The sequence below is a fragment of the Sceloporus occidentalis genome, unplaced genomic scaffold, assembly GCF_023333645.1.
Source record: "Sceloporus occidentalis isolate IW3139 unplaced genomic scaffold, rSceOcc1.0.p SCAF_178, whole genome shotgun sequence".
NCBI lineage: Eukaryota > Metazoa > Chordata > Lepidosauria > Squamata > Phrynosomatidae > Sceloporus > Sceloporus occidentalis.
The window spans coordinates 1129964-1267500 of NW_028317158.1; the positions used below are offsets into that span (position 1 = coordinate 1129964).

The 137537-nt window shown below is 43.3% G+C and overlaps 6 protein-coding genes across 6 annotated transcripts; 2 read left to right on the plus strand and 4 right to left on the minus strand.

The window, feature by feature from the left end:
* Nucleotides 1-9585: 9585 nt before the first annotated feature.
* LOC149278862 (zinc finger and BTB domain-containing protein 47-like) lies at nucleotides 9586-21350 on the plus strand. The gene is made up of 5 exons (XM_089501663.1): nucleotides 9586-10968; nucleotides 17908-18055; nucleotides 18711-18826; nucleotides 19247-19391; nucleotides 20956-21350. Exons 1-5 carry the CDS (start codon nucleotides 9661-9663, stop codon nucleotides 21348-21350), a joined length of 2112 nt encoding a protein of 703 aa, XP_089357789.1. The 5' UTR covers nucleotides 9586-9660.
* Nucleotides 21351-29375: 8025 nt separating this feature from the next.
* LOC149278863 (kelch-like protein 40) lies at nucleotides 29376-36984 on the minus strand. Its single transcript, XM_089501662.1, has 6 exons — nucleotides 35860-36984; nucleotides 31937-32097; nucleotides 31340-31447; nucleotides 30393-30578; nucleotides 30100-30246; nucleotides 29376-29487 (listed from the first exon to the last, which is right to left on the minus strand). Exons 1-6 carry the CDS (start codon nucleotides 36982-36984, stop codon nucleotides 29376-29378), a joined length of 1839 nt encoding a protein of 612 aa, XP_089357788.1.
* Nucleotides 36985-40694: 3710 nt separating this feature from the next.
* On the minus strand, nucleotides 40695-48843 carry LOC149278864 (protein-cysteine N-palmitoyltransferase HHAT-like protein). Its single transcript, XM_089501671.1, has 11 exons — nucleotides 48738-48843; nucleotides 48575-48642; nucleotides 47623-47736; nucleotides 46710-46904; nucleotides 45291-45500; nucleotides 44617-44788; nucleotides 43752-43896; nucleotides 43530-43565; nucleotides 42783-42984; nucleotides 41954-42095; nucleotides 40695-40816 (listed from the first exon to the last, which is right to left on the minus strand). The coding sequence occupies exons 1-11, from the start codon at nucleotides 48841-48843 to the stop codon at nucleotides 40695-40697; spliced, it is 1512 nt and encodes a 503-aa protein (XP_089357797.1).
* A 14688-nt stretch (nucleotides 48844-63531) lies between these two features.
* Nucleotides 63532-76142, minus strand: LOC149278865 (Golgi reassembly-stacking protein 1-like). Its single transcript, XM_089501672.1, has 9 exons — nucleotides 76080-76142; nucleotides 72896-72976; nucleotides 69302-69505; nucleotides 68844-68930; nucleotides 67388-67518; nucleotides 66291-66432; nucleotides 65472-65616; nucleotides 64907-65059; nucleotides 63532-63761 (listed from the first exon to the last, which is right to left on the minus strand). The coding sequence occupies exons 1-9, from the start codon at nucleotides 76140-76142 to the stop codon at nucleotides 63532-63534; spliced, it is 1236 nt and encodes a 411-aa protein (XP_089357798.1).
* A 474-nt stretch (nucleotides 76143-76616) lies between these two features.
* Nucleotides 76617-101216, plus strand: LOC149278866 (tetratricopeptide repeat protein 21B-like). Its single transcript, XM_089501673.1, has 29 exons — nucleotides 76617-76643; nucleotides 77030-77159; nucleotides 77890-78000; nucleotides 78261-78427; nucleotides 79305-79427; nucleotides 80154-80311; nucleotides 81656-81740; nucleotides 82135-82233; nucleotides 83325-83517; nucleotides 83999-84096; nucleotides 84825-85025; nucleotides 86122-86251; nucleotides 89256-89413; nucleotides 89632-89844; nucleotides 90433-90671; nucleotides 91315-91387; nucleotides 91597-91707; nucleotides 91915-92053; nucleotides 94427-94530; nucleotides 95455-95643; nucleotides 95872-95982; nucleotides 96817-96898; nucleotides 97815-97965; nucleotides 98395-98556; nucleotides 99136-99331; nucleotides 99535-99759; nucleotides 100448-100568; nucleotides 100982-101049; nucleotides 101139-101216. Exons 1-29 carry the CDS (start codon nucleotides 76617-76619, stop codon nucleotides 101214-101216), a joined length of 3942 nt encoding a protein of 1313 aa, XP_089357799.1.
* Nucleotides 101217-129173: 27957 nt separating this feature from the next.
* LOC149278867 (cysteine/serine-rich nuclear protein 1-like) lies at nucleotides 129174-132217 on the minus strand. Its single transcript, XM_089501681.1, has 4 exons — nucleotides 132064-132217; nucleotides 130968-131227; nucleotides 130528-130824; nucleotides 129174-130160 (listed from the first exon to the last, which is right to left on the minus strand). Exons 1-4 carry the CDS (start codon nucleotides 132215-132217, stop codon nucleotides 129174-129176), a joined length of 1698 nt encoding a protein of 565 aa, XP_089357807.1.
* Between the last annotated feature and the right edge of the window lie 5320 nt (nucleotides 132218-137537).

The following is a 137537-nucleotide window of genomic DNA, read 5'->3' on the forward strand; positions in this document are numbered from 1 at the left end:
AAATGTCTTTACATTACACTGAAACTTCACTTGAATGAGAAAACATTTCTACAGAAAGAGTCCTAGAGCGCTGAGCGATTCATTTCCAGCAATCATTAACCCGCTCTCTGCCTGGTCATGTGAAACAGGCAAAATATTAACCCATTCACGGTACGGGATAATTATTAACTTAATTTTCCAGATTTCTCAAAGTCGTGTGAAGAAACAGAAAACAAAGCTCCGCTGTTCCCCCCAATAGTATGCCTGATCTTAGTGACCTCTTTATCTTATTAACTCACATTAACCCTTTTTTACGCCCAGATATGTTGAAGGACGGCCATAAAAAAACAATCTAGGTGTTACCTGGGCTAGAAGAGGCAGCCCTGCTGCTGCAGATGCCCCCCTCTTAGGTCCTGGAAAAAAAAACAGCTGGGGGTGGGGAAAGAGGCAAATACAGATGGAGGGGGCACTTTGATGATTTAAAGGGGCTGCTCGGCTGTCACATGCATTACGGTGCAAGAAGGCTGGAGAGTCCCTTTAAGCTCGTGTGTCTCTTCTCCTTTTTTCTCTCCCTCATTAAACTCCCGCAGTTACCCCCCCACCTTACCAACAATTACCCCACGTTCTTCCCGCTTCATCCCCGTCCACCGATCTCCGCTGCCACGGGCGCCTCGGAATATGGCGGCTACGTCCAAGGGTCCCATCTCCTCCTCCCAGATGATGGAGGCACGAGATGTTTGTGTCTCGGTGGCCATCCTGGTCCTTCTCAGCTTTAAGGTCACCGAACCCATCAGGAGGGTACAGCTGATACGGCCCCCAGCCCCCCCAGTGTGGGCCAAGGCTTCAAACAGTTACCCACGGGCGCCCGGTGCTGATTCATTCACCCCAAAGACATAAAAACACAACCCGACGCATTCCGCACTCCTAGGGGCTTAATCATTGACCAAGCATCTACCACTTCTGCTGGGAGGCTGTTCTGCCACCCTCTCAGTACTTAGAGAAATAACCTATCCTGGTGATAAATATGTTTTGTGCCTAAATCTACTAAACGCCAACATTGTAATTCTCCTTTAGGATGGGGATAAGGTCACCGAATGAGGAGGGGAGAGGGTTAATTACTGTATCAGTGCCTAAGGGAGCGCGTTACCCTTTGATGGGGCAGCCTTGCCCAAATCCCCCCCATGGCTTATATTACTGGGGTTACTTTGCCCGTAGCACCCCCCCTTTCTATTGGTGGGCAACATCGCTCTAGCAGCTGGCTTCAGGATTTAACCCTGCTGAGACCAGTCGGCACAATGAGGGGGGCAAATAGGCCTTGAACATAGGGGGCATTTAGAATAATAATAATGGGGTTTATTTACTAATTTAATGTTTTAACTCATTCCCTGCTGTTTCTATACACATTATCGGGGCTTTTAGGGATGTAGGACCTGCGATACCCTCATACCCAGCAAACATTCTGACCTCCTAGAAAAGAGGGGCATCAGGGGAGGAGAGAGGGGTATTGGGGACCCGGAGAGGGTGACTTAGAACCCCCCATATCTCTGTTATCCACACCAACTCCCTTGATGCCCCCCCTCATACCCCCCATGCTCCCTGCCCCACCCCCTTCTCTCCTCCACATCTCCCCTCTCCGCGCTCGCTCTCATATGCCTCTCCCCCCATAGCTCACTTTGTGTGAGGCTGCTGGAGGAGGAGGAGGAGGCCCGGGCTCCTTCCTCACGTGACCGGTACCAGCCAATGAGCTGTCTCCGCTGGCAGGCCCGCCCCAGTGAGTGAGAGCCCGGGCCGGGAATGTAATATGGCGCTGGCTGCTGGCGGCACCGAGCATGTAGGACAATAAAAGGCAGCGGCGCCCGGGGCATATGGAGAGCAGCCCCCCGTGCATGCACCGAGGAGCACCGGGCCTTCCCTCCCTAGAGACGGCGTCAAAATGGTACATCCCTCCGGGCTGGCTGCAGGGCCGGGCCTAAGCATGCACCACACAGGGCAAGGGGGGGGGAGCTCGGGGTGCGCAGGGCACACGGGAGGGGGCAAGGGGAGTGGGGTGACAGGCGGTAAAGCGCGGCGGCATGCGGTGGGGTGAGGGGGAAACCCTAACAAAAGCTCCTGCAGAGCCCAACCTGAGCTGGGCCCCAAAATAGGGGTGTGATTGCAAAGGACCCCCCTAGTGCATCCCAGGAGGCAGGCTGCGTGCCCCGGGAGCCCACTGCACGCTCTGCTTTATCATCAGCAGTGTTTTTAGCGTTATTATTTATTATTATTATTGTGTGATGCACACAGGGGCCTGCAAAATAAACTAAAAAAACTCTTTCTAGAGGGTCGGAGGCTGAGATGTGTTGTAAGGAAATATTACTTTACTGAGAGGGCGGTTGATAAATGGAACAGCCTCCCAGCAGAAGTGGTAGAGGGTAATACAGTGAGGGTATTAAACATGCATGGGGTAGACATACGGCTCCTGAATCTAAGACGAGACCAACGGAGCAGATGAAACGGGCGACTAGATGGGGGGCCGGACGGGGCCGATCTGCCGGCAGGCTCTGTGCTTTATTATGAGTTGAGTGGTATAGCACCGTCGTGCTCCGTGGCGCGGTACAGTGGGACTGTTGTGTATTAATGTGTAGCGGACGCTCTGATTCGTCTCTCCTTTTGCTTTTTTTGTGTTGATCTCCTTTATTTTCTTGCTGTATCCGTTTGCTGCAATGTCCCCCCCCCCCGCCTGCTGCCCCGCTCCCTCCGCGGGGGGCTTCTTGTCCCTGTCGTACCCCAGTCTTTGCGACACAGATGATGCCGGGTTAACGGTCGCACACAGACACGGACTATGTGTAACTTTGTTTCTGCCTCTAATATGTTAATCGTCGTCTTAATGATCACCGTTCACGCATTGCCTACCGCCCGGCTGGGAGTGATGGTGTTTGTAGTGAACATTTTTTTTAAGGGTTGCGCCTGGTGTTACTGCAGATTTATCGTTATTTTTATTATCACTATTATTATTATTATTATTTATTTTTTATATTTTAATTATATAATATTGTTAATCTAATAAAAATATGTTTTTATTTCTATGGCGCCAGCAATCCCCACAGCGCTTCTTACAGTCCCTACATTCAAAGGATCTGACAGAACTAGAACGGCGGACTTAGACAATCCTATACGATGGCTCGCAGGCTTGCTCTCTAATTGCATATATTTTCCGTAATCGTGAATGTTGTGGCCGTGAACCGATCCGGAGCGAGTCCTCCGGATTATGAACTTTTTTTTTCTCCTTTTCGGTAGTTTTTTGGCGTGTGAATTATTTATGAGGCTGGCGAGAAGCCGTCGCTCGGTTCGAACGCCCGTGTTGGTATTGGCCGTGTAAGCGAGACGGAAATCCGCACAGCTGTGACGCGTGCTGTTTGTATGTTGTGGAAGAAGATCACACGTGTGGCAGAAAGCGGCTCCTCGTACCTGCCGCCCGCCGGCCCTTTTCCACGTGCATAAACCACACGTCCCGCATGTATGAGGCGCAGGCGGCTCGGGGAGTAGTTGATCCCCGGGAAGGCATCCGGGCTGTGATCGCCCCCGGGTTAAGTTTCTGTGTTCGTTGCTTTGTGATCTGCTTCTGTTCTGATATTTTATCTGCCGGGTTTATCGTTTTGTTTCTGGGCCGCCGGTAACTCCGGTAACGGCTAAAGAAATCATTTAAAGAGACAGTTTAACACACATTGACTCTTGGCGGGGGTGTCGGGGGTATTAAAGTACCACGTGAGTAACCCTAACCCTGTGCCCTTTAATATGCATTCATCACAAATAAAAATGATATATATATAATATATTACTCACTAATGGAGGCGCTGCAGCTGCCTTCCTCCTCCAGGGTCCGGTGCGTCTTGCACTGATTGAGCGCTTGAAGCACTGAAAGTGATGGGAGTTGAAGTTGAGAATATCCCGTGCAAGGGGGTGTCTGCGGCCGAACAGATCTACTACATGGGATAAAAAATTGCATGGTGGGGGCAGGTAAAGGGGCAACTGGACAAGTGGGGGGGGCAAATGGATAGGTGGGGGGGCAGTTCTGCAGATTTCCCCCACGCATTCGCAATAAGGGACCTGTCGGCCGTTTGTATGACGGCTGGAAGCCCCTCTCTCGCTCGCCCGCCCGCTCGGTTTATGTTCCGGCACGGCGTGTCGTCTTACATCGGGGGCCGGACTCGTTGGTGTAGATGTTAGAAGCCAGACGGGCAAATCTGGGAGCCGTCTCCGTATCTCGTTCAGGATCCGGGGTGAAGTACACGCGCGGGGGTCGGCCGCGGCCGCCTGACTGGTCCTGGTTTTCAAAATAAAATTCATATGTTTTCTGCACTTTTAGGTTGTTTTGTTTTTTTGGTTTTTTTTATACTGGTTATTCTGCCTCTAGTGATGGGAATGGACTCGGAGCTCTAATTATTATTTTAAATGAAATAACTTTAGAACGTAACCCTGCATCGTATGTTTCCGGTGTGGCCCTGTCGGGGTCCCGTCTTCTATATCAATCCCTTTGCTTGACCAAACATCGTTTTAATTGAGATTATAATTTAGTGCCCTTTGTGCATTATGAACGGAATTTTTTTTTATTTTTTTTTATCTTAATCCCAGCGAACCCCCTGATTGAGCGCCATGTTAATAATCTCGCCGTATGATGTCATTTGCGTCCCGCCTCGTACAGTAGCTGCCCCGGGAAGGTCTGTGGGGTGAAAGCTGCAGCGGCGTTTCAGAAAAGCTGCCTTAATATTTGGGGCGAATAAAGGATATTCGTTATGTTTAAAGCTTTCCGTAAGTGTATGTGTGTGTATATATATACGTGTGTGTGTGTGTATGTATATATATGTGTGTGTGTGTTGTGTATAATATATATATATATGTTGTGTATAATATATATATATATTGATGTTTTAGCCATTATATACTCTTTAATTACGTTACATTTATCTATATGGCGCCTTGCAGCTTCGGCGCCGGCTCGGTGAGGGGTATCGGAGGAGCCCCCCGTGCTCTTGAATGGGAAGTGATCCCGTTTGATTTTTGGGAACACTTTACTGCCGCTGATTGGCTGGTTCAAAATGACCGAGGCGCGGCTGCTGCAGCTTCTCTCTAATTATTACCTCTGAAGGAATCCGTATTAAAGATCTTCTACTTTAACGCGCCTTTGAGGCTGGCCGGGGTATTAAACGTCCCTTTAAGGATCGTGTGAATCGAATTTATAACTAAACCCCAGTCCAGCTGCAGTTTCACTGTGACCTGCGTGACCTGCAGTGTGTGGATTGTATTGGAAGTAATTCGACTAGCAGTTTAATTCCAGAAGGGCTTAATTAGCCCCGGAAAATGCATAGTTAATGGTGGTTGGCCCTTCATAGCGGTTCTATCAGGAAGTGTAAATGGTTAACCTGCCCACGAATGCCCGGTGATGAAACCTATTCCGAACGACTTCTCTCTGGCTACACGGTGGATGCCTGTGAGTGATGGGCGCTTTCGATTTTTCCCATGTACTGTACTATAGGGGGGCCCCCCAGCCGTTGCGCTCGTGTTAATGCATATGGTAGGTGTGGGGCCCTTTTACGTTTTGGTGAGGTCTGTTTGCAAGGATCCCCCCCAATGCATTTGCCCCTCCCCCGCTCCTCAGCGAAACGTCCTGGGGGGGGGGTGCGATTGGACTAATGCATCCCCCGCATGTGATGTACTCTCCTCTAGAGACGGCTCTGCTGAACGCTGCGTGCAGGGGGTCTTTTCAGTTTCAACGGGACCCCTTTACTTGCACTGATTGACAGCTTAATGCATTGGGGGGTCTGCGTATGCCCCCTTTTACAGATGTTTGGTCGTCGGTATCCCCTCTATGCATTTGCCCTCTTTCCTTCATTTATGATGTTTGGGGCAGTAGAAAACCAGGATCTAGCTGTGAGGGGGGAGGTGAACTGCAACCTTAGAGCTGAAGCTTCTCCTAAATGCAGGTTATTCGTGCTTTCCTTACAGCCAAACTAATCCAACAATCCCCCCCCCGGTCCGATCACCTTCATCCCTGTGACTGCAGCATCTTCTCGCCCTCCTGCGTGTCTCATCCCTGCCCCAGTGGACATCTGGGAGGCAATTAGTGTATCCCCCCCCCCCATTCTTTCTTTGTGTAATCCAGGAGCCAGGGAGGCGGAATGACCCCCCAGTCAAGGACTTCACTGATAAATGTTTCTGATTGGCTTAACAAGGTTTTTTTTTTTGTTTTTTTTTTTAGTACGGTGCTTAATAAAGTAACATCCGGGAAGAGGAAAATGGCAAAAAATTATTTACATCTCGCTTTTGTTTTTCTTCTTGGGTTCTTCGGGGGGGATAATCGCCCGCCGGGGGTCGTTGGGCAGATCCAGTGATCCCTGATGGGTTCATTAGAGGGAATGCTGAGCGAGTGACCGGAATGATAGATGATTCTACCGTCCGAACCGGTCTCAGGGAACGCGGGCTGCTGGATAGAGAATCCGCACAATAGACGGGTTTCGCGTTTTTGTTTTTCTCTCCCTGACGCGCTTTGTATCACCCCAACCCCCCCCCCCCCCCCCCCGCTCTGGGAACCGTCTAGTCCGAGGTTCCATAGATCCCTCCTATGTAAAGTGCAGGGGGTACCAAGGTCTTTCTCGCAGTCCCGGATATCTCATAAAAATGAGTACCGACAGAATGGTAGGTAAGTGGAACAGCCTCCCAACAGAAGTGGTAGAGGCTAATCCAGTGAACGTATTTCAACATGCATGGAATGCCCGATCACTCGCGGTTGACGCGAAGACAGGAGAGTCTTGGCAGCGTCTTTCGAGTCCCTGCGGAGGTCTGATTGCTCCCCTTGCTGGCTGATTGAACCTATTGCGATCAGCAATGCAGGGCGATGGAGCTGTGCTTGCTGATCAGTGTGATCAGCTCAGACATATCCTATGGAGGAGAGGTGGAAAAAAGGCAAACATTTTATAAAATATACATTTATGGGGAGCCCAGTGATGTCACCAAGTATATATATCTAAATATATTTAAAAAAATCACACGTAGTGTTGTTAAATATATAATATGGGGTTATATGTAAGGGATGGATGTGGCCCTTTTGGACATATAAAAACAATTAGGCATGTGGGGGTATGACTGTAATTGGGGGATGTTGCTGAACATAAATTGTCATCGTTCATCTGCAGCACCCACTCTGTATAATAAAAAAGTTTGAATTTTGTTTTATATATATATATATATAGATATCACTAATTATGTTTTCATGTATTTTTATATAATTTTAAAAGAAGGCCCTACTTGCCCTGACCGAAAGATGTATACTTTGTGTGCGGATCTCATATGGAGAAGGGGAATCGTGCGTTAACAGTTTCTCCTGCTGTAAAGACTCAAACCTTAATCAGCCGTCGGTCTCGTCTTAGATCCAGGAGCCGTATGTCTGTCCCCTGCATGTTTAATACCCTCACTGTATTACCCTCTACCACTTCTGCTGGGAGGCTGTTTCACTTTATTACCACCCTCTCGTATGTCCTATTGGCCATTGAGTTAATCGTAACCCTTTTTGTAAAGGAATAGGAGCCGGACCTCAGGTTTGCGAGGTAGGTTTCTGTATGAAGCAGTAGCTGCTGTTGACCACTAGGGGTCATCATGGAGCAGCCTGGCGTTTATAGTAATTTATATTAATATTATTTTAATAACGTGCTGGACAGACCCATAAACTACACGCCACTGCTCTGTGACCCCCTAATATTCAGTACCCCATGGAACATTTTGGAACACCCTAAAATCTGTAAAGCAGATGCCACTTGTCATGATTTGCCCTGAAATATTAATCAAAGTGAATTTGTATCTTAAAGAAGAAATGCCCAATTTTTTTTATCATTATTATTACTTTATCTAATAAGCGGCTTTAAGGTTGAATAGTTTTGGGGGATGTACCCCCCCCCCTTTTTTTTTTTGTCTACCGGGCAGGTTTCCAGATCCCAGACTCGTAAACGTTGAGTTCCCGGAACGGCCGAACATTTGCAACATTAACTGGATAAGCTGGGAAATTAAAACCTGTACGGGGCACGAGAAACCCGTGTACAATAAATGGCGTTTAATTCATTGGCCGCTCTGTGCTCTCGGACGCTGGATGCATCACGTCCCCCCCCCCCCCAGCAATAAACTCACGGGTTTCCTGTTTCCCCCTTGGATTTAGCTGCCGGTGGCTGCCTACCAGAAATCAGCGCTTGTCTTGATTTAATTTTTTCCTCCCCAGTGTCTTTTAATTCTTTCCTTCCTCGACATACGCTGCGGAACGTTAACTTTATCCCATCTCGCCGAAATCCGTGATCGCCGACAGCTTTGCGCAGATCTTCGTTACTTTGGTTCTTTCCTCTGTTACAATGTAAACTAACCCAGGATTATGCTCGGGGGGGGGGGGGGGGAATTTCCTTTTTTCTTATCCGGGTTACTTTTGTCAAATTTCAGTTTGCGTTTTGAGGAGGAAAAAAGTTTTCCATGATTCTCCTCGTTGGGAAGCAGAATGAATGTTGAGACTGGAATGGGTCGCTGATTACCAAGCGCCGTCTACAAAGTCGCTAATGAAGAAACGCGTTCAATCGATGGGACCCCGGTTTATTCTCTAACTTGCTGTATAAATATGACGTTTGCTCGCGACGTGAGCAAAAAAAGGTGGTCGGGGAGGAAAAAATGTTTATAGGCTCTGAATGTGTTAAGATCTTTAAAGGGACAGTTTAATGTCTCATACAGACACACCAATGAAAGCAGCGGCATGTTAAAGTACTTTTATGAGTACTTTAATATTGAGACGCTTTTGCCCCGCCCCCTCCTCATCTAACTTTAATTCTCTCCACTGATTGGCTGCTTGTTGCAGGAAAGTGGTCCTATGGAAATTAATGGGACCGCTTTCCATGCCTGTGCGCGGGGGAGGTCGTGTCCGACTCCCGCAATACCCTGCCGTTGACTGGCGGTCAGTATATTATTTGTCCCGTAGTGCGTTCAGCCCAAAAATAGCTGATTGGGGGAGGCAACACAAATACGGCTGGGGTGTCAGTTTAATGCGTGCATGCGCTACGCTGCCGGGAGCCGATCTGATGTTACACGAGACTTCGGCTTTATGAATACGGAAGGGAAGGTAACTCTGTACAAACTAGGCTGCCGGGGAAGGGAATAATCTACCCCCCCCTCCTCTGTGTGTGGCTGCCATGTGAAGCCGCGGCGCATGGCTTAGCGGACCGGTGTTTATCTTAAAGGGACAGCAGCCCCGGTCGCAACTCGGACTGAGAAATCCTTTTATTTTGTGTGTAACGTGCGGACGATGGCGTTGAGATAAAGCGATGCTTGTCTGCTTACTTTAATTTTATTTAAAAAAATAATAGGTGGCAGTACAAAAAAGAAAAATCAGTGAAAAATAAAAATTAGATTGAAAGATAATATGCAGAGTATTAATGTGATCATTTTTTCTTCATCTTAAAGATAGTTTATATTTTGCATTCTGATGGCAAAACCAGCTTCCTCTGCCGTCCGCAGGCGTTGATGTGCGTCCCGGTTGGGATTAATGGGAGTTGGTTGCGATGTTCTCCGTAATCACGTTCTCTTTCTTTGTCTTTGCAGTTGATAGTCGAGAAGACCACGGACTACCCTTCCACGGAGTATTCTCTGGTGGAGGATGTGGCGCTGCACTTCACGTGTTTGATGGACAGGCTTAACGAGCAGCGCCTGTTCCAGCCGGACCTGTGCGACGTGGACATTGTTCTGGTTCAGCAGAAGAGCACGTTTCCCGCTCACAAGGGCGTCCTCGCTGCCTACAGCCAGTTCTTTCACTCCCTCTTCACCCAGAACAAGCAGCTGCAGAGGGTCGAGCTGTCCCTCGAAGCGTTGACGTCTCGGGGCTTCCAGCAGATACTCAACTTCATCTACACTTCCAAGCTGCTCGTCAACGGCTGCAACGTACAAGACGTGCTAAACGCCGCCGCGGTGTTACAAATGAACGAGATCGTCACGTCGTGTCAGGAGCTGATCCACAGCAGGTCCTTAAACCTGTCGATGGCCAATGACGTTATGGACGCAGAGGACAATAGGAACGATAATACTAATACGGTAATGCCGCCGCAGTTCTATCGGGAGATCAAGCAGGAGGTGGACGCGCCCCCGACCAAAATCTACGCGCGGGAGGGGAACGACCCGTACTCGGTGAGAGTGGAGGACAGCGTCAGCAAGGGCCATCATGGCAACGATGGGTCACCTAAGCAGTATTTCAAAGACGAGGACAGGAGCGGGGCGAGGATGTGTAAAATAGAAGGGGTAGAGTCCGAGGAGGACATGGACAACCAGGAATCCTACAACAGGGAGCAGATTATCGTAGAGGTCAACTTAAACAATCAGACGCTAAACGTCTCGAAAGGGACGGACGGTAAGTCGTCTTCAGAGCCGGTTACCGTCGTCGACCGGTCGGATGGTGATGACCGGGGCTCGGAAGGGGACGGTGACGATGAAAACGAAGAGGAGGAAGGCGGGATGGAGGAAGAGGATGACTTCCTAGATATGTTGGAGGACGAGGAGGACGACATCCTCCCAAGCGAAGAAGATCTTGAAGAACCACAAGAGGAGGAGAAGGACAATGACGACGAGGATGGGGATGATGCAGCAGAGACGGCCAAAGATGGAAGCTCCCTGGCCGAAGGGAGCAAGTCGCCAAGTGAAAACAAGTCCACAAAAATAAGGAAAGGCGCAAAAGCGGCACGAAGTCAAAGAGGGTCAGGTGGCGGTGGAAGGAGGAGGAAGAAAGGACAGGATGGGTTGGGGCAAAAGGGTAAATTTGAGGAGAAACAGCACTTCCCCTGCAAGAAGTGCCCTAGAGTGTTCAACAATAGGTGGTACCTGGAGAAGCATATGAACGTTACCCACAGCCGCATGAGGATTTGTGATAAGTGCGGCAAGAGGTTCCTGCTTGAGAGCGAGCTGATGCTTCACCACCAGACGGACTGTGAAAAGAACATCCAAGTAAGTCTCGCGATAACAAGTGCCACCTCGGAGCCCTTTAGCCGACGTGTTTTGTTGCCGTGTGCGCTCGCTGCACGGTTATACCGGTCCGTGTGTGCTTTGCATGATGTCTGTGTAAGGGAGGTCCTGGTGTCGATACCGGGCTGAATGGCTTTTATCTGCCGTCCGATTCCGTGTTTGGGACGGCAACGCCGATTTTGGCTATGTTGATTTTAATAAAAAAAAAAAAAGACTTTAATCAGCCGAGTTTAAAGAAATATTAAGTGTCTTGATTTTTATTTATTTTTGGTGGGAATTATTAAAAGTTTCTTAACAGTAATGTCACACTTTAACACGGAGTGGCCCCTTTAATTGTTTGTGTTGTCCCCTTTGCAAGTACAAGGTAGGTTTCTGCAGAATAAAGTGGAATGTCCTCTTAGGTTGATTTCTGGATCTGCATGATTATTCCTCCCCATAAGTTGCTGTTTCATCAGTTCAGAGAGCCTTTGAAAGGATGACTGAGTAGAAGGGATGAGGACTTGAGGGCATGGAATTGATTAGATAAGCGCTAGTTCTGCCACCGGCTGACAGTTTTCTCGGCTTTCACGGGGGAAACATTTAAAACAGGGCTTGACAAATTTGTTTTGAATCAAGGAGCCAGGATTTTTTTTAAACTAAGTTTTACTTTCAACAACAAATATAACAGATCTTAAATGTACACGTAAAAAAGACTAGAACCAAAGTCATGGGCATTTAAGTTATGCCGATAATATAGTGTTTTCACTTGGCTTTTTGTGGCTTTTTTTTTGTGTCTGCCCCACCAACACCCAAACACACACACACACCAGGACAGGCACTGATACACCGGCACCCAGACACACACACACACCAGGACAGGCACTGATACACCGGCACCCAGACACACACACAGACGCCCAAACACACACACACACACACACACACAGCCACACACACACACAAACACACACACACACACCAGGACAGGCTCTGATACACCGGCACCCAGACACACACACAGCCACACTGACACACACACAGCCACACTGACACCCAAACACACACACACACACCAGGACAGGCTCTGATACACCGGCACCCAGACACACACACAGCCACACTGACACACACACAGCCACACTGACGCCCAAACACACACACACACACCAGGACAGGCTCTGATACACCGCACCCAGACACACACACAGCCACACAGACGCCCAAACACACACGCATCAGGACAGGCTAAGCCACTCCGAAGCATAAAAAAAAATTCTACACTGCTTTGTCATTAACCCCTCCCCTTTATATTTTTGCCCCTTTTGCATTAATGCCGCAGCCAGCCCCCCTTTAGTGTTGATTAATGTTCCGCCCCACAGCCTTGTGTATTGCCCCCTTTGTGCATTTATGCCATTGATATGTGTTGCCCCCAGCCAACCCTCCTCCCTTGTGTATTGATGCCCCCACCCCTTTTATGGTGGCTAATGTGATGCCCCCCTTTAGTATTAATTTATTTGATGCCCAACCACCCTTTTGTCTATTGATGCCTCCACTGCCATGTGTATTACCCCCGGCCACACACATCCCTGTTTACATTGATTTTGTAATTTCAAAACCCAGCCCATCCCCCTTTTGTATTAAGTTTTAATGATGTCCCAAGGAAATCCCCCCCCCTCCCCCAAATATAGGTCCACTTTCCTCAAACCCCTATTTTTTTTTTTATACTTACATTTTCGCTTTTCTTCCCCCTGCTCCCCCGCTCTCCTCCGACTTGATGATCCTCTCACCGTCATGAGGAACTCTGCTGTGAGCCCCGCCACCTTGAGCGCCACGTCCTGAATGGGGCGGGGTGACTGAGGTACTGCCACTCGGCAGCACGGCATGTGCAAGCCGGCCGCCCGATAAAATGAAAGCGGCCAGCGGGCAGACACGGCGGTCTTACCTCACGGCCGCACCACATGAACGTTGGTCTGCCGGCCCTGCTCACATGGGCCGCACGTTGGACTAGGTCAGGGGCTGACCTAGTTGAACCCTGATTTAAAATACCGACACACTTCAGGTAGATTTTATACGTCGGTTTAGTTCCACTAAAACTTTTAAAGTGTCCCGGAGTGTCGGTAAATGTCTCCTTTTCCCTTCCTGAGCCAGGCTGCGCAGGAAGTAGGCTGTGTGTCCCGCTAACACGCATCCCCCAGGCATTTCCTGGGTTTAGGAATTGGGCCCCTGCGGCTCCAGACGCGCTAATGACCTGTATGTCTGGGAGAGGGGTTTATTGCATGTTATCAATGAACGTATTAACGAGACCGTTTAATGAGCCCGCCACGCCGCCTGTTGTCCCCAAGGCTGTATCCTAACATTCATGTATCTCCTCGCATGACATAAGCAGCTTGGCTAGGTCCTCCCCAATAAACCCTTAAGTGAAATACACTATTGAAATGCAACAAAGGCCATCCTAGTAGCCTTTTCTGCGTCTGTGAGAACCAGTTGATTCCCTGATCCCCTTTCGCACCGAATGAGGGGGTGATCTGAAATAGTCATGTAGATTCTGTGCTGCAGGAATGGGGGGAGGCCAGAGCCTACTTAATATTTTGATAACAAATTACTGTAAATTGACATCTTGTTCATTTAACCCCTTAGCGACCAATGACGTGCCAGGCACGTCATGCAAAAAAAACGGTAAGGTAACATTTAAAAATGATTATGCATCGATGTAATCATCAGGGCAACCGCCCAGTCCCTGCAAAATGTAAAAAATAAAGTGGAAAGAGTTAAAATACTAGCATTTCAAATAGCCAAGATAAATAAAAGTGGTTTGATGGGGTAAATTGTTGTGGCCGGGTCCAAAGATAGGGCATAGGTACAGACTGACCAGAATGGAGAAAAAAAGCGCACTTCCAAATGTGCCCTTTTAGCCCCCAAACAACCCGACAAACCCATCCATGGGGGGGGTATCGCTGTACTTGGGAGATGTTGCTGAACACATTTTGTGGTGTTGAGTGTCATGTGCCGGGAGCGGAAAATTCACACCTGATGTGTGATGATAAATGGACTACCACAAAGTTTGACAAAGGCTGGTGGTAGAGTTAGTGCATGGAAAGGGTTAAAATACCAGCATTTTAAAATACCCTGGGGTGTCTAGTTTTCAAAAATCTATGGTTTGGTGGGGTAAATTGCATTGGCCGGCTTCAAAGATGTCCCAAATACCACATGGAGGGAAGAATTACCAGATTTGGAGAAAAGAATGGTTTTGAAAAAGCAAAACTGCCAAAAAACCTGCAGAAAAAAGCAAAAAAAACCATGAAAACACTGGGTATTTCTAAACTCAGGACAAATAGTCTGTTTAACAGGCGTTTTCATTAGTTTTTATAGATGCGTGTAAGATTTTTTTTCTTTAATTTTTCATCATGTTTTATAGGAAATTAGATATAATCAAAAAAAAAAATAGTATCTGAAGAAAGCCTTTCTTGTCCAGAAAAAAGAAAACTTGTGGGTTCAGTAAATGAGAGAAGAGAAAATTACCGCTAAACATGAGCAGCACAGAAATGTGAAAACGGCCATTTTCACAAAGGGTGCATTTTTTTAAAAGCCTGTTCTTGAGGGGTTAAAAGGCAGAATTATGCTGTTAGACCATCCAGAGGCCATTATAATTTTTGCTCGCTTACACCATAAAGCTGGAACCTTCCAGCTTCACATCCCCAGACAGGAGGTCATTTATAGAAAAACATTATATATCTCCAGACAAACACTTTGAGCTGTTTTCATGGAAGACAAGGACATTTCTGGCTGTAACATAATTACAAAAGGGTTTCTAACCATCAATTATCCTTTTATACTTAAACTTGGGTCAGCGAGCACAACGTGCCATTGGAACACAGGAGTGATGGGAGTGATAAAGGGCCATTGGAACACAGGAGTGATGGGAGTGATAAAGGGCCATTGGAACACAGGAGTGATGGGAGTGATAAAGGGCCATTGGAACACAGGAGTGATGGGAGTGATAAAGGGCCATTGGAACACAGGAGTGATGGGAGTGATAAAGGGCCATTGGAACACAGGAGTGATGGGAATGATAAAGGGCCATTGGAACACAGGAGAGATGGGAGTGATAAAGGGCCATTGGAACCCAGGAGTGATGGGAGTGATAAAGGGCCATTGGAACACAGGAGTGATGGGAGTGATAAAGGGCCATTGGAACCCAGGAGTGATGGGAGTGATAAAGGGCCTCTACGCCTATGAAGAGATTCCATTAAAAATCAGCCGTTTCCAGCTGCAATAATCATTTACAGCATTAACCCCGTCTGTGCTGGATTTCTCATCCACCACATGTTATTTTAATGGACAAAATTTACTTTTCTACCAAAAACAAGGAACGTTCTAAGTGACCCCAAAGTTTTGAACGGTAGTGTTTTTTTCCTCGTCTCTTAGTATGTTTCTGGCGTGTATTATATTTAGTGATGAGAGGGTTAAGATGTGTCTGGCAGGTAGTTTGAGATTTCTTATCTGCCGCGCCTCTTATTTTCCGGAATAAACATTAACCTGTCACAGCGGCAGATGCTCGACACCAGAGCTCTTTAATTTAGGGTAAACTGTGTATTATTATAGTTTGTCTACAATATAATAAATATTCTAATATTTAGTAATATAGTATATTTACTATTAGTCATATTTACTGTAATTATTCTCGTTATTAGTAAGTGTGGTATACACCATTAAATATTAATATATAGCGCCATCATATGCAGCGGCGCCGTACAATGGATAACTGGGGCTTAACAAGCAGAGGGTCATAGAATTTGGATTTACGGAAACAAAAGGCAAGGTGGACCCTTCTCAGAAGAGCTTACACTCTATGTCCCCACGTTGAGTGTAGGGTAGAGGGTTAAATCTGTTGGGACCCCTCGCTGCCCACCTCTATTAAATAGTCCCTTAGGGTTGAATTTTTTGCCACCCCATTGGAGGCGAGATTTGGGTTTGTTTGGACGTTTCTTTAGGGTGTGGGTTGTTACGTTGACTACCCTGACGCCTCCGGGGCATCCTCCTGCGTGTGATGGGGTATTAAAATAATATAAAAAAATAGGACCCGGAAGGGATCCCCCATTTAGCCGCTACACACAGGAATGCTTATTTTTCCTTTTTCTTCCCTCCCCGGTAACCCAGAACTGCCCTAGCTGGGGTAACAAACTATCGTATTTTAATCGGAGGACCGATCTGAATGGGGGCCGCGGCTCGGCGGAGCTCCTGCTTTCAGGTGTGGCAACCGAGGACGTTTGTGGAAATGGGGTTGCGCTCAGCCGCCGCGTCCCCCCCCCATCCCCCCCCCGGCATTCACCGCCTCGTCGAATGCCATAGTTTGGTGGAGAGGAATTGTTAATGTCCTGTGAAACGTCTTCATATCCCCGTCTGTTTCCTCGAGTTGCCTCCTAATGAGGGGAGTTGCTGAGAGCCGCCGGGGATAGCTAGTAGTGCAACGTTCAGAAACTATATATAATCACCATAGAAACCAATAAAATGATCCTGTTGCTATGGTGATAAGACCACATTCCAGACTTTGAAACCCCACACTTTTTCCCCACATTTATTAGAAAAATCTTTTACTCATCTATAAAAAACCAACAAAAAAACCTGATAAATAGATTCTACGATTTGTCCTGAGTTTAGAAATATCCAATGTTTTTATGTTTTTTGCTTTTTTTCTGCACATGTGGGGCCGTAAGTACAGGTAGCGCTTTGCTATTTCAAAACCATTTTTCCCCAAATATGGAAGTTCTGCCCCCATGTGCTATTTCGGTCATCTTTCAAGCCGGCCAATGCAATTTACCCCATCAAACCATAGATTTTTGGAGACTAGACACCCCAGGGTATTTCAGATGCTGTTATTTTAACCCTTTCCATGCACTAATTCTACCACCAGCCTTTATCAAACTTTGTGGATGTCGTTTTTTTTTTTGTTTTTTTTTTTATCACGCAAACTGTACTTCAGGTGTGAATTTGCCAGACATGACCCTGATGCCGACATCAGGCATGTCGTTGGTCGTTACCTGAGCATTTTTGCGTGACATGTCTGGACCATCATTGGTCGTTAAGGGGTTAAATGTATGCGCCGTGGAAGTGGATACCCTCTTCTCCTCCCTGAGGGAGCTGGTACGTATACAAGCACACAAAGCAGGCGCATGTTAATGTAAAAAAGTATTTGCTAACGGGTGACACGCGTATGGTCATTGGCAAAAGGCAGGTGCATCCGCAGCTTTTATCAAGAGTTTGATCTACTGTATTTAACCCCCCCCAAACTCCCCCCCCCCCTTTTTTTTTTTTCTTTCTGTAAAATCATCTTACTTAGTAAATCCTGTATCTATTACATGTGGGACAGGGGTGTCAAACTCCAGGCCCCACGAGGCACAAACAGACCAGATTTGGGGTTAAGTCTTGCTTTAAAGCACTTTTTAGCGCAGTTTTGGTTGCTCTGCTGTCGCTCGGGCCGGGATGTCTGGAAAGCCCGGCCTGGTTATGGGTGTCGCAGCCTGGAGTTGGGCGAATCTGGCTTAAGAGGGGCTTATCTGCTCAGCGTGTAAGGGGACGTGGTCTGGGAGTTTCTACAACTTACCACGTTTTTCATTACTTTCTCTGCCCACTTGCTGGGAGACTGTTCCACGTGCCAACCTCTCATTACAGTAAAACCTCCTCACATTACATCTAAGCCCTTTGACCCCCTAGTATCGAAGTGTATACAGACTTTTCTCTCTCCTTTTTTATTTCTTTCTCTTCTCCTCCCTCTCCCTTTTCTTCTCACTCTCCCCTTTCTTCTCGCTCTCACCCTCTCTTCTTAAGACAGGCAAAAAGCCTCTTCAGATTCCCTGCCTGCATGATGGGAGTTGTAGTCTCCAGCGGCAGGGGCTGTTTTTTTCCTTCTGGTATTAACCGCCCTTCCGTCTGCTTTCTTCGCAGTGCCTGACGTGCGGGAAAACGTTTAAAAAGCTCTGGTCGCTGCACGAACACAACAAGATCGTCCACGGCTACGCGGAGAAGAAGTTCTCCTGCGACATCTGCGAGAAGAAGTTCTACACCATGGCCCACGTCCGGAAACACCTGGTCGGTGAGTGACCTCATTGCGTGGCTTCCGCTGCCCCTTTCTAAAGCCACCCGCATGGTGTCCGCGTTCCCGACGCGAAGACAGGTCATGCACCTGCGACCGCTCTGTGATTGGCTAACTGATCGCTTTATGACGCAGGAAGCCGGAAGAAACCATAGAGATGTCCACGTTAATTCCGAGTAAGCCACGCTTTCCAAGGCAGTGTTGCTGGTTGTTGATTGGTCCAGGCAGCTTTTTTTTTTTTTGTAAGGGCCATGTAGGGGAAGGGAGACGACGGGACCGGAAATGCTGCCACATTCTGCCACCAGTGGCTTCCATTAGATTATCTTTGAAAGTATCGATTGCACTGATCGCGCGTTAAGTGTACATCGTGTCTCTGCTGACGTGATCGTGCTCTCCGTGTCGTGTGTTACATTTATTCGGCTACGTCGCCTCCTGTGCTCCGGCTCGCTGGGTGTTTTAGGTACAGCGGTGGAGATATAGAGCCCTAAAAAGAGTTTTGTTTTATGTCGGTAACTATGAGACGATGTTCCGTGTTCCGAGAGAACACGCATTGCATGATCGGTAAGCCCCTCTCTGTGCGCTTCTCGAATGCTTTTCTGCGCCCCCTGAATTTACAGCCTTCCACAGAATAACCCTTTTTGCCGACTTTTTGCAGCTCACACCAAGGACATGCCGTTCACGTGCGAAACCTGCGGGAAGTCCTTCAAGCGCAGCATGTCTCTGAAGGTTCACTCGCTCCAGCACTCCGGGGAGAAACCGTTCAAGTGTGAGGTGAGTCTCGGCGGACGCTATTAGCATCGTGTGACATAATGTGTAAAAGGAAAAAAAAACAACTGACTGACTGTCGGGTGGCTTGGCCCCTGGGGACCCGGACTCTTATCGCTGTGGGTGTCGAGAGCCGGGCAGAGAGTATGTGGTCTGGTGTGCTCCGAGACGGGCGGCCAGCAGCTCTTCAGCTTCTTAAAGTTCAAATCTCGTGGCTCTCATATCATTAGATCTCTGCAGTATTCCAGGGAATATGTATTTCTTATACCTCCGCCCCTGAATGCTTACATACGATGCCTAGGGACGCCGCGGAGTTGAAGCCGTCCTGTTAGGACAGTTTTAGGGTACTTTTCAGGTCTTACGGAGGTCGGGGTGATTGCTAATCCAATTGTCTTGTACCTTTTTTGTCCCCTGTGCTCCCCGTAGAACTGCCACGAGCGTTTCCAGTACAAATACCAGCTCCGCTCCCACATGAGCATCCATATCGGCCACAAGCAGTTCATGTGCCAGTGGTGCGGCAAGGATTTCAACATGAAACAGTATTTTGATGAACATATGAAGACCCATACCGGTAAGGAAAGTAAGGAAACTCATTTAATATTGTTTAACACCCTTTCCTGTCCACGTGATCATCACCCTGCCCTCCTTTCCTTCATCGGCATCCCTCCCACTTTTGGCCCCTCGGGGCAGGTTTGCGCAGCTCTTTGGCACCCAAGGGGTTAAGATGTCTCCCTTTCATTAATGAAGTCGTCCTCTTACCTGCCACCGGATCTGTAAGATGTGCCATGGTAGCCCGGGTCTCGCCTTGGAACAAGAGAGTTGGGTACCACGCACTGCACTGACCTACAACTCCCATCACCAAGGGTCTGGCTCAGAGCGATAGGAGATGTTCATCAAAAGAGCCGTCGAGGAGCCTTGCGCTGTCGTGTCAGACTGGGTTTCGAGGAGCAGGGTTGGTGTCGCTGTAACCTGGAAGCATCGTCCTTCCTGGCTTGTAAAACCCCCAAAAAACCTCCAGACCCCCCCCCCCAAAAAAAATACTAAGAGGAAGCCGGGGGGGGGGGGTTAACGTGCATCTAAGCTGTGGCAAGCCAACTATGGCAGAATCCTCCGCTTTGGGATCCTCGAAATGGCTCATGAAGAAACCTCATGGCTCACGTTCAACAAATGAGCAGAAAAAAAGGTTAATTACTCGGACCTCGCGGGGAAATACTGTTTTATTTTAACTTTATCACTAACTTTTGTTTGGGAATGCAGTGAAATATCATTTTTTTATGCAAAGAATGTTGTCTTGTTTAATTTTCTTCTAATAACATATGTGGATGTTGAAGTGGGTATAAAAGAAAATTGCTCCCTTGTAACAACGACCTGTGTTGGGTTTGGAGCTCATTCAGATAAATATAGTTAAAGGGGTGAAAAATATTCTTCTCCTTGAGCATAACCCCCCAGCGCTGTATACAGTAATATACCCCCCCAGCGCTATATACAGTAATATAACCCCCAGCGCTGTATACAGTAATATAACCCCCCAGCGATGTATACAGTAATATAACCCCCCAGCGCTGTATACAGTAATATAACTCCCCCAGCACTGTAATACCGTAACGTTGGTTACTGATTAACTAAAGTCTGGTTTTATCTCATTTTGTTCCAATAAGCTCCCTTTTTCTGCAGACCTGGAGCCGCCGTTGCTGTCAGTCATGTGATAATTTGGTGACTTTCCTGCTCAAACACCGCACTGAGCTGATGCTTTATGGCAATGCTAATGAAGTCCGTTCCTCCATAGACTTTCATTAGTGACAGAGTCCAGAGTGGGTGTTTAAGACTGAGTTATTCTATTGTTCCCCCCCAGGCGGTATGATAAGGAGTCGCGGTGTTTAGTAGATCGGGGATCAGATAACAGAGCGAGAATCATAGTAATGGCTGATACCAGCTGCCTGAAAACCATTTCTCCCTAAGAAGTATTTGTAGATAATCATCTGTGTAAATTGTGACCATAATGGGCTTTTTGCAATGAAAATGTTCTCTTGGTGTTGATGACGGGGCACTTGACCCCTTTTGTGACCGTTTCTGCTGTTTACAAGTCTCGCGTGTGACCGCTGTCCGCCCCATCCCTCTCCTTTCTACTCTTGCAGGGGAGAAGCCTTTCATCTGCGAGATCTGCGGCAAGAGTTTCACCAGCCGGCCAAACATGAAGCGCCATCGCAGGACGCACACCGGCGAGAAGCCCTACCCCTGCAACGTGTGCGGCCAGCGCTTCCGCTTCTCCAACATGCTGAAGGCCCACAGGGAGAAGTGCTTCCAGGGGGGCAACCCGCCGACTCCAGGAAGCCCCGGCACGGTGGCCAGCCTCTCCTCCCAGAGCGGCAACTCGCCGGGCCAGTCGAGTCCAGGCCTGTCCCCCACCTTACCGCCGCACCCCATGTCTCTGCCCCTCCTCCACTCGCTGGCGCACAACATGCCTGCGCCGTCGCACCATCTGCCACCGCCTCCCCCGCTTTTCCCCGCCGGCCGCATCAACAACAACTAGATCAACCTAAGACTGGCCCGGAAACGTGGACGTGGCCCTCGCTGAGCACCCTGGGGAGTTATGGCTGTTCCATTATTTCCCTCTCTTCTGGATCAGCGTCCAGCTGGAAGGAGGACGTGACAGGCCCCCCCCCTCCCCATTGTGTGGGGTTTCTGTAGCGCCTGCCAAAACGGGACCCCCCGTGTCAATCCCGCCGATATATATATATCGAGATAGAAAAGAGGGGAGGGACGGCTCCGAGCTGTGCTTATCCGGCTACTTGCGTTATTTTACTTTTAGAGCAAATTAGAAATTTTAATATTGTCACGCTTGGCTAGTGTTTCATCTTTATATGTCTAATGTAATATATAATATACACGTGTCCATGTAACTGTGTGTATTTATATATAACCAGACCTGGAGAAATTAGTAGCCAAGATGGGGAAAGTTACCAGTCCACTCGAGTTGTAAGAACGCAGGTTTCCCATTGTATCTCCAAACAGTTGTTGGTCGTCAGGAGGCAGCGGCCTGGTAAATTATATATATATATATAATGTCCTTTAATTCAACGGATGTTCCGTTAAAGGGTCGTCTGCCTTTGTTCCTCAGAATGTGGCAGAGATGCCACGTGGGGGACCTGGCGCCCTCGGCTGCTGGGACGTGGATCCTGCTGCCGGGGTGCTCAGGACGTTGGCTGCTTTTTAATGTAGCAGAGAGGTGGTTGAAAGGACGTTTGTTTCCTTCTCTAAGGAGCGGTGGCTTTGATGCGTACGTTTCGTCGGGGGCTACCGGGCAAAGCGCACTTTATCGCGGGGTAATTCCGCTGGGTCTTTGGCAAACAAGCAACTGCCTTGCAAGCGACCGCGTGACCTGTTCCGCCCGGCTCTCTTGCCACCAAAACAATTGCGGAAGCACCGTAATAAGAATTGTTTCCGTTAACTTTCCCATCACTGTTGAAGAGCCGTGTGTGGGGGGGTCACATACAAGACGTTGACTAGGAAGCCCACCTCTCCACCCATCATGCCACCTCTCCATCTGTCTCTCCACCCATCATGCCACCTCTCCACCTGTCTCTCCACCCATCACGCCGTCTCTCCACCCATCATGCCACCTCTCCACCTGTCTCTCCACCCATCACGCCGTCTCTCCACCCATCATGCCACCTCTCCACCTGTCTCTCCACCCATCATGCCACCTCTCCACCCACTGCAACATTTCTTGACCATGCTAAACCGTGAAAGCCCCCCCCCCCCCCCAATACATTTCAGAATGACAATAGATTAGTCTGAAGGGTTTAGGAGGCTGTTGAGTTAAAAGCCGAAGAGGAGCTTTTAACCCTTCGAGTGCAGCTGCTGGGTGGGACACAATTATAAAGAAAAAAGTCTAGAATTCCGTGGTGGGTTCCCAGTTTCTGTTTGGGAAGCTCCTCTTCCGGCCCCCGGCCCATTTCACCATCTGAAAGGACATAAATTGGACTGCGGAATAAATCTAGCCTAGAGTATTTTATTTGGGGTCCGCAACAATAAAACCTGGAAGCAAAGACATCTGGATAAACTTGATTCCATGAATCAGAGGCAAAAATTGCATGTCAAAAAAACCTAAAACTGTGATTTTGGTTTTAGGGAAATAACTAAAAATAACCGGCCCCTCCCCTTTAATCTGGTCCCCTGTATGCAAATTAGGCATACAGTTGGCATATTTAAATACATATTTCCTCTGCTGGTCACGGTATATAATTTTATACATTTAAAAAAAAATCCCCTTTATGAAAAAACATTTTTATATTTTTTTTTTATATATATAAATATATATAAATTCGCCAATCAGTTATTTTACGGTTTCACATTTCACAATCTTGGGGAGTAATCTTTTAGAAACGTGTCTATAGAAAAACCGCCTTTTCTATATAAATATAAAATCACAAACTTTTAATGCCGTAACATGCGGGAGCCAGAGCGGCACCGGTGTGGGGGGAATAAACCGGTTAGTTCGGTAAATATGAGAACGGTTAAAATTCTTAGTCGATTCCAGTAACACGCAGACTGCGACGCCGTTCCTGACGTAGGAAAATAATGGGTTTTTTTTAGGAAACTAAATGTAGCAAAAGGCTTGTATTCGGGAGGTGGGGGGTGGATTCACATCATGGTTAACGTGGATCTGCACCCCTAAACTGTTTGTGGCCCCGTGACGTGGGTTTATTTAACATAGGAAAAAATGACATTAATCGGTTTAAAAAAAAAAAAGTAACTTCTGTCATTTTTAAGACGGTTCTGATAAATTATACACTTATTCCTTGTCCTATATGCTGATTAATTCCAGCATGTGCCCCACCTCCCTGTTTTCTGATTGGCTGCTCCTATTTTTTTTTTTATATATATATATATATATATATATATATATATATAATCTTCCCAAAGAGAGAAACAAATTAAAACATGGTGTAGCTGAGTGCTTAATGCATCTTTTTTTTTTTTTTTTTTTTTTTTTTTTTTTTAAATAATAATTAAAAAAAATAATTTATTGGTGCGATAGAGTCCAATTGGCCACTTAAACTCTGATTTTCATGACCGGTCCGCTTTAAATATTAAGTCCAGGAATAAACATGGCGCCTTCACTAGCTCGTTATATAAATATATATAAAAATATGCAGTGGGAACAGGTGGTTTTTAACGATTTTGCGGGCCGCTGCGTATTGGTGATTATACACACGTGTATATACAGTGATATCATTTCATCGCTCAGATGCAAGGTTTTGATGCATTTCATGGGTTTTTTTTTTCCCTTACCGATGGGTTTCTGATGTTATATCGGAATTTAATACTATAGTTCCACTGAGCTGTATCTCGAGGGGGGGGGGGCAGGAAAAAGCCCCATTTCATGTAGTATTTTGGGAACGTAATTTACCCTCCCCACAAAGATGGGGAGGAACCGCTATAGGTCATTGTTCCCGGTAGTATTGTTATACGGTAGTATTCCTTGCAGCATTTATCACAAGGCACTTTAGGGAGCAGGTAACCTTTTCTCCGATTCCTTTAATATTGGTTAAATGAGTCCCCGGTGTTTTTCTACATTAATTTTTTATTTTTTAAATATGGATATCAGGTTGCTGTTCAATAAAATTCAAGACTGTATAGAACTTTGGTTTACATAGGAAGATCTGTCCATTAAAACTATATATATGAGTCATTGTCCTACAGAGGTTCAAAGCTTTTGTTTTTTATTTTAATTTAAATAGTTATCTTGCCTGCTTTATATTTTTTTTATTTTAATTTTTTGGAAAGGCTGCTATGCTTCGGAGCAGATAATTGGCAAATAAACCAAATTCAACCTGTATTTGTCCATCTGTAAGTTCGTTTAGCATTACAGTTGACCGAGAACCCACGAGGAAACATTCAAAGCAAGCGGGAGACATCATCTGTGGCTGGCGCGAGTCCCGCTCCAGTTCTTTGGTTGGAACAGCTGCTGTTGTGTAGCCTTCGTGTTTCCACCACAAGTAGGAAAAGCAAAAAAAACAAATCCTGGGTAAATTATGATCTAATTCAGTGTAAATTATGTCCAAGCCGTCTCTGGAAGGTCTTGACGTTAGAGGCGTCCGTTCTTCGTAGAAGGAGAAGGTGACCTCCCTACCAACCAGAGCATTGGATTATTTTTGTTCTGATGTCCCCTCATTCCAAAAAGTTGGATGTGAATGGTCCTGGTGTAGTAATTAAAAGAATATCTTGAGTCCGTTTCGTTTGGATGATACCCACAGCCTTGCTTGGTGGAGAAACCTCCCTCTTTGGTCAAACTTGGAAACCATTCATGGCTTCACCCAACAAAATGGACAGCGGGGAACGTCATCTCTGGATATGGCGAGCAAAACAAAAATAGCCTTGTGTCTTATCGACACGGACTTCCGTTGAGAGGATACCAATAGACTTGGGCGTGCTAGCTTGGTGGCTCACGGACTCTTGAAAAGTTGCGATTGGGTGTGCTGGTCCAACTTCTGATAATTTAATCCCAAAACAGACATTTCACTGGCCTTCAACTCCATCGATGGATGTCCTCACCTGCCCGCGTGCCTCCGTGTGAATCCCTCGTGGGGCAGGACACCGTTGTGAACTTTTTGTCATCTTTCAACTCAACTACTGTGTATAGACAGAGCGTCCTCCATGACCCATAAGACCATTTCCCGACCCTTAGAAGCTGGTCCCAGGACACTTGACGTAAGTGAATGCAAAGCATTCTGGGAGTCCATACGGACAGCAGGGGCTCCGACGCGTGCCCCGGGTTACCTTAACTTCTTTTGTAGATAGGAAACTCTCGGCAACACTAGACAATGTTGGAAAGAGAACTTGTCGATATTTCCGTACTCTATGGAACATTTTTTTTTTTCACGATATCGTATGCTTACATTCACAGCTCTTCTGCTGTCTCACCGTATTATTAAACGTCGCGGTTTTAATGTCTTTACTAGTGCTTTCGAGTGGAAAGACCTAATTAGAAGAGGTAGGAGAAATTTAAAAAGTAGTTGTAGAAATTGTTAGTGAGAAAATACTTGTCCAGAGCACAATGTAGACATAAAATAAAATAAAAGGATGTGTGTGGGGGTGCTGAGCCTGATCCACTCGCCTATTGCCAATCTCAAAAAAATAAATAATAATTTTGTTCTTTCCTTTTTAAAATAGCTATAAAAATTCTTTGACAAAATAAAAACATTTGAACATTTTCGAGTTTTTGTTATTGCGTGTTTTTGGGTGTTGGGGGGGGGGTGATTTGTCTTACTGCTTGTTGGGAAAAATGTAAGACCCTCCAGCCGTTGCATGCACTTTAATTCATATAATAGCTGAGAGGTCCCTTTAAGTTTTTTTGTGTTGCCCCCCCTATATGCACCCCCCCAGGTATTTTCCATGCTGTAGATGCGTGTTGTCGCTCCCATTGATTACAGTGGGCATGTTCTGCTGCCGTTAATTGGCTGCTTCAAGCAACCAATCGGTATCAGGAACTGACAGACTACGAGGGAGCTGCAGCTTCTCCCTAAGGTAAGTGCATTTATTCTTAACTTTTTTTGGGGGGGGCATTAAATTTTTGACACTTGGGAAATGTAGCCCTTTCGACCAAAAATAAATCCCATCTTTTGAGGGGTTCTCTTATTGATATTTCTATGTTTAACCTTCTTCCTACATTCCAGTAATTTATTTATTTCCACATCACCAGCTGACACAAAACGCCTGCGTGCCGGATATCGGAAAGCCTTTGCAGCCGATGAATTTAATGATTCTGGGATGAGTGGAAAGACAAAGGAGTTTATTCACTAAATGGAGAGTCTCTGGTTTTACTATTTATTAGGGAGGGTGAACAATGCCAGCTTCCTCCAGTGAGAAGGGCTGAGCTGGCCCTGTTTAATGCAAAACTCAGCAGGAGAGGAGACTCTGGAAGCACATCACTGACTTAACTATACATTATCCAGGGCCAGCCAAGCGTTTCCTGCTCGCTGCGGTTGGCCCTTTAATATATATTGCAGTCAAGGAGCTGAAATATAAGTTTGCTGCCATCTATCCTGTTCGGAGGCTCAACCCCGAGTGTTTGGTTATATGAGACCCAGCTCTTCATGGATTATATATATATATATATATATATATATATATATATAATCTAACATCAAAACAAAATGTTTACTTTAGGTCCAAAAAAACCCAGAAAAGGCTTTTTTTAAAGTTTGAGCTTGGCACAAAATCGCACAGAAACCAATCAACCCATTAATAACCAACCCAAGCAATGGCGCTTGCGGAATGCTGCCCCCTGCTGAAGACCCCGTCACCGCACCAGTGACTCACTGAAGAGAGGATCTCGGCTTGAGTTCTGGCTGCTTGATCAAAATATGGGGTTTACTGAGCGGGTGGTAGATAGCCTTCCAGCCGAGGTGGTAGAGGGTAATACAGTGAGGGGATTAAACATGCATGGGATAGACATACGGCTCCTGAATCTAAGACGAGACCAACGACTGATTAAAAAGTGGACCGTTGTCCTTGCAGCATAAAGTCGAGGCTAAATGTTTCCGTGCACGACGTTCCTTTCGAAGGCATCTCCTCCGTTCACCTCGGAGGTCGTTTTAAAACAAACGATTTCAGGCGGAATCCTTTCAGCTTTAATTTACTAGATCAGAATTTACGTACTTTGTTAGTATTTGGCGGGATTTCTTTTTAATTGGTCTTCCACAAGGTTCTATGGGCCTCGGGTCATTTGTGACGAATACTCCAACACTTTCTCTTTGTCTCTAAGTCGTCGCGTTCCAACATCGGAGGTTTGCTTAGGATCGTTGTCCTTCTGGAAGACCCAGTTGTGGCCAAGTCTCGGAGTGTTGCTTCAGTATTTCTAGATAATCCCGGTCATCGTGATGTCTTCTATTTTCTGAAGGGCGTTTGTCTCTTTTCCAGCAGAATACCCCCACATTATGAGGCTGCCACCACCATGCTTCACGGTTGGGATGGTGTTCTTCAGATTTAAAGCCTCACTCTTTTTCCTCCATTCCTGTCGCTGATCATTATGGACAAACTGCTCCAAAAGTCTAGATTTTTGTCCTGCTGATCACCTGCAGACCTCATTCCGGTGTTTTTATGCCGGTTTTAGTTCTTAATGGTGGATGTAGATACTTTGTTACCTGATGCCTCCAACACCTTCACCAGCTTCTTAGTTATATTCGGGTTCAGTTAAACCTCTCTGACCAAAGTCCGTTCAGTCCTGGGGGTCAGTGGCTCCTTTTTAAAACACGCAGTGTCCGTGTGGCCCCATACTTTTTATATGTCGTTGTTCCATGCAGTTGTTTGGGAATTACTCCTAAGGAGGAGCCGGATTCACAGGGTCTTGGTTGAGTTGCTTGGATTGTACCCGTGGTATCAAAGGGAAGAATGCCCAGGTTCTACAAGTAGGACCTTAAATAAAGCCACGGTTGCCAATTAATAACTTATTATGACAATTGGCCAATCAGAAGATCCTAAAAAGTCATTTTCTGGAATCTTCCGGATAGTTTAAAGACCCAGTGAACTTGTTCTATGTAAATGTTTGACCCACTGGAATTCTGCTCTAGTGATTTAAAGCTGAAAGAATTCTGTCTGTAATCCATTGTTTTAAAATAACCAACTGTAGATAATGTGTTTAAAAAAAACACCTAAAACAAATAACTAATAAGATGTTGGGTTTTAGGTTCTCTGACAGTAAATAAACAATTTAAAATAAAATTATATACATCAAATTATACTTTGTATGTTTTCTGCCAATATTCCAAAGCCACGACCGAAACAGAAAAAAAACTTTTTTTTTAGCAGATTTTTTTTATTTATTAGCAGAAAATTTCTATCAAAATTCTCAGTCCCTCATTTTAGAAAAAAAAATTGTTAGAAAACTGCAGAATTATATAAGAAATAAACTCCATTCCTTTAAATAATAATAAATTGTGTTAAGAGCGTGCGACGATGGCAAAGTTTCCAATCTATGTGTTGATAAAGCTTCCACAAAGAGGGGGGTAGAAATAAAAAGGAAAAAAAAAAGTAATTCAAATTTTTTTGGATAAAACAAATTCCTGTTTTAAAATCTATATATTATTATTATAGAAATAAATAGTTTTTTTGTCTCAAACAAATTCTAATGGACTTGATTAAGGGGCAGAACCTGTCTAATTCTCTTGTTACGATACATGCCAAGTTCTTAGGGGGGGGGGGACGCATTCAGCAAAATTTTATGGTTGTCAAAAGAGCGTGGCCAACACACGATGGGGTGATTCTGGTGCAAAATTTGAGTTGTGATCTTATTACCATGGTAACCAATGGCTGCTAGTTGCTGTGTTCAGTCCATGTTTTTAAACTTTTTTTTTTTTACCAGAATTCCATTTTTTTTTTTTTGCATGGCCACTGGTTTCCCACGGATTAACTCTCAGAACCGCTATGCTAATGTTTTAACCCCTTATTGAATGCACTGAGAATATTGTGGTTTTGGGATAAATCAAAGCCTTGTGTGCGATTTTTTTTTTTTTTTTTTTTTTTTATTTTTTTTTTTTTTTTTTTTTTTTTTTTACATTTTTGTCAGTCGGAGAATATTCAGACGAGCGGCGAGGAAGGTGGCGCCGGACGCATATCGGATTTCTTTCAGGATACCTTCCCATTTCTTCTCTTCTTCGTCGTATCTGAAACAAAGTAAAAAAAAATTCTCATAGAAACTTCAATACCAAACATCAAAAAACACATTTATCCTCTAGATTTAGCAAAACATGTTTTTTTCCCATTTAAGGTATTTTTAATGAGGGTTAAATTCTCTGATTCTAAGATTTGAAGTATTAACCTATTAATAGCCCATGTCAAATATTCTATTGTGGTGATGGTGGCAACCAAATGGTTCTAATAACAGTCCTTCTGGAAACCATGACTTGTCAAGCAGTAAAGATAATTCTGAATTAAGTCCACCTGTATTCAAGCAGGGATTTCAGCCATGATACAGCAGTGAGAAAAGCACCAATTGTTAAATCAGTGTAAAATAGGATGGGGGTTGGCTCCAGAGTGTGTGACCCCGAGAATCTGCCCCTTCACCCTGCAGTTGAGGTAAAAACCCAACGGATTTGCTCACTTAATCTATAACTCATCCCTTTTCATTGTCACCAATAACTAGTGACAGGATCCAACCCCTAGCTCACGAGCAAAGCCAGCAGCGTGTCTCCCGGAGGTTTCTTGGTGGAAAAAATTGGTTCACTTCCTATAAATCCGGATCGGCCAAAAAGGTTATCTTTTACTCTATTTCTTACGTCCAGATATCATTGAGCTCTGTTGGCACGAGCTCCTCCGTCTCGCTCTCCATCGTGGCGAAACCTCCAATGGCAAAAAGTGTCCCGGCCATACTGACGAGGCTGAGCGAGCTCCGTTCCTGCGGAAACTCCGTAAACTCTTCCCACCTGGAATACGGAAAATTACGCGCTGTTAGCCATTTGTTGTCATTTTCACTATTGAGTCCCTGTCTGCCTCCCAATCGGAGGCAGACTCCGTATTCGAAAAGGCTTACGCTCTTTGGCTGGGACAAGGCTGAGGTGCAGCTACTTACTTGTTGGTCTTTATGTCGTAGGCTTCGACGGTGTTGGTCAGGCCGGTGTCGGTAACTCCAGCAGCTACAATGATTTTCCCGTTGTGATAAGTGGCTCCAAACAGCGACCGAGCCGTTTTCATTGGGGCCACGTCCTTCCACTCAAACTTCTTGGGGTTGTAGACGCATAACCTGTTCAGGCACTTCCTACAAAAGAGTGAGCGGAATGAGGTCACCTCCATGTTATTGAATAACGACGGATTGTCCAGCACTTTATCCCTCCCATCTATTTTTAACGGCCCTACATGAAGTGTATTTATATTGAAAACCCCAGATACATGATAACAACGGGGAACTTTAATCATTTCCAGTTTGTTAAGGAATTAAACGGGTTCCATCAGAAGGAGAAGATCTCATAATAAGTTTGTTCCATCAGAAGAAGACGACCTCATAATAAGTTGGTTCCATCAGAAGGAGAAGACCTCATGATAAGTTGGTTCCATCAGAAGGAGAAGACCTCATAATAAGTTGGCTCCATCAGAAGAAGAAGACCTCATGATAAGTTGGTTCCATCAGAAGGAGAAAACCTCATAAGCCCAATAACTTCAACTAGGTCTCAATGACCTATTGGGCTATATTGTTCTTTTTAGTGAAAGAAGAATTTGCCTTCGACAGTAGTGTAAGGTTGTATTGGCAGACCCGGCGAGTGTGTTTCGTAGAGTGCCGTCTAAGCTACACGTCTTATATGCGGTCAAAGGAATACCAATGGTTATGATTGGCCCATTCTGTTGGTTGCTATAGCGATAACAACTTTTCAAACTCGGCATGGTCAGATTGATACATAGAATGCCGGCCCGACGTTATCGCTCGTAGAGTCTTGGCTTGGACTCCCCTATTTTCCATTCATTTAAACCGATCAGAATGGAGAATTTGTCATCGATTTTGATAACGGATCCTGTTTTACTTACTTGTTGTTTCCTTTCCCACCGATGACATAAACCAGGTTGTCATGTGACACCACGGAGTGTCCGTACACTTGGTAGGGCAGAGGGTCCGATTCCCCCCATTTAAATGATCTGAATATAAAAAAAGAAATTTAACCAAAGTAAGTAAGATAGGAAATTTTTATTATTTATGGTTTTATATAGAGCCGTCATATTCCACAGAGCTGTACATTGTAAAGCCTTTTCTGGAGACAATGTTTTTTTTTTTGTTTTTTTTTATTACAATTCCCTAAATAAATATAAAAAAAAGATGACCGTCTCTCGTTACAGCCAAAGATATGAAAAATGCTCCGGAAAAAAGCAAAAGGGTTACTGTGTTTTTTTAGAGTTCAGCGATTTAATTTTTTTTTTTGCGGGGAGGTTTCTGCTGATGCCAAATGGGTCGCCCCTTCATGTAATCATTTGTGCATACGAAGCGTTAACTGAAAAATTGAGATTGGGGAACCACATGACTTCTCATTCCTATTGACTCTGGCAGTTAAGCCCGTGACGTAAACTTTAATTTTCTGCAAAAGCTTAAAATAAAAAAAATTAAAAATTCTTGTTTCTTCCTCTACTTACGGTCGGTCGTAACATAAAACAGAGTCCAATGTCTGCTCTCCTTCCTTCAGCTCCTTCCCACCAATCAGGTAGATGGAGTTTTCGGATTCTCCAAGACCAAAGAGACATCTTGCGGATGGCACGGGCGGCATCCCCAACCAGTCCGAGTCCAGGTGGTCAAACTGTAAGGATGAGAGTGAAAGAATGGAGATTGGGAAATAAAGACATTTAATGAAATACTTTTTTTTAATTAAATTACATTAATGTCAGGGACATTAAACCATCACTTAAATACCACATAAAGCTGATGAAATATGCACAATGAATGGGTTACGGTTTAAAAAATATTTTGTGCGTGTGTGTGTGAATCATTTCCCCTTCATGTGGATAAAAATATATTTCTTCTGAGAATTATTTGGATAACGTATCATTGCTCAATTAAACTTACCACATCAGTCATTCAATTGAACTGCATGTGACAAATGTAACAATTTTAATTTTCTTGGCCGCATACATTCGCTTTTAAAAAGGCAATTGTTTTTCAGAAAACAAATAAAACTTTTTGTTTATCATATAAAAGGAAAATATATATATATACATCCGGCAAAATGTTAAACAATTTAACCCTTTCAGTGCTGGTACATGTTTATATATTTATTAACATAAATTAAATCCAGCCTACCCAGGCACTAAATAAACTACAGACCCCAACTCCAGAAGGATGTTGATATTCTGAAGAGAGGAGGGGGACTGAAATAGTGAATGGTTTACAGGATAAAAATGATCTGGAAAGACTAAGAGATCTCAATATGTCCGGCTTGGGGAGAGAAGGTGGGGGGGGACTTTTAATGCATAAAAGGATTTAACAAAGTACAGTATATTATTTCAAAGAAGGAGAAAAGTTACAACAGGAGACCAGAATCTAACACTAGAGAGTCAGAGGCTTGGATGGGATGTAAGGAAGTAATATTTTACTGAGAGGGTGGTAGATAAATGGAACAGCCTCCCAGCAGAGGTGGTAGATACTAAACAGTGAGGAAATATAAGCATGCATGGGATAGGCATACGACTTCTGCATCTGAGACCAGACAGAGGACCGAGTTGGGTTGCGTGACCCTATTCAGCCCTGGGCTAAATGTCGGACTTGCCCTGCACAAAATATTCAGATTGACCCAGTAGTGTAATTGCCCCCCCGCAGCCCAGCAGGGCCATTACCAGTATGTTAAGCAACAGGGCTGCATTAAAATGTATATTAACGCAACTTTATAGGCAGTTTTTTTTATTTTTCTGCCAACTAATTAATACCCAATTATGTTTTATTATACATACTATATATCATAGATATATTTATACTATTGTTTGTTTGTTTTTTTGGGTGGGGGGGATACATTAACCCCTTAAGGACCAGGCTGTGTTTTACCTTTTGTACCATTGGGACCGAGGCTGTTTTAACACTTTTGCGGTGTTCGTGTTTAGATGTAATTTTCTCTTCACTCATTTAGTGAACCCACACAAATTATATGTTGTTTTTTTCAGGACAAGAAGGGCTTTCTTCAGATACCATTGTTTTAATCATATTATCTAATTTCCCATAAAAAAAATAATAAAATATGATGAAAAATGTAAAAAAAAACCCACATTTTCTGACTTTTACCCCAAAAATCTTTTACTCATCCAAAAAAGCTAATGAAAAACCCTACTAAATATATTCTAATATTTGTCCTGAGTTTAGAAATACCCAATGTTTTTATGTTTTTTTGCTTTTTTCTGCACGTTAAGTACAGGTAGCGTTTTGCTATTTCAAAACCATTTTTTCCAAATCTGGTAATTCTTCCCCCCATGTGCCATTTCGGGTATCTTTGAAGCCGGCCAATGCAATTTACCCCATCAAATCATATATTTTTGAAAACTAGACACCCCAAGGTATTTCAAATGCTAGTATTTTAACCCTTTCCATGCATGAGATTCTACCACCAGCCTTTGCCACACTTTGTGTTAGTATTTTTTTGGTATTTTTTTTTACACAAATTGTACTTTGGGTATACATTTATAGCTCCAGGTATACGTCACTATCAAACAACACCCTAATATGTGTTCAACAACATCTCTCGAGTACAGTGATACCACCCATGCATGGGTTTGACTGTTGTTTGGGGTTAAAAGGCCACATTTGGGAAGTGCGCTTTTTTCCCCTATTTTGGTCAGTCTGTGCCTATGCCCTATCTTTGAGCCTGGCCACTACAATTTACCCCATAAAACCATATATTTTTGAAAACTAGACACCCCAAGGTACTTAAAATGGTAGTATTTAACCCTTTCCATGCATCAGATTCTACCACCAGCCTTTGCCACACTTTGTGGTAGTATTTTTTTTTGTATTTTTTTCACACAAATTGTACTTTGGGTATAAATTTATAGCTCCAGGTATACGTCACTATCAAACAACACCCTAATATGTGTTCAGGAACATCTCCCGAGTTCAGTCATACCCCACATGTATGGGTTTGTCTGGTGTTTGAGGTTAAAATGCCACATTTTGGAAGTGCGCTTTTTTTTCCCCCATTTCAGTCAGTCTGTGCCTATGCCCTATCTTTGAGCCCGGCCACTCCAATTTACCCCATCAAACCATTCATTTTTTTAAATTAGACACCCCTTGGGTATTTGAAATGCTTTTATTTAAATTTTTCCACGTCAGGATTTTTGGGAAGATACAGCGTTAATTTTAGCACTTGCTCATAATAATAAACTTTATTTTTTTATTTTATTTATTTTACTCTTTTTGGACTTTTTTTTTTTACATTTTGCTGGAACTGGATAGTTCCTCTAAAGCATAATAATTTTTAAATGTTACCATGTTTTTTTAAAGCTTTTTCTTTTTTTCCTTTTTTTTTAAAATTTTTTTTATTTTATTTTACTAATCACATAGTGATTAGAAAGCTGGGCTCCATTGACTTGTATGGTTGAATGCAGTACCTGTATTCAACCTGCAAGTGGAGTGGAGCCAGAGTTCTCTAGAGGGTCTGGAGACTGTCTAGCGAACTTTTTCAACTTTATTTTTTTTTTTTCCTGGGCTGCCGCCATCTTGCGGATGGTGAAGACTGCGTGCAGCTGCGGCTGTGACCGCTCTCCGGAGCGGTCACAGTCCATCAAGAGGTAAGTGTTTGGTGTCGCTGGATGCGTCCTGATCGAGGCATTCCAGCGACACCATTGAAGTTTAGGAGGTGATCGGTGATCGCCTCCTAAACGCTTTTAAAACGTGCGTCCGCCGCCATTCAATGTATGGTGGCTGTTGACGCCCCGGGGAGGGGCCAGACATGGCCCATCATGCCGATCTCGGTGTTGCTGAATGCCTCAACATCGAGGCATTACAGCAACACCGTTTAAGCTTATAAAGTGATCGTTGATCACTTTCTAAGCTTGTTTAAGTCTGATGACGTGTCAGGCACGTCATAGGTCGTTAAGTGACCGTTTTGCATGACGTGCCTGACCCGGCAATGGACGTTAAGGGGTTAACAATATAGTGATATTCAACAGCGACCCCTACTGGTAGCTTTCAATAAGGGCCATATGTAAGCACACGTGAACCATCTCTAACACGATTAATGGTCGCACTTCTATAACACTATGGAAAACAAACACCTTATTACATCTGTTTAACCCCTTAAGGACAATGGGCCGTCCCTAAACCCATTGAAAACAATGCATTTTGAGCCCGTACATGTACAGGCTTTGTCATTAAGGGGTTAAAAAAAATATACTGGAGTGATGAAACATTCTATCCATATATCTCTTTCCTCCACAGTCTTATGCTGGCCCTCGAGATGGTTTGGAGCTCCTAAGCTTCACTTGGGGGGGGGGGAGTTATTTTCGGTGTTTTATGGCGTTCTAATACCAGCACTATTACATCCTGATTGTCAGAGGGCTCTACACATAGTCCTACGTACCTGTAGGAAGTAGGAACTCAATGGCTCGTCCTTATTATCCTCGTTGTAGTAAAGTCCACCAGCCACGAAGACCTGGTTTTCTTTAGTTATCAGACTGACGTGATTTTTGGGGATCTGGGCTGAGAGTGAGGCAAAAAAGCACTCATTGCCGCTGGGATCGTAGGCCACGGCCCCCGTGTCGCTTATCATAAATATTAGATCCTTTAAGAACATTCCGAATCTTAGAGTGTCGTTCAAAATTCCGGGTAGAACATCTTCGTCTTCCTCCACGTCCCCGTTCACCACCGGCTCCCCGTCTTTTCCCTCTTTGGCAGGGGATTTCTTTTTTAAGACGGGAAGTTTTCCTTCCCCAGCCTCTTTGACCATTTGAAGTTTTTTCAAAAGTTCTTTATTGGACTTGACCAAGTCATTCTTCTCAACCTTGCTCTTGATATAGTCTGGGGATATTAGGCGGAAACGTATGCTTTCAAAGACGACCGGCAAGGCCTTAACGCGGTTCTCCTGGTCTTTGGAAGCCCATTTCATAACCACCTCGAACACTTCTTCTTCCTTCTCCACGTTGAGAGTGTCGCTGGAAATAATTGCTATCAGCTCATCGGGGGACAGTTGGCCAAACTCTTCGTCCCTTGAGATGAGACTGAAGCGGTCGCACAAGAAATCCCGGGCCGACACAGCCAATCGAGGGCAATCCAACATGAGACCCAATCGAAATATGGCCAGGCAGTTGCTAAGACATAACTTCTTCTGGAGGAACGAGACGCATACCGTGAATATCGAAGGGATCTGGAACATGTTGGCTACAGAAAATATATCCTGTACGTTGGCCTCTGTGATTTCAATTTCAGAAGTGTAGATATAGTGAAGGATCTTCTCCATCACATCTGGGTCCACATCTTCGAGGTCGATTTCCTTTTTCTTGCTCTCGTCCAAATCGGAAAGGAACATCGCTCGGAAGTAGGGACTGCAGGCTGCCAGCACGAGCCGGTGGCAGGGGAATTCCTTCTCCTTGATCTTCAGGACACAGTCTATGAATTTGTTATGGTCCAGCATGTCCTTCAGCCCATCTTGTAGCAATGTTTGCTGATAGAGACGTAACTCTTCAGCCTGTTGGACGGGCAGCGCCATTTTTGATATCTTCCTACCCTTCGATCTCTTTCTTCCCCGCAGACCCTGGGCCTCGGTGACCTGCCGCAAACAAAAAAAGGGAACGAGCTTTGGAGAATGAAGGAGGATTCCCAACGTTCAACCTGATATCCTACCCAGCATTGGAATATTTTGCTTGTACAGCTGACGAGGCTCCTCAGCTGTGGCCATTTATATATATAGCTTCAGCATTACAAAGCAGGGGGCTCTTTACTGGAAGACGATCTCTCTTGGACGTGACACGTCGAAGGGGACAGCTGTCCGGGCCGGGGGCACCAGACATGCACCGTCCATACGTGACTCATCACTCGCTATTTCTTTTTGACGTTTCCATGGAAGGTTTTGTGACCACTTGGTAGAACGATTCTCTGGGTTCCGTCCAAACTGATGATTCAAAGACCTGAATGGATCCTGCACTCACCACAATGGATCAATCAGTACTGCCTAGAATATGCTGGATGATAAAGGAACAGTAAGGGGCCACCGAAAAACCAGACCCCCTCAATTAAAGGTGCTGTCCCACTTAGACGAAACATTCATTTTTCGCTTTCCAGCATGTTAATAAAGTTAACCGTTTAACTTTAATTCGATTATTAATGCACCCATGACTGGAGTAAGGGTTAATCTCAAATTACACCCTCCCCCACCTTTGTTTCTATCACAACCCAAAACCTGACCTAATGAACCCTTTCCCTGCTGGAGACTGCAGGGTATGCCAGGGAACTAATTGAGGTTATGTTTTAAACTTTAGATGCGTTAACAGCGCTTAATAGGTTAACTACACACATATATGAAAGCTCCACATCACCATTGAAGAGGTTAACTGCAAAAATTGGACCCCCCCCCAACCGCTCGGAAATCCTAGAGTTGTGCTTCATTCGTTATTTTTGCCGGGAATGCTTTGTCGTGTGACTCAAAGGTTGGTGCTGATTTGTTGTTACCATAGATACGGGAAAAACCTTCTTAAAAGTCTCTGCATTGGTTCTTTGTGATTAAACCATTAGATGGAAGACCTGCTGAGGTTGATTGGTTTAACTTATAGAGGGCAACGTTATTTTTCCCCTAAGTGGAACAGCACCTTTAATGGGAAACTGTAGGGTTTGGCTCAAAATGCTGGGGCCGGGCGCAGACCGGGTATTTACCCTCTTTATCTCATGTCACTAACGTTCTGATTGGAGGATTGTGGGGAGGACGTCGCTGGAAGCACCGCCATTTTGGTTCCCGCCGGGTTATGTTCGCGGAGATGCAGATGAAGGTAGAAAATAATAGAATAAAGGAGAGTGAGTGTGAGTGAAAATGGGCCCACATACTTCGGGTGAAAATTCTGAGCTTTTTGCTTCATTTTAGTCCAATTAGTGGGGGGTCGTGGCTTCGTACGAATTGCTGAATTTGCCTAAATTTGCAGTTCATACGAATTTAAATGCACAAGTCTAATAATAATAACATATAATAAATATTATATAATAAAACAATATTAAAAAATAATATAATTAAATAAAAATAATGAAAATATAATAATAATATAATACAAATAATAAAAAATAATATAACTAATAAATAAAAATAATGGAAAAATATTATAATAATAAATAAAAATATTATAATAAAAAATATAATAATAAATAATAGATACATAAAGCTCTAACAGCCCCGGTAGTTCCTATTTCTTTGTTTATGACTAATACCCCTGAGGTTAGGTGAGACATCACTCTTATTTAATGCTCTTTCCAGAGCGCTCATTGTGTGCCCCCCTAATCTCCCCGGACTTTACTGTCCCGGTGAACAGGCGCGTGTGAGTGAGATGATATATTTAGCGGGCGCTCAGGTCGCTGGCATTGACAGCTGCTTCTATATATAAATGCTTTAGTCAGTTCCCCGCTATGGCCTGGGGCAGATTGGCAGCGCGGGGGTTCCACTCCCTGCCTCTGTCCATCTGAATGAAACCTCTTTGGGCCACCGAGACGTCGACGCTGAGAGATCTAGGAATAGTGCAACGCACACTCACTATCACCAAGATATCACCAATACTCGGGCCGGGGGAGCCGTGATTTCCTGAACTGACATCCGAGCTGCATGAATATTTGAGGACAGGACTCAAAATCTCATCACGTCCGTCTTGTGTAGGTTTACGGAAGCTTCCAGCAATCTGGAAGGTCTCGTTTTAGATTCAGGAGCCATGTGCCTATCCCATGCATGTTTAAATCCCCTCATTGTATTACCCTCTACCACTTCTGCTGGGAGGCCATTCCATTTATCTACCTTCAATGGTATTTGCTAATAAAGGTAATTTAATTCTTCCCGGGGGTGTCGTGGCTCACGCACAGGAACGTCACGGCCGGTAATTGCTCGTCTGGGACCCCTATTCCCAGAGAGGCAGCTGCAGGGTATATTTAGCGGCTCCCAGCTGCCCCTGGCCGGAGGCGGACGCTGTAACGGGATATGTCTGATTATGGACTAAAACGTGGAAACAGGGATCAGTAGCTCCTGTACCTCATACCATCATATCGCCGCGCCCGGGTCACTGTATATAATATACAGCAGAGGGGACAGCAGCTGCCGTCTGGTCACAGCCTGGCTGAGGATTATGGGAGTTCCTGGTGATCAGCCTGCTGAATAGCCGTGATATTGCACGAGGCACATAAATAGTTAAAGCATTATTAGCGTGTAAGCGTGTGTCTGTGTGCTGATGCGTCGCATGAGAAGTGCTGCCCTCTGCAGTTTGTTGGAGGTATAACTGAGTAACTGGTTCCCTAGCATGACTATACATCATACATACTGCAGGGGGCAGCACTTTACATATGACGTAGAAACATAGAACCTGCTGGCAGATCGGCCCCATCTGGCCCCCGTCTAGTCGCCCGTTTCTCCTTTTGTAAAGACTCAGTCTTTGGTCTTGTCTTAGATTGTACAGCGCTACAGAATTTGATGGTGCTATACAAAACAATAAATAATAATAATAATTCAGGAGCCGGATGTCTATCCCTTGCATGTTTACATTCCCTCTAACGCTTCTGCTGGGACTCTGTTCCACTTAGCCACCACCCTCACAGCAAAGTAAAAAAAGTACTGGCCGGGTGCTTCGGACGAAGTAAACGATGACAGACGTTGGGGGCCGCCCTTTGATATTGCCGCAGACCGCCATTTTTTTAAATCATGTGGAACTAATCATGTCTCTACTCTTACCTATTGTTCGCATCATCTCTGCCGTGAGAAAGCCAAGAGGCAGCCAAACCATAAAAAGATCAAGACGCCACTAAAGGGACGGAGGCAGAATTCCCCGGGTCCTCCACCCTCCGCTCTCCCTCCATGACTCTCCTCGCTCCCCATCTCTCACACATGAAATACCCCATAAATAGAAAGGGATTTATCGCCCCGTAATGTTTACAGTCAGCAGCGCTTCTGGTTCCTAGTCGGGCCCCACGTTAGCCAGGGGCCCCAAGCAGTGGCCCAGATTGGCTTGTGGATTACTGCCTTGGAATTTATAATTATAAATTATAACGATTTTATAAAGTAACATTTATAACAAGAATCGGCCATTTGTTGTACTTCCAGAAAATATTTATTAAAGCTTTACTCCCGAGCCCATTATTCATCCATTGGTTTGGTTCAGCGATGCTCTATGTTTCTCGTGGTCAGCGTCAGACCGTTAAGGGTGCGATTCAGTGCTTTTTGGTTCTTGTAGTCCTTCTCGATTAGGAGGTCTTCTGTTTCTCGCTCCTCTCCTTCTCGATGGCCAGCGTTCTCTCCCTCTCTTTTATCAGCTGCACTCCACAGTAAGTGACAAACCAGATGGAGAGAGTGTTATACGGGAAGCCTAGAAGCAGCAAACAAAGAGTTAATAATCTCACTCAACTAAAAATGGCATTTAGTCAGCGGAGATCAATAATAATATAAATAATCATCATACTACTACTAAAATAATAATAATATAAATAATCATCATCATACTACTACTAATATAATAATAATATAAATAATCATCATCATACTACTACTAATATAATAATAGTATAATAATCATCATACTATTACTAATATAATAATAATTAATAATAATAATAGTAATAATAATCATCACACTACTACTAACATAATCATCATCATCCTCATACAACTACTATAATAAGTATAAATAATAAGTAATAAGAATTATCATCATATTACTACTATTAATAAAAATATAACCATCATCATCATACTACTACTAATATAATAATTCATAATAGTATAAATAATAATCATCACACTACTACTAAGATCATCATACTACTAATATAATAATAAGTATAAATAATAAGTAATAATACTAATCATAATAAATATAAATAATAATCATCATAATAATAAGTAACAATAATATAAATAATATAAATTATAATAATGATAATAGCCATCATTCTTGCTTTTATTTAAGGCTATAAGTAGGGATGACAGAGAGAATGCAGAGACATAAAAGAGACGATGCGCCCCCTACAGGCAGATTAAGACTGTGGACCTTGAGGGTGTTTCATCAGCCAACGTGGCAATTATAACACAGAGAAACCTAGAACCTGTTGGCAGATCGGTCTCATCATCCAGTCTGCCCATTTAAGAATGTATGACAGAGTAGGTGAGAGTGTGAGTGAGGGACGAGTGTGAGTAGAACTCGACCTAAATTATAAGACAAGGCAGTGTTTTTAGGTGATTTTTTCTGACAAGCAAAATAGGGTAAGTGGAACAGCCTCCCAGCAGAAGTGGTAGAGGGTAATACAGTGAGGGTATTAAACATGCATGGGATAGACATACGGCTCCTGAATCTAAGACGAGATCAACGACTGATTAAGGTTTGAGTCTTTACAGCAGGAGAAACGGGCAGACTAGACGGGGGCCGAATGGGGCCGATCTGCCGGCAGGTTCTATGTTTCCGTCTTAGACAAGTTTAAAGAAAAAAATAAGATGAATTCCATGTCACCTGTGATCAGAAGCCTCTTGGTGACTATTACTGCAAACTCCAGGCTGTTGAGGGATAACACGTTGTACAAAATGATTGCCCAAAAGTTAGCTGCACCAAAAACACCCCTGATTCTTCTGGACAGAGACTCTGGCATCTTCGCCTAAACAAAAACAGTGTATTAAAAAAAAAGGTCATCCAAATTATAGAATTATAAGATACACTACGGTTCAAAAGTTTGGGGTCACTTGGAAATGTCCTTGCTTGTGAAAGAAAATCACATTTTAACCATTAAAATAAAATGGAATGGATCAGAAATCCAGTGCAGACGGGGTTAATGTTGTAAATGACTATTGTAGCTGGAAAAGGCTGATTTTTAATGGAATCTCTTCATAGGCGTACAGAGGCCCTTTATCACTCCCATCACTCCTGGGTTCCAATGGCCCTTTATCACTCCCATCACTCCTGTGTTCCAATGGCCCTTTATCACTCCCATCACTCCTGTGTTCCAATGGCCCTTCATCACTCCCATCACTCCTGTGTTCCAATGGCCCTTTATCACTCCCATCACTCCTGTGTTCCAATGGCCCTCTATCACTCCCATCACTCCTGTGTCCCAATGGCCCTTTATCACTCCCATCACTCCTGTGTTCCAATGGCCCTTTATCACTCCCATCACTCCTGTGTTCCAATGGCCCTTTATCACTCCCATCACTCCTGTGTTCCCAGGGCATGTTGCTGTCATAGAGACCCTGTTGGGCGTTCACCTATATAATCAGGGCTGTCTCGGTATCCCCAGTCAAACGATCAAAACTAAAGATTATTGGATCAAATTCTTAAAGCTACAAACCTCTATTTTAGCAAACGGCTCCATCTGGAAGAATTTCTGAACCCAAAGTTCAAAGTTCAGGCCGAAGCAGTTGAAGACGGACCAGATGTAAACTATGTTACACGGACCGAGCCACAGGGTGGTCACGGCAAACGTGGACACGGTGGCCAGGAGCTCCTTCTTGATATTATCGTGGTTCTGGCCAAGATAGTCATAGACATACCTAAAAAAAAATAAATAAATAATAATAAAATATTTTTAAATAAAATAAATATTATTTATTATTTTTTATAGCGCCGTCATATTCTGCAGCGATGTACAATGAGGCAAACAGGACGTACCAAGTAGACATGAATGGGTCTAATCCCACAATATGCTAATGAAGTGATGATTGTTGGATGAAAAAAGTTCTATAATCATGAAATAAATTATGTATTTCTTTAAATTATGTATGTATTTTATTTTTTTATTTTTTTACAGAATTTTTTTTTTTTTACAATTTTTTTTTTTTTTTTACAGAAATCTTTTTACAGGTGTGTGGGATGGGCGTGAGACTGAATTATGAAAGACATTGCTATTTTATTGTTTTGGTTTTTTTTGTAAATTTTTGATGAATATGTTCCTGTAAAAGTTGCTGTTGCCTTAAAATCATGGAATGTATAGGAAATTCCTAATGGACGGTCATCAAGAGAGAATAAACCACTCAAAATATTCGGTTATCGGGAAGTTTTCATTCCTTCCGTTTCCAGCGCTTCTGCCTCCACTTACTTGCACAGCCAGTCATTGATGCCGCGATCGAAGTGCCTGGAGAAGGAGAACGTCGAGAATGATGTCATATAATAATATTCAGCGGTAGAGGAAGAGCTAGTGGGGAGCACCCAGGGCCCGGGACATAGCTTTAGAATAACGAGTGGCATATGCCTGGTTGTTGTGTTTTTTTTTATAGCCAGTTGGAGGTCCAGGGGAGGAATTGGGGGAGTTAAGACTTACGTTTCGGCAAAGACGTAAAGCATGGTGATACACTTGGGTGGGTGTGGAGGGTCCAGGTGATCCAGCCTAGAGATGGTGTTTATAACGCCGAACATCACCGCGGCCTTCACCCAGTCATACACCAGGTTGGAGTACGCCAAGCCCGCTGGTGGAAGAGAGAAGGGATACAGTTTATTGAGCGATGAGCTTCATCATACGTTGAGTATTCCTTTTTAATGCTCTTAAAGGGGCAGTAACTCTCAGAATTGTTTTCCAGGCATCGGTGAAGCATTGTGTGTTTGCCTAAGCTTGTGGTGCTTTAACCCATATGGAAACAACCTATAGATTCAGGAATATTTGGAATATCAGCACCTAAGGGTGGTTTTGTAGGACGTGGTTGAAGCAGTAAGTGGCTTTTGAAGATGGTAGATACATTGGAGAATATCTCGTAAACAGTGTTTAAAATAAGGTGACCAGGTGCTCTTCTGGGAGAACATTTCTGGACTTGAGGTTTCCCACCACGCACTTGGCATCTTCCGCGCAAACTATGGATTTTTGTAATCTTTGTTTTCTTAAACAAATTTAGCCGTGAGAGAGAGATTTTAGATGCTGTTGACTAACGCAGGGTGTTTGTAGGGGGTGATGTTCCAAGATGTACTGGAAGTCAGGTCCTACACCTCGTAGAACAATAAATGCATTGGCATGAATGGTCCACGTCGCCTTTGGGTTTCACAGGACCCAAAGTTCCTCAACTTCCTGGCCAAATGGCCTGTCTAGAGGGTCAGATCCGCAGGTGTACGAAGCCTCAATAGCTTTTGAGTTAGTGGTCAAATGGCCATTGACCATACCATTCATGAGAATAGTATCTATTCTTCTCATTACGCACCTAATGACCAGTCTGAAAGGCGGCACACGACCTTGAGGTCTGACGGGAGAGTCAAGATGTAGAGGAAGTGGAAGAGCACGTCCACCATGATTATAACGCAGACGTGACCCAACGCTTGGAGGCGAATGTTCCACATCTCGTTCTCTTTCCGCGTGACGACTCGCGTGTTCACCTGTAACACAATATTAATCGGGGATTAATCGGGAGGTAACAGGGTCACTATCACGGGCGTCTGCTGGGAGAGAAACAAACGCCCCTAAAACCCTACTTTCTCTCCTCAAAATGCTAGTAAGAAAAAAATCTCCCCTATATTATTTTATCGCTAAGTATTTGGCTGCCATTGCGTAGCACGCACCCTGCAGAAGGGGTTAATGGAATCTTGCTGTCAGTATTGGGTCCTGCAGATCATCACCGCTGTCTTCGGAGTCCTATCTGTAGATGCAGCCGGATGGGGCTTTTGGCTGCAGGATATAAAATCTTTGTCCGTTTACAGATCTGACATACGTCAAACCGTGAGGCTGTCTCATAGTTTTTCTTTTTTTTTCTTTTTTTAAATATTTTTTTTTTTACTGAAAAAACTGTTTTTCTTCCAGCGACGGACAAAATATTGTAAAAAATAAAAAGCGTTCGTATCATCGCAGGTTTTTCTGTTTCTTTACGCTTCCCGAACTCACCTGTTCATAGAACCGGTCGAAAGTCATAATGGGGCCAAAGAAGAAGAACGGGAGATAAAAGTTGTATTTGAGAAGCTCCACGGGCGAGTAAAAGCCTTCCTTCCGATCGCAGGTCTCCAAGGCGAAACTCATGCAGCGGAGGACGGTCAGTCCGCTCCCTCCGTAGAACAGGATCTCTTGTAGAGTGAACGTTCCGGTGACAAATCCGTTCTGGAATCCAGCGGAAAAAACATAATAAACATAATAAACAAAATAAACATTATAAACAAAATAAACCTAATAAACATAATAAACAAAATAAACCTAATACAAGAAACCCCACGGATGCCGATTTGAATTGAAATGATTAGTGACGCTCCTTACGTGGTTCCAGGGGGGTCCATGAGACCCAGGTGGCGCATTAAAAGGGGGAGCAATCAGGGGTCAGCGAGGCATTAGTACAAGGACCCCGGTGTCCGCTACCACAATTTGTGGGGTCCGCCTCCCCACCAGCTCTCTCCAGCAGGGCCGGTTTGGGAGATCACAGATCTAGCGGTAACTGGCCCAAAATAAAGGGTCTATTCATACAGACCTCTGTTTCGCTGCTCCATCATGAAGTATTGGATTCTTGATGCTGAGCGCTGGGATATGATGTCATACGCTATATCACTGAAACAGAGGTCTGTAGAAACAAACCTTGCACCCCCACCACAGGACTTAAGAAAGGTAAGTGATGGGGAGAAAGGGGAGAGATAGACAGTGAGAAAGAGGAGAGAAAATGAAGAGATAAAGGGAAAGATATAGAGGAGAGATAATGAGGAGGAGTGAAAGGGAGGAGAGATAGAGAAAAGGCGGATAATGAGAAAGAAGAGAGATAGGAAGAAAAAGGGAGATATAATGAGAAAGGTAAGCGGTGGGGAAAAGAGGAAAAAATAACAGTAAATGGGAGAGATAATGAATAAGGGGAGAGATAGGGAGAAAGGGGAAACGTAATGAGAAGGAAGATAGATGAGGACCATTGGATAAGAAGAGAGAAGAGAGAAGAGAAAGAAGAGAAATGAGGGAGATAATGAGAGGTGGGAGAGATAATGAGAAAAAGGGAGAGATAATGAGAAGAGAGAGAAAGGGAGAAAAAGGAGACATAAAGAGAGAGAGGAGGAGAGATAGTAAATACTGTTTGGTTTACTTCGAGGCTGAGATATTATATTTAAACAGCTTCCTGGATCAGCTACCTTCATTGTTTTAGCAGACGGCGCATGGGCTCCATAAACGAAGCGCATTAGGGAAGGAAAAGAGGGGGACATGGACTTAGGCGGCAATGAGGGACTGGACAACTTAAACTGGGGCACACGGGAGGTATGGATTTATATTTTCCAAGTATTCTCCTACACGTGGACATGAAACCACATTATATTGGTCAGCGAAGCCCAGAAGACATACTTGCCAGGTGCTGAATGGCTCCAGCCTGAAGGTTGCCAGACTGCAGAGCCCGGCAGCGAAGCACAACCACCTCGTCTTGGCCAGGGAGATGGTGTAGAGGACGACGCAGTGCGAGAGCATGAGCGTTAGGTAGTTACTGCCCATAATGGCCCACACGGTCAGCATCCCATACAGCATGTAAACCAGTGACCTGTACTGTGAGGAAACACGCGTTCAGTAAGCGGTACAGCGCCCGTGTAAATGCCACTAAATAATACCGCGGCCCGCAATATTTAAATAATAAAAAACCTGTTTTTTCCTTATATAAATTGCGTTTATCCATACAGCATAAGTGATGATTATTTACATTTATATTAAAATGCGGCTGCTTTCTACAAATTTATGATTGCTTGTGGTATAATATAAATAAATTCATAATTATAATTGAATGAACTACATGACATTTCACATATTTCTTATTATATTTATTATAAATGTATCATTTTTTTTATAAAACATATATTTTTTCTACCAAAATACATAGTAGCGGTGAGTAAAATTATCACTGTTTTTTAACGCTGTCCATTTTCATGTATTTAGCATATGTCGTCGATGTACCTGCTTATGATCTAAAATAGTGATGGCAGAGAGGTGTGATGGTAGAGGGACGTTTAAATCCATAAAGGACCAAGGACAGGAGGGAAGATAATTTCAAAGGAGGAGAAATGTTACAACAAGAGACCAGAATCTAACTCTAGAGAGCCAGAGAGAGGCTTAGATATAATGCTAGGAAGTTCTACTTCACTGAGAAGGTGGTAGATAAGTGGAACAGTCTCCCAGCAGAAGTGGTAGAGGCTGATACAGTGAAGGATGCTCTCCTTTTATGCACACAATGCGAGAAAAGTTGGTGTGGAACAAGGTTTCTGACACCCACCTGAGGCACCAACATGGAGAATATTTTGGCGAAGATCACATGTCCCGTGAGAGCAAATACGATATAATTCCGGAACGTGGTAAACCACATCACCCACTCGAAGTCTGCGGAGTCCTGTGGGGACCAAATCCAATCAGTTTCCTTGTCGAGACAACTATGGCTGTGAAATAAGTGTATTTTTTAAGGCAAAAGAACGGGATGATGAGCTTTTACGGAGAACTCTTATCACCCTCAGCCAGAGTGGTGATGAAAATGATAGGAGTTGTCAAAAGTTGGTGAATCAGGGGTGCAAAAAAGTATCATTTATATATCAGGAAATGAGTATATTTTTGTTCTTATATTCTGCTTTTTTTTTTTTTAACCCCTTCATTTATATAAACTGCTTTTGTGCTGCAACGTCTATTGGATGTATTTACTAAGAGGGGGGGGTAGAGGAAATTGTTTAGTTTTTATTATTTTCACAGTTTTGTTTGGCATATGTGTGTATACATACACATACTAAAACACCCACGAATTAACATACTTACACAGTATTATTATTAGAATTATTATTACTATTATTTTGTTATCATTATCACTATTATAATTATTATTATAATTATTACTACTATTATTAGCATTATTACTGTTATAATAATTATTATTACTATTATTATCATTATTATTACTATTATTATTACTATTATTAGCATTATTACTGTTATAATTATTATTATTACTATTATTATCATTATTATTATTACTATTATTATCATTATTATCACTATTATTATTACTATTATTATTAGCATTATGACTGTTATAATTATTATTGTTTTTATTACTACTAATATTATAAGCATTATTATAAATATTATTAGCATTATTATTACTATTATTATTAGCATTTTTATTATTATTACTATTATTATTATTTAAGTACCCAAGGTCAGGGTAATTTTTTTTCACTCACCATTTTCCTGCCGATGTAATGCCAGCCGGACTTCACGCCTTCCCGGAACGTCTTTCGATTCATATTATCTGCGGGATGGGATTAAAGTTAACGCAAGAGCCTGCGCGGTGCGATGTCTTTTATCATTAATACATTTTATATGCGGAAGGGAGACATCACTTACCTCGAGACATCTCAAATACTCCATTCAAGGAGTAAACCAGAGCACAGGTCAGCACGAGAGCGTAGAATCCCAACTCGTAGTGCGGTAGGGTGGCTTTAACCCCCATGGTGCCAGGTTAGATCAGCAGCAGGGCCTGCAGAGAGAAGGAAAAAAGTAGAGATTGAAAAATAGAAGCTGCTCATTTTTGGAAGTGGGCGTGGTGTGGGCGTGGAGTGGGCGTGTCATAACACTGCTCCCGCGACTCAGAGTTTCTCCTTCGTTACCTGGAGACTCGGAGAAGCAGCGCTTCAACTGGAGCCTCTGGGGAAAACCAGGAGAGTTCCGGGGTATGACGACTAGGCCGAGGGCAGCAGGTCCAGAGGGGCCGCAGCCTATTGGGAAATGAGGCTCCCTGCGGCTCCGTTACTCAATGACGAGGTAAAAAGGGAGGTCATGGATCGCCCCCAACCAGCCCATTACTGTTATAACCCCGACGGCGGTACAGGGGGCGGCTGGTGGCGCTGTCCTGGGGTAAATGCCCCGCTAGGAGAGAGTCTCAGCAAGAATTATAGAGCCGGCCTTGTGTTCTCCTTTGTACTGGAATTGTTAGGGTGGAGGGGGTAAGAATCCGGCTCAAACTCAATAGATGCCCCGTGACATGAGCCCAGCACCGAGTCACTCCCCAGCCTGCCCCAACTCAATATCAAGCAACAAAAAAATAGTTGGGGTTTTATACAGAAAAAAGTGATTTTGAGAAAAAGTGTGAAAAAGGTTATTACCCCAACATCCTACAGAATGTTCCTGCTAATCGTTTCTCTGGTTGCTATGGTGATAAGAGCACTTTTAACATTGTGCACGATAATTGCTTAGCCCAGGTATTTCCTCCCCGCTTCCATACGCGTATCCATTCTATACATTCTATACTTCGCTGACACAACTTCAAGTATGAAAATGCCTCGTCGATCCTGCACGGTGTTAAAATATTAACTATACATTACCCAGGGCCATCTCACTGATTTAACTATACATTATACAGGGGGCCGGCTGACTGATTTAACTATACATTATACAGGGGTCATCTCACTGATTTATCTATACATTATACAGGGGCCAGTCACTGATTTATCTATACATTATACAGGGGGCCGGCTCGCTGATTTGTCTATACATTATACAGGGGCCGGTCACTGATTTAACTATACATTATACAGGGGCCGGTCACTGATTTATCTATACATTATACAGGGGGCTGGTCACTGATTTATCTATACATTATACAGGGGGCTGGTCACTGATTTATCTATACATTATACAGGGGCCGGTCACTGATTTATCTATACATTATACAGGGGCCGGTCACTGATTTATCTATACATTACACAGGGCCGCTTTATTAAATAAAGTTGAATAATTCCTGCATGCCCGGCGACAGGCTTTTATTATTATTCTGATATGGTCAGGGCCCCTGTATCAGCGCCTGCCTGTGACATGCGGGACAGGCGGGGAGAGTCTTCTTGGCGTGGAACCCATCTGGACGGCTCAGATGATCTGGAGATTAAAAGCTCCTCAAAGGCTCCTGAGTCTCAGCTGTAACTGATCTCGGGATACTGTAAATACTACCCCACGAAGCAGCGAGGGGTGGTGGAATAACATGCGCGCCATCTGGGGAAACCAATATTCTTACTATAGATTTGTTGTTAGGGAGCGAAACACCCCACTGAAAACATTTTTCCCAACAATTCAGTAGTGAGTGCATGGATCAACCCTCCAGCAGAAATGGTATTGTGAGCAAAACAAACATTTAATAGTGATGGGTCCTTTTTCAACATGAGGCAAAAGAGCAGACACCTTAGAAGCCCACAGCATCTCTCCCTAGGGCCCACTCAACAGGTCTGGAGGTCCTTACGGTGGGGTGGAGGTCTATGTATGTGATGTTACTGAGTCCTGGGTTATGACTTCATATCCTGGAGCCGGGAATCAGACAGGGGGCAGACCATGAAGGAGGACTCGATAGTGGAGAGGTGGGAGCTGCCACCGCCATCGCACCTTACTGCCAGGGATGAAGAGGACTCTTCTGAAAGTGAGACTGGGCTAGGGGGCACATCCAGATCTTCAGGCTCCTCTCCTGCTGATTTCAGTTCTATCTCCCTCCCTTGAAGAGCTCCACACCATCCCACCCTGCAGAGCTCAATGCTGACTCCTCCCCTGCAGAGCTCAGTGTGCAAGGGTCTCACAAAACATCATATGGCTGGAAGGTATATTTCTGATGAAAGGTATTGCCATCCTTATTAAAATCTCTGGAGTCAGAGGTGAGACCCCTAAGTCTGGGCTCAGGGTCCCTATAAACCTAAAGCCAGCCCCCCAGCCATATACACACTGCAGGTAACTGACTGTTCACAAGATACTTTAGCATACAAACATCATATGATCAGCATGCTACTAAAACATACATTCACATGATTATATTTCCCATGTACACGGATACACATCGCACTCACACCCTGCATATACACACAACTCATACACATTGCGCATACACATACACGCAACACATATACATTGCGCATACACATCGAACATACACATCACTTATACACACATACACATCACACATACACATCGCACATATACATCGCACATACACACATCGCACATACACACATACACATCGCACATACACATCACACATATACATCGCACATACACACATCGCACATACACACATACACATCGCACATACACATCGCACATACATATTGCACATACACACATACACATCACACATACACATTACTATGTGCTTTATCTTTTCCAGAATTTATCACAGGGGGGCCCTCTTTTAATACTCCTTCAGGGCCCTGTACAGCCAGGAGCGCCCCTGCCCTTGGACTCCCAGCCCCGAGCGTGTGAAGGACGCCTGGTGTTAGTGAATGAAGTGTCAGCAGTGCGGAGGGAATCGCTAATTCAGCTGCAAACTGCATCTCCTTCCAATTATAGCCCCAAGTCCCGGGCTCTGCAGCCGCAGTGAGCTGCGTGATACGGGAAGCTGCAGTCCCGGGGCTTGCAGACATGTCATTCCATACATACAGCGCTACGGAATTAGATGGCGCTATATAAAACGATAAATAATAACATACACACACGCAGACACACACACAGACACGCTCACAGACACACACGCGCATGCCACCGGCTAATATTTACATTATAATAAAATAAGATGGACAGATAGATGGATAGATATTTGAATTTATGCTTAAGTTTTCATTCTTTAACCCTTTGATTGAAGATGAGTTAAATTATCAGTCAGGCATTCAAGGGGTTAAATGAAGTCACAATGCAAAATTATTTGTAAGAAGCAGCGCTTATAAATATACCTAACGTACAAACATAAATTATTTACACGGTAGATATAACCCTCGCCCAGTAATTTTTCTATGCAGAATAACTCCTATCATGCTTAGTCTGCCAAGGTTTACGCTGTACATTTAGCGCCAGTGGCTGCCTAATGCTGCCCACTGGGGTTGGGAACGGGTTAACTGATCAGGTACATGAGAATTTACAGCATGAAAGACCCCATAGCTGTGTATATGAGCCCTCAGAGCCCCCATGCACCAGTTCAGGGTATTTGGGGCATCAAACAACCCCCTTTACTGACCTTGTGATGCAGTCTTGGAGGGTCTCAGGATTCCACAATGAAGTTTAAAGAGATGCCCCCCGTTCCTGAGAAATCAGTGTCCTACAAAATTAGTTGTGGAGGGTCCATGAGTGCTGTGAGTGGAGGAGTGAGGAGAGGCTGGGGTAAGTTTAGCAGGGGGTGGGGGGGGGGGTGAGGCTGGCAGGAGCAGCCTGTCACCACTGCCTGGGAGGCAGCAGCAGCCACACAGAAGCCCCCAAACCCCACACTATAGCACTTATATCATAATAATAATAATGCATAATAAAAAATAATTAATATGAGAAAATAATCTATTATGATAACATAAATAATATTACTACTAATACTAATAAATATGAATAATACATAAATATATTAATTAATATTAGTCAATAATAATCTAGTCTGATAATAACACCAATAATAATACTACTAATAATAAATAATACTACTAAACAATACTACTAATACTAATAAATATTAATAATACATAAATATAAATTCATATTATCAGTATAGATTATTATTGACTAATATTAATTTATATTTATGTATTATTAATAATTATTAGTAGTATTGTCTAGTAGTATTATTTATTATTAGCAGTATTATTATTGGTGTTATTATCAGAGTAGATTATTATTGACTAACACTAATAATAATATAATAATACTGATAATACAACTAATAATTATACATAAAAATTCATGCTTAATAAGAATGAATTACAGTAAACTATAATGATACATAAATAAATGTATTAATATTAATAAATAATAATCTATACTGATGATAACACTAATAATACTAATAATAATACATTATTAATAATTAAAAATACATTATACTAAAAATAATTATAATAACTAATCATATATTAGCTGCTCTGATTTAAGGTTTTGGGGCCAATACCTAAATTGTGTTAGTTGAAATACTCCTAAGGCCATTAGGGTGTCTGGAGTTCCAAAAGTTTTTTTTACGTCATACCTGGATCCTTCTTGTGCTCCCTTTATGTGTTTTCTATGTTGTCCTTGTTAGTGAACACTTGTAGGACAGGACAGGGCTTGTTTGGACCACCGTCTGTCTGTATTGCTGTATTACTGGGTCACTTGGTTCAACTTGCCCTCACTACCCCGGGCTGAATAGTGCCATCCCACCCATACTCTATGTTGTGGATGGGTAAACTGGATGAAGGACGTTCTCCTGAATGTTTGGGGCCAGGGATGCCATCGGAAATCTAGGGGCTTATTACAAACATAAAGCTTATCTCATGAATATTTTAAATCCCTCACTGTATTAGCCCCTACCGCTTCTGCTGGGAGGCAGTTCCACTTATCTACCACCCTTTCAGACTCCTCCAATCAGTATTTAAACAGTGGTGCCTTGATGGCGGATACAGACTAAGGAGGAAACGGTGAGTTGAGTCCTACATCGGATCAGATAAACAGCAACATAAACGTAAAACGCCCCGTGAAAGTTTTTAGTCCTTTATACTGAGATCTTCTCCAAGGTTCTTCTATGAATGGAAACAGCAGTGCGGACGTATCTCCAGAAATTCACAAAATGCCATTTTTTTATAAAAAATTGTAAAATATGGTGCTTTGTTCCAAGCGCTGAATTGAAACGCTCTCAGGATCCCCCTGGTCGATGGCATCTTGGCAGTCGAGCCGTGGGGAGACAGAGCAGGGTTTGTGTGTCGAAGAGATAGAAGGTCTGTTTAATGTGTTACTATGTGACAAAAGCTGAGGCAAGCAATTCGAAAGTAGGTCAGAGCCGCAGACGCTGAAGGTGTATCTAGAACAGAATCATCGTTGTCCTTGATAGGAACCATCGCAGGTTCTCGATGGTTCCAGAACCGAGTCGCCATCAGTTTGATCATTTGTTTAGTGGTTCATAGCTAGACACCGAGTGAGTGTCCGGAATCGGAGGTTTGCAACATTGGAACAGTTGTTTAAGTGGTTTGTATTCCTAGTAATGTTTAGATACCTTCTGCCCCTGGATTATCCATCTACGAGCTCTGGGCTTAGAGTTCTCCTTGAAGAAGACCTTATAGAAAAGCCAGGATCTTCCAGAAGGGTCACCCAACTTTCCCATCAAAGTGGTCCTTCATATCACAAAGTTGGTTGTCTCTTGGAGAGTCGTAGGTTCCCGGGTACGGAATTGAGCTGTCTGTCAAGACTGCCTAGAATTCTGTGGCTTCCTTTTTTAGCGTCGGTCAAAAAAAAGAGAGTTTTTTTACCTTAGTTGTAGTTTTTGCCACATAATATATATTGTTTTGAGGCAGCTGCATATTAGCCATTTGTATGAGTTTTCGCTATGTGATCTGAGCCCCAATCTACTAGACAATCTCCCCGACTCCTTATCATACTGCCTGTGGGGAACAATAGAATGACTCAGTCTAAATCACTCAACTGGACACTCTGACTGATGAAAGTCTATAAAGGAATGGACTTCATTAGCACTGCCATAAAGCATTAGCTCAGTGTGGTGCAGTGTGGTGCTTGAACCCAAAATATCACATGACTGATTTGTTGTTAGCCGGTGTACGTGGATGTCAGTGTATGGTGTTAGCGTGATTGTGTGTCAGCTTATGGTGTTTAACTGCCAGAGGTCAGCCTGTGGTAAGCGGTGCCTGGGAGATGGAGAGGAGGAGCAGGAGAAAGTATGTGTATGTGTACGGTGTTAGAGTGAGTGTTAGGAGACAGTCCCCTTATTAAGTGCCATTAAAAAATCTAACATACTCCAGGTTGTTATATAAATCACCATAAAATGTATTTTATTAACCCGCAAATTATACCGTATATATTACTCAAAAACCTCCACATTTAGGTTCCCCACAGATCGGACCGGATATCGTGACATAAAGGCGGCCTGAGGTTTTTCCTTAAAAAAAAACAAAGAAAATATTCTTCGGCGCACTAAGGGTTAATAATTCTGACCGCCCATTTCACAGAGGGAAAAAACAGGTTGACCTCCGACCCGTGAGATCAAGAAATAGTTTTTATTTAACTCCTCAGACAGCAGGTGAAGGTACAGTCTGTCCCCGCAGAAAAACGGCCCCCATGGACAGGGGGGAAACCCAATACCCGTCTTGGCTGAGCCATGCCCTATTTTAGAGCTGAGAAAGTATCTGTTTCAGTCCTAGATTAGTATTCGCGGCTCGTCCTCTCTCTCTCTCCTTGAGCGCGTTAATGTTCCTGCCGCGGGGATCGAGCCTCACAAAGGAAACCAAAAAAAAAAGAAAACAAAACCCTTTTTCTAACCCGTTTGGGTGACTTTTATTTTTCAGAAAAATCTGATGCTTTAAAGCTCGAGGAACCCGTCACTGTCAGAGGATTATTTAGAGATCGGGAGCAAAGTGTCACAAAGTATACAAAGTATGAGGGTAGAAAAGGACCCCGTGACATCCGGCACTGGCAGCGCCAGCAAGAAGCGGTTAATTTAAAGGGGAAGCCACCAATTCATCTTTTTTATTATTAGTATCAGATTAAAAATACATTTTCAGAAATAGTCTTTTTTAAGTGCGCTTATCCAGCTGTTGGCCGCACTGACATCACCAGGCCGCCGCCACCTTAAAGCGCCAGGGCAACCTTGCCAGTGCTAGCCCTGCTAATGAAAGTCTATGGAGGAACATTAGAGGTTAATACAGTGAGGGTATTAAACATGCATGGGATAGGCATACGGCTCCTGAATCTAAGAGGAGACCAACGACTGATTAAGGTTTGACTCTACAGCAGGAGAAACGGGCGACTAGATGGAATCCATGGAGGCCTCGCATGCAATTCTTCTTGAGTATTTATTTTTTATTTTTGTTTAGTAGGAATTGGGCTGAGAATCTTCATCTTCAGAAACTTCAAACCAGAAATGTCTATAAAATGTTATTTGTTTTTATTCTTGTTATAAAATGTTTTTGGATTGTTGTATTTTTATCTTTTAATGTTAAATAATTTAGACTATCAGATCAGGTGCTTCTGCTATGTGAACATCAGGGGGCCGCTGGACTTAAAGTGCCAGCACCGTCCGATCAACGCCAGACCGGCCCTGGCTGGGTATAAACCTCATTAGCCTCATTTATTGCACTAAATCCAAAGATTAAAGCTTTTTTATTTTATTGAAAATGGCCCTATTTTATCCTTCGGTTGATCTGTCGGGTCGGCAGTGTGCGCTGAGTAGGATTTTGTTACTCGGAGCAGGAAAGTTTTGCACGGTGTTTCTTTGTTCCTCGTGTGATTTCCCCTTAAATTCAGGAGTAACACGTGAATCCAGCTCTCATAGGATCAGTTCCTAGATTCATAGCTCCCAACAGCCATGATCTTCACAGGACAGTCACATCTTCCAGTCTGCCCACTTCCTGGACTTATCCTGCCCCTCCTTGCCCTCCTTGGACACCTGAAGATTTGGGGGCTATGAAGATTTTCACCCCCAGCGCTGTATACAGTAATATAACCCCCCAGCACTGTATACAGTAATATAACCCCAGCACTGTATACAGTAATATAACCCCCAGCGCTATATACAGTAATATAACCCCCAGCACTGTATACAGTAATATAACCCCCAGCACTGTATACAGTAATAAACCCCAGAACTGTACTAATGTATGTATTTGTAAACTATTTGCTGACATCATTTTATACAAAACAAGAGATATGAATAAAAAATCTATTATTTTTAAGAGTCCTTTATCTTTATAAAAAAAGACAAGATGTCTGTGGTTTATCTATGGAAAGGCGGATAAATGTTAGAACAAGAGGTCATGTTCAAAAACTAGAGAGTCAGAGGTTTAGATATAGTGTAAGGATTTTTACTTTACTTAGAGAGTGGTAGATATATGAAACTGCCTCCAAGCAGGGGTGGTAAAGGCTTATACAGTAAATGGGATTTAAACATGCATGGGATACGCATATGGCTCCTGATGAGACCAACCAGTCAGTTACAGAGTAATTGTTGCCACACAAAATGTATCTTCTCTTCAATTTGCTGCTCTATGACTTCAGAAGTTAATAACTAAAATATCGCTGCTCTGTAAATGTGTGGAAAATGTGACCCCCACAAAATGCTGCTTACATAAGAAAGGTTAAATTTATTTGTTTCTCCTCCTTTCATTGGAAAATGACAATTAAAAGCAAATAAAGAGTTGAAAAATTCACTGACACCAATTATGAGATTAATAATAAACTTTATTATATAATCAATTTTTTTTTTTTTAATCAACCTTAAAGCAGGTTGAAGAGGGGGCTACCTCTGGACTCACAAAGAGTCATTCTCCAGCTCGCAGGATAGGAAAAACCCCATCTTTGGAGGAAACCTATGAGGGACCATGTCTGGAAGAATTGCCCTTCCCTCTGGGCATTAAGAGGTAAATTCTTTCTTGTGGATGGGGCAAAATTAAATGAAAGATTAAATATAAATATATAATCACAAACGTCGATCTGCAGGTTACAATCTTCGGATCTCTGTCTGGAGCCTGACACTCTGCGAATCTCTTTGCCGGAGAGCCGACACTCTGCAGGTCTCTTTGTCAGGCGACCAGCAGTTTTTACATGGTTCTTGCTGCTGTAGATGCTCCAGAGTGACGGCTTCACTCCTGTGTAGAGAGCTGTGCACCTTCCGTTATGACATCACAATGGAGAATTTTTTTTATTTTTTTTTAAACTTTATTTACACACCCATTTACACAAAACATTACAGATTTTATAACTGGAACTGGGCATGGCTGAAAATGGTTGATGTGGGGTAAAATGTATCAATAACCTACAGCCTGCTTAATGTACAGGAGAGAACTTAACTACTGATAGGATGGTAGGGATCCATGGAGGCCTCTGTGTGAAAGCTCAAGAGAAGCCAGACCACGGATAGAGAGAAAAAGCAAACCATATGAATGATGTCCTGTCTTACTCATTGTACAGCGCTACAGAATGTCATGGTGCTATATAAAACAATAAATAATAATAATAATAAATGAGCGAAGGATATTAAGTGTTTTGCCAAGATGGACAGTTTGATTGCATGGTTCCTAATCAAACAGTTGGGCTACTAGGCTGTAGCTGCCTAATTTCTAACTGGTTCTAAATATTTCCCGCGTACTGGAGAACGACTCTTTGAGGGTCCAGAGGTGGCCCCCTCCTCGACCTGCGTTAAGGTCGATAAAACAGAAAAACATTTATTATATAATAAAGTTTATTCTTAATCTCATAATCGGCATCTGTGAAATTAATTTAACCCTTAAATGGTCATTTTTGCAGGGGATCACATTATTCACACATTACCATCTGCACAGGGCAGCGATTCTTCAGCTATTAACGTCTGACAGTGAAGTGATAGAATAGCAAATAAAGGAGAAGATACATTTTCCATGTTTAAATACCCTCACTGTATAAGCCTCTACCACCCATGCTTGCAGGCAGTTCCATATATCTATAACTCAGTAAAGTAAAACTTCATTACGTTACATCTAAGCCACTGACCCTCTAGTGTTTGATATTTCTCCTCCTTTGCATAGATAAACCACGGACATTTTGTCTTTTTTTTATTATTATAAAAAAACAGATTTATAAAGAAATATTTTTTTTAATTTATATCTCTTGTTTTGTATAAAATGATGTCAACAAATATTTGACAAATACATACATTAATGTTTAAGTCACACTTTACCATTTGATGAGAAACTGCCGTATCTGCGATGAGACCAGGATCAATTCCAGCATTTAATAAAAGATCTGACATTATTATACGTGACTTGTGAGCTGTGAGGGGCAGAATGCGTTGGGAGCAGCTGCTGTCCTGCGAAATGCGATTCCTAGGACAGGAGACCAAAGCTGCGTCCTTCAAATGTATCAATAAACGGAAATAACGGTAACCCAACAGTTATAGGAGGCACCACTGACCTGGGATTTTTATTTTAAAGAGGAACTCCCCCTTTTTTTCTTTAGCCGTATAACATCGAAATTACATGTTCAAAATATTGTGCTGTATAATATAATATATATCCGAACAAAATCTACTATTTTAATAAAAATGTGCGTGTTAATGGCAGATCCAGAAGCCTGATCTGCCTGATATGATCTCCAGATCTCGGAAGGCACTCACACCAACACAACTAGACACACAGCACTAACACACACAAGACGCTTGACACTAAGATACACAGCCAGACACCCACACAAAAACTAACACAGCCAGACACACTTTCACTAACACACGTTTACACATTTTCAAACCCACACACCCATTTTAACATAGCCAGGCATACACACATACATACAATAACATACATACTCAGACGTAAATACCCAGACACACATACATGCACACATGCATTTAATAACACACACACATACATACATACATCATCATACATACCCAAAAAGACATAAATACCCAGCCGCACACACAGGCAAGGAAACACTAACATACACTAACATACATACCCAAACACACAATAACATATCCAGTCCCGAGACCTACCCCAGGTGAGACAGCCGATCGGGAATTCTCTGGTAGGCCACCAGCGTGATCCAAACGGGGCCCCTAACTAACTGTCCAGTGTGCTCATGCATGCGCCTTTGGTCACCATGCTCTTAAAGGGGAAGTTCCACCAATTACTGGAATAATTAAAAATAACTTCTTTCATTATTTCAAACCACTTTAGTTTTAGATTTCACATAATCTCTTAGCCAGCTACATATTTCTGTCTGTGTTCCGGTTATCTAGGTCCAACCTACTAGACAAACACCCTGACTCCTTATCATACTGCCTGCTGTAAACAATAGAATTACTCCGTCTCAATCACCCCAATGGACCCTCTGATTAACAACAGTCTATGGAGAAAAGACGCTCATTAGGGAAAAAGGACTTTGTCAAAGAATCAGCTGAGTGTGGCGTTTGAGTTTGAATGTTACCAAAATGTATTTACACAATAATTACACCCAATAATACAGGACAAACATCTTTGTAGCAGAAATATTTTATTGCAATCTCTGCATTCCTAAAAAAAAAAAAAATTCTGATGATAAATTAATCTAATGTAAAACTGAACCAATACAACGGCAAACAGACTTAAATAAGAAGATATTGGATGCAGATACAAAAACTCATATTTCCATCTCAAACCCACCAATCAGGTGATAAAACGCACAGATGAAGCCGTTTTTGGAGATTGTTATTTTTAAGGGTTTCTTATAAGTCCTCTTGACCAGCAGGTGAATTACCATCAATAGGCAGGGCTACATCTACAATGGGGAGCATGAAAATATCAGCCGAAAAAACCCAAAACCAAGAAAAAAATATTTCCCATGCATGCCCAATTATGAAAACCCAAAAACCTAAAAATATATATATATATAAAACAGGTAGGAAACAGTTTTGGACTCCCACTTGTCCTCACACCTTATTACAACATAAATATCGATAATAAAAGTGAAAGATACGTTCTTAACGAAATGTCTCTGTAAAATGTACCTGCGACGCTGCTTTACACTAAGAAAGAAAAAATCCCTTTAAATATCTATACACTTACTGTTCAAAAGTTTGGGGCCACTCAGCTGTTTTCATGGATAACAAGGAAAATTTTGGCTTTAACATAATTACAAAAAGGGTTTCTAACCATCAATTAGCCTTTTAAACTTAAACTTGGATCAGCGAACACAACGTGCCATTGGAACACAGGAGTGATGGGAGTGATAAAGGGCTATTGGAACACAGGAGTGATGGGAGTGATAAAGGGCTATTGGAACACAGGAGTGATGGGAGTGATAAAGGGCTATTGGAACACAGGAGTGATGGGAGTGATAAAGGGCTATTGGAACACAGGAGTGATGGGAGTGATAAAGGGCCATTGGAACACAGGAGTGATGGGAGTGATAAAGGGCCTCTGTACGCCCATCAAGATATTCTATTGTCTGTTTTAAGATACAATAGTCATTTACAACATTAACCCCGTCTGCTCTGGATTTCTTTAATCAACAAAAATTGCTTTTCTAAGTGACCCCAAACTTTTGAACGGTAGTGTGCATGTATATATATATATATTACATACTGATGCACCAATTTTCAGGTGATGCAAATGAGTAAATAGGCTGACTCCAGGAGTGGGAGTTCACACTCGTTCCTCATCCTCAAAACAAAGGAAATCATTTTTTTTTTACAGAAATTGGTCACCCTTTGATTTAATTTTTTTGTGGAGATAAAGATTCTCAAAAACAAAATGACAATTATCTCCCCACTCAAGATTTTAAATATCTGTTCTTATCTTCTGAGGATGGCAGCAAAATCATAAAACATGACTTTGCTAAGAAAACCTTAGCGATGATCATCCATCCAATTAACCCCTCGTTAGGCTCCTTTATTGATTCCCAAACAATAATAAATGAAATATTAATTTCCAAAGAATATTTTTTTAGCATTAAGAAGACGGGGCCAGCTTAGAGTTAAGTTCTTAAAGACTGATACATCGTGTTGGATTTTACTTCCAGACACATGCGATCCAGAAGTCGCAATTTACTAATCAGACTCGCCAGACTGCGGTACGAGGCCTAAATCCATCCAGGCTGATGAAAAGTACCGACTGCTTCTTTGGTGGAGGGACCTCAATGTTTTTTCTCATTATGAATCCGCAGCTTGTTTCTAACCACAGACGATCTCCTGTGTGCATATAAACCAACGCTCCCGCGTAACAGGGGTGTCCAAGCTGCAGCCCTCCAGCTGCTGCAGGACTACATCTCCCACACTCCTCAGCCAGTCCCTAAGCATTATGGGGGATGTAGTCCTGCTGCAGCTGGAGGGCCGCAGGTTGGAGAGGCTTAGCCTCCGGGTTTAATACCCTAAAATTAAACATGAAAAGGCAAATTAGGTTATTTTTCATCCGCCAATACAATCAATTAAATACAGAGCTGCCTCAATGTTGCATCAAAACAGACTAAAGCAAGGGGGGGGGGGGGGGGAGTAGAATGATAATAATAATAATGGGTTAAGAACGTATCTGTTAAGACTTATGTTAAGACTGAATAAAACAATTTTTTTTTAAATGCCCCCCTTCAGTCTCAATAAGGTATCATGTCAGGAATGAAACAGGGATACTGCCCAAAGCGCGATACACGCGTGTTCTGCGTCCAACCAGGCGGCATATAACGCACACGCGCATGCTGATCTGTCTTCTCTGATATTAACCCTTCTGACAATACTCTAGACCAGGGGAGTCCAACCTGCGGTCCTCCAGCTTCTGCAGGACTACATCTCCTATACTCCTCAGCCAGCCCCGGAGCTGAAAGTGCATTATGGGAGATGTAGTGCTGCAGCAGCTGGAGGGCCGCAGTTTGGACACCCCTGCTCTAGACGGAGAGACCGTACATCATTTGTATGTTTAAGTCTTTACATACTATTATACGACCTTTGGCTGGGTCTTTGGACAGCAATTCCTGCCTGGTGTAGGAGTGAAGTTTGTTAGTCGAAAGACTAAAATCTATTACGGTGGTCCTTTCGTCCTCTAAATATCCAATAATAAAAATAGGAAATCCTGTACAATAACAAATATACACAGATTAAACCTAAAATATAGGACAGATCATGCAGGCGTGGGGAAAAAATCAGGTTTCCTGACGTAACAGCCCCCCCTCTCGAAGTCTGTGACCTCCCCGTAACGTCGAGGACTGGTGGCTTAATAAATACTTTGTGTCTTATTAATTTTTTTTTTGCGGGAAGGAAAAAGCATCGCCAAGTCATACATGCTCAGAAATAACGCACAGAATAACGCCGGCATACAGAAGAACCGTTTATAAAATATATAAATTCTGCATATTATTTCACACGCTGCAAGAATCCTGTATACGCCTTGCATCGTGACTCGATAATCTGGTAGATATATATATATATATCGGTATAAATATACAGGTCATCTTACATAGTACAAGCCCAAGACCCTCAATGGACTGACAAGTCCCTCTAATGAAGCACAGATTTGAGGCCGATTGCGATGAATTTGGATTCCGGTGATAATCATCGGGGTTTGTGTAGCAATAAAGACGTCTCAATAATTAAAAGTGTCCTTTGTATAAAAATTATTATTATTATTATTTTATAACAATATAAAGATGATCTGCTGTCCGGGGGGGCTGGTCATGGGTTGGCACAGCTGTCTCTTCAGCCTCCATCACTTTCCAATTACTCTTCTTTCTCTTCATCTTTTAATATTGCGGGGTCTTTGGGGGCTCTGCCGTCGCCTTGCGAGGACATGGGTATGGCGTCCGGATCAGGCAAAGATCTAACTCCCAGATCGTCTTCCGCGATACACGGGGCAGGGTCCGCGCGAGGGTCCGGAGTAAGCAAGTGATTCGAAGCAGATGGAGACTTGAAGGAGTCGGGAGACGGATCTGGAACGTTCAGCTGTGCTTCTGAAACAAAAACATAAGCCCTTACATATCCTCTCTTGAAGAAGTATTTAGCCGTGTGAAAAATACTCTGTCGGGCAATCACATCACCGCCGTTAGGACCCCAGGCTGGCAATATGAACCGGAAGTGTAGTGTGGCAATTCCACGGCACTCAGCACGCGGCTGCCCATGGTTACTTTGTATTACAAAAACAATGTAATCATTTCACGGTTTCAATAAATACACTGTCCCAGGGAGCCCCGAAAGAAACAATGCATATGAAAGTACAAAAAGGCAAAAAGGGGATTTTTAAAGTAAAATACACTATTTTATTTTTCAAGCTGTCACACCCTAGAGCCGTAATATTGTAATGGGAAGCAGCCTCTCTCTCTGTAACACGGTGGATCTCCCCTGATATAAAAACTACCGCATTTGCTCGATTATAAGACGACCCCCCAAAATATTCATTTACGAAAAAAAGAAAAAGCCTGAATATAAGACGACCCTATAGGAAAAAAGTTTTACCAGTAAATGTTAATTCATCTAAACTATTAAATTTTTTAATAAAAGCTATGATTGAGAAAAATATTTTGTTTTTATTTCCTTTTTTTTTTTTTCAATCTGCCCCCCCAGTTATGCACATCTGCCCCAGAAATGCCTTATACCCCCTATATGCCACTGTGCCCCATGATATGCCTTTTAACCGTCTAAATGCCACTGTGCCCCATTATATGCCTTTTGACCCCCTATGTGCCACTCTGCCTCCAGAAATGCCTTATACCCCTATATGCCACTCTCGCATTTAGGGGTTAAAAGGCATATTATGGGGCAGAGTGGCGTATAGAGGGTTAAAAGGCATTTCTGGAGGCATTAAGAGGGTTAAAAGGCATTTCACAAAGCACTATGCCCCCAGAAATGCCTTATGCTCCCCATTTAACACTCCCCCCCCCTCCGTCCTCCAAACTTACTGGTGCTTCTGAGTCCCCCGGTGCTTAGTCCGGGCAGCGCGTAGAGCTCTACGCGAATAAGACGACCCCGATTATAAGACGAGGGATATTTTTCTGAGCATTTGCTCTGGAAAAAACCTTGTCTTATAATCAAGCAAATACAGTACTGGCCCTTGAATTAAATGAAATAATAATAATAATAGTGATAATAATAATAATACCTGTATGAGCACTCAGCTCCTCAGCATGCTGAGACTTGTCTGTTGCCCCGAGGACGTCCGCCATTAAGTTTGACAAATCGGGTGCCGTCACACCGACGAGTTTTGTTAAGTCGGGTATTTCAGGCACCGGAAGGTCGGAGACATCAGGAAAACCTAAAGGGATGCATTAAGTATTAAAATAATATTTGGTTTGGACGACGAAGAGTTAAAGACGTTCAATTCACTATAATATAAACTCCCCGGAGCGGACACTTCCCTCTCTGATAATCCGTCAGGTGAATCCATTGAGAAAACTCAAATATGGGATTTTTCTTTTTTTGCTGTATTTTTTGTTGATAATAATAATTTAATATTAAATTATAGAAACAATTTTAAAAAGCCCACTGGAGGTCTCCTGGGGGATAAATCAAAGTAGATGATTCCTGATATATACATTATACATCTTAAAGAAAGGGGAGGCGTAGCGTGGACGACGACTTAATGGAAGAAAAAATCTGGGAAACGTCTACCAAGTCGTTCACCTGGATCTTTAACAACTGACCAATCACACAGCTTGTAGCGTTACCTGGCTGCATCACCCGCTGTACGGGGGGAGGGAGGACCAGAGACCCTTCTGCGGGATTGCTGGGGGTCTGTGGTTCTTGGAGGTCGGTCGGGGGGAGAGCGTCTGCAGCGTGGTCAGTCTGAGGTTCTGCCGGCATCAGAGGAGCCTACAAAGGAAGAACACAGTTACGCGAAGTGTTTAAAGAGTAGAACGCTACAAAACAGAGTGCGGAGGGAATGCCTCTATTGTTAAAAACGTGCATTTTTTAACATGATTCCAGAATCGAAGCAGATAAGGATGGGGTTTGAAGCTGCTCGGTAAACAGACCCACAAACAGGGACACGTTATATCCGCTTCAAACGGCCGAGGAATAACACGCCAGTCCTGTTACTTATCACACAAGCAGAATCTCCTGGCAGATCGGCCCCCGTCTAGTCACTCGTTTATCCTGCTGTAAAAACCTTAATCCATCGTTGGCCTCGTCTGCGATTCAGGATCCGTATGCCTATCCTGCGCATGTTTAAATCCCCTCGCTGTATTACCCTCTACCACTTCTGCTGGGAGGCTGCTCCACTTATCTACCACCTTCCCAGTGAGAGGGAATCCCATCTATTTTGTCTTAGTTTAGTAGTAATGCAGTGAGGACTCCCCTCCTGTGCTTTGCCTGGACACGACGGGTTAACGTATTTGCTTTGTATACAGCCTCTCGGATGAGAGTGATGGTAATTTGCTCTCCTTTGTGTATCAGGTCGCTGTCGCCTCCCAGTAAATTAGGGCTGAGCGCAGACATAACGTGTTATTGTTATTCTTTGGCCTCATAATCCATGTTTTGGCTCCTACCTCGGTGTAACCACTAGTGGGCGCCACAACAGGCTCTTGCGATGCCGACGATGACCGGGGGGCTATCTCACCGCTTTTCTGGGGCGTACGAGCCTGCGCGGGAATCCTATGCAAGTACCCATATCCGATTCCGCACCCCAAGCTGCAACGGAACAAAACGGTATTAATTACAAGAAAACAAACACCTCGATCGCTTGTTCTACGCGGCAGCGGCGGCCGCTCCGCCTCCTCATTAGAATATCACATGACTGCGTATTCGCTCAGCTTTATGAAACCACCAGAATAATCAAGACTTACTATATTTGTAAATAATTTACCTATCCCAGACAAAATTCAAGGGAGGCAGCCGCAAGGCGATTGGCCTCTTCTACCCCTCGTCACAGTTTCTGCCCCATTAACCCGATCAGCTTCAAAGGAATCATTACCAGCGAATAAAATGTATTTGAAGGTAAAAGCGCTTATAGTTTTACGATTTTATTTTTGTTCTCTATTTAGGAGAAGTGACATAATGTGCTGAAAACGCCACGTTAACCTTTAAGGGCGACTCTAAAGCTGGAATATATACCCGAAAGGCACTTCCTAGGGGTTACGTGTAAAAGGGTGGGGGGGCGTTAGAAGCAATGGACCCTCTTATGAGGGATGCTTCATTCTAAAGACCCCCATGGAAGGAAAATGGCAGAAGATCTTATAGTCTCAACTAAAAGGGGCAATTGGTTTTTTTTGTACTGTTGAAAGGCACTTTTCCATCATGCTGCAATTCCACTTACGGCCAGTAGATGGGGGTAGGCAGCTATTACAGCGGTCCCAAGCGTAATCGCCATCATATTCCACAGCGCTGTATAACGGGATACATACCACAAGGGTAGAGACCCTTCTATACGGCGTATGCGTGCGTTATATACATGGCTGGCTTATATAGCGCATGCAGCGAGATTAATATGAAACCCGGTTCGCCTCCCCGCGCATGTAACCTGCTAAGGATGTCTTACGGGACGTATAGCTGCGCATGTGTGCCTGAATCTATATAACATATACACAGGGGCAGTATGATCGGGCAGCTCCGCGGACCCCCTGAATGTGTTAATTTTTATTCGTACCTTCCTTCTCCGCCCCACGCTCCATTGGGGGTGACGAGCACCTCTCTGCAGGAATCGCTCTCCGTGTTATATACCAGCAGCCTCAGCGGTCTCCCTTCGTGAGACTCTATCAAAGAATAGAAATCCTCAGACTATAAAAAAAAGGAGAAAAGGCCGTGTTAATGTTACCGGAGTCGGACGGGGCTTGGGAAACGATACACAAAAGACATTAACCCTTTCCATACCACGTTATCCGTGCAATATGATGTCACGCTGAGGCTCCATAGCTTTGCTGATTGCAATGCGTGAGATCAGCCAGCAGGGGGCTTCAGCAGGTTTTAGGCAGACCATGCCGAGTCTCTCCTGTCCTGGGGTGTCAGCCATGACACATACCGAAAAGGAATCCCTGATCGCGGGGATGGGGCATTCCTTATGTAACAGTGTACCTACGCTTGCGCCTTAGGTGGACGTAACTGTACGTTGATAGGGTAGTGAAGGGGTTAAATTACTTGATTAATAACATACCCAGCAGATACTGGCTTGAACCCCCCCTCTCTTATTCCATACCTTGTGCTCCCTGCATTACAAACCCCGATAGATGCCTCTCTTGGTGTTACACTCGTGAGGCCAGGATAGTTATTCCAGTTAATGATTGTTTTTTACAGGTGCTGTTCCACCTACCCCCCTCTCAGGATGAATAGCTTAATACTTTACATCATTAATCATTTTTTTCAAGGAAAGGTTAATTGTCGTGGAGCACAAAGATCGTTGCCATAGAAACTTAATAAAGCTTCTTAGTTTTTCTGTTTTGTCCGATTAAACCTTCAGCGAAAAGAATAAAATAACAGATATATTTCTGTAAACAGCTAAATGTTTTCTCTTAGTGGAACAGCAGCTTTAACGACTTGAAGCATTAAGCAAGTTTTTTTCTTTTCTTTTTATAAAATCCAAAAAAACGAAATAATGATTTTCACTACAATTTGAGGATCTAAAATATTCAGTAACTTAATGTTTTAAAACAATGTCCTTCGTAGCAAAGAGCCTGATGTGATATTGTGGTCTGGCTCAAAACAGGTTGGAGTATTGCTGATTGTGGGGAGTAGTCCGGCAGGGCGCCTGCGGATTGTGCGGAGTAGTCCGGCAGGGCGCCTGCGGATTGTGCGGAGTAGTCCGGCAGGGCGCCTGCGGATTGTGCGGAGTAGTCCGGCAGGGCGCCTGCGGATTGTGCGGAGTAGTCCGGCAGGGCGCCTGCGGATTGTGCGGAGTAGTCCGGCAGGGCGCCTGCGGATTGTGCGGAGTAGTCCGGCAGGGCGCCTGCGGATTGTGCGGAGTAGTCCGGCAGGGCGCCTGCGGATTGTGCGGAGTAGTCCGGCAGGGCGCATGCGGATTGTGCGGGGTAGTCCGGCAGGGCGCCTGCGGATTGTGCGGAGTAGTCCGGCAGGGCGCCTGCGCATTGTACGGAAGGCGGCGTTAGTACCTCCTGCAGGATCTGGTCTGATCCCACGATGTAGTCGGTGAACGGCCTCAGACCAGCAAGGGCAGCCGGCGACGACGGTTCGACTTCCTACAAAAAAAACCAAATCGAGTATTAAGCAGTGCGCAGGCACAACATTTACACATACAAGCTACAGACACAGAAAGCGCCATCCATGGGGAGGAAAAACAAAAGCATTTTTTTAATCTCCCCTTTACTAGCAATCGCTTGCCTCGGGCGATGATAAACTTAATAATAATATACTTAATACTCATATTGGGATGAGCGACCTAAAGAGTTAATGCAACGGAATGAACAATTTTTAAACCTCTGTGTGTGTGAAGAGTGGTCCATCGGGACATAAAAGCACCATTTAGGCACGACGGCCCTAACAAAACATGGCTTGCTGGGTGTGATGGGAGTTGATAAGTAACTGCCTTTGCTTTGCCCCGCCATCTTACCAGTACGTGCCACACGTGTTCGTTGGCTCCTTGGAAGCTGCAGAAGCGAACGCTGGCCCCCAGGAGCCCCTCTCCTCCCCACATATTACTGGGGGTGACTTCCAGCTGGCGCACTTTCATCGTCTTCGTGCTGTAAACCTCCAGCTTCACAGGTTTTTCGGCGTTGGCTTTCAGGAGATCCTTGAGCATCGCGTTTTCTTTGTTCTGCAAAGACAGAGCGGACGGCGGTCAGTGAGGAGCCCGCGGACGTTAACCAGTTCCACGTATTGTCCCTTAAAAGGGTCGGCACGATGTCATCCCCACCAAAAGTGACGCATATTAAAGTCATTTCTCAGTAATATTAACGTAAACACCTTAGGGAGAAGCTGCAGCTCCCAGTCTCCTCAGTGGTCCGGATACGCTTGCCACTGGCTGGTTGCTTCAACCATCCAATCAGTGGCAGGAAACCACTTCCATTCAAATAAACGGGGGGCTTTCTGTGCACGGGGGGTCTCACTGGACCTTCCAGGCCAGCTAAAACCAATTCAAACCCAGCGATTTAACCCTTTCAGTCCCAGGGGTCAGCTGTATAACAGACCCTGCAGCCCAAGTAGCCGCACTTGTCAATGAACACATTAACCCCTCTGTAGTATATTGAGAAAATAATATTAAGCAGATGGGTCCCTTCCAAAGGTTTAATCCTGTACGCTAAGGGTTAACTTTAGGAGACAAAAAATGTATAGTTTGGGGGAATTAAAAATAAAGAAATTACAGAGGATTCTGAGATGGAACACTTGCTGTTCAGAGATGTAAAGTTTACCCTGCAGCATTGGATGGGTTAATAAGTCGTTTTCCAAGCCGGGGGGAATTCGCTGTGTTTAAGTGGGCACAGATTTGTGGGAGTTGTAGTATTCACATAAGCCCTTTTAAATCACAGTGCCCCTCGTTTGTTTGCAATTAACGGAATTCACCAGTTTTGGAACCAACAAGCAGAATTGTTAAAGGGGTTAAATCGCCAGCTGGCCGGCCCTCGGTGTAACTGCCCCGCCGGGACTTGGCACGGGGTAAAATTACCCGCTGTTAGGAAATTAATCTCCGGGGGGATTACCGAGAGTTTAAAGACGAGCCGCTTACTGCATCCCTAAAGCATGCGGCTCCCGGGGGGACGCGCGGTAATCAGCACGGGAAGTTATTCATAACCAGCACAAAATGGGCAAACGGGACCCTTTTAACCCATTTAGTCCCAAAACCCGTAACACCCCAGGCACTTTCTGAACCGCGTTGTAATTCGGGTATACAGCTTCCCGTTAAAATTCTGATTTTCAAGGCAAAAGCTGGTTTTTGCATCACTTTATAAAATAAAAAAAAAATCTAAAAATATGTAATTAAGGGGAATTTTTTTTACAGGATCCAAATACATTTTCCATTTACTAACCTACACAGCACTTTACACCTGTGGGGGGGGGCAGCACTTTAACCTGTAGGGGGGGCAGCACTTTACACCTGTGGGGGGGGCAGCACTTTACACCTGTGGGGGGGGCAGCACTTTACACCTGTGGGGGGGCAGCACTTTACACCTGTGGGGGGGGCAGCACTTTACACCTGTGGGGGGGGCAGCACTTTACACCTGTAGGGGGGGGCAGCACTTTACACCTGTAGGGGGGGGCAGCACTTTACACCTGTAGGGGGGGGCAGCACTTTACACCTGTAGGGGGGGGCAGCACTTTACACCTGTAGGGGGGGGGCAGCACTTTACACCTGTAGGGGGGGGGCAGCACTTTACACCTGTAGGGGGGGCAGCACTTTACACCTGTAGGGGGGCAGCACTTTACACCTGTAGGGGGGGCAGCACTTTACACCTGTAGGGGGGGGCAGCACTTTACACCTGTAGGGGGGGGCAGCACTTTACACCTGTAGGGGGGGGCAGCACTTTACACCTGTAGGGGGGGGGCAGCACTTTACACCTGTAGGGGGGGGGCAGCACTTTACACCTGTAGGGGGGGGGCAGCACTTTACACCTGTAGGGGGGGGCAGCACTTTACACCTGTAGGGGGGGGCAGCACTTTACACCTGTAGGGGGGGGGCAGAACTTTACACCTGTAGGGGGGGGGCAGCACTTTACACCTGTAGGGGGGGGCAGCACTTTACACCTGTAGGGGGGGGCAGCACTTTACACCTATAGGGGGGGCAGCACTTTACACCTGTAGGGGGGGCAGCACTTTACACCTGTAGGGGGGGGCAGCACTTTACACCTGTAGGGGGGCAGCACTTTACACCTGTAGGGGGGGCAGCACTTTACACCTGTAGGGGGGGCAGCACTTTACACCTGTAGGGGGGGCAGCACTTTACACCTGTAGGGGGGGCAGCACTTTACACCTGTAGGGGGGGGGCAGCACTTTACACCTGTAGGGGGGGGCAGCACTTTACACCTGTAGGGGGGGCAGCACTTTACACCTGTAGGGGGGGCAGCACTTTACACCTGTAGGGGGGGCAGCACTTTACACCTGTAGGGGGGGGCAGCACTTTACACCTGTAGGGGGGGCAGCACTTTACACCTGTAGGGGGGGCAGCACTTTACACCTGTAGGGGGGGGGCAGCACTTTACACCTGTAGGGGGGGGGGCAGCACTTTACACCTGTAGGGGGGGCAGCACTTTACACCTGTAGGGGGGGGCAGCACTTTACACCTGTAGGGGGGGGCAGCACTTTACACCTGTAGGGGGGGGCCAGCACTTTACACCTGTAGGGGGGGGCAGCACTTTACACCTGTAGGGGGGGGGCAGCACTTTACACCTGTAGGGGGGGGCAGCACTTTACACCTGTAGGGGGGGGCAGCACTTTACACTGTAGGGGGGGGCAGCACTTTACACCTGTAGGGGGGGGGCAGCACTTTACACCTGTAGGGGGGGCAGCACTTTACACCTGTAGGGGGGGCAGCACTTTACACCTGTAGGGGGGCAGCACTTTACACCTGTAGGGGGGGGCAGCACTTTACACCTGTAGGGGGGGCAGCACTTTACACCTGTAGGGGGGGGCAGCACTTTACACCTGTAGGGGGGGGCAGCACTTTACACCTGTAGGGGGGGGCAGCACTTTACACCTGTAGGGGGGGGCAGCACTTTACACCTGTAGGGGGGGGCAGCACTTTACACCTGTAGGGGGGGGCAGCACTTTACACCTGTAGGGGGGGGCAGCACTTTACACCTGTAGGGGGGGGCAGCACTTTACACCTGTAGGGTGTATGGTGTGCGATGTGATATAGACAGAGCAGGCTGGGGTATGAAAGTCAGTTTGTGACTTCCTGGAATGTTCTAGCATAGAACTGGGCAATGACTGAGCATGCTGGGAGTTACAGTACAGCCCAGTTGGGGGGAGAGGGCTGCTTGTTGAAAAAGATCCCCCAACTGGTCACAACCGACGTACGGCTGAGATCCCTACAAGACGTCCACCCATCCATTATCTTCTCAGGATGCCTGGCTGCAGACTGGGTATTGGTGGTATTGGGGATGAGGCCAGTGTCGGAGCCCCAACCTCAGCTTACGATGGATAACGCGGACGGCCGAGCGCACCGTATCCTCACATTGGATCTTATGATTGGCCATTTATCCCGACCTACCAGCCTCGTGTGTCCGATCGCGATGATAAAGTCAAAAAAAGGCTCCAGTCCTCCTTTCTGGGCCGGCGAATTCTCCTGCACCTGGAAAGAAAAGGGAACGCGGTTACCGACGGCGATCATTCCAACACTTCTTATTTCTATCCGCTTTAGAGATTAATAGCCCGTTTCCCCCGGACCGGGGCATCAGTGTAGACGGCCAACCATATGAGGTTATATAAAGAGCGTTCCGCAGGGCCATCGACTAAACGGGTTATCAGACACCCTAACATTCTAAGGTCATTTTAAGGACATTCAGATGCTTTTTGGACACCACATCTGATTCAAGCGGATATAAGGGTATGACGGGAGTTTCCCTGAACGCACAAGGACGCGGCATTAACGATACGGGGTCTTATTGCCCTCCCGTCGCGCCGTACCGCCTGCTGCACCCTTGGGGGGGCGGCTTCAGAGGTAAAAGAATACAAAGCGCAAGAAATGAAGGAGCCCTAAAAATAGCAAAGAGAAGAGTCCCAGAGACAGCAGGCGTGCGAGGAGACGGTGACCTTGTTTACTATCAAACGTATAAGAAACAAAGCAGCATTGCTGACATACAGTAATATACCCCCCCCCTGGCACTGTATACAGTAATATACCCCCCCTGGCACTGTATACAGTAATATACCCCCCCCAGCACTGTATACAGTAATATACCCCCCCTGGCACTGTATACAGTAATATACCCCCCCCCGGCGCTGTATACAGTAATATAACCCCGCGCTGTATACAGTAATATAACCCCCCCAGCGCTGTATACAGTAATATACCCCCCCCGGCACTGTATACAATAATATACCCCCCCCGGCGCTGTATACAGTAATATACCCCCCCCAGCACTGTATACAGTAATATACCCCTCCCTGGCACTGTATACAGTAATATACCCCCCCCCAGCACTGTATACAGTAATATAACCCTGCGCTGTATACAGTAATATACCCCCCCACTGGCACTGTATACAGTAATATAACCCCGCGCTGTATACAGTAATATAACCCCCCCCAGCGCTGTATACAGAAATAAAATCCCCCCCCCGGCGCTGTATACAGTAATATAACCCCCAGCGCTGTATACAGTAATATAACCCCCGGCGCTGTATACAGTAATATAACCCCCAGCGCTGTATACAGTAATATAACCCCCAGCGCTGTATACAGTAATATAACCCCCTGGCGCTGTATACAATAATATAACCCCCAGCGCTGTATACAGTAATATAACCCCCCAGCACTGTATACAGTAATATACCCCCCCCCGGCACTGTATACAGTAATATACCCCCCCCCCCGGCACTGTATACAATAATATACCCCCCCCCCGGCGCTGTATACAGTAATATACCCCCCCCAGCACTGTATACAGTAATATACCCCCCCCTGGCACTGTATACAGTAATATACCCCCCCCCCAGCACTGTATACAGTAATATAACCCTGCGCTGTATACAGTAATATACCCCCCCCACTGGCACTGTATACAGTAATATAACCCCGCGCTGTATACAGTAATATAACCCCCCCCAGCGCTGTATACAGAAATAAAATCCCCCCCCCCGGCGCTGTATACAGTAATATAACCCCCAGCGCTGTATACAGTAATATAACCCCCGGCGCTGTATACAGTAATATAACCCCCAGCGCTGTATACAGTAATATAACCCCCAGCGCTGTATACAGTAATATAACCCCCTGGCGCTGTATACAATAATATAACCCCCAGTGCTGTATACAGTAATATAACCCCAATCCCTTGGGACCCCAATAAACTGTATGCAGATGTTTTTTAGATATATATTAATATTGTTTATGGTTAAAAAAAGTGAAACCATGGCCGAGCGTCTTGATTGGGAGACAAACGACTTAATGATCCCCCGGACCCCCGTAAACGAGAGAGCGGTTGGTTTATCCATGTTGATATGAGATATCTTTTCCATGCATTGTTAGATAGACACAGATGGGGGGGGGTCCTTAATATTATAGAAATATTTCAATGAGGATGTGGCCTCTGCCCCCCTTCCTCCAGATTATTTACCCCGCACCAGACACCAATGGGACCGTGGCGTGGCTGGGCGTGGCCGGCAGGTTAGGAGGGCGCGGCCCTTTTTTGCTGCCGTGGTTCTTGCCAAACAACTAAATTGGTGCGGATGGAGCAGACTGGGAAGGGTTGGGCAGGTAATGTGTCCTGTTTAACCCTTTAATGTACCGGGTTGTAAAATAAATAAATAAATAAATATCTCCTGAATTTCTCTTTCCCTTCATAACATATGCAGGTAGATTAAATAATTATAATTATTATTATAATAGAATATTTTATATTATTATAATGTAATTGTATACGGTGTTAAATCCTCACTTATATTCCGTACGAATAAAGCGCAGAATTTCTCTGAACGTCCAAACCGTGACTTTCCTGGGATTTACGACTTTTTTCCATGATGAAAAATAACATGCATAATAAAAAAAAAAATGTAAACTTTCAATTTGTAATAAATAATTATACATAGATTTTTCGTTATTATTGAACTTATTCTAATATCCTGCTAGAGTGCCTACGTTAATGCGTATCAACAGAAATGAACCTGGCTTCCCCACCCCCACCGCGCTATAAACGCCCAACCTAAACATGTAATAACCTGACAGTGCCGACATCGTGCTGCCTTCACTTCGTTTACACGGCACTCACGGGGTGTCAGTTACCCTTCTGATACACGGGAGGGTATCAAGATTTGGGGCATTAGATGCCAATTCAACCCCTCTTAGACAATTCAACCCCATCTTAGACAGCAGGATTTAGGCTTAAAGGGTGATTCTTATGCCAATTTTTAAAGTGGACTAATCACTATAGCAACAAAAGGAGTGTTCCTGCAGAGTGGAACTTCCACTGGTTGCTATGGTTATAACACCACTTTTTTTTAAAAAAATGAACCCTTAACGTGGTAGAGGGTAATACAGTGAGGGGATTTAGACATGCATGGGATAGGCATAGGGCTCCTGAATCTATTACAGATTAACTTTCGGGTTTGCACCAGATGATTTTAATGCAGCTGATGATATCCCTGGCTCATTACCCTCCATATACAACCCTCTAGACACGGAAACACCAGATATAATACCCCACCTGCCCCATGCTCCCCAGACCCCCGACGTACCCCATGTACATGGTAGCCCTCGTTGCCGGCGTCCAGGGCCTCGGAACTCAGAGATAAGCCCATGTCCGGGACAGCTGAGGGCAGCGGCGGCGACACCAATAGCCACGGAGCCGGGTACACGACGCAGCGCAGGACTAGCAATCCACGGCCGAGTCTGACAGATCGGCGATCTGCTGCCAGGCCTGGCGGGTAGTGACGTTACATGGCAACGGAGGAAACCAGGGTGGTTGCTAGGGACGCGGATAGAAGGGAAGTCAGGGCTGTGGATACGGAGACAAAACTGCACGTGAAGCGGACTGTCTGTGGAGAAAGATAGGGGAGAAAGATAGGGGAGAGAGCGGGGTAAAGGCCAAGAACCGAGGGAGAGAGGGGGAGATAGGCAGAGGATCAGGAGAGAAAGGCAAAGAACCAGAGAGAGAGAGAGAGAGAGAGAGAGGAAGATAAAGGCAGGGAAACAGGAGAGAATTACCACCTGATGTGCTGATATTGGAAAGCATCCCTGCAATAAGAAAGTGAATCACTCACATAGTTTTAACAATGGCGGAATCAGACCCCCCCATCATGGTGAGCGCAAACAGTAAACTTAACAGACTGGGGGTAGATAAATTCAACGGCCTCACAGCAGAAGTGGTAGAGGATAATACAATGAGGGTATTAAACATGCATGGGATAGACATACGGCTTCTGAATCTAAGACAAGACCAACGACTGAGACAGGCATGCTATGTTTTTGGCTGTTTGAAAGATTTTATTGCATCTATAGAGTAATGTTCTGGTGAGGATTTGGATACGAGACTCCGTTCTTCACGCTGAGCTCGGGGTCAGTCAGTCCAGAATTTATAAACGTAGAATTTAATCCAGACGAGTTCAGAGCTAAAAATATTTAGGGATGGAGCAAAAAGCAAATCCTACGGTCCGTCTGAGCTCACAATTTTCTTTTCTTTTTCTAGGCGGGCATTATTTTCAACGCCTATAACAAATACTATCGACACGTTCAAAATCTAGCGAGGGAAGGACTTCAAAGGTACCATAATGATCCAGTCCTCACGTTCTTCAAGATGTACGGCACCCTCATGGAAGGTAATATAAGTGAACCGTCCACAGCGGACATATGAAAACTACTTTAAACCGTCTTCATGATCTAGTGGTTTAGTAATTAGGCTATTGTTCAAAAGTTTGGGGTCATTTAGCTGTTTTTTTTGGAAAACAAGGAAATTTCTGGCTGTGACATAATTGCAAAAGGGTTTTCTAACCATCAATGAGCCTTTTAAACTTAAACTTGGATCAGCGAACACAACGGGAGTGATGGGAGTGATAAAGGGCCATTGGAACACAGGAGCGATGGGAATGATAAAGGGCCATTGGGACACAGGAGCGATGGGAGTGATAAAGGGCCATTGGAGCACAGGAGCGATGGGAGTGATAAAGGGCCATTGGAACACAGGAGCGATGGGAGTGATAAAGGGCCATTGGAACACAGGAGCGATGGGAGTGATAAAGGGCCATTGGAACACAGGAGTGATGGGAGTGATAAAGGGCCTCTGTATGCCTATGAAGAGATTCCATTTAAAATCAGCCTTTTCCAGCTACGATAGTCATTTACAACATTAACTCTGTCTGCGCTGGATTTCTGATCCATTTCATGCTATCTTAATGGACAAAATTTGCTTTTCTTTTGAAAACAAGGACACTGAGTGACAAGGTCTAATTGACCCCAAACTTTTAAATCTACTTAATTTAATTAGTTATTAGACTGGCTCGCGGTTCTAAGTGTGAGTAGCCAATCCTCTCTTGCTGACTATATCCACAGACCGTGTACAGGAAGCCATACGAGAACTGGAGTTGATCAAGGATATCCCGGAGACGTCTGTGTGTGCCACCATGGCACTGATTTATGCTCACAAAAAAGGCGACATGATTGGTAAGACTCTAGTGAAGCCGCTGAATGCATCGCGTGTGAATATTCTTTCGTATACTTGTGGTTTATTGTATGGGGATTCTGGAAGGCACAGGGAATATACTGTGGGAGCCACAAATGCCCCCACACACACTATATCCTGATGTGAACAGAGTTTGGGTGGAAATATGTTAAATATCGGGTTATTGCAAATATGTACATATGTATGTACTTTTGGCTTAGATATTTTTTTTTATTTTTTTTTTTATCGCAATTTGTTTTAGACCGCGACACCATTTCGGAACTGGAGAGTAAGATGAAGGAGAGCCGCAGGAGTGGTGGAGCCAAGGCTCTCTACTACGCTGGCTTATTCCTGTGGCTACTGGGAAGGAACGAAAAGGCTCAGGAATACATTGATAGGATGCTGAAGTTATCCAGCCGGTCCTCAGAGGTACGGAGGGATTATCTTTCCTTTTTTAGACATAGAAACATAGTTTTTTGACGGCAGATCGGCCCCCGTCCACTCTGCCCATTTCTCCTGCTGTAAAGACTTAAACCTTAATCAGCCGCCGGTCTCATCTTATGCCATATGCCTGTCCCGCGCATGTATCACTATTGTTAAGAGGCTGTTCTACTTATAGGCCACATGCTCAGTGAGAAAAGGGGGAGAATATTATGCCAGTAATTATATTAAAACCCCATTCAACACATCCCCCCCATTAAACAAATCCTAAATCTTCTACCTACAGATTGAGGGATGTCATCTTAACATGCTTTTCCCCTTTTAAAGGAGGAACTCCCACCTAAGTTCTTTGTGGTTAATAATATCACATTAAACATGAATCTCCAAAACTATTTTTCTGTTTTCATTTTTCTAGCTTTTTTTTTTTACATAATATACCGTTTTCAGGCAGCTGCATATCAGCCATTTGTATCAGTTCTCGCTCTGTACCCAATCTACTAGACAACCCCCCCCCCCCGACTTCTTATCGTACTGCCCATGGTAAACAGTAGAATGACTCAGTCTAAAACACCACGATGGAGACTCTGACTAATGAAAGTCTATGGAGGAACGGACTTATATACAGCACAGCATTTAATTACTATTTTTTTTCCCAGGGGGCTTCCCTTTTAAATGTATATAAATTATAATAGGCCATGTATCATTCTCCGTTCCTGTAGAAGCGTGGCCGTAACGCCACGTCTTTATGACGCTTTATCTGTACTTGCTTGCGTGGCATCTGATCATTATCCAAACTCTGGTTGGGTTAATGCGAGGCAGAAACCCAACACTTTAGCCAATGTGACGATCTGTTCCTGTGTTCCAGGGTCTGGTACTGAAAGGGTGGCTGCAGCTGACTTCTAATAAGAAAACAGTGGCCTCAAGATGCATCAAATACTTCGAGGAAGGCATTCGAGGCTCCAGAGATATATTTGGGATGATGGGAAAGGTAATTTCCTTGCTTTTTTCACAGTTTATGTATTTGACCTAGAGATAAGTCTTACAATTAATGTTCCCTTTAAGGTGCGCAGTCCAGCACTGAAACTGTTAAGACTCTTTAGACATATATATAATCTGCATTTTTCCCTTTTCTATGTATATATTGAATGTCAATATCTCTAACACTTCCAATAGCAAGTAATTCTACACATTACTGATGTTAAAATTGCTATTTTTATTAAAATGACCTTTTCTACAATCTTTGACACAATTATTAGTAAATATTAAGATTCATATAACATGCATAGCGTTCCATATACTATATCGATTTTCCAGAGTCTCTTATGTAACGGAATATTTTCAGGTAACGCTTCTTTGGAACACATTGAATTAACTATTATAGATGGTATTCATTATCTCCCCTCTGGACTACTATATAGTTGTATATAAATGATTACGGTACATGTAGATTGTAAGCCCTTAGGTGCAAGGAGCCGATTCCTAATGCATCCATACCTATGGAGCCCTGATCATAATGTATCAACATTACTGTACTTATTATATGACGGATATTATTGTGCCTTCCCTTTATAACGCTGGAGGGTGCTAAGTACTAAATAACATTTTCCATACAAACGTCACATGTTTAAAGACACCGTTATTTATATCCATGCATTGGTAGCGGGGCCCTCAAGTAAAAAACGATAATAAATAATATCTATTGTTTTCTCTCCAGGCGACGTGTTTCATGATGCAGCAGAATTATTCCGCGGCCCTCGATGCGATTAACCAAGTTATCGTAAACTTCCCTTCATTCGTTCCCGCGCATGCTCTCAAGATGAAAATCACCTTGGCTCAGCAAGACTGGGATCAGACCCTGGAGATGGCGCACAGGTGGGCATTGGCGTCAGCGAGTAGCGTGTACTGGGGTGTTAGCCGAGGGTCCCCAAGAGATGGACCAATGAAACGAAATTGCTCAGATTCTATTATTATTTTAAAACTCTCCGCTATTTTAATAACATTTTTTCACGTCAAGGATCCCTTATAGCATTTTTTGTTATTTTTGAAATAACGAAGTTGAATCTCGTCGTTGGTCTCGTCTTAGATTCAGGAGCCGTATGCCTGTCCATTGTTTAAATTCCCTTTAAGCCTCTACTATTTCTGCTGGGAGGCTGTTCTATTTATTTGCCAGCCTTTCGGTAAAGCAAAACTTCCTCACATTACATCTCAGCCTCTGACCCTATAGTTTCAGATTAGCGCTTCTAACGTTTCTCCTCCTTGGAAATAAACTCCCCTCCTGTACTTTGTGAAATCCCGTTATGAGTTTAAATGTTTCTATCACATCCCATCTGTCTCTCTTCTCTCCCGCAAAGCCAGACATATCGAGATCCCTTATTGAGGAAGGCATTTTTAAGTACTACTGGTTTTTTTTTATGCTAGATGTTCATTTTTTCTTTATTATTATTATTAGAACAGATTTAACCTGTTTCACTTGTTAGATGACAGGTTAAGCACAGCCTAGTGCAACAGAGTATATGGTGGAGTCACAGAAGGGATACCTACCCCATCTACAAAAAATAATATATATATATCGTTCAAAAGTTTGGGGTCACTCGGCTGTTTTCACAGAAAACAAGGACATTTCTGGCTGTAACATAATTACAAAAAGGGTTTTCTAACTATCAAATAGTCTTTTAAACTTGGATCAGGGAACACAACGTGCCATTGGAACACAGGAGTGATGGGAGTGATAAAGGGCCGTTGGAACACAGGAGTGATGGGAGTGATAAAGGGCCATTGGAACACAGGAGTGATGGGAGTGATAAAGGGCCTTTGGAACACAGGAGTGATGGGAGTGATAAAGGGCCTTTGGAACACAGGAGTGATGGGAGTGATAAAGGGCCATTGGAACACAGGAGTGATGGGAGTGATAAAGGGCCATTGGAACACAGGAGTGATGGGAGTGATAAAGGGCCATTGGAACACAGGTGTGATGGGAGGGATAAAGGGCCATTGGAACACAGGAGTGATGGGAGGGATAAAGGGCCATTGGAACACAGGAGTGATGGGAGTGATATAGTACCCTTCTGTTGCAGCACGGTAAAGTTGAAGCAGTCACTATAGCAACAAATGCAATCTGCCTGCCGATTGGTCTGCTTTTTGTAACTTGCTAAGCATTGGCATTAACAGTCAGGCCTTGATTTCAAACAGAGATCTTCCAAAATTTGTTTATTGCAGAATCCTGGCAAAAGAGGCAACTAACATTGACGCTTTTCAGATTCTTGCTGTTCATTGCCTTGCAAGAGAAGGAGATTTAGAGAAAGTAAGTATGTTGCCCGGCCTGTGTTGGCTCTATGTGTTACGTGTTTAACACGAATCCGGACCTCACAAATGGTTTTCCTGAGTTCGGAGGGGGTGCCTACCTGCCTGCCGGTGCCTCTGTATGTGCAAACATGCGCGGAGGACTGGCAGCTGTCATAAACCAAACAAGCTGTGTTTCCAAGTGAATCCCCTACTCGATTTGCTGAATAAAAGCCGTCAGAAACATAAATGCTCTTTGCGTCACATGACCTTTTCTTTGGACTTTGCCAGTAGGCCTACAAGGAGATCCAGTCCATAGAATACAACAGTAAGGCTTGCTCAGTTTTAGCTTCCCAAAATGTAGAAATAATAAAGTAATAATTGGGATCCTCTAACAGTTCTTTCCGCCGTTACAGGCATTAAAGCTCGTCAGAGACCTCATTATGACTTTGGATTCTGTGGAGCCCAAAAACCCCCTGCTGCATTATCAGAACATCCTCGTGATCAGTAGACTGGTAAGACCCTTATAGTGGTAATCTCCCAAAAATCGGAGTGGTTTCTCTCTCCTCCCTGATGCACGCTCTCTCTAAATGTCTCCCCACCTTCTCCACCGACCACTTCCTTGTCCCTGTCTCCTTTTCCGCAGCCTCGCTTCTTTTCTTGCCTCTTCTTGTGTCTGCTCTCTTAATCAGGCCTTCCAGAGCGATTGGAGGAACAGGGGATAGGCTGTCCCCATGATGCGCACCATGGCTTTGCTCTTTTGCGGAAGAGGCGAGAATAATGCAGAGGGTTCCATGGAGAAAGAGAAGCCTGTCTGCACTTCTCTTACTCCTAGAATCTGTCTGAGTTGGAGTACTTCTGCAAAACGGCAGAGCCACCGCAGTTGGAGAGAAAGTAAGGGAGGCACTGAGAGAGAGAGAGAGAGAGAGAGAGAATGAGTATGTGGGAGTGAATGAGAGAGGGTGAGAGTGTAAGAATGAGTAAGAGTGAAAAAGCAACAAAATGCAAAAGAAACTTGAGAGCTTTTTGGCTAATTTTGTTCAAATTCGTATGAAGTCAAATTCTAACATCCTGAAACAAAGGGAATGTTCTTCTGTGAATTAACCAACACATTTTTAAAATACACATAATCAGGCAACGTAAACATATAACCACATTGTAACATACAAACTTAGTACTTGTTACAAACAATGCACATATGTACATTTTGACACAACGGTGTCTTCATCGATTTTTGACGGCATTACATTTGTGAAGTGTTTCCGGCTCCAGAGCCCACCGATCCCCTACCAATCTCCCTGAACCCCATGTTCCAAACTTGGGACCCTGTAAATGACATGCAGTGACACACATGATATAATCTGTAGCCAGGGTTAGGAGGCATAGCTGCCAACAGTCTAAATATTTTCTGGGAAAATAAAGACAGATGTTGATGGGGGATTTCTGGAACCCCGGTGCATGTAGATAAGAGGTGGTAATGGGGTATATTGGGGAAAGACCCTTGTCTGTTGGCAGGTATGCAAAGGGGGTTGCTAGTGGAAAGTAAATTAACAGCCGGAAAATAAAAACCAGCAAAGCACAATTATCAGAATATTTTTCTTTTTAGTGTGGAAAGAACCAGGCGATCCTGCAGGAGATCTCCGCGTTTACCGAGCGCGCGTTCCATATGGCTCCGGGATACGCTGACCTCGCCACGGAACTGGCCAATCAGCTGATGCTACAGGGCAATGTGGCAGGGGCTGCGGAGTGGTACTCCACGGCTATTAGGGCAGACGCAGAGCACACAGAGGCACTCGTTGGTTTGTATTTAAAGGGGAACTTCCCATATTCGTTAATTACTAGTATGATATTAATACATTTTCAAAAATACTATACTCCTTTTTTCAAAAAGTTATAGTTTTGCCCCGTAATGTTTCCAGCCAGCTGCATATTAGCTATTAGTTCTCTGAGTCCAATATACTAGAAATAACATGTTTTTAGGAGAGGGGTTTAGAATAGATTTACATTAAACTGTGATAAACTTTTGAAAATAATATTGAGTAATTACAAGTTAAAATTGTAAAACTACCGTGGGAACATTCCACTGGTTTCCATGGTAACTGCTCAACCTTTAGCACCCTTCTTCAAAACCACTCTTTTAAGCATTGCAGCTGTGAGAGTTACGATTGTGTAAAAAGTTCACAAAGATTCGATTTAGATTTTTATGAATGGACCAACGCCGCCTTTTATGTAAAGATTCTTTACGTCTGCCATAAAGGGTTCATTCCCGTGTTCTTGTAGGTGTTATATGGTGTCAGATCCTGCAAGGCCAGCTGGAAGAGGCAGAAATGCAGCTCGATTTCTTGCACGAAGTTCAGAAATCATTGGGGAGATCAAAGGTGAAAGCCAAGACCCATGTTATCGTTCAAAAGTTTGGGGTCACTTAGAAATGTCCTTGTTTTTGAAGAAAAGCACATTTGGGCCATTAAAATAACATGAAATGGATCAGAAATCCAGCGCAGACGGGGTTAAAGCTGTAAATGACTATTGTAGCTGGAAATGGATGATTTTTAATGCAATCTGTTCATAGGCTTACAGAGACCCTTTATCACTCCCATCACTCCTGTGTTCCAATGGCGCTTTATCACTCCCATCACTCCTGTGTTCCAACGGCCCTTTATCACTCCCATCACTCCTGTGTTCCAACGGCCCTTTATCACTCCCATCACTCCTGTGTTCCAGTGGCCCTTTATCACTCCCATCACTCCTGTGTTCCAATGGCCCTTTATCACTCCCATCACTCCTGGGTTCCAATGGCCCTTTATCACTCCCATCACTCCTGGGTTCCAATGGCCCTTTATCACTCCCATCACTCCTGTGTTCCAATGGCAGGTTGTGTTCGCTGATCCAAGTTTAAGTTTAAAAGGATAATTGATGGTTAGAAAACCCTTTTTTTTTCCCATGAAAACAGCCCCAAACTTTTGACCAGGACTGTGTATAAGTTATATTTTTGTGTTACGTAATTTATTTAGAAGGCCGTAGAGGTGTCCTTTGGCAGCGTGTGATTGGATTATGTACGTCTGATCGTTGTTCTGATACACGTGTTGATTTCGCCGGTGTTTTCCAGGAGATGTGTTACATTGAAGCAATCATGGCTTCAAAGAAGGACAAGGAAGAAAAGATCGTGACGGACCTTCTAAATGAAGCGGTGGGGATTCACTTTGGGGCAATGCAGGACCTGCCCCTCGGCGTGGAGTACTTTGAGAAACTCAATCCCAGCTTCCTCATCAACGTGGTGAAAGAATATTTGGCGTTTTGTCCTAAGCAGGTATGGATCACGTTATGGTAATCAGCAGCAGTTTCCATGCTCTGTGAGTTAAAGGCTACAGAAAAAAGCAATATTATTCATTTACTGGTTTAATGTGGCTTTGTAATGTACTTTCTTTTGCGAGTGCTGATATTTTGGGACGTAAATGGACTCGCTTAATGTCTTGGGGTAGTTGAGACGGGATCTGCAGACCTACCAAGGTCACCTGTTAGTCAGGGTCTAGTAACAAAGGGCAGAAGATGCTAGGGACAAACCAATGAGAAAGAAGGAGACTAAAGATCTGGCGCGATCTCCTTCTATAGTGAAAATCAGGAGACACCAAGTGGGACTGCATCTTATCACACCGCGCTGTCACTCAGTAAATGGACAGCAAACCCTAAAGTGAGACCCTCTATTAAGAGCGTGAAAATCCGGCATCACGGCCCATAACCCGGCTGATAGCTGTAGGGAATAAACCTCAAACTTTCTTTCTTCTGTCTGTCTAACTAAATGCGTATTACTTTATACATTTACAATAAAGTAAGTAACGGTTTATTTGGCTGGCAGCGTATCTGACGGGGATGACGAGCCAATGGAGCCAAGTGGGGCAACCGCTCCAGGCAGCACTTTTGAAGGGGGGGCACTTTGCCGCCCCAAGCCCTTTTTTTTTTTTAAAAAAAGCGAAAGAGAGAAAGGGGCGCCGAGTGGTTTTCGCTTACCAAGCTGTCAGTACCCGCTCGGCGCCCCTCTCTCTCTCCTCTGCGGCGAGTCTCCCTGTTCGGTCTCGGTGCCGGCTTGTAATGCTGAGTGCCGGAAGATTTCCTCATAGCCGGCACCGAGACCGAACAGGGAGACTCGCCGCAGGACTGCTGAAAGGTAAGTACAAGGGGGGGTGACAGAGGGAGAGGAAGGGTAGATAAGGGGGGGGCGGCATTTTAAAATTCGCCCCAGGCGGCATTTTGCCTTGGGCCGGCCCTGATGACGAGTCTCTGTCGCTCTATATGATATATATCACGTGTACGTAAACGTTGTGACTGCTTCGTATTGTTACGCGACACTCTTACTTTCGATATACATGTTTGATTTTTAATAAACGAATGTTTCTCTTTACCTGTAGCCGGGATCCGCAGGGCAGGCCGTGTCGCCCGCGTTGAAGCAAGCTGTCGCCATTCTGACCCCCGTGGTTAATGCAGCCCCTGCCTTAATGGAGCCGCTTTATCTTATGGCTCAGGCGAAGTATTTAGCAGGTAAGTGACTTGCACCCTTTACTCACCAAATCTCAATCTTACCCCCAGTTCTTTGTCATTGGTATAGCAAATCAACAAATTCAGGCCTCTGACCCGGTGCTACGGAACCCCCGGGAAAGTAACTATGTTGCCAAAGAACATTTGGATGATTTCAGCATTTATTCAAAGAGTTAATGAGATACCCTTACGAAAAAAAATACTGCAGTTTTTCTGAAGTAATACTTCAGTTTTTTGGACATGAAAAAACTGCAATACTGCACATTTACTGCACTTTTACTGCATTTGTACTTCACTGTATTGCAGTTTTACTGCAGTTATTTTTGTACGGAAGTACAAATGCAATAAAGCTGCAGTACATTGAATTACAACTGTAGGTTTGCAGTATAAAAAAAAAAAAGTGCAGTAAATGTGCAGTACAGTGAAGTACAAATGCAGTAAAAGTGCAGTATTGCAGTTTTTTCATGTCCAAAAAACTGAAGTATTACTTCAGAAAAACTGCAGTATTTTTTTGTAAGGGTACGGCAAGAAACATCATGTCTTATCCTCTCACGTTGCCGTTGATTTCCCCCGGCAATGCCTGTACCGTACGGTGTGTGTTACTGTAAACGAGGACGTCTCTGCTGGGGTCTCGGGCTCCCCCCTCGGATCTGTTATGGGACAGGGATAGAAATCCTTTCTGTGTGCGATTCCTGGCAGTACCCAGCGTACTACAGAACAGAGAAACAGCTGTTGCCCCAAAACAACCAGTACCTAAAGGTGTAGGGCGAGAGTGACATGAGATTCTGGACCAGCCAGATGACAAGAACATAGAATCTGCTGGCAGATCGGCCCCACTCGGCCCGTCTAGTCGTCCATTTTTATGCTATAAATACTCAAACCTTAATCAGTCGTTGGTCTCGTCTTAGATTCAGGAGCCGTATGCCGATCCCATACATGTTTAAATCCCCTGTATTAGTCTCTACCACCTCTTTTGGTATGCCTTTCCATTTATCTACCACTCAAGTCTATGTCTATGGGCATCTTCAGCACTATAGTTCACGCTAGGGGGGGTTTGTCTTTACGGCCAAGGATTAACGCGTAACATTTCCAGTCTGCCCGTCACACGGAACAAAAGAGGGATTTCACAATTGATTTAAAGGGCCGTGACCTCTTTAAATATGTAACAGTAACGTTCATAATGTGCTTCTTCGTGACGTACTGATTATTTAAATACAAACGTCTCCTGAAGCCCACATCAAACGGCAAATCGCATTGTCTGTGAAGCCAGTAGCGCCTGTTTGTAAATAAGGTGTGATGGGATCGGTAAAAAGAAACCTGAAGCTTTTGTTTAGGGTGAGGCTTTTGATCTTATGATGTAGACGTGATGTCATCGCCTGGTTACAATCTCTTACATCCTTGTTACCACAGATCTTCATTCCCAAAGTAACCCTGTTAGCCTTTTGCAGGCTTCATCACAGTATTAAACCATCCGTTTTCTTATCAAAGAGGCATTTTCTTGTTATTATTCGAGCTGCGCGGATTTAAATACTTTACCCCCTAGACGAAGGTGTGTCGGCACCTGGAAACCCCTAATTTCCCAAAAATGGACACCCATTTTCGACACTAATGCCTACAAAACATTAGCTGATCGTCCCTTACAAACATTAAGCGCTGCGTAAATTGTTGGCGCTATATAAATAAAAGATAATAATAATAATAATAATAATAATAATAACACAGTTGACCGAATAAAACTAAAGCTTTACTATGTGAGACGAGGCCATGTCTGCGGCACGTGGGAAGGAGAATGGGGACCTCTACTGGCAGCTTAGTGAATTGCAACAACACCGACCCGAGGGTGTACCTCATATCTGCCGCTGGGATACTATAGTGCTGGGGTGTCCAAACTGCGGCCCTCCAGCTGCTGCAGGACTACATCTCCCATAATGCTCTTTCAGCTAAGAGGCTGTCTGAGGAGTATGGGAGATGTAGTCCTGCAGCAGCTGGAGGGCCGCAGGTTGGACACCCCGGATATATTGTGTACCTATAGAATACTGCTAAATAAGTAGCGTATCCCACGCCCTATGTGTTACGGTTCAGTGAATTAAATGGGCTCTGGTAATGGGTGTTGCAGATGAAAATAAAAAAGTATATATGAATTAAAACCCCCACCTTTGTATATCATGGTAAAGGTATCTTAATTCCCCCTGTTTTTGGCATCTGCACAATTATTCCTCCCCAGTACGTTATCTCTCCCCTGTTGCCGGTTGTTTGTTGTTGATTAGTTCAGGCAGCCTTTAAATTGTCAGCAAAAGAAGAGAGCGAGAGAGAGAGTCATTACGTCATTAGATAAAGATGGTTATTCCACATTGAGACACAGATTCCATAAAAAAATTTCCTTAAATTTAACTAAATGTCCCCGAAACACGGCTGAAAATCTAGCTATAGGTACTTGTAAGACGGAACCTCTTTATTTTGTAATGCAGCGTAGCAGCCTAGAGATCCCCCGCTACCAGCCCAGTGCCTCTTAGGACCCCCATGCCGAAATTATATTTACTACCATTCAAAAGTTTGTGGTCACTCAGCTGTTTTTATGGAAAAACAGGGAATTTCTGGCTGTAACGTAATCGCAAAAGGGGTTTTATAAAAATCAATTAGCCTTTAAAACGTAAATCAGCCAACACAACGCATCGCCATGTAATATAGAAACATAGACTCTGAGGGCAGATCAGTCCTTGGCCTTGATTCAGGAGCTTAAATTGCATCTACCACCTCTGCTGTGAGGCTGTTCCATTTATCTGCCACCCAAGTGGCTAAAGAAGACCCAATCTAGCTGCCACTCAGTTTCACTCATTAAATGTCACATAGCAGCTCCAACAAAGTCACCAACAGGAGCCCCCGAATGGTCTGGGGCGAGTTCTTCACTTCCACTCTAAAAGAATACTCTTTAAATGAGAACTGATCCTCTGACGTCTCGCAACAAGAAGCTTCGCTTCTCCTGAAGCTTAATCCGGTTGTTTTGCAGGAAACCTGGAGGGAGCCCTGGGAAGCCTGCAGCGCTGCGTGGAGGTGGACGCTACCTGTGCTGACGTTCGTCTTCTGACGGCACAGATCTACTTCGAAAAGGGACAGTTTAAGGAGTGTTCACAGTCTCTGGAGACAGGCGTGAGCTTCAACTTTAAGGTAAAAAAGACACTCCGGACAGGCAGCAGGAGGAACCTGAACAGACCATGCCTTTGGTGACGCTGTCAGAAGCACTTGCCCTTGGCATGGTCATCCCCTTGGCGTCTAAACCCCCATTCATAGCTTTACCTACGTTATTCCTGCTACGTTATTAGGCACCTTGAGTCTAACGCGCTGCTTACCCCACAATATGCCGAATGCTTCCTCGCCTCTCTCAGGTCCGGGAACACCCCCTGTATCATCTAATGAAAGCCAGAATTCTGAAAACGAACGGGGAGCTGGCGGAAGCTATAAAAACGCTCAAGATGACCATGAAGCTCCCGGAAATGAGCAGCCGAGCCAGGAAGGGCCAGCTCTTCGCTCTCAGCACCGGGGAGCGCGTCTCCGTGTATCTGGAGCTCGCGGAAAACCTACGACTCAACGGCGAGCAGGTGACGGACCCCCCGGGTTATCACAAGAAGAAGACGCAACGCTTTCAATGTTAAATACTTGTTATATTCTAGAATGTTATTCACGTAACGGACCTGCTGGACACCTGACAGCCCCTGAGAATTCTGCTTTATGGGGTTGCCTTTGAGTTTCCTTTCCCGTTTTTATAGTATTAGTAGTAATATATTTATGCATCACTGGCGTAGGACTCAGCCCACCCCCCAGCTTTTCCAGGCTTCTTACTGAATCGTTGCCTATTACGTTATCTATCTATATATATATATATATATATTATGAAGGTCCAACCTGCCCTGCATGATGTATAGTTGAATCAGTGGGGCTTCTTCATCAGTTGAGTTATGTATTATACAGGGCTAGCTCAGCCTTCTTGCTGGAGAAACCTGCCAGTGATGGCCCTTCCTAATGAATAGCGAAGTCAAGGAGCTAAAAGAACACCTGCAAACTCTCCTAATAACTCTCCCTTTAGTGAATAGACCGCTGTGTATTTTTTTGGCATCTTAATTAATTGACCCTAATGTGCCACCGTCCAATATCTGTGCGATGGATACCAACCAAACCCTATCTTCTAGCACGAAGCCACCAAGGTGATGCAAGACGCCATCCTGGAGTTCCAAGGCACTCCAGAAGAGATCCGGATAGTTCTCGGTAACGCAGACTTAGCGCTCGGTAAAGGAGGCGCGGATATGGCCTTGAGCATGCTGAGGGACGTCGCCCCCGACCAACCGTACTACAGCGAGGTCAAGCAGAAGATGGCCGACATATACCTCAATATTCGAAAGGACAAGAAATTATACATCGCGTGTTATAGGTAAGGCCAACAACGTCCAGCACATCGCTGCCGAGCCTGAGACGGGCGAGAACCTTCGCCCGCGTTCTAGAAACCCTGCTTTGCGCACTGTAATGAGAGTCGTCGTTTGGATTATGACATCATCGAGCAGACATCTGACGTTTCCGGTTTTGCATGGGATGCATAGGTTTTCTATGTTGGGCCGATAACCGATACCACCTCTGTCTAAAGAGGGGCTTTGAGGGCCTTGTTCCATTTCTCTTCGGTTACTATGATTAGGCTCAGAACATGAGCCTTCCATCCGTATCAGACACGGGTGCTGTTCGCATGGGTGGCTGTGGGCCGGCGCTCCTTGGTAAGGTTTGTAGTTGAAACATCTGCTTTTTCGTGGACGGACGGGCGTCTGTAAAGCACCCATTGACCCCTAAAAAAAACCCAACCAATCGCTCACATTATGCCTTTTCAGACAAAACTCGGGAAGAGATTTCTGAGGGGAAGACAAGTCTTCTGGGTTGTCTGGTGTCTGTAGTTGAGTGTTAATAATAATACTTCTACTACCCCTTTCATTTTAGTGGAAGGGTTTCCCATCACCTTTACTCACTGTAACTTATGTAATGGGATTTATATACATAAGTAACTTATTGTTTCATTTCCTTTGTGACAGAGAGCTTTGTGAACGGTTTCCTGGACCTCGCACGAGTCGTCTTCTAGGAGATGCCTTGATGAAGATCCAAGAGGTAACTCCGATTCTGCAATGAAAGCCTTTTCTCTTCTTTATAATCAAATGTAATTAATAATCCTATTTTTTCTGTCTTTATTATTGATTTGTCATCATTGTGTTTTTTTCAAATGCCGTTTCTTTTAGGTTTCCTTTTCATTACTTTTACTCATTCAGACCTGCGTTTAGAAATGATAAAGATGTCTCTTTTGTCTCTTGTAACGACAGCCGGAGAGGGCTCTGGAGGTTTACGATCAGGCTCACAGGAAGAATCCCAGCGACGCGTCCCTGGCCAGCAGAATCGGACGAGCTCTCGTCAAAACCCATCAGTATAAAAAGGTTTTAACCACATTATTGACTTTTAAAAGTAACAGCTATGGGGAGGATTTTTTTGGGGGGGTCACCGTTGGCTTATTGAAAGACCAGTTTTGTCACCTTAGAGGTCTCTTCTCTCTGAACAAGACACATCCAAAGTCCTAAAAGCTAATAGATACCGACCCCGTCTAAAGACTTTATTTTATAAAACACTTGTTCGATTCCCCGTAGGCAATAAATTACTACGAAGCGGCTCAGAACATGAGCGGCCAGAACTTCCTATGCTGTGATCTCGCTGACCTTCTCTTCAAACTCAGAAACTACGGCAAGGCAGAAAATGTGCTCAAGAAGGCCCTGGGCCATGAACCAGGTATGACTTTTGCTAGAGGTTTCTAATCAGAATAAAAGTTAATCAAATGTGAAATAAATATACCTATGTCATGGTGTTTGCAGAATAAAAATAAACACATATACATATAGATAGATAGATAGATAGATAGATAGATAGACAGATAGATAGATATAGAGATAGATAGATATATAAAAAAAAAAAAAAAAAAAAAAAAATATATATATATATATAGCTAATATACATTAAATATCTATCTATAACTTCAGCACAGGGAATCCGTAGATTATTAAGGCACAGATCTTGGCTTCCAACGGGTTAAATATTCCGTTACGTTTAAACTTAATATCTTCTAAAGGTAAGAGCTGTGATAAACCTTTCCCCTATAAATCATTTGAGACGCGCTCCCGATGTCTCTCCTAGCGATTATAAAACCAACATGCTAAACAAACCGTACATTTTTAAATAGAAACCCCTTTAAAAACAAGTTATATTTTATCTGAACGAGGAACAGCAATTGCTGGTAACTAATAGAATGTAGAGGAAAATGTGTCTGTGTGAATTGAAATATAATGATATAAAAATCAGGGATTGACAATTTTGTTTCAGGAAGAGCCTATAGAGCCCTCTGTACATTTTATTTACAAGATTAGATGTCGAGAATTTAAATAACAAATATCAAAAAATATCAACGCTATAGTAATTTACAAAATGCAGCCCCAAAAGTTCTTCTGTTCTTAAAATTCTTCCAAGGATTATGTCCAATTTCATAATCTAGATAGCATTGGTAGTGTGGATATAGTTATTTTTAGTATAATTGTGTTGTCAGTGTGATTTTTTTTTGTTTTTTTTTTTCTTTTTAAGTTGTATATGAAAAAAATCTGAATAAAAAAAACTAAATACAAAAAAATGTAAATTATTAAATTAAAATAAATACCATGGCAAAATCTTTCTATTGATAATAAGGATTAAATATTCCTCCATGGGAACCCCATCGCCATAGGGTAGACCTAGCCCTAAGTACAAGTGAAGAATGAACGATGTATGAATGCACAACTTTACCGTTTTGTGGATTGTTGGTAGCTGAGATTAATTTTAAATTAATGTTTCCTGTTTTTTTATCAATACTGAATTGTGAAAATTATATTGTAAATTATTGAAAGATTTATATACTTTGTATAACATGGAAATATGTAATTAAAATAAATCAATGAATTAAAATAAATAATACAAATATTAAAAATAGAATGTATAACGAAAGGAGATTTGGTTCCTGTCCAAGCGAGTCTCACCCGGCCACTTCTTCCAACCCATTTCTCATTATATATACCGTATATGTGTGTGTATATGTGTATATGTATATCTATATATATATCTATATGTTTATGTATGAATGTATATATATACCGTATTGGCTCGGATATAGGCCGCCCCCGTATATAGGCCGCACCCTAAAAGTTTGGTGCTTTTTTAAAGAAAAAGTTTTTTTCTTTAAAAAAGCACCAAAAAAACATGCTGCCACTCTGTCTCTCCCCCCCCCCGAGATATGCTGCCACTCTGCCCCCCCCCGAGATATGCTGTCACTGTCCGTCCCCCCCCGAGATATGCTGCCACTCTGTCTCCCCCCCCCCGAGATATGCTGCCACTCTGCCCCCCCCGAGATATGCTGCCACTGTCCGTCCCCCCCCCCCGAGATATGCTGCCACTGTCCCCCCCCCCCCCGAGATATGCTGCCACTGTCCTCCGCCCTCCCCGAGATATGCTGCCACTGTCCCCCCCCCCCGAGATATGCTGCCACTGTCCGTCCCCCCCCCCGAGATATGCTGCCACTGTCCTCCTCCCTCCCCGAGAAATGCTGCCACTGTCCTCCTCTGCCCCCCGACTTACCGGAGCTGACTCCCGGGTGTCTTGCGAGGCCGGCGGGGGACATCTACGCAAAACGCATCGTGCGGTTAGACAACCTCCTGTGCCGGCACCCCCCCCGTGGAAAGTGCTGGCAGGGGAGGCTGTCTGAGCGTATCGGGGAGTAGGATGCAGGTCCCCTGCACCGCTGCGGGGGATCTGTATCCTAACCCCGCTGCCTGCCCGGCGCCCGGGACTGCATGTCCCGGGCGTCGGGCGCTAGACCCCGAATATAGGCCGCACCCCCACTTTAAAGACTTAAAGTGGGGGAAAAAAGTGCGGCCTATATCCGAGCCAATACGGTATATGTTTAGATTTTTCTAATGTCCTAACCAGCGCATGTCTTAGGAGACAAGATTACCTGTTTGCTATCTGTCGTTAATGTGATAATTTATCGTATTAAAAAATATCACCCTTATATCCTTTTTGATTTGTATTCTCTTTTTAAACACATTTTAAGCTGCGGTCTCAATGCTTTGTGTTCATTTTCAGCTGCCGACCTGGCGTCGTTGGTGAAGGATGTTAAGTGTCTGGTGTTATTGGGCAAGATCTACAAAACCTTTAAAAGAGAAGAATTGGTTGATACGTTAAATAAGGTAACAGTGGAAAAACGTTACGCTCAGGACAAGTGGGGCAAGTGTTAATCTTCATTAGATTGTAAACTCACAAGGTCAGGGCCCTCTTCTTTGGCACCAGAATGCATTAAGGTGTGTTAATGTTACTGAATAGAATTCTGCGTCTAATTTCTTGGCCATAGGGATCCGTTCTTGAAGGAACTGAGCTATTGATTGTTGGAGAGCTTCATGAATTATCTACGACTACCAGCTTGAGTAAAGCATGAGTGCCGCTGGCTGGGGATCTCTCAGTAATTCCTAGTTCGGTGTTAACACCATAGAGAAGATGGCCTTTTGGCGCTCAGCTCAGTAGCCTCTTGGTATTATTATATTTCCGCTGATTTATTTGCTCCACGTGGACAACGGCTCTTGAAGATTGGGTGCCGGTGGGTACGCGTTCTTGAAGGTTTTAAAGCATCACTGGGAATGGGTTCATCTTTGGCCTTCCCACGTCAGACGGGAGACCAGTTGTGGGTTGAACCCCTAGGGCTCAGCTTAGAACATGTGGAGCAGATACCCTCTAGCACAGAGACACACACACTAGAGCTTTAACAACATTGTGTATTCCCTTGGAGCCTTACTCACTTTTTTGCCATAAGTAAGGCAGTGGTGTACCTTGTCTGAGCTGTACCCTAGGCTTTACCGAGGGCAACAGCCCAGCTGCCCCCCACAGATTTACCTCTGGCGGTGTGGCCCCTGCAGAGCGCTGGGATATGACATCATACTCCGCGGACACATGTCACAGAGTAAGGTTACTCGTGGCTGTGGGGGCTGCTTAAAAACACGACTCAGATTATGGACATGTTCAGGGGGCTCACACTCAGCTGGTCCGCATGTAGTAATGGAGCGGACAGTCCCAGACGCTCACCGCTTCATACCTTCAATAACATTCTTTACTTTTCTCAGGCTCTCGACGTCCAGTTACGGATCCTAAAGCGCGCGCCTCTGGAACAACCCGACATCATCACTGAGCAAAAGCAGACGGCTTCGGAAATCTGCGTGCGAATCGCTGAGCATTATACGGATCAAAAAGATTATGAGAAAGCCCTAAAATACTACAAGGAAGCCCTGGTTTATTCGGAGACAGACAGCAAGGTACGTTTTTACTGTATAGCTTCCGTAAAGGACGGCATTGAGAGACAGATCTGCTACAGTTTGTTTGCTTAGCATAGTAGGGAGTGCGGTTAAAGGTGCTGTCCCACTCAGACGAAACATTAAGTTGGGGTCCAACAGCAGAAGTTTGCACAAAGGTCCCATTTAAATTAAAGATGGTCTACGTGGAAACACCTCCAGGAGCTCATGCGTTTCCCTTTTCATTGCCAGGCGATGCTGGAATTAGCGCATCTTTACCTAATAATGAATGATTTGGATTCCTGTGAAAGCCAATGCGCCGTCCTCCTTCAAGACCCCGGTTTTAATGAAGCTGCTTCGATGGTAAATGTGTATGGTTTGCTTTTTGACATTAACACAAATACAAAAAGTGTCCTTTTGTAAATGATAAGTGGAGGAGGAGATGTTTTACATGAGAGAGATGTCCTTCCGTTCAGAGGGTCTGCATTACCATTCAAAAGTTTGGGGTCACTTAGAAATGTCCTTGTTTTTTAAAGAAACGCAAATTTTGTCCATTAAAATAACGTGAAATCCAGCGCAGACGGGGTTAATGTTGTAAATGACTATTGTAGCTGGAAACAACTGATTTTTAATGGAATCTCTTCATAGGCGTACAGAGACCCTTTATCACTCCTGTGTTCTGATGGCCAACTATCACTCCCATCACTCCTGTGTTCCAATGGCCCTTTCACTCCCATCACTCCTGTGTTCCAATAGCCCTTTCACTCCCATCACTCCTGTGTTCCAGTGGCCCTTTCACTCCCATCACTCCTGTGTTCCAGTGGCCCTTTCACTCCCATCACTCCTGGGTTCCAATGGCACGTTGCGTTCGCTGATTCAAATTTAAGTTTAAAAGGCTATTTGATGGTTAGAAAACCCTTTTGCGATTATGTTACAGCCAGAAATTTCCTGGCCCTAAACTTTTGAACAGTAGTGTATGTATTAATATATGAAAGAAATTGGAACAATGGTGAATTTACGAAATATTACAATTTAACCCCTGTAAATCGATGTAAAATTGCACAAATGTCACAGTTGAAATGACCAACGATCGCTATTGTCTGCAGAAAACCCGGCCATTGATCCTATATGTTTTTACACGGAAGAACATCCGTTACATTCATTGCTTTTAATCCCAGTCTGTTATCATTTTGCTAGATGCTGGCCGACGTTGCGTTTCAGAAACAGGATTATACGAAATCTATAGAACTTTTCCAGAAAGTATTGGAAAAAGCTCCAGGTAAGCGGTTTTATCCGGCCCTCAAATGCATGAATGAAATATACGAAGTAATAAAAAGTGAGGCTGGTATTTCGGCTGGTGTGATAGTTTTAGGTTCTTCTGTTTGTTGGCGGACATTGGCCTTTCTTAAAGCAGATCTCCTTCTTTATCCAAATCTTACATCTGACAGTTCAATAAACTAAATAAAACAATTTAACAGCATTTATCACTTGAAATAGCTATGTAAATATATATATACATAGCTATTTCAAGCAGGGTCCTCTTTATCTTATATATCGGTTCGTCTGTCAAACGTTTGATAACCCCTTAAATGGATGGACTGTAAGAATATATAAAGAATAAAAAAAAAAATAATAATGATTTTTTAACCCACCTTAGCCTCTTTCCCGTAATATATAAGGATTCCTGGAAGGGGGCATCAATCTTACTGTTTCCGGTAGAAACACCAGCATCATCCCGGCTCATCCCGGCGAGCTGTGTGCCCATCGACAAGCAGTAGTGTAGCCTGAAGACATTGCCTTTTATTAATCAAATGTATACAACAAAATACAACAAAACCATAATGTTTTAAATGATTTTAATGTTTCTTGCAACTAAATGAAATCCGTACCTATCTTATCTATGATCATGAAAAAGATCCGCAATGCCCTCGACCTGTTTGGTTAGCTCCACGATTAAAGCGGCTCAGTTGAAATCCTGATTTGTGAAGAAGTTTGGACCCTTAAGGGTCCCTTAAAATCATCAACTTTCCTTCACCCCAACATCTGGCAACGTTAAATAAAAGTCTGTTATTATTATTGTATAAATACATGTCAGAGCTCGGGGAGTCCTTTCTTCCTTCCATTGATTATAGTCTATGCGCGCCCGCAGATGTCGTTCAGTCCGGTGTCTTTGTCTTTTTTTTTTTTTTTTTTAGATAACTTTGACGTCTTGAGTCGATTAATTGACCTGCTCAGGAGAGGCGGCAAGCTGACCGAAGCTCCAGCGTACTTTGACATGTCCTCAGCTAAATCCTCGCGGAATATCCTCGAGCCTGGATTTAATTACTGCAAAGGGCTCTACTGCTGGTACGTTCTCCGCTAGATTTGGGCAGCCTGGCGTGTAGAGGGGGTCTGTTCACTAAATTAGCCCAGAGATCTATTTGTGTGATTATTGAAGCCCCTCTAACCTCCCCTTACTCAGCTGAGGGTCTCTTTATGATGTTCCATCCCCTCCAACTTGATGTCCACCACTCAGCTGGGCAGGCTAGCGTGCTACGGGCACAGACTATATGGGGTAGCGGCTCTTAAATAATAGAATTTAGAAAACATAAAGGTTGCTGCTCAAAACCTACTCATGACTGCTCCTTTAATTAACATATGCATTCAATGACCCAGCGTGGTGGAACGAGGCAGAATAATGATAAAACTCCCATGATCGAGGTCTAATTCGTTATTTATTACGTTTTTTTTCCTTCCCCTGACGTTTATGTACTTTTGATTTTCACGGCTCGGCAGGTACATAGGACAGCCCAACGAGGCCCTGACATTTTTTAACAAGGCTCGCAAAGACAACGAGTGGGGTCAACGCGCCATCGGCAACATGATTCAGATCTGTCTGAACCCCGACAACGAGCTAGTAGGAGGAGAGGTGTTTGAAAACTTGGATGAAGATGGACGGTAAGAGCCTGATTCCCCCCCCCCCTTCATCTTCTTTGAAGTGCAATATATTGGTGTCGTGATTAAGAAATGTTCCTTGTGACGTTTGTTGAGCGAAATGCCCTAATAAACCGCTCGTATATCAAAATGTGCCTCTCGGTATCATTGCTATGCCAAGAAGGAGACAGTTATCAGAGTCTTCTTTCTTAGAGCTGATTATTATAAACTCCCAAGCCGAGTAGGACAGTAGACCAGCAGAACATTATTTCTTTGCGTTGGTTCAAATGTAATGTTTCTCTGAAGTAGGACCAGACCTGGTCTGGTTCGAGGGGCAATTGTCCCCCTGTGCCAGCGCCCTCCTGTATGACATGAAGCCCATTAAGAAAGATATGTGTATGAAAGCATTGATATAGCTAAGCTCGTTCATGTTATGGAGGAAATTATGGTTCTTTCGTGTAGCTGGACATTCACCATCTCTTTTGGGTGTCTGATGTGTCTCCTTAGATTAAATCATGGCTTGGAGTAGGAGCTGGTTGGGGTTCATGGGAGTCTCACCTGCTATAGACTGACCATTGGCTTTCTTATGTGACTTCTCTGCAGCCTCTCCGAGGAAGCCAGGGAGTCGGAGCGAAGGGCCGTCCGCACGGCAGAGAAGCTACTCAAAGATTTCCATCCTCGAACTCCACAAGCGCAGAGTCAGGCGGCGATGCTCCAGAGCTACTGTCTGATGGCCACAAAGGACAAAACCAACGTGGAAAGCGCTCTCGCGGCCTTCACAGAAACGGCCACGGCGGAGGTTTGTGATCATTTTATGGAAAAACTATACAAAATTAATAAACTCCCAGCCAAAGTACTTCTTCTTCGGGATTCAGGAAGAAAATGTGACTAGAACAAGTTACTTAAAAATAAATAAGTAAATAAGCACAGAAAAAAACGTAAGGACCAGTGCATTGTGGGATAAAATGTTCCCTGTAATTATTTCATCTCTTCTGTATCCAGAAGGAAGATGCCTCCTCCATTCTCGCCGTGGCCCAGGCATACATGATTCTCAAGCAGACGCCGCGGGCGAGGAACCAACTCAAGCGGCTGTCGAAATTTAACTGGTCCCTGGCCGAGGCGGAAGACCTGGAGAAAAGCTGGCTCCTGCTGGCGGACGTGTACATAAAGTCTGGCAAATACGACATGGCGACGGAGCTGCTGAAACGCTGCCTCCTGTACAACAAGGTAGGAAGAACAGTGGAGATATTCGGCTGGGACCCGTCCTTACAGACTACCTGTCCAGAGGTTCGCCACACGCGAGATCCCTGCCCGGTACAAGGAGGACTGGCGTGTAACGTGACCAGAGTGAGATAGTGATGTCATTACCCCATACCCATGTCATAGGTGGTGAGATGCGCTCTTTCCACCAATTACATCACGGGTTACATACTGTCATAGCAGCACTGGCCAAAATGTTGGCAGCCATGAGTGCCGCCATATTTATATACAGGTCAGCCGGCTGTTTTCCATTGAACGTTTCTCTGTAGTCCTTACCATTCCTGTAAAAATATATATGTTCTGTTATATGAAATTACTAATTTATTAGCGTCCAGCCTGACTATGCTTCTACGTGGGACGGGGCCCTACATATTAAAGGAACGGACATCACTTACACGCATACTTAGTAGATATGGACTGCTTTGTGATATGTTAATTTCAGGCATAAATCCAGATTGGTAGATTTTAGACGTATAATTAATTATTTATTTTTTTATCTGCTTCATTTACCATTTTGTCAATATCCGTCTTCCGTCACATGCTATTTTTTTCTCCGATTTGGATGAATTCTGTAGTGGTTTTTTGCCCCAGATGCTGGATGAATTTGTTTACCCGCGGCTCTGAACGAGTGGACATTCATTCCTGCTGTTTTCAGTCTTGCAGTAAAGCGTACGAATACCTGGGCTTTATTATGGAGAAGGAGCAGTCCTACAAAGACGCCGCCGACAACTACAGACAGGCCTGGCACTACAGCAATCAGTCGAGCCCGGCGATCGGTGGGTATTTAACTGCAGGGGGACGCAAACCTTCCGCAGGCCCATTATGTTACGAAGAATAGTTCCATTTTGGCCCCCAAATCCAAATTTGTTTTATTTCAGCTGCTCACTGAAAAAGAACTAACCTTTAGCTAGTGGGCGTAGAGGACATTTTTATGACACCGGCCACGAGCTGGACACACGGACACCATTCAATTTTTTTTCTTCTCTATTGTAAAATGTCCAGCGCTGCCTCTTTGGCCATTTTAATTGCTAGCTGGGGTTTATTCACTAATCGGTGAGTACAGGAGAGAAAAGCCTTTCATCCCAAGGTACGTCCTACACCGCAGTATCAGCTTTGGGACGTCGGTCAGTCACTCCCGACATCTTAACTCGGAATAGTAAATGTGGTTTTTTTTCTCTTGTATTTACAGGTTTCCGATTAGCCTTTAATTATCTGAAAGATAAGCGGTACACGGACGCCATTGATGTCTGCCATAAGGTGAGCTGGGCTTTTACACAGATATTGTGCCAAGCGTGGAGATAAATGTGCTGATACAAGGCCAACAAACTCACGTCTTGTCGTTCTAGGTGCTGAAGGATCATCCGACCTACCCAAAAATCCAAAAAGAGATACTGGAAAAGGCTCAGGCCGCCCTAAAGCAGTAGCAACGATATATCTCAGAACAGAGGGGCCCGAAGAGATGATGAGATACCTTTACTATTATTATTATTAGCTTTTATTTATATAGCGCCAACAACTTACGCAGCGCTTCTTACAATACAAATATTTAAGGGGTCTGACAAGACTAGAATTGACCGACTAAGACAAACCGACACATTAAGTGGACAGAGCCCGACCCATCCTTTATAAATTTTTACCTAATGTATATTTTTTTCTTTTCACCAAATATTACTCACTTTCTACAAATGGAGAATAGTATTTCTAGATACATTTATCAGAAATGTGCATTTCCCTGCGCTGTTGATGAACACTGTGCAGCAAAGGAGCTTGCAATCTAGAGGTAAATTCATTGTTAATATGCAGAGAGTAAACATTTTGGAGGGGATATCATTCGCTTGCAAACAGAAAGAATGGCGATGAAAGGGTTACCGATACTTATTACTTTTTTGTTAATAAATTAAATCACCAATGGTTCTAAAATATATTTCTATGCCTTTTTGAGTTGATGTTTTTATAGCCGGCTATACTGGATGTTAATATTGTATTAAAAAAATGTTTTAATGTTCTTGCTGTGTTCTTAATAAAATAATTGTCCTTTTTTTTAATGATTGTTTAATTTATTATAACAATAAGATATGCTAGTAACCTAGTCCCAAGAGCTTGCATACTGGCACTGCATGTTATGCCTTAATCTCAGGATTTTGGGGTGAACCGGCAGATTCCGAGGGTCTCACAGTCTGCTCTGATTTTATAATACCTGAGAATCCCAATTGGTATTTTTCTCACAGCTGGAATCCCTGCTTGAATACAGGTGGCAAATTAAGATTAAGATACCATTACCTCCTGACAAGTCATGGTTGTCATAAAGTCTGTTATGAGAACCGTTAACACTTAGAAGCATTTGCTTTCTCTTTCCCAAGACAAAACATTTCTGGAACATAATGACGTTGGTGAGACCACCGATACTGCATTGTGTTGTACCATGAAATGTTTCTGTACGGGGACATCTCATTAAAGGGGCTAACCGACTTAAGAAAAAAAAAAAGGCATGGACGTCTCGGATCTTTATATGACCTTAACACTCCTAGAAACGGGGAAAAAACGGGAAATAAAGAAAGATACGATTGAGAAAATAAATGTTACACGGAGGGAGTTATTGGAGAAACTGAAAAATAAAGGGTCATCGGCATACGAAATACATCACAAGAAATCCCCCCTCTGTTCTTATGACATAGAGACTCTACAATGGCCCTGTACTCAAACCCAAAAGCTAGGATAAAGGGGATGTCTTTCAACTGAATTTTTTAGCATTAAAAATGGCACACGACAGGGGTGCCCGTTAGCACCCTTTTGTATGCATTAACCATCGAACCCCTGGCTGCATTAATTAGAAACTCATCAGATATTCCTGGAGACTTTCTGTCCAGCTTCGCTGTCAGAGGTAGCCAGATTTAGCTTTTTCTAACTATAAGCTAAACTTGTTAAAAACCAAATTTATGCCATTGTATATACCGGACTGACGGAGGGAGGACCTGGCAGGGCTGGGCCAGGTGGACTTGAAGAATGGCGACATTGAATACACGGGAATTAAAATATGGTCGAAGGCAAACGAGATCATACCGGTAAATTATAAAAAAAAAAAATGTTTGGAATTATAAAGCAACAATTTTCTAGGTGACGAGGATTAGAACTTTCCTGGATTAGACGGATTAACGTCCTTAAATCATATGCGATCCCAGAAATATTACATTTTAGGACCATACCTACGCCGGGTACCTACGCAATCAGGGTGAGAATCATACAAATGGCTGATACGCAGCTGCCTGGAAACAAACACGACAACTGGTTTAAAGCAGAAAACAGCAAAATATTTTCGAAATTGTATATTTAATCTGATTCTAGGAATAAAAAACAAATGGTGGAAGACTGTGTTTTAGGTGCTTTTCTCTGAATTTGGTAGATCAGATGGATACAAGTGAGAAGTCGCAGCTGCTCCGCAAGGTCAGAGCGCTGACGCGCAAGCAAAGAGCCAAGTGCTGGCCGGTTCATTCGTTCTCAAACCCGTCCGGATAAAACTTCCCAATAAATCCACTTAAGCTGCGAAGAAGACTTTTTCTGTTTAAAAATCATTTTCCGCTAGGTCAGATCACTTCAGGATTTCTAACAACTACCTATAGATTATAAATGATAACAAACGTACAAGGGAGCTAGACATCCAAAAGGCTGCTCAACCCAACAAGTCTAAATCATAAAATAGAAAGTATAAAACATATAGCTATTACCTCTTGTTTCTGTAAGTCAAATTGTTCTGCCATACACTATTTGTTATGTCCCGTTTACCCATTGTACAGCGCTGCGGAATATGTTGGCGCTATAAAAAAAATATATATATTTTTATTGTTTTGTGAATGTTCTGTAATTGCTCATTGATTGTTATGTGGAAGGTTGTTGTTGCTGGCCGCCTAGGGCTCACGGCAAACCAACTCCAGCCTATACCCACTGGTACCATATATGTGATGGTTTTTGCATGCGCTCTAAGCTTCAGATAACACATGAGCCCTGCTTCTCAACCACTATGTGTTCTATGGGCGCATTCATCTCCAATGGCAAGACATAAATATATTTTAATTTTTTCGATAGCTGCTCATTTTTTATTATTCTTTTCCGTGTTTTTAGATTTCAATCATACCAAGTGTACACTACCGTTCAAAAGTTTGGGGTCACTTGGCTGTTTTCATGGAAAACGAGGACATTTCTGGCAGAAACATAATTGCAAAAGGGTTTCTAACCATCAATTAGCCTTTTAAACTTAAACTTGGATCAGCGAACACAACGTGCCATTGGAACCCAGGAGTGATGGGAGTGATAAAGGGCCATTGGAACCCAGGAGTGATGGGAGTGATAAAGGGCCATTGGAACCCAGGAGTGATGGGAGTGATAAAGGGCCATTGGAACCCAGGAGGGATGGGAGTGATAAAGGGCCATTGGAACACAGGAGTGATGGGAGTGATAAAGGGCCATTGGAACCCAGGAGGGATGGGAGTGATAAAGGGCCATTGGAACACAGGAGTGATGGGAGTGATAAAGGGCCATTGGAACCCAGGAGTGATGGGAGTGATAAAGGGCCATTGGAACACAGGAGTGATGGGAGTGATAAAGGGCCATTGGAACCCAGGAGTGATGGGAGTGATAAAGGGCCATTGGAACCCAGGAGTGATGGGAGTGATAAAGGGCCATTGGAACCCAGGAGGGATGGGAGTGATAAAGGGCCATTGGAACACAGGAGTGATGGGAGTGATAAAGGGCCATTGGAACCCAGGAGGGATGGGAGTGATAAAGGGCCATTGGAACACAGGAGTGATGGGAGTGATAAAGGGCCATTGGAACCCAGGAGTGATGGGAGTGATAAAGGGCCATTGGAACCCAGGAGTGATGGGAGTGATAAAGGGCCATTGGAACCCAGGAGTGATGGGAGTGATAAAGGGCCATTGGAACCCAGGAGTGATGGGAGTGATAAAGGGCCATTGGAACCCAGGAGTGATGGGAGTGATAAAGGGCCATTGGAACCCAGGAGTGATGGGAGTGATAAAGGGCCATTGGAACCCAGGAGTGATGGGAGTGATAAAGGGCCATTGGAACCCAGGAGTGATGGGAGTGATAAAGGGCCATTGGAACCTAGGAGTGATGGGAGTGATAAAGGGCCATTGGAACCCAGGAGTGATGGGAGTGATAAAGGGCCATTGGAACACAGGAGTGATGGGAGTGATAAAGGGCCTCTGTACGCCTATAAAGAGATTCTATTAAAAATCAGTTGTTTCCAGCTACAACAGTCATTTACAACATTAACCCCGTCTGCGCTGGATTTCTAATCCATTTCATTTTCTAAGCTCTGGCCTTTGTTAGCCATTTCCCAATAACCTGCTAATTATAGTGTGTAATTAGTGTTATTTTTAAATATCGACAGTATTAACCGTAGACAAGCAAAGCATCAGATTATTCGTTATGTCTGTGCCAGATACGTTGGGAATGCCCCAGGTGCAGACGGATTTCATTCACTTTGACTCGATAAGATTGTGGATGTGAGCCTCCAATCCAGCGTTACATTACAACGCAATCATAGTCCGATCGTATCCAACGCTATAAAAGCCCATGGGTCCGTCTGGCTTCTACAATTCAACATGACTCCACTCCTGGTACTTCTGATCAGCCTGGGTAAGTCATTAAAATCCCAAATTTCATTTAAGTCTTTATTTAAGTTATAAGTTATGGAATGGATAGATTTACTGTCCGCATATTAGTTGGGCTTCGTTTCCATATTTACAATCACCAATTAGAGTAATGTCTAATGATTTTTTCCATATTAATTCACACTAATATGTTTAGGTTATATATTGATGGCGACAGTTTCGGCCCCCGTGGTTTGTACCGGTATATAATGTGCGTTGATGATGGGTGATTGTGCAGGCGGCCACACATACGACATTTATCAGCCACTGGCCTTAAAGTGCCAGGCTGCTATTAAGCCCAGCGCCGGATTCCTGCATCGTACGCACGAAGTTAAGGAGATCAGACATGCGAAGAAGCATCCAAGAAAAAGATATTTATTCTTGTTGATCACAATTCTGGCTGCCATTTTAGCCACAAAATTGCACTTTGGGAGATTCCTACTGATTTTCATAATTACTCAATTCAGGTAAAACGAATTTGAGTACTAGAAGATTTACCTGGAAAGTTTGAAAAGTGGTTTAATCGCCATAGTAACCAATAGAATCATCATGCTGATTGGACATTTCCATAGTTTGCTAAAGCGATAAGACCACTTCTTAAACTTTAGGCCAGAATCGTTAAGTCCAATTAAGATCTTACTTAAACAACAATTCTTCAAACGATGATTATTGATCTTTCCCTTTGAGTAGTGGCGGGTTCCTATTCCTTGGACCATGCCGTCCACAATGATCGAAGGACGGATAAAGTAATTGGAGGGCAAGAAGCTGCAAGAAACCATTGGAAATGGCAGGTGAATAAACTTTTCATTTAGTGGCTACAGTAATTTAGGAAGGAAATGTTTCTGGAGGCTCAACATGAGGCAAGAGGCATTGGTCAACTTCATGCCTCCTCATACACATTTTCGCTTATACCTCTCCCATGTGATACCAATGTTCTTCAGTTGAACACAGTTGTCTCTTTCATTAGCAAGGGTGGATTCATTAAATCTATCAATCAATTTATATATCTGTTCTGATGTAAGGAGAACAGCACTGCAGAAAGCCCCGCCCCCGAGGATCGGCTTAGTGCCAGGACTTTAGACTAATGACTAACTATCCAACTGCATAGAATGCAACGAACATCATATATATTATTGTGCCTTTCCCGTTCATTTCTCCACATGCAGGTCTCTCTCCAAATATCCTACGACTATGATCCAAGATATTTCTACCATCTGTGCGGTGGGACATTAATCAGTAGAAACTGGGTCCTGACAGCAGCCCACTGCGTTGACTTGTGAGTAAAGTAAATCACTTAAGATCCTTGTGCACAAAATGAACAAATTATTTCACTTCCACAAACCTAATTCCATTGGAACTGCCCACGGCTTTTGCTACCACCACTTGCTGGTCGGAAGGGGGTTAAACTGCCCATGAGTCCTTTACTGTTGGCTGTAAATCAAATCTCACCGGTAAAGAATTTTGGTCCCTTTTTGCCCCATCTTACCACTTCATACATTATAGATTTCCCTACTTATGCAAAGATGTTTTACTGAAATAACCTCACCTGTGTTCAAGCAGAGGTAACAAGTACTTGAATGGATGCAGAACCTGTGATTGACTTTAAATGTCTCTGTATTTTTTTTCTTTATTTTTAGTACCGGAGTCACTTACAGAGCTGCATTTGGGGAGCACAATCTTTTTGAATTTGACGGCACCGAATATTTTATTGGTGTGGATAATATAGTTGTTCATGAACTCTGGGATGCCAACAATATCGGAAACGGGTAACTAACCTATTATATTCAGTGTGCGCTAATTTGTGTATATATATATATATATACATAATATATATATATATTTTATTATTATTTTATTTATTTTTTATTCAAAATGGGCAGATAGATTACCCCAAATGTTTTATCTGTGTATTATTTTTTTTTAGATATGATATAGCTTTGCTTCACCTGAAGGAAAGCGCGTTTGATAACGGATACGTCGCTATCGGAAGACTGGCGAGTTATAAAGACGTCCTTCCCGGGGGCTACACCTGCTATGTGACCGGATGGGGGGTAACTCAAGGTGAAAACAAAGCTTAAGCAATTAACATGCAAAAAAAGTTGAGCTGTCACCCGGGTTTCAAAGGAAACTAGAGATAATTAACGCAAATACATTTCATGTCATTTTCTTTTTACCAAGAAGTGAGCTGAAAATCTATGAGTTGCCGCCGAGTTTGTGTGAGTTGGCAAACCTGAAAAAAAAAGAGAAAAGAAATGAGCCTGCCTTAGTGAATATCCTCCGTCCTCCCCAATTTCATATAAAAATACAAAAAAACCCCCCAAAACTGGAAGTGTTTCCATTTCTCCCCCTGACGCGCGTATTATTTTGGGAAGGGCTAGACGGGGAAGAGGAGATGGAGACGCACCTAACGAGTTGGGGTATTACCCGGCAAAAGAAAAAAAGAGAGCATGGAGAACTCTGGGAATGGTCATGCAGCTGGCGCTAGGGGTGTCAAAAATTGTATTTTTGACTCTGGACCATGAAAACGTTTGTGTGGAGGTGTGCGTACCCTGGTCTTCAATGCCCAGTGATGAACGACAAGGTGCTTCTACCATGATGGAACACTAACAATATCGACGGAAGTCCAGTGCAGGGTCAGTCTAACCCAAAACACTGGCTTTGGTTGATCTGTGGACTATCTTAGACTGGACCTTAACACTAATTATAGAGAACACCATTAACAAGGTCTTCTCCAGAATAATAGAGGGGGGCACTTCTGGCGCACTCGACATGACATTGGAAGATACTTTCGATTTGCCTGGCTGTTCTAGTGCATAACCTTTAGTGGCCAGAAGTTTCTCTTTTTTTGTTCCATGAAAATCCATTTCTTGTGGTACTTTTTGTGATGCGGAATTCTTTTGTTGTAGTTGGAGGAGGGATCCCTGACAGACTTCAGGAAGCTGCCCTCGGGGTGGTGGACCATGCCGTCTGCTCACAGCCCAGCTGGTGGGGCGCGGAAGCAAAGGACAGCATGATTTGTGCTGGAGGAGATGGGGTGACATCGGGGTGCAGTGTAAGATACCCCGATATTCCTTTCCATATTCTTTGTTCATTGGAAATGTATTTACAGATATTGTGACGCGAGGTTATTGGTGTCCTTATTTTATAAACCGGCAGGAGGCAATAATGGGGTCTGTGGTGGATCTGTATATAACATGTATATCATATATAAGGTGAAGGATCAGAATGTGAGCACTGAGGGAAAAACATTTGAGAAAAAAAGTTAGATTGCATCAGAAACTATTGTATAGGAAGTCACCAGAGCTTTCTGAGATGTTTAACGATTTATACTGTTGAATAATTTGTATATGGGAATGATTTTCTATCAATTTTATTCAATTCACTATTTTTTGTAACAAATTTTATTATAGTATCAGTGCTTTCCTTCCCTTTCTTTCCTTCCTTTCCTCCTTTTCTTTTCTTCCTTCCCTATTCCATTTTTTCTTCCTTTTTTCCTTCCCTTTTCTTTCTTTCTTTCTTGCTTTCTTTCTCTTTCCTTCCTTCCCTTTTTCATTTCTTCTTACTTTTTTCCTTTCTTTCCATTTTTCTCTTTCTTTCTCAAACCAATTTTTTAGGGGAATTTTTCATATTGAGCAGCAGTTTAGGGTTTGGGAAGAACTTGCTTTCATTTTTCCATCCTAATTTTAGAATCTGTTTTATGATATAGAGCAGCGTTCATTTGTTTGGATCTGGGTTTGTATCATTCCCTATCAAGGACCATGAACATCTTTCATTATATCTGCCAATGCAGGGATCAGCCTCTTATGTGTTAAACAAGGATCGTCTTTCTGAATCCCCAGGGCGACTCCGGCGGACCTCTCAACTGTTTTAGAAATGGTTCCTGGGAAGTTCATGGTATTGCGAGCTACGGCATAGTGCCGTTCTGCAGCGTCTTCCAGAAGCCAACGGTGTTTACACGCGTGTCAGCATTCAACGAATGGATTTACAGAGTAAGCGGAACGGCATAATCCTAAATCTCCATTAGCATTACCCTTCTCATCGTACCGCCATGGCCACCTGCCCACAATGCCAAAGGCCCATAGCTGCCCAGGTCATCTACATTGTCCTTTACCCTCACCATTGGCGTATGTGACAGTAAGAAGGTGCCAGAGAGAGAAAGTCTATAGTATCTCGTTACACCTATAATATGCAAGCTCTTTGGATCAGTTCTAGCTTTGTGCGTTTCTTTTACACGTTGACAACACAGACAGCATTGTCAGGGTTTGTATGTAGTTACAGGTATTTAATGGCCCCCATGGGCAGGGGGTCCCATGAGCCAAATGTGAAGTTAAAGAAAAGGCAAACCTATTCCCTCTCTGTTGTGTCATACGATCCTAACCTACATCGAGTACTTCTCTACTTAGGACAGTAGGCTACTTGGGTGAAGATTAGTCAGGTTAACTGTAACTCTGCTACTCAATGGGCCGGTTAAAAAGGGTTAAAAGGGATTAGGCCTGGGGCAACTCCGAAAGGGAAATAAGCCACTGCCTAAGGGGCCTGCCCTGGGGTGGACTAGGAAGGCGCATACATGGAGAAAAGATTGGATTTAGATTAGAAAGAGAGAGGAAACAACCAAAGGGTGTAAGAAAGAAGTGGGGGTAAACAACATTAGATTGGGGGGGTAAACATTAGAGGTGGGGGGGTAAACATTAGATTGGGGGTTAAACACTAGATTGGGGGGTAAACACTAGATTGGGGGTACGGAAAGATTTGGGAAGTGGGGGATAGTTTGAGGAGACAAATAGCTGGGAGTTTGAGGACAGTTTTTAATTTCTGTGCTTTAAATCTTTTTCAGACTTTGGAGCTTCACGGCGGTCAGTAAGATAGAAAACCTGGAGCTTTCAACTTCCAAAATTCCACAGGACATTTAGAAGGAATATACCACACAGAATGCTTTGACTTTGTCTTATGATTAAAGTTTTGGTCATGCCAAAAAAAATAAAAATGTATTAACTTCTATTAACAAGAATGAAAGCTGGCAAACTGCATTGATGATGGAAGAGAATGAGCGAGAGAATGAGGATGTGTAAGCGTATGGTGGTAGAGTGAATGTGTGTTACTGTATGGTGTTAGTATGGTGTGTGTGTTAGTATATGGTGTTAGCGTGTGTGTTAGTATATGATGTTAGAATGTGTGAACTTATGCTGAAAACATGGGTGTTATAATGTGGTGTTAGATTGTTTGTGGAGTGTATGATTTTAGCATGTGTGTTAGTACTAGGTGTTGGCACACAGGTTAGTGTGAGTGCGTGCTGTGTATTGTGTTAGAGTGTCAGAGGCAAGCATAGGGTTAGTGGTATAAGGGAGAGGAGGGATATAGTGTGTGTGTATAAATGTAAGTGTATGGTGTTAGAGTGAGTTTGCGTGTTAGAATGTGGATATTTTACTTGCTGGCACATACGGCGCCAAGGCATCACTAACCCTAAACTCACCTCTGCGCTGCAGAATGTGATTACAGCTGTTCAGATCAACAGTAAGCTACTCAAGTAAGCGTGGACATTCTTACCCAACATACATGTATTCGCAAACGGCAGCCATCTGACAGATGCCAGCAGGAGCCACAGAATAAATGATCGAACAGACTTTCTCGCTAAATGGATTTCACCGGAGCACCCTTTAGACAGTCCGCCTCCGCTAGAAAAAAAAGAGTGGGTTTTTTTTAACATTTCACAGATTACCAGATACATATCACCCCTGACTAAGTGCAAACTGACTGGATCCTTTACTGTCCCATCAACAAAGCTCTACAGATGCATTTGTATCAGCCAGAAAAATATATTTTATACCACGTAAAAAAGAGGCCTGGAAACAATAAGTGGGTTATTTCTAAAAAAAAAAAGTATGAGGTCACCAGCATCAAACAATAAAAGCCACATCACAGACAGAACATGAAAATGGGAAACCAGGGAAAGGAACGATGTCAGATAACAAGCCCTGAAAAATGAATCCCGAAAACAATCCGCTCCGCTCTGCGTGACCTCACACTTAATCCCGTTTTATCATAGAAGACGTGTCGTTGTCATCTGTCACGGCCGGCCCGCGTACGAATGTTTCTTCGGCGGATTAGGGGGTTTAATCTCACAGACGAATGCGGGAGCCGGTAATCAGAGACCCCGGAGCCTGAACATTAAGCCCTCGCGCTCCGGCAGTGAGAGGCCGTCAGGTGCTTAAAGCTTCCACGGGCTTCAAAAAAAAGGGGAATGTCCACCTAAATCCGACGATTAATCCCGGCGGAGAGGAAAACACTTTGCTGTTTTAGCAACGACATTGGAAAGGCGGTCAGAATTATTGGCATATCTGGAAACTGTTACCCCCGAGGCTCAATGTTTTTACCCCATCCTCAGTGAAAACATAGATTCTCAGGGCCACGCTGTCTGGAGCCGACGTCATCACTTTCTATTCTGATGTAATGATATCTGAGCATACCCATTGGTGCTTTTCTCAATGCTGTATCGCATCTGGAATCCCTGCTTGAATGCAGGTGACCTCCTGTGTTCATAAGGACCGGTATTAGAACCAGTTTGTTGCCAATGAGTTACTACAGTAGAATCTTTGTGATGATATGTTTAAGGGTTAATATTTTAAGTGACTCATTAATGTCTACCTCGTAACCATCGTTCCCGAGTGTCCCTGTTTAGGAGGGCCAGTCCTTCTTTGGAACCCAAATCTCGGTGTCCTCTCTTTCCTCTCTTTTCTATAGCAGCTCAGAATGTTTGCTACGGCGCTAAAAGTCAATAAAAGTCGATAAAGAAACAGCAGTTGATCATGTTCTTATTTTTTCACACTCTGTGTAACTGGAAATGCCAGAGTGGTTCTGGGTCCCACGGCTATTAGACCAGGGGTGATGGCTCTTGGCTACCACTGCTGTTTGTCATTGATGACCCTCTCTGTAGGAAAGCCAGAAGGCCTAATGGTTCCAACACTTTGCCATGGACTGTATACAGTAATAACCCCCAGCACTGTTGTCAGTAATATAACCCCCAGCGCTGTATACAGTAATATAACCCCCAGCACTGTATACAGTAATATAACCCCCAGCGCTGTATACAGTAATATAACCCCCCAGCGCTGTATACAGTAATATAACCCCCAGCGCTGTATACAGTAATATAACCCCCAGCGCTGTATACAGTAATATAACCCCCAGCACTGTATACAGTAATATAACTCCCAGCGCTGTACACAGTAATATAACCCCAAGCGCTGTATACAGTAATATAACCCCCAGCACTGCATACAGTAATATAACCCTCAGCACTGTATACAGTAATAACCCCCCAGCGCTGTATACAGTAATATAACCCCAGCGCTGTATACAGTCATATAACCCCCCAGCGCTGTATACAGTAATAACCCCCCAGCGCTGTATACAGTAATATAACCCCCCAGCGCTGTATACAGTAATAACCCCCCAGTGCTGTATACAGTAATAACCCCCCAGCGCTGTATACAGTAATATAACCCCCCAGCGCTGTATACAGTAATAACCCCCAAGCGCTGTATACAGTAATAACCCCCCAGCGCTGTATACAGTAATATAACCCCCCAGCGCTGTATACAGTAATAACCCCCCAGTGCTGTATACAGTAATAACCCCCCAGCGCTGTATACAGTAATATAACCCCCCAGCGCTGTATACAGTAATAACCCCCCAGTGCTGTATACAGTAATAACCCCCCAGCGCTGTATACAGTAATATAACCCCCCAGCGCTGTATACAGTAATAACCCCCCAGCGCTGTATACAGTAATAACCCCCCAGCGCTGTATACAGTAATATAACCCCCCAGCGCTGTATACAGTAATAACCCCCCAGTGCTGTATACAGTAATAACCCCCCAGCGCTGTATACAGTAATATAACCCCCCAGCGCTGTATACAGTAATAACCCCCAGCGCTGTATACAGTAATAACCCCCCAGCGCTGTATACAGTAATAACCCCCCAGCGCTGTATACAGTAATGTCAGTCACGTTCACAAAAACCAGGTTTTATCTCATTTTGTTAATAAACTCCCTTTATCTGCAGACCTGGAGCCGCCGTTGCTGTCAGTCATGTGATATTTTGGGCGACTTTCCCATCTCAAACACCACACTGAGCTGATGCTTTATGGCGATGCTAATGAAGTCTGTCATTAGTCAGAATGCCCGAATGGTTGATAAAACCGAGCCGTTCTATTGTTCCCCACAGGCGGTATGATAAGGGATCGGGGTGTTTAGTAGATCGGGGATCAGATAACAGAGCGAGAATCATACAAATGGCTGGTATGAAGCCGCCTGAAAACATTATGTTTATTCTGATACTAGTAATGAAATGTGAATACACTTGCGAATGGATATGAAACCCTCGGGGTTCCAGTCTCTTTTTGCATTACACAGCCGACACCACTAGAGGGCGCCGGTGCGATGCATGTGTCTGACCCGTTACATCTCTTGTTATGAAGTCAGCGCTCGCGTTCCATTTAAATTACCAGCGGAATTCCACGAAGTTCTCTGTGTCGCTGCTTATAAAGCGAAATACTTAGTAGAAAGACACATCTGCTAGTACTTACTCGACCCTTTTACAAAACATCTATCCCCCCCCCAATGGTCGCACTTCTTTAAGGCTGGGTGTGCCTAGAGGAAAAAAATATTGGAACCCCTCCAGCCTTTAGCTGGAGTAACAAGATCAGCAAACATATTTTGTTTCTATAGCGACTGACCTATTAAAACAAAATAGTGTTAGGCTTTACTGTCGCAGACGTAGATGCGCTGATGTGCGAGATATCTCTCTGGTGAGAGCAGGCCCCCCGAGTCCTTTTTTTTATTATTCCGTTAGAGCCTTTTTGTTAAATTATGAAGATCTTAGCGGATAGGAACATTCGTGGCCCTTGTGTATCTGGACACGTTCTCGAGGGACGCCCCCCCAAAATTTTACATGTCCATTGCTGCCGATAGACCAGAATTTGCTGGGGCAGTCCTGATAACTGTGCTTATTTCCCGGCAGCGTCACCCTCACAGATCACTTCAATGTACCAAGAAGCCCTCCCAGGACCAACTTCATAAAGCTTTTTTGACACCTGCTGGGGCACCTTGTTAGTCCTCTGGGGCAGATTGGCTCAATAGGCTCCCTACGTCCTCAGCCGGTTGAGGGCACCTGCTATAACTTTTCTTCTTTACCAAGCAAGTCCATGCGCTGGAAGGTTGTAGCTCATTTAGGGCTCTAGAAACCCTAGAGGAATAAAAATAAAATGTCTGTTTCTAGATCAATTCATCAATATCATCTCAGATGCACAGAAACATCGAGAAGCAAGATTTTGGCTCAAACAGCTTACAATCTAAATAACTAAATAATTTATTACTTTTTAAGTCAAACGATTAAAACAACCGTGTAATAAGGAGCATAATTTAAAAATAAATGATTAAAAAATTATTTAAAAAAATAATGAAAACATCCATCCGGAAATGACTAGGGACAAGTTACCGGGCGATCACCCATCGAGTGTTTACTCTGAAGAACATTATCGCTTGGTGCTGGTATCAGACGTTGTATCTACAGCCGTGGAGGAGCGCTCAATATGTTTGCAGAAGATAAGGAGGTCGTCCCTTTTTAATGCATAAGCAGCGAGGTCAATTCTCAACTGATGGACGGCGCTCATCGAATACGAGAGTCCCCAACATTCCAATTCCGTTTATAGTCTTATTTATGTTTCTCTGATGTTCCTTCTGGTCACAAAGCTGTTTTAAAACTACGAGATCCCAAACCTTACAGTTAAATACAAAAGGTAACGGAGGAGAAATGTTAGAACAGGAGGCCATAACCCAAAACTAGAGGGTCAGAGACTTCTATGGAACGTAAGGAAATTTTTATTTATTCAGAGCTTTAGGCTTAGCAGAACAGCCTCCCAGGAGAAGTGGTAGAGGGTAATACAGTGAGGGGGTTTAAACATGCACGGGATTGCCATATGGCTCCTGAATCTAAGACGAGACCAACGACTGATTAAGGTTTCAGTGGGAAGCCCACCCATTCCACCAGTGACCACCCGGCAAGGGTTTTAGTTGATGGACATCAGTGTCACCTCACTGCAGACAAACCAGGTGGTCATTTGGCCATCTCTGCCCGAAGACCTGCCATGAAGACCAGATCCACCTTAGATGCTCTTTGTCCACTTACTGGATTTTTAACCCTTCTTTTTTTCAGAGGGGCAACTTCATTCAAATATAGCGCTTATGTTTTTCTTTCTTCTTCTCCAAATCCAATGGCTACATCGCATACATCGGTTACCTGTATAAATTCCTATACATCCAGCCTCTTCATGAGAACGGACACTCTTTGGGAGCGCGGCTTCTATAAAACAATCTTCACCTCCGACGGACTCATTTATCTCGGCAGAATCTTACAGCACGCGATGTTTCCTCCCAGCCACAATGTCTGCGTATGTTTACTCCTCGAACTTCAAAGCCCAGCGTTGTTAAGACACTGCTTCCTCTGATGTCACCACGAAGCTTCCGTGATGTCACCGGCCCCGTCCTTGTGTTCTCACATTTATTTCTGTTCCCATTGAGACACGAGCTGTTGCCTGCAGTAATGTTTACATGTCCAGTTACACGCGCCACGCCGCACAACACAGCACAGCCTGTCCCCGACTTCAATGGCTTCGACGTACATGAAAACAATATTAATCCCGAGGAAGGCATATCTGAGTCTGCTGATAACGGCAACGACACTAACATACGTTCGCGCACACGCACGCACGCACACGCTTACATTAAAAGAAAAAAAAGACAGTGTCAAAGGCTTAGAGGTGACGTGAGGATGTTTTACTTCAGCGAGATAAGTGGAACAGACTCCCAGCAGAAGTGGTAGAGGCTAATACAGGTGTAAAAATAGCTGATTGCTCCCCCTCAACCCAAAAAAATATTTTCACACTAACCAAAATTAGAAATTAATTTAATTTTTAAAAAAAGCAATAAAGTGATTTTGTTTTGGAATTATTTTTAACAGCCGTTCTCGGGTCTATTCGCTAAGCGGAGAATAGGTGGGAATCCCGTCAAGAGACGCGCGAGAGAATCGCAGAACTGGGGCAAAAATAGCAGGTTTGGAATAACAGCTGAAATGGAGATTTTCCCGGTTATATGTCGGTTATTTTTGCCTCAGTTTTGAAATTCTTCAGCAATTCTCTTGAAATTAGTTCCCCCGTCTGTTCCCCCCCCCCCCGTGTGTATTTATTAACCTCCTCCGTGATGTGTCCTCTTTTTTTTATTAACCCTCTCCCTTACCTCTGTTTTACCTCTCTCAATTTACTTTTCCTTTGTTGCTTTTTTTTATTATTATTAAACTCTTCCTTTCTTTGCTCCCTCTGTGTTTTTATTCTCCTTTATGTCTCTCCCTGCCATTTCTTTAAATGATATTACTCACTTCTCTTGTCTTGGTTTAACCCCTCACCATTACATCTCCCCTATGGTTTAACCCCCACCATTACATGTCCCTCATGTCATATTACCACCCTGTCGGATTCCCTTCCCCCATCATATCCTTTGCCCCAGTCGTATACCCGGTCTCCATGTAATATCTCCAGCCAGATCTCACATGCCCAACCCCCGTCATACGCTTTACCCACAGCCCTCCATCAGATAAAATTCCATATCCCAGATCCCATACCTCCTGTCATGTGCTTTCCCCTCGGGCCCTTGTCATAACCCCGGCCCCTGGTCATATTGTCCCTCAGGCCCCTGTAATGTCCCCACAACCCCTGTATTGTTCCACCAGGCCCTGTATTGCCATCCGTTTTCACTTATACTTGCTTACATTATTGTATACATAATATATACATACACACCCATTCAAATATACACAACCAGACACACACATATACATACTTACAATACAAATTCACATTTACATTCATACATACTCACACTTACACACACATTATACAAACACAAACATCTTTAATCCAGTCCAGGCGGAAATGTGAATTTACTTATATACATACACACACACTAACATACTTCCACAGACACTCACATTAACATTCTTCCGCACACACTCACATTCTTCCGCACACACACACTGAAATACTTACAAACACACATCAACATACTAACACACACAGACACACTAACATAATTCTATACACCCCTACCTTTGTTGGCTCAGGAGGGGGAAATCCATCAGCCGGTGACAGCTCTCTCTTCATTCATCTCAGTCCTCACATGCTGCCTCATTGAGTGTCTGAGCTCATTTGACGTTATATTCGGGCATTCACACTCAGTGAGGCAGCGGCCCTCTGCCCTTCCAGAATGCTGGCATTGGGGGGTGGTGCTGGCATTGGGGGGTGGTACTGACATTGGGGGCCCCCACTTGACAGGGGGGCCCTCACAATGCAGGGACCTCCATTATGTCAGTGGGTTGCGGGATAAAAATCAGAAGAGACTGAGGGATCTCATTATGTGCGGATCGGAGGACAGAAGAGGGAGATGGGATAGAAACATTTTAAATACATAAAGGAATTTAACAAAGTACAGGAGCAAAGTTCTTTCCAACAGACGATAAACACTACAAAAAGATTCTATAATCTAAAACTAGAGGGTCAGAGGCTTAGATGTAATGTTTCACTTTACCAAGTGGGTGGTAGATAAGTTGAACCACCTCCCAGCAGAAGTGGTAGAGGGTAATACAGCGAAGGGATTAAACATGCATGGGATAGACATACGGCTCCTGAATCTAAGACGATACCAACGACTGATTAAGGTTTGCTCTTAAAATCTATATGTAGATACATAGAGGGGTTCATCAGACTCCTTGTTTCGCCGCTCCCCACCTATTCGCCTTGATGGAGATGAGTTTGGCCGAATACATCTACTCTTTTGCAATGTGCATGCGCGGGATACTCCCCAATGGTGAGCTCCAGTGCTGGCTAGCGTAATCGCTCCAGGGGTTCTATGGAGATCCCTGCATGCATGCGCAAAAAGTACTCCCATTAATTACACTTGGAGCACTATCCTGCCGCTGATTAGCTTGTTAAATAAATGTATTTCTAGAAACAGAGTATCGATATCACAGACCGCAATGAAAAAAAGCTAAAGTAAAATAATAATAACAACAATAATAATAACAATAATAATAATAACAACAATAATAACAATAATAATAATAACAATAATACCGGTAATAATAATACCAATAATAATAATACCAACAATAATAATAATACCAATAATAATAATAACAACAATAATAATAATAACAATAAAAATAATAACAATAATAATAAAAATTAAAAGAGCTTTTATTTGACATTTTTATTTCCCCCCCAAGATACCTCCAGACACACCATGTCCTTGTTTTTCTTTTCTTGTTGACGCGCTCTCCACCCTCTCCATGAATCATCCTCATTAAACATATAGAATTTATTGCTCACCGGGGTACAGCATTATTATATAGTTCTAAAATTCTTTAAAAGCAAAGGTTCCATTTAAAAAAAAAAGATAGTTTCATCCTCCCTTTAGTGTCTTTCGACTGCAACAAGCAAACACACCTAAGTAATTACCGGCTCGTCATTCGTACAATTAGTGCTTTACTAATCGCAAGAATGAAATACCCAGACGGCACATTCCTGCGCAATGACTTCTGCCGACGCATTTCAAAGCCAGGTAAAAATGTCCGCTTTGTAAGCTTGTAATCGCTGTCTTTGTCTCGGCTGTCTGTCCGTCTGTCCGTCAGCCGAGGAGAGACAGAAAACGCTGTGTCCTAAGACCCTGATTTTTTTTTGATCGGTCCCTAAGGGGTTAATTTTGAATCTGTAATTGTTTTATGCATAATTATTATTGTGGTGGGGGGTAGTTGGTGGGGAAATAGATTTAGGGTTAGGCAAGAGATAAAAAAAAATATAAGTAAAAAATTTGAAAAAATACACAAGTAAAATAAATTGGAGAATTTTACAGGATTAGAGAACGATGGAAGAAGGCGGCCGGTCTGATGAATCCCAGTTTCTTTTACATCGCGTGGATGGCCGGGTGCGTCGCTGGAGCACATGCAGCACCGGGACGCGTCCATGGGGGCCGCACCTCGCAGCTTACAGGACTTAAACGCCTCGGTGCCGAATACTGTAACACCCTGTCAGAGGTCTAGAGGAGTCCGAGCCTCGAAGGGTCAACCGGGGGACCGACGCGATATTAGGCAGGTGGTCATAATGTTATGAGTGATGATTGTGTAATATATAATATATAATATATATAATATATATATATATATATAATGTCATGGCTGATTGGTGTAAAATGGTTTTCAAATCAGGACAAGTTAACTAAATATATTTTAGGTATTTCTTCACATTTTTACTAGTCATGGATAATTTATATACATGTGAAAGGTTGAATTTCATTTAAAAAAATCCCATTTATTATTTTTTCGTAAACATAATGTCTTACATATATAACTACGGTTTAAAAAGAGGCTCTACTTGTCCTGTAAGAAAGATATATCATCATTTATTGAATGAAAAAGAGGGAAATGAAGCCCTGGTGCTTAAAGGGTTAAAGAACTCTCTGTATTAAGGAACCTTAACACTTCGTGAGTATTTTAATATGGATTCTTACAAAACGGAAAAGAAGCCCCTACCTGACACTGAAGAGGGAGCCCTGCTGCTGCAGCTGCCCTCTTCCTCCAACTCCAATGGCCCGACTATTCTTACCACTAATTGCAAAAATGCAATAAAAATAAGATTTAAAAAAAAAAAGAAAAGAAAAAATTGAAAATAAATAAACAATTTTACATCAATTATGCCACCACTTCATGGGTTATAGCGAATGTACTATTAAGACCGCTAAATGGATATCTAGGTAAAAACTTTAAAAAGTAAAAATAATAACAATAATAGGTGAAAAATTGGAGAAATAAACGTGACCTTTCGTGTAGCATTTCTGTTTCTGCAGAGATTCGTGAGCCACACGCCAGGTGCGAGTCTCCGCCGTCAACATAGACGGAAAAGTAACATTTTTGTGACCTGAATAAAATGGCAGAGAAAGCAGTCGCTTCAGGACACAAAGAAATCAGAATTATAGGCAAGCAAAGGGATTCGGGGAAATAATGAGACATTTTCTCTTTTAATTCTTGTTTTTCGGTTCACGATTTACAAAAACTGCTGTTCAGACTTATAATCTATACAAAGCTGGCTCCGTGTGACCTCGTGAGCAACAACATCAAAATAACGACCCTTCAAAATATAATTTCCTATTTTTCAAGCAAAACAAAATCTGGACGCATCTAAGAATAAGAGGAACGTGCGAGGGGCATCAAAGGGGTTGGAAATGCAAAAAAAAATAATAATAATAAAATAAACAATTAAACAAAAAAAAAGGGGGTGCGAGGAAGGATCAGAATGCTTTTGGGTTGCTCATCATCCAGTGAGCGACCAGGTGTTCTCCTTAATGGATCATCTCCGCAGTGATGAGCACCCAGGTGGACCTAACCTTGGGTTTCCAGAAAGACCCCTCTGTCTTCTTTGTGTCTCAAGGTCGAGTGGTGGCTTCCTCGATCTGTTGAGATCTGTTTAGATCCCTTAAGTGTGGGACGGGATCACGTAAGGTGAATCTTAAACAGCATACGGCCAACTGTTTGCCCCTGGAGGGTCAAAGTCAGAAAAGCCTCCTCGTTATGGAAGCAAAATAAAAAAAATATAATATATAAATTATGAAAATATAATTTTCCGAACTTTACTTCAAAGAAAGCATTCAAAATAAATGTAATATTTACTATTTTTTTCTCTTGTTCAACTAAGACGGACAGGTTTCTCTCTGTGACATGCAGCAGAATCATCTTAATGTTTGTGATTGAACCTCACACTCATTTTTATTTCAATAGCTATTTTTTTTTCTCATTTAATCTGATTTTTTTCTTTTTTTTGTAAAAAAAAATATATTTTATAATTATTTTTTTTTCTTACAAGTGGAACTGCGACATTTTTACACGCCGCTGTGCTTTGTCAACATGTTTTAGTTAAGCAGGGGCACCGTTTGCTATTTTGAGAACTAAACCAAATGTTTCTTGGGATTTTAGGTTTAGTTTTTTAGTTTAGTTTTTGTCCGGTAATGTAAAGAAAATGCTCTGGATACCAATCTTCCCAATTCTTTCAGTTCTCTATTAACAAACTACACATGGGATGCTTTGTAGTGGAAAGCCCTAGAGGTCCCGTATTTATAAACTCTCATAAATGTATATACAATAAGGGTACGTGAGACGCGACATCAGACACGTGCCCACAGGGGCATTTGCCCAATTTCCCCGATGGCCACTCCAGGTCTACTGACATTAGTTTTTGGCAGCAGTCCTTTATATTTTAGCCATTTCCTAAACCTCTGCAAACATGTTGTGATACGGACCAGTTAATGCGGAACCATCACATTTCTACGCAATCTCTTCTTCAGACATACACTATATGGACAAAAGTACTGGGACCCCTGACCATTACCCCAACAGGGGCTTTGATGACATCACATTCTAAATACATAGACAATGACATTAATTTGAAGTTGGTCCACCCTTTGCAGCTATAACGGCTTCCACTCTTCTGGGAAGGATTTCAACAAGATTTGGGGGAGTTTCTGTGGGAATTGTTGCCCGTTCATCCAGTAGAGCGTTTGTGAGGTCAGGCACATTTATATTTATTGATAATATCCGTGCAATATTAATATTTTTCTTCTATATATTCATTTTTATTTCTACATTAGAAGCACTATATCATCTCTGGCTGAGAACAATAGATGTAGAACATATATGGATATGTATTTCTTCCTTTTAGAATGTCCAAGATCTCGTTTATAGTCATATATTTATTCCTTTTTAGCATTTTTTAAGATATATTAATATTTATATATATTTATATAAATTGATCAAGCATAAAAAAACCAAAAAACTATTGTAATTATATTTAGTAGTGGATTTGATTTTATTTATTGCGTGTGATCTCCACTGATGTTGGACGAGACGCCCGGCTCGCAATCTCCATTCCAGTTCATCCCAAAGGTGTTGGATGGGGTTGAGGTCGGGGCTCTGTGCAGCCGGTCAAGTCCTTCCACCCCAAACTCATCCAGCCCTGTCTTTATGGAGCTGGCTTTGTGCATCACTTTATGGACAAAAGTATTGGGACGCACCTCTTAATTATTTAAATCAGGTTTTGGGCCCCTTACTTCCATTGAAAGGTAATCTTAATGTTTCAGCACCAAGACGTCAAGGACAAAGCTACGCACACAGACAGCAGTAATGTTTCTACTTTTTTTACCCTTTATAATAAATTTAATTACAATAAAAGATACGGTTAAATATGCAATAAATGAAAGTAAAACCTTACATTTATCAAATGTGGTTTCGTTCCTGGAGTAAGAGGGAGAATTCTTAGCGATTCTATAGAGACGGCGAATCACAGGTGGTTTTTGTCCTAAATGTCTGACTTCTGTGATTACGAGATTATCCACGTTAAGAAAAAAGAAAGATATTAGATTTCAGAGAGCAGGAAGCGCTAGCACAAGGATCTATGCTTTGAAGCAAGACGGTGCTTGGAATCCCCAGGGGAAAACAAAGGAAATACTTTTAACATTTAAAGGTTATTTGCTTAAAAAATAAGTAATTTATAATTATTTATATAATACATATAATAATAATATATCATACTGTGACAGTGACATGCTCAGAAGTTCACACTGTTGGAGAACAAAGTAAATATGATTGATTACAAAAATATTGCTTGCGGCCCCTCGGCCCCTCGGCCCCTCGTCTGCAGATTGATATATTCGCAAGCTTTTAGCTGCAAACATCTGCACATGCAGTGATAGCAAAGGTGTTAAAACTATAATCATACTCGACATCTACCGACCCGCTTCTTATATATATATGTATATATAAGAATTATATATAGGAATTATTCAATAATTAATATAGGTGTCCTGAAACTGTCCATATAGTGTGTGTATAGCCAAGTGTGGTGCTGTGATAGGACGCCATCTTTGCAATAAGTCAGTTCCTTTCATCCCTGCTAGATATTCCGCGGTCAGCTTTAAGTGGTGTTATTAGAAAGTGGAAGCAGCACCTCGGCCATGAGATGGAAATCCACATAAAGCCACAGACCTAGGGTTGCCACCTGGCCGGTATTTCACCAGTACAGCCGGTATTTAGAGCGCCCCCCCTCCTGCCGCTCTGTCTTTAGCGCAGCGCTACGTGCCGCGACGGCGTGATTGGCGGAGGCAGAGCGCTGGGGGGAAGTGATGTTTAATTTCATGATGTCACTTCCCCCAGCGCTCGGGAGCCTTGCAGCATCCGCAGACCGGCCGGCCTGTGCAAGCTCGCTGCCTGTGGACTCTGAGGAAAAAGCCTTATGACCCTACTCCTGCCTGCACTGATAAAAGTAAACTGAGGTAGGTGCCCATTATGTTTCTGTGACAGGAAATATTGGGGGAGAGAGGGAAGGTAGGTGCGCATTATGTTTCTGTGACAGGAAATATGGGGTGTAGGTGCCCATTATGTTTCTGTGACAGGAAATATTGGGGGGGAGAGGGAAGGTAGGTGCGCATTATGTTTCTGTGACAGGAAATATGGGGGGTAGGTGCCCATTATGTTTCTGTGACAGGAAATATTGGGGGGGGAGGGAAGGTAGGTGCGCATTATGTTTCTGTGACAGGAAATATGGGGGGTAGGTGCACATTATGTTTCTGTGACAGGAAATATTGGGGGGGAGAGGGAAGGTAGGTGCGCATTATGTTTCTGTGACAGGAAATATGGGGGGTAGGTGCACATTATTTTTCTGTGACAGGAAATATTGGGGGGGGAGGGAAGATAGGTACGCATTATGTTTCTGTGACAGGAAATATTGGGGGGGGTAGGTGCACATTATGTTTCTGTGACAGGAAATATTGGGGGGAGGAGGTAGGTGCACATTATGTTTCTGTGACAGAAAATATGGGGGGGTAGGTGCGCATTATGTTTCTGTGACAGGAAATATAGGGGGGAGGTAAGGTAGGTGTGCATTATGTTTCTGTGACAGGAAATATTGGGGGGGTAGGTGTGCATTATGTTTCTGTGACAGGAAATATTGGGGGGGTAGGTGTGCATTATGTTTCTGTGACAGGAAATATTGGGGGGGTGCACATTATGTTTCTGTGACAGGAAATATGGGGGGAAGGTAGGTGCACATTATGTTTCTGTGACAGGAAATATTGAGGGGGGTAGGTGCACATTATGTTTCTGTGATGCCATGCATATATAATTAATTATGCAAATTAGCATGGCCGGTATTTTTTTGCAAGAAAGGTGGCAACCCTACACAGAGCGGAGGCACAGAGTGCCGGGGCACATGGTGCGTAAAAGTCGCCGGCACTCTGCTTCCAAACTTCCACTGGCGTTGATATCAGAACAAAAACGGTGTGCCGGGAGCTTCGTGGAATGGGTTTCCATGGCCGATCAGCCGCATGCGAGCCTCACATCACCAAGTACAATGCCAAGCGTCGGATCGAGTGCTGTAAAGCAGCCGCAACCGGACCCTGGAGCAGCGGAGTGTGTTCTGTGGAGTGACGGATCACGCTTCTCTGTTTGTCAGTCTGACGGGCGAGTCTGGCGGATGCCAGGAGAACGTTACCTGCCTGACTACACTGTGCCAACGGTAAAGTTTGATGGAGGAGGGATAATGGTCTGGGGCTGCTTTTCAGGGTTCGGTCGCTTTAGTTACAGTGAAGGAAGATTTTACTTCTTCAGCACACCGAGACATCACAGACAATGCTTTGCGTCCAGCTTTGAGTGAACAATTTGGGGGGGGGGGAACCTTTTTCTATTCCAGCACGACTGCGCCCCAGCAAAGCAAGGCCCATAAAGACGTGGTTGGGTGAGTTTGGGTTGGAAGAACCTGACCGGCCGCACAGAGCCCTGACCTCAACCCCATCGAACACCTTTAGGATGAACCGGAACGGAGATTGGGAGCCAGACGTCTCGTCCAACATCAGCGTCTGACCTCACAAACCCTCTACTGGATGAACGGGCAAAAATCCCACAGAAACTCCCCAAAATCTTGTGGAAATCCTTGTGTAACAGAGGATGTGTGCATACTTCCCAAACACCCCTGTTTTGTATGGACAGTCCCAAATTATTAGTTTTTCTTTCCTCCACTGGTGTCCCTTCTTTCCTCTGAGGACTATGTTGTAGTGTTAACAGTTAAATCTTGGAAAAGTAATATTACCAAAATAATAATATTTGGTATTAAAATCAAGGACCTTCTAAAACTCAGAGCAAAAGTATGTGCGTAGAAAAAAAAAAATATATCCCCCCGGCCGCCCTAATTTTAGAAACATATCAAAGACAGATGAACCGCTACTTGGCCCATGTAGTCTGGGCACTTCTCTACCCAGATTAAGAGACCTCCAAGGCTTACTTAGTTAACCACTAGACCACTTATGCACCATCCTCTCAATGAAAAGGGGGGAAAAAAACAAACAAAAAAACACAAAACAAACCCCCGCATTCTTGCATTACCACTGATACATTGTACCAACCCCATAAAATAAGCCACACTCAACCAGATAAAATTTTTACTTTTTATTTTAAAGTGTAATGGATATTTTCTTCATATTGCTTAATGAAATGACAGACAGCATCTGCATTTTGTTTTTATAAAATGTACAAAAAAAAATAAAATTGCACCCAAAGCGGAAAAAAAAAAAAATATTTACAAAACAAGAATTGCAGAAAAGGGATAATTAGAATTAACAAGCTGTGATAATAAATACATAATAATTAAACAGGAAGTATTTTTTTAAAGAGAAAAAAAAAATGGGGGGTTGATTTTCTTGCCCTCCCCATGAAATAAAATACAATCATAGTTTATTTTTGGCACAAACAAAATAAATAAAATGCAGTTATGAAGGCAGGATAAATTGCGTTTCTCTTTAAATTAAATATGTATTAATCCAGGAATGTTGTAACAAAATGTTATTAGTGCCAATAAATACAAGAAAGTACCAGATAATTATTGCCAGCATTTCACACCACTAGTCCAACGCAGAAAAAATATATTTTATATATATATAAAAATATATAAAATATTAGGTTAGTTGCAAGGTGTTTAAAATTTCCAAAGCCGAAAAATCAGGACAGCAGTGAAACCTTAGTCATGTCAAAACACTTTTTTTTTTTTTTCCACCCTTTTAATTTCATCTTGAAAGCTGGTAGCAAAAAAAAAAAATTTTTTTTTTTTTTAAAGTGTGCTTTTGTTATTGTCACATTGATAAGGATTGCTGGCAAGAATTATCAGAATAAATTACGTTAAATAAGACATTCCTACTTTTTGTTTTTAAACTCATAAAGATATCCATATACAGAAATGTCACCGGCACACATTAGTAGCGCGGGCAGAGGCACTTACGTGTAGAATTACTTAAATAACCAAATGTTTTGTACCACAATGAACACATTTTCTGCATTTTTAACCTTTGGTACAACACATAGGCGCTAGGATGGATGCTGAATGTCATAGCAAGGGCAGAACTTTCCTGACTGATCATTTGAGGAACATTGGTGAAAATGGCTCACTACTAAACATGTGCAAACATGCCATAAAAAAAATTAATCAAGTCCCTGCATCTCTCCAACCAATGGACTGCATTTCCCATCATTTTCCCGCAGTACAAAAGACATCTATGGGAGAGGTTGGGGAACTGGCTCCTCCACGTAGACCCACGTTTGGTGGCACCACAATAGTCGATGCTAACCCTCAACCAACGTTTAACGAGCAACCCTGAGTTGTGAAAACTACCAAACACAAACAGTGAAGATGCTCACGGTACCTCGATTTAAAACAAACTGCCAATCAGGCCACTGTAGGGCATACAGGATAGTTGTATTCACAGTTGCCAGTTAAGTTCCACTCTTTAAGCCAGGGATGCCCCGATCCAGTGCCCCAGGGCCGCAATTTCTGGACATCCCAGCTTAAGCACGGGTATCTCAATTAAAAATCAATTGAACTACTTTTGCTCAGGCTCAGGATTCACATGGCCTGTTTGCAGACCTCTAGGACTGGATTCTTTGCTGCCCTGCTTTAAACCAATGGCTCAAAAACACAAAACGATCGTATTTATAAATAAGGGAAAAGTAACCCGACAGCAGTTTTAGGGTATTGGACAGGATTTTTGTTGTTGTTGTCGAATGGTTAATGTGTGGCTTTCACATTAGTAGCTGGCATTTCTGTACAGCAGCAATAATGTCAATGTAATGGCTTTTGGTCTCTGGTTCAAAAATATTTAAAAAATTATATTATATATATATTTTTTTACAAAATGTATATTACTTTTTTTGAAAAGATTCCATAAATGTCCATTCTATTAACATTATTACTTAAATATCCATATTGGATTTTAAAGCTTAATTTTTATTTATTTCTTTATTTTTTTTTTTAAGTCCCATTTAAATACAACTGGATATTAAAAAAAAAAAAGCTATTATACTAATGCAATAAATAATCCAATGGTTATTCTTTGCCATATCATGTGTTCATAGTAATTTATAAGGAAAAGTCCCTACTATACAATGTTCATAAAATGAATCAAGCAATTACAATAAGGAACACTTTTTTTGGATATAAATTAAACAAAACAGCATAGTTTTGTTTTTTTTTGGGGGGGGGGGCTCTGCGTCTGTTCTAGGTGATATGTTGTTCAAACCGTACCCTATATTATTAACTAGCCCTTTGAAAAAGAGGCAACCAACATTTTATGGCCAAATCCTAAAACAATAAATAAGAAAATAATTTAATAGTGAATGAAATATAGATCAGCTCTTACAACCAATAATATGGCTTATTTGATAGATGGGGGAGGGGGGGAAGCGCAATAATGAAATAAAAATATATACTGGTAATTGACACTATCTTCTCGCAGTATGACCATTTGCAAACCGAATTACAATACAGAACAATTTGTAGAATAAATTAGCTCCGGCACGCAAAATATTTAGGATATTTTTTTTTCCCGGTACATTCTAGATTTTATTCAAATCGATTAGTGTCACTGTTGTAATATTGCACAGAGAGGACTGAAATAATTACATAAATAATGCAGATCTATTATGAAAAAAATATGACTGTACTCATAATACATCTGAGGTATTTCCCATTTAAATAAAATTCATGGTAATTCAAGCTTCCGAGTAATTCCTGGAATTTGCAATAAATAAAATTAAAAAAAAAAAAGTTCTGTAGAAAGTATGCATTTGTTTCTCTTTTCGCAAACCCAAGTAGTGCATGCTACTTATGCAAAAAGGCATTTTTCTTTTTCAATAAATACAGTTTGAAAATAAAATAAAAAGTGTAAAGTTTAAGGTTTTCCTTGCCTGGTCATTTTTTTTTTTTTTTTTTTTTTTTTTTTAACACGTGGTTGTTTAGACATTGCAAAGATTAAGAATTTTTCCATAAATTATATACAAAATTTGCTTACAGAGAGAAAAAAAAAAAATATTTGTTCAAATTGACATGCGTGGTAAACAAATTGTGTCCGGCAGTAATCGCCATCAAAAAATGCTTTCATATAAAAGTTTTTTTTTTGGTTTTTTTTTACCTGGAGTGTAAAAAAAAACAAAAAAAAAAATTCCTATAAACATTCCTTCCATTTAATTGCTGTAACATAAATATATGTATGAATTCCCAAAGGTCTGTTACCCAAATATGTTTTAGACTATGAGAGATTCCATGAAAGATGACTTGAAGGCATCTTCAAGAAGGAGTTGATTATCCATGAAAGGGACGAGGGTATCGGGAATGGATTCGGACGAACCAATTAAGGATTCCAGAAAGTTTGCATGGGAGTCTGAGCTCTGGGACACGCCAGGGATATTAATCGGCTGATACGACGAGTGATCATATTCCTTCAAAGAGTTGTAAAGAGGTCCCAAGTTATAATCCGGGTAGGCAAGTTCAAAACAATCGGAGGAAAGGTTGATATCGGGATAGGTTTTCAAAGGTGCCTCTGTGTGTGTTCCAGAAACCGTAGAGTCAACCGAGGTGGTTACAGATGTTCTAGCAACAGAACAATCACCTCCTTGGTTTGCGTTCTCATCCATGCACTTGGAAACATTTGATAACGAGCACGAGTAGGTCCCGCTCACTGGTTTTTCTGTTCTCGAAAGAGCGTCGTAAACATTATCACAGAAGAAATCCGCAGAATGGAAAAAGCTCAAGTTATCTTGGCAGTCGCTGCTGCTCTCCTCGTATTCAGAGTCGTTGAAGTGAAGAATCCTTGCCAGATAGTCATCGTCAACATCCGACTGGGATTTGTCAGGGGTGGTTTCAAATGGCTCTTCAGAGTCTTCGCTGTGGCAGGACGAGGTGGAGAAGTCGGTTATGTCGCTGCTGCAGCTGTTTTCACCAGCGGCATCTAAGTTCATACTGAACTGATAGGAGGGCGGCGGGGACGTAGGGACGGTCCTCTCTTCATTTATGTTTACTGCTGGCGGATACCCGAACGGATTAAGCAGTTCACCACAAGAGTCTTCCGTTTCGTCATTGCTTTCGCTACTCTGGCTTTTCTCCTCCAGCTCCAGTTTCATGACTGTATGGATGTAATGGGTCTGAACCCTGGACGAATTGAACTCAACTCTTCCGTTTCTGTTGCCGCAACCATCCTTCGAACAGCCACATGGAAAAGTTGAATGATCTCTCTATAAAAAAAAAAACAGGAGAAAAGAATATATGTTACTCAAGGTAGACCTTGTTGCATCAGGATTGACGAAGAAGACGCTGGGTGGCAAGATGCTTTTTTACTTGCGCGGTGAGGACTCCATGTTAATTTATGGTTATATTGGTGCCAACCCCTTACAACCCAAGTTTTTGTTTTGAGGCACGGCGTAATATTCTATTACTCGAGATTCCGTTAATTTACTCGGACATAATGGTGTCTTCGATTTTGAAACTGCGAAAAGCAGTCAAAAACCACCGTCCAAGGAAAAAGGAATGGAGATAAAGCAACATTGCGATGTAAACAAGGAGACACTTGGTGCATAAAACCTTCCTGTTAATGGAACTGACCTGACACTTTATTCCTGCCAGGTTACAACTGCAGGTCTCTGGCTCGCAGAAGTCCACGCAATCACAACCGCAGTCTTCTCTCGACCTCCTGATCTCATTCAGCTCGTGCTTTTCCGATTTGTCTATCTTCTTCACTCCCTCACTTTTCAGCAAAGCTCGTCGTTTCTTGGCGGGGTACATGCGAGGACAGAAGCCGTCTTCAACCTCTCCGTCGGTCATATCGATGTCTTCGTCGCAGATGTCGTCGATAGTGAGATTATTGGCCTTTTCGGACTCGATGGTGCCATTCATAGTGAACTGGAAGAAAAAAGGAGAAGTTAAAATTACAGATCAAAATGAAACAAACAAAAACAGAAACACGTATTCGAAATGAATATAAGTCGTTGCGTACGAGTTTTCCTTTGGCATTCCATTTTGAATTGGTTACAGACGATACTTACCGTATTCTTTAAAGCCATAAGTTTCTCCTCTTTTAATCGTTCCTTCAGTTTCTCCCTCCGACGATTCAGCTGCTCCTTGGAAAACTCTTCCATTGTGTAGTGCCTGCTGGAGCAATGCTTGCGCTTCATTCCAAGAGTACATCCCCCTCGACTGGGAACGCTCGTGAATCCTTGGCATCGCTGGAAGTAGTAGACGAGCACGCTGTCAAACTCCACATTGTTTTTCTTAACACGTTTTGCCTTTTTCAAGATGGATGTGGCTGCAATAGGAGACAAGACATTCTTAATTATATGAAATAAATGGCAGGTAGGAACCGTTGGCCCATTGAGCGCGTCTGTAAAGACTCAAAGCCATAAGGCTATCCCATGCATTGGTTTCATTCCCTTAGTCTATTAGCCTCTACCGCTTCTGATGGCAGGCCATTCCCTTTATCTATCACACTCCGGTAACACTGGTGCTCCAGAACAGCTTTCAGTGAGTACGTGAGAGCGGAGGGCATTATTTGCGTGTACGCGGGGTAAATGTGGTCCAACTCTTAAAGCCAGTAGGAAAAGTTTTCTATGTTTATTCAGGTGCTGGATAGCCGACAGCTTTACCCAGTAAAGTATGGAAACTATGCGTATTATTTAAAGAACATGTCACAGGCGCATAGCAGCTGCCGAGACATGGCATGCAGTATCTGGGAGGCATCAATTGAGAAGGTGCAGCCCCTTTACTGTAATAAGAGTACGAAAAGTAACAAAAATCCCGCTACTAAGTTTTTTTTATTTTTAAAATTTTCCTAAAGAAAATCATTTACTTTGTATTATTTTTTCCCAAATATAGTGGTGGTTTGATTTTTTTTTTTATTATTATTATTTTTCTTCTTTACAGAAATAGGAGGGACAAATTTTTCTAATTTTTTTTTTTTTTTTTTTTTTAATGATGTGTTGTGTACCATTTGAGATCTACTCAGGGGTGGATATAAGCTGCCTGTTGGATGTCCCAGGCAGATAAGAAAAATAAGGAATTAGAAAAAAAACAACTATTTGATACTCTAGATATTGGAGAGACGGCCGTACATCGGACAGCCATGCAGTCAAAAGAGACACTTACGGGTGAAATCCTTGATCGAAGGAATCGGACTGCACGCATACTCCTCGTCAGATTCCCCTCCGGAAGAGGTGGCAGACGAGGATGGTGATGAAGATGAAGAGCAAGTGGAGTCATCTTCTAGCTCCTCGTACTTGCGCTTCAACAGCCCACTCATGGTCGATGTGGAAATATCACAGACCTAATAAAATAAAAAAAAAAAATCAGATTAAACACAACCAGAAGGACACCTGTATACCAGCTCAATATAGAAAATGCACCAAAATACCAATTTTTCGAAAAAGATTATTAAGAATTGGGAAAAATATTTAAGAAAAGCTTATTAAATTAAAATGCAAGACATCACGCTGTCGCTAATATCGGAATTGTCGGTCATCACCGACTTCTGTTTATATAATTATCCAGAGCCTGATCTATTAACCCTTACAAGATACCAGAGCGCTCGCCATCTGTATAGCGGAAGAGAGTAAAATAGATAAATAAATAATCCTTTTATCGCTCGTTTCAACAACAAGCAGAGAATAAAAAAAAAAATATATATATAAAAACCTGATCCTTCTGCCATTAAATATTCATTTGCAGCAGTGTAGGTTGACGTACGCGGCACACGCTTCCAGAGATAAAAGTTGCTTTTGTCCTGCGTGTCAGGAGCCCATCGATGCACAAACGCACTTCCACGAGCACGATAAATTACCCGGCTGTATAACGCACGCACATTCTGGTGATGTAGCAGTTTAATATTAGCTACATGTAGGAGGGCAAAAGCAGACATCACGGCAAAAGGCATTATTTGGAAAGATGACTCAGGGTGACTCAGTCGTCTGCGTGTGCGTGTGCGTGTGTATGTGTTTATGGACAGGCGGCGGAGAAATTGCGACAAGTCATGGGTTTTTTCTTTTACTGGAGGAGTTGAGAAACTTCCTTCAGCGTGACGAGTGCCGACGTTACGTGTATTGGGGGTGAGAGGGGGTAAGTAGGTGGATTCTTCAGAAAGCGGCCATGCCCTGGGAAGTTATTGGAACACTCTTGAAGAAAAATTGGAACCCAGGAGTGATGGGAGTGATAAAGGGCCATTGGAACCCAGGAGTGATGGGAGTGATAAAGGGCCTCTGTATTAAAATTCCATTAAAAATCAGACGTTTCCCACTACAATAGTCATTTACAACATTAACCCCGTCTGCACTGGATTTCATGTTATTTTAATGGACAAAAATCAGCTTTTCTGTTAAAAACAATGAGATTTTTTAGTGACCCCAAACTTTTGATTGGTAGAGTGTGTGTTTTATTCTACCCATTAAACAGCGTTTTTCCCTGATCACAGGTGCATCAAGAATAGCCGCCAATCCAAAGTCTAGCATTATAACGTTAAAACAGATCTAAAATGGGCTTAATAAAGACCAATATTTCATCTTTAATAGAGAGTAGCAAACAAACTGTCATCCTGCTCACATCCACCGGCCAGGTGATTAAAGCTGAACTCGCAGAAAGGAAAAAGCAATAAGCCGGTTAATTATTTACAACTTGATTATCCGAAGCCTGCGCGGCGGTGACACCGGCTTCTCGTTTAAGGTAAAGTGCACATCCGCCGACAGTCCCGGGCGAGCTTCCTATTAATTGCTGGCAACCGACATCAAGAAACGACCGACGATCAAGATTAAGATTTTAAGGAACTACATGCACCAGATTTTATCAGACAAAACCAAAAAAAAAAAAAAAAAAATTAAAGAATACAAAAAAAAATAATTGTTTTCTTGATATTGTTTATGCAGCAAAGTTTAAGGATGGGGGCTTTCAAAGAGTCATTAAGGTTCTCATTTTGGAACACCAAGCCAATTGTCGACAGGTTCGGGTAACATTGGCCGGCCTGTTTATTAAAAATGTATATAATAATAATTAAAAAAAAAAAAATTCACTTTAAATAAAAAATGAGGTCAGCGCAGTCGACCTCAAAAATTCCCCAAATATATATATATATATATATATATATATATATTATATGGAAGACATGTGAAGGGGGGACAAAAAAAAAACACAAAACAAAAAAAAAAATAAAACTTCTTTCAAATATGAGGTCAGCGCAGTCGACCTCACAAATTCCCCAAACTTGGTAGTTTTTTTTTTTCTCGTCCGCGGCTCTGCATTGTTTCGCGCTGAATTATGTATAGTAATTGCTGCCAGATGTTTTATGAAGTGGACGGAGATTGTTTCCAGAAAGGACGCGCGGATTAAGGCAACCGTAAAGGCTGTCCTGAATATCAAGAAGCCCTATGGGCCAAGAAACGGCGCGGGGTCATTTAAGGATGGCAGACCGCCAAAAGCTTGTGTGGCTTGTTGTGGCCCCTGAAGCCGGGGCCCTGTGATAATCTCGCATGGGTTCAATAAATCATGTTATTTAATGCCCAGAATTCCTGCCCACAACCAACTCTAATATTTTTCTGTATTATAGCTATATTTATGTTAAAAAAAATAAAAATTAAAAAAAATGGGGGCGTGAGTGTACCCCCTTTAAAATATTCCAGTCTGTGGGTGTGAGCGTTCTGCTGCACAGCAAGGGCTTTTTATTTTAAATTTGTGGTTTTTTTGTTTTTTTTTAAATAACCTGAAATAAAAATTATCTGTCCCACTTGTCATTGCCAAAAAAGACATTCTGTTCTTGGCTCAGGCAACTTACTCTATTTTACTAAAAACAGCTTTTTTGAACAAGTACAAGAGTCGAAGGAGTGAGCCCGCAGGAATTCCAGCTTGGCAGCACCGTTCCCACAATGTCTTTTTACAAGAACTTTGAAAACATAACAGAAAAAAAAAAAAAAAAATTATCTCCGGGGCTCACTGTTGTGCAAACGGGATTTATTTTGGGGAGGGGGCATGCTTTTCGTTATGAGGAAAATTTACATAAATTCTTTTTTCACATACAGAAATAGGAAAGAAAAATCTGGTGCATTTAATCTGATCATTTATGGTCTGAAACCCCCCTTTTTTTGTTAAAAATATTTATCTGCTTAACAACTTGACCCTCCATGCTAATGAGCAGTTAATTTGCATAAAAGGTCAGTGTGTCCACTGTTTATAATACCCACCTGTGCCATAGGGAACTAAATCGGGGGTTCTACACCAGATGTCCGCCAGCTATTGGAAAGAACACCCTAAAAAAGCTGTAGGCACTGGACAAAAATTGTCTCCTTTGCGCTTCGTTAAGAACATCCAGCGTTTGTACGTTTCTTTTCGTCTAATAATGGGTGTGTGGCCAGGCTGTAGGGAGGACGACAAGTCATTCCGGGCTTGTGTTCTCACTAATGCTTGTGGCATTTCCCATACATAGAGGAATCCCAGGAATGATGGCGGAGCGAGCCTTGGCCAGAGCTGCCAATAACAGTAAACATAGTCAGCGGGATCCTCACTAAACGCTCAAGACGAGATGTGCTCTTCGGCAATGAAGACCTACAAAGTCCACCCTTCTGTTTGCTCTTAGACAAAAGGGCTAAAGAAGAACATCCTCTTGACCTCCTGGTGATTGGTCAACATCTAGCACCAAAATCGTGTCGATCTACATTAAACCCCACTGGTTCCATTCTCCCAATTTTTCCCCCCAACCAAACTTTTTCATGAATAAGAGATCTCTGAAGTCCTAAAAGTTTATGAGACTCTACTTGGGTATCTTGGACACGGTACCAACGTCAACTGAAGATGCCATGTGGTCTTGGACCAACATGGCTGGATCCATATTACTTACTAAACCAACCCAAAACCAGAAAATATAAGAAAACACAACTCTTGTCCCTCCAAAACACCAGTTTGAGGATAACGCTGTCTCATTTGTATCCCATTACCTATAATCCTTATCTACAAAGGGCATTGCGCAACCTGGTGGTCCTGGAGAAGTGTGTGGGAGGGTGGGGCTGATTTATAGGGTAATTAACGAATTGTGTACATTTTACCCAACAGTAGATGTGTTATTCGGATAAAGCAGTTGACCTTTAATTGAAAAGATCATAATGGTAGTGTTACTTTGTAAAAGTGTGTGTTTACACGCGTGTAAGTGGGCAGGGCCAGAGTCACACATGTAAAAAAACAAAACAAAAAACTGATTATTGGTGTTGGCAAACTCATTATAGGAAAAATTATTATTATTATTAACGTAAAAGTAGGGATGAACCCCCCCCCTACCAATATTATTAAAGAATATTAAGTTATAACCGGTTACATAATCTCTTGCATTAAGGACAATTTCATAGTCAATTATGTTGCTAAATAAGAGTGTTTTATTTTACGGGAAAAAAACTGGTTTAGCCGGTTGTCTCAAAACATGCACAAATACACGCGATCTGGCAGCCGGAAGAACTATTGTAACATTTTATATATCAACACAGAATTTTTATGATAAAAACTAAAATCACCTGGCTAATAAAAAAGGCCTTGACTGGCTAGACCTATATTAAAAAAAAAATTAAAAATTTAAATTTACCGATTTCAGAAAAAGACCTTGCCTATTGCCTAGGCCAATATTAAAACGTTAAATAAAAAAAAAAAGGATTACAAATATTAGAAGAAAAAATATTTATTGGCTGCCTGGGCCTATAAAAACAAAATAAATGTAAAAAAATTTAAATATATATATATAAAAAAAAGCTTATTTTCAGAAAAAGACTATGACAATGTTGATTCAGTATATGCCCTCTGCAATTAAACACCTGCGTTGCGCATAATGATATCCACAGAGCCCAGCGCACAATACGGATTGTCCTTTAAGATAACAGGATTTCCCACGGAATACAATGTAGGCCAGAGAAGTAGTGGGGGCAGGAATCCAACCAACAGGGGGGAGGTCACAGAAGATGTGTTCATTCACAAGGAGGAATTGTGCTGGGTTAAGGCACCCGTACAACAGATTAATTAAGTGTGGCCCCACGCCCCCCCCCCCCTTTGGATATATTAGGTGATTAAAATGTGGCTGTAAGATAAGAGAATGGCTCTTTCCAGGCCTGAATGGGTTAATAGCCTTTGTGAATAAATTCACACTTTGTACCTAAAAGGTGTTTAGATATATATATATAGATATATATATATATATATATATTCTGATACAAACACAAATATTTTAGAGAGTGTGGAATTGTGGGTAATCGATATTTGCATAAAAAACACTTGAATTATCACTTTAATAATAATTTATTTAAAAAATATGGAATTTTATATTAATGTTTGGGTTAAAATTCCAAAGAAACAACAACAGCAACACCACTTTGATGAAAGCCCAAAGTGTGCCAGAGGAGGAGGATGATGTCACTGGCAGGATTCCAAAAGAACGAGTCGCACTAAAGTGATTCATTTGGCCTTCCTGGAGCCACCAGTGATGTAAGAGCGCTCTGCTCCTGACGTCACGCATTCTTCCTCCTCTGGGAAACTACAACGGCGCCAAAAACCCCCCCCCCCCCCCCCCCCCAACCAACCAACCAACCAGGAGTTTTACTGCTGGAAGC

Bases quoted from the DNA above. Each gene is read 5' to 3' on its own strand.
- LOC149278862 (XM_089501663.1), top strand. From the start codon at position 9,661: ATGGACAGGCTTAACGAGCAGCGCCTGTTCCAGCCGGACCTGTGCGAC. The intron at 18,056-18,710 runs GTGAGTGACCTC...GACTTTTTGCAG, and splicing joins CGTCCGGAAACACCTGGTCG to CTCACACCAAGGACATGCCG. The intron at 19,392-20,955 runs GTAAGGAAAGTA...CTACTCTTGCAG, and splicing joins ACATATGAAGACCCATACCG to GGGAGAAGCCTTTCATCTGC.
- LOC149278863 (XM_089501662.1), bottom strand. From the start codon at position 36,984: ATGGCGCTGCCCGTCCAACAGGCTGAAGAGTTACGTCTCTATCAGCAA. The intron at 32,098-35,859 runs GTACGTAGGACT...TCATCCTTACAG, and splicing joins TGAGTTCCTACTTCCTACAG to TTTGACCACCTGGACTCGGA. The intron at 30,579-31,339 runs GTAAGTAAAACA...ACTCTTTTGTAG, and splicing joins GGTGGGAAAGGAAACAACAA to GAAGTGCCTGAACAGGTTAT.
- LOC149278864 (XM_089501671.1), bottom strand. From the start codon at position 48,843: ATGGGGGTTAAAGCCACCCTACCGCACTACGAGTTGGGATTCTACGCT. The intron at 43,566-43,751 runs GTAAGTCTTAAC...CTCCTTCTCCAG, and splicing joins CTTTACGTCTTTGCCGAAAC to GCACTTCGATCGCGGCATCA. The intron at 40,817-41,953 runs GTGACATGGAAT...TGCTGCTTCTAG, and splicing joins CAAGAGGCTTCTGATCACAG to GCTTCCCGTATAACACTCTC.
- LOC149278865 (XM_089501672.1), bottom strand. From the start codon at position 76,142: ATGGGCTTATCTCTGAGTTCCGAGGCCCTGGACGCCGGCAACGAGGGC. The intron at 67,519-68,843 runs GTACTAACGCCG...TTTTTTTTATAG, and splicing joins CAGACCAGATCCTGCAGGAG to TCTGAGGATTTCTATTCTTT. The intron at 66,433-67,387 runs GTACGAATAAAA...GTTCCGTTGCAG, and splicing joins GCGTGGGGCGGAGAAGGAAG to CTTGGGGTGCGGAATCGGAT.
- LOC149278866 (XM_089501673.1), top strand. From the start codon at position 76,617: ATGGCGGAATCAGACCCCCCCATCATG. The intron at 79,428-80,153 runs GTAATTTCCTTG...TTTTCTCTCCAG, and splicing joins TATTTGGGATGATGGGAAAG to GCGACGTGTTTCATGATGCA. The intron at 94,531-95,454 runs GTAACAGTGGAA...TACTTTTCTCAG, and splicing joins TGGTTGATACGTTAAATAAG to GCTCTCGACGTCCAGTTACG.
- LOC149278867 (XM_089501681.1), bottom strand. From the start codon at position 132,217: ATGAGTGGGCTGTTGAAGCGCAAGTACGAGGAGCTAGAAGATGACTCC. The intron at 131,228-132,063 runs GTAAGTGTCTCT...CTCCTATTGCAG, and splicing joins TTCGATCAAGGATTTCACCC to CCACATCCATCTTGAAAAAG. The intron at 130,161-130,527 runs GTCAGTTCCATT...TTTTTTTTATAG, and splicing joins TGGCAGGAATAAAGTGTCAG to AGAGATCATTCAACTTTTCC.